Source organism: Procambarus clarkii, chromosome 40 (assembly GCF_040958095.1).
Source record: "Procambarus clarkii isolate CNS0578487 chromosome 40, FALCON_Pclarkii_2.0, whole genome shotgun sequence".
Classification (NCBI taxonomy): Eukaryota; Metazoa; Arthropoda; class Malacostraca; order Decapoda; family Cambaridae; genus Procambarus; species Procambarus clarkii.
In genome coordinates, this window is record NC_091189.1 from 27,613,950 (window position 1) to 27,758,128 (window position 144,179).

At 44.5% G+C, this 144,179-nt stretch overlaps 4 protein-coding genes across 18 annotated transcripts in view; 3 read left to right on the top strand and 1 right to left on the bottom strand.

Annotated features, from left to right (window-relative positions):
- Positions 1–493: 493 nt before the first annotated feature.
- bel (ATP-dependent RNA helicase bel) lies at positions 494–39,365 on the bottom strand. 13 transcript variants are annotated; one of them, XM_045742148.2, is made up of 16 exons: positions 39,206–39,365; positions 33,724–33,862; positions 32,657–32,770; positions 22,118–22,313; positions 21,365–21,584; positions 20,384–20,545; positions 20,010–20,135; positions 19,666–19,781; positions 18,044–18,193; positions 16,966–17,122; positions 12,290–12,452; positions 10,822–10,860; positions 10,238–10,413; positions 8,063–8,180; positions 4,162–4,443; positions 494–3,783 (listed from the first exon to the last, which is right to left on the bottom strand). In XM_045742148.2, exons 1-16 carry the CDS (start codon positions 39,248–39,250, stop codon positions 3,656–3,658), a joined length of 2,331 nt encoding a protein of 776 aa, XP_045598104.1. In that variant the 5' UTR covers positions 39,251–39,365; the 3' UTR covers positions 494–3,655. The 13 variants fall into 13 exon arrangements, with proteins under 13 accessions (XP_045598104.1, XP_045598111.1, XP_045598103.1 ...); XM_045742155.2 differs by having other exon boundaries at positions 494–3,771; positions 22,118–22,316; XM_045742147.2 differs by having other exon boundaries at positions 22,118–22,316.
- Positions 39,366–39,699: 334 nt separating this feature from the next.
- RpL8 (ribosomal protein L8) lies at positions 39,700–52,451 on the top strand. Of its 2 annotated transcripts, XM_045742156.2 has the most exons (5): positions 39,700–39,778; positions 43,450–43,591; positions 50,148–50,289; positions 51,150–51,368; positions 51,718–52,451. In XM_045742156.2, exons 2-5 carry the CDS (start codon positions 43,454–43,456, stop codon positions 51,990–51,992), a joined length of 774 nt encoding a protein of 257 aa, XP_045598112.1. In that variant the 5' UTR covers positions 39,700–39,778; positions 43,450–43,453; the 3' UTR covers positions 51,993–52,451. The 2 variants fall into 2 exon arrangements, with proteins under 2 accessions (XP_045598112.1, XP_069195003.1); XM_069338902.1 differs by lacking the exon at positions 39,700–39,778.
- Positions 52,452–74,433: 21,982 nt separating this feature from the next.
- On the top strand, positions 74,434–76,152 carry LOC123757774 (collagen alpha-1(VIII) chain-like). The gene has a single exon (XM_069338517.1). It carries the CDS (start codon positions 74,434–74,436, stop codon positions 76,150–76,152), a length of 1,719 nt encoding a protein of 572 aa, XP_069194618.1.
- Positions 76,153–103,343: 27,191 nt separating this feature from the next.
- LOC123758014 (alkaline phosphatase) overlaps positions 103,344–144,179 on the top strand; it is a 47,307-nt gene continuing 6,471 nt past the window's right edge. Inside the window, exons 1-12 of one of the 2 annotated variants that reach the window (XM_045742141.2) lie at positions 103,370–103,500; positions 109,719–109,766; positions 115,897–115,968; positions 116,579–116,796; positions 121,898–122,071; positions 122,228–122,313; positions 122,521–122,626; positions 123,428–123,632; positions 123,869–124,000; positions 139,146–139,337; positions 142,711–142,830; positions 143,754–143,898. In XM_045742141.2, coding sequence (XP_045598097.1) covers positions 103,434–103,500; positions 109,719–109,766; positions 115,897–115,968; positions 116,579–116,796; positions 121,898–122,071; positions 122,228–122,313; positions 122,521–122,626; positions 123,428–123,632; positions 123,869–124,000; positions 139,146–139,337; positions 142,711–142,830; positions 143,754–143,898 — 1,565 coding nt within the window. In that variant the 5' untranslated portion in view covers positions 103,370–103,433. Of the gene's footprint in view, positions 103,501–109,718; positions 109,767–115,896; positions 115,969–116,578; positions 116,797–121,897; positions 122,072–122,227; positions 122,314–122,520; positions 122,627–123,427; positions 123,633–123,868; positions 124,001–139,145; positions 139,338–142,710; positions 142,831–143,753; positions 143,899–144,179 lie in introns of both variants that reach the window. The other variant, XM_045742142.2, reaches the window with a different exon arrangement.

Here is a 144,179-nt window from a genome sequence, read left to right on the forward strand (position 1 = left end):
CAGAGGTCAACTTCTGGAACATTACTACTAAATTTTTTTTTGTATGAAGTACACACTCACCCCCATCAGAGCATAAACTGACGAGGGTTTGGCTCATCTTGGACAATTATCCAGTCCTCTTCATAATGGGTTAATGGCTGCATGTCTAATTTTTCAGTCTCTATTTTGACTGTATGGATACAGTACACAGCAGTATTTACATATAAGGACAGTACAGTATTTGCATATACATATGGAACAATTTTCACAGAAGCAAAAGTAAAAGCCATCAAAAGGTAAACTTGTCTTAGATTTGCACATACAATTCAACTTTAAATTGCATTTTAGTGAACAAATCCAACCACAACAGTTAAAATCATAGTAGGTCAATGCAATAATGGTAATTATCAGAAAGTACAGCTATGAATTAACAGTAAAGTGTTAGCTAAATACACATTATTGCCAAGATAACATAATACTTGGTCTCATACTGAAGGAAGATGAAACAATATAATATATTTTGCTGTTTTTATTATATTTTAAGAAAGCTTGAGTACATTCTCTAGTTTCATAAATGTTCTAAATGCCAGAGTGAATATAATAATAGTAGACTTCAATTTGCCATCCCTATCAATGTGAGATCTCTCCTTAAATCTCTAGAAATGAGAGAAATAAAAAATAGCTTGCAATCTTGTATAAAAAGACAATACATTTTATCTACACAATATTTGGCGCAGAGACCCCCCCGTATATTTCCCCAATATTAGGTACACTTTCTTTCCATGGGAAATGTTGAGGACCCCTTCCTGACCTCCCGGAAGAGCTAATCAGAAGCTCTCGCAGGGCCCGGAAGATGACATTGCTCTTCCTTGGTGGAAAGTTGATCCCTGGAGCCTCGCACCACTGCTTACAACCCACCCACAACACAGTGCTTTAATTGTATTACATACACATCACTGATTACCGTCAATGCTGCATCTATTTTGGAGCGCACGTTGTGTTGGTCGAGTGCAGCAGCAGTGGTGGGTGGCACCCCCCCCCCACAACCCCTATGCGGGTTGCTGGTGTATCTCCACATGCTGTAAGTGTCACTTGGATAAAGCATTCCTGATGCTCCAGGCATCAAATAATGTTGGTACACTGTATTATATAATCTGAAAAAATCTATTTTCTTGTTTGGCTAGAATCCCACACAAGCCATTACATAAAATGCATGGTTCTGTACATTAACTATAAATTATTGTACCACTAAAAGTTAAATTTTGCACAATTTTATTGTTTAAACATACTAGCTAACAGTGCAGCATCCCACTGCAGGAGCAGTGCTTATATTAAAACACCAGATTACTTTTGAACACATAATCTCTCCATGACAGATCATTGTGCTATGAACTTTGTACCTGATCAAAGCTCCTGGACATAATATTAAAATCTAGCACCAACAAGTTACAAGCAGCTGATGAGATATCAACATGAGAAATGCCCAAACACTCAGATCTATGGGCAATTAGTTTTGTTCACTGGGAACCAGGAGCCAAATTCTTTCAACTCTCACACACACACTCCTGCCTGTTTACTCTGAGGAACAGCGCGCCATCACCGACTAGAGTTAGTCTGAGGTGAGCATAAGCAGGACTGCTTATGTCAGCATCTACAATAACAAATATGGATCACTAAATAAAGACAACATTTGTACATGAACATACAAACTAACAATCTTTGGCAATACTCAGACTATGACTGAGATTACAGGTATAACTATATAAACATTTTGTGGAGGATCATGATAAAAGTGGAATGTGGGCTGTACCTCTGTCTCACTATCATCAGAACTCGCTGCAACCCTGCTAGCGTATGCCAGGGAAGAGCTGGCAGCCCTCTGCCGGGGGCGTTCTCTGCCACAACCCAAACCTGGCCCCGCACTCAATCCCGCTATGTCACGGGCATCAAACAATATCACAGTAATAATGGCAGTGTTCGCCAAAGTGAGTCCAGGCACTCACGGCCTTCTCATAATTTACAGGTAGTTTGACTTAATATCTAAGAAGGCTGCAATGTGCCACAGCAATTCTACTTGAGATGCATCAATACACTGCTGTTGCTGATCAGCAATGTCTCCCTGCCCAGTTTATGACATTACTAGACAGGAACACATTTGTCGAACACTGGGTAGGCCTATACCCTGAGATTAGTCAAGTTATTTGTATGACTCAGGGATGGATCATTACTGCAACATGCTAGCCACTGCCTTCAGGAGACCAGGCTTGAGTGATGCTGTAGCCATTTGTGTTGCGGCTTCAGCCGCTACTGTGTAGAGGATGCTGTATCCAGCACCCAAGTCCAACCGAACTCAAGTAAAAAAAAAATATATATATATATAAATTAAAAAAAAAAATTATGGTGGGTCTTCAAAATCCAGGAGAGACAAAGACACATCTCCATACTGAGCCTCTTAAGGATTCCATCCTTCAAGTATTTAAAACATAACTCATTTGGAAGTGCTCCAAATGTATTCCGGACAAGTTACAAAGTTTTAAAGTTTCTTCCGAGCAACGAGAAGTAAATCTGAAATAACTGCATCCACAGCTGCTCCAGAGGCTCGTTCATTACTACAATCAAAAGGGACGGCAAAATATCAAATGATCAATTAAACTTCCCAAAAGCCATGCTACAGAATTCTAGAATTATAATACCTTAATGAACGCAACAGTGCACGTTGCTGTTGCCTGGGCGGTCCAGTGATGTTCAAATACTACATAGCTATCCCTCTGCTGTAAATCTGGCCGAGGCTGTGTTCACCTTACCTCGCCCGGCAACACCACCGCTACAATATATATATTAGACACAAAAGTTAACAGCAGCCCAACCTTGACATTTGGGGCATTTTAGGGATAAATTACGGCTCACAATTGACCTCAGTTTCTGCATCATGTTTGTAACTTACAATCAAAAAAGGGTCTACATTTTCAGTGCTACACAGTGGAACATGGTACGTACTCCATGCTAAAGGTTCAGAGACGAGGCGACATTATTACTATTCAACCCCTTCTCTCGATGCTAATTATCACACAAAAAAGCATAAGAAACGTCCAAGTTTCTTCTCTAAATAACGTCAATATTTGGGTTGTGATGCAGACTTCCAGGCAGTAAACATCAAGACAAATGAGCCTTCAGTCTAAGGTCAACATATTCAGAGAAAAGTTCCAAGCTTGTGACACAAGAAAATTTCAAGTTTTAAAAGAGAACCCCGCATCAACGTGACTCTCGTCACATTTTCAGACAGCAGGGTTTGAATAATGATAACACTTAAAAAGTTTGACTGCTGCTGAAACTTTTTTTTTTCAATGCCACTTTGTGGTCACTTGTTACTGGGTACAAGGATGGAGCAATACACAACTCTAGAAACAGTTTTTTTCAAGTAAACAGTTATAATATCCATTTTCAAGCATTGCTCCAGTCAAAGACTTAACACTGACTCGTGTCAGTACAGGGGAAACTGCCAATCAATAAACGCTTGGTGCCACGGCAGAAGTGGCCTTATAAACTAATAAGGGTTTACACGACCCATCTAAACTAAAAGAAAAAAGCAAACACTGCACTTCCACTAATGGTATAATCCCAGATGTAACAAGTGTTGCACAACGTGGCACGGTGCCGGAGTCTCCGCTGCCGGAGTTCAGTTTCCCCACCAGTCCGTTCCTGAAGCACCGGAGGTGTTGTAATTGTTGTAGCCACCGCCACCTCCGCTGAAGCCTCCATACCCTCCGTAGTGATTGAAGTGTGGAGGTGCCGCTGAAATATTCACTAAATATTACTATGTAGAAGGAAAGCCATACGAAAACTTATTATTTTACCACAAACTACCTATCTTTTATACTACATGTTATAAGTATGGTCCAGAAAGCAGTTAAAACACATTCCATCTAAAAAAAATTCCTGTGACTCCTTAAAGACTAAGGAGCCTCTAGCTTAACACGGGACCTTTACTGAAGGCTCTAATATGCTGTATTTAAAAACATTGATGGTAAACAATTTCTCAATACTTTCTAAAAATAATTTAGGTAGCTATGACCAGAAAATACAGTAATCATGGGAATTAATACTTTAATTACTACTATGAAATTATCTGTTATCCTGATAGGCACACTGAAGGCCACTACTAAGATAACATGCAGTACTAACCTCCCCCAAAGCTGTTGAATGTACCACCAGGGCGTGCAGGGCCACCAGCAGTGTGAGGGCCCCCCTTGTTGCGATCCACTTGACGGTAATCGCGAGAGCCAAAACCGCCACCAAATCTCTTCCCGCCACTGCTGCGTCCCCTGCCAGTTCCACCTCCCCAGCGTGACTCCGATGCAATTGCCTCAAGCCATTTGGGTAACTCTTGTTTGGCCTCCTGCAACAGCTCCACCAAGTCACGAACCATGTTACGGTTTTTGTCGTTGAAGAAGCTTGTGGCAAGACCTATGGAAAGAAGAATGAGGAATTATTAAATGAACAAGACCTTTTAAAATTTTATTAAAAACCCCAGAAATCCTTTTGTATGTCAATAGCCAATAATTAATGAAGTATATCTCAGTTACTCAATGAAAAGTAAATAATTATCAAAAGTAAGTAGTAACTGGGATCAAAGTGTTCATAGTTAAGGGGGACTTGTTGGTTAACGACACTTTATTAAGGGTACTTTAAAGGACATAGGAACTATTGTTTGCATGATGAGACAAGGCTAATTGAGGGAAGGTAACAACCAAGTTTAACTTAACTGTCAACGAAAGTAATAAAGATGGAAAAAGTGATGAATACCCAAAGGAAAAGGCAAGGTCTGAAATTGTAGACTTGAGAGCGAATTTAATTTAAGAGCCAAAAGCTCACACTGACAATGTGACTCTCTACGAAGGGGCCTCGTAGCCTGGTGGATAGCGCGCAGGACTCGTAATTCTGTGGCGCGGGTTCGATTCCCGCACAAGGCAGAAACAAATGGGCAAAGTTTCTTTCACCCTGAATGCCCCTGTTACCTAGCAGTAAATAGGTACCTGGGAGTTAGTCAGCTGTCACGGGCTGCTTCCTGGGGGTGGAGGTCTGGTCGAGGACCGGGCCGCGGGGACACTAAAAAGCCCCGAAATCATCTCAAGATAACCTCTCTTGGAACGAACGCTATAACAGACTCCAGAAATGAAAACCTTGGATTTTTCTTTTTGAGGTGAATAGTGAACACACAAAGCATACCTTGCAATGTGCCTCGGGTAATATTAATCCCTGTATACAAGATGCAACACCTTGGTGCAAAGCAAATAAATTTCAAATTCTTTCAATACAGTGGAACCTTGGTTTACAAATTTTTTGGGGAGGTTTCCCCAGGAGGATTTCCCTGTGGCTCCCCGAGCTATCCAGGCTGAAATGGATATATTAGACTTTGGCATCAGTGTGAGTGGAATTCTAGGCCTACCAGAGATCACGAGCCAGAACTGGCCCCCATAAGAGTGGCACGAGGAGCATTGGCATGTAGAAACCCATGTGTGGTTGGGAGCATTCTGTCTGCCTTCGACCGGGTTAGGCTAACGATATAATGTGTTCACTCTTTTCACTCTGGTCACCTCAATTTTTCTCCTAGGTCTTTCATTTGGTATCAATGGGTTTGCAATAGAATTCTCTAGAGGAACATTAGCATATAAAATAAAAAACCTGGTCACGCTCCAACCGCCGACGAGTTGAAGACGGGCCACGCGTTAGCCGCGAGTGAGCGCTCAGATGCCTTCCAGCTACACTCCCAATTCCCGCCCTTTTCAAGCCTTTCTTTCGCAAATTTCTTCCTGGAAGGGCCTTGTTCATGATCACTATCCATCGTGGAGTAAGCGTAGATAGTTTCTAAAGCCACAGTAAGAAATATAGCCACGGAAAATAGCCGAAATGTTCACACGTTTGAGATGCGAGGGGAGGCGACATTGGTCACAACAGTGGAGCGAAAACAATGGGCCGACGGGGTGTGCCGAGCCGTCTGCGGGCCACGAGGCGCAACAAGGAAAATAGGAAGACATCGGCGCGTATTTTAAAACCAGTCCCCAAAAAATCGGATAAAAACCTGATTTTTGGCGATTATTTAAAGTGGATGACGCAATGCTGCGTCATGCCCGGGCGAAAGTGATGAAATGTAGGTAAAAAAAAAAGTCTAGACAGATTCTTAGTAAGACAAGCAAGCAGTGAGCCACAACCAGGTCCTAGTGGCATGCCTGCAAAATGGAGAGAATGTCCCTCAGAAATATCATCAATGCCTGATGTTATAATGGAAGGAGACTCCCCTCCCAAACATTAACATCACTCCTCCCCCCCCCCCTCTTCACCATCTTCCATATGCCAAAGAAAGTCCTCAGTAAAGGTAAGGTACCTGTATAGTAAAAAAAAACATCGAGTAGTATTCTGTATAAAACATATTTAACATAAAACTGTATAAAACGCGAAAGTTAAAGTTTTTTTTGAGATATATACAAGAGTTGTTACATTCTTGTACAGCCATTACTGTCATATTTTTGGGTGTAAGGAACAGATTAATTCCATTTATATTATTTCTTCGGAGAAAACCAGTTTTGGTTTACGGATTTTTCACGTACGAACCATCTCTTAGAACGGATTAAATTCGTAAACCCAGGTGCCACTGTACTGTTAAAATGTCTTCCCCCCTGAACACGGGGAATGGGAAGGAGGGAATTATCACGGAAAATTGTCGAGTCATTATGACTATATAGTACTGGGAAGGGGTCACAATAAGGATTTGGGATCAGGCAGGGAAAATGGAAGAGAAAAACAAAAATATTGTGACAGTTTGGCTGTGGTGAAAACAAAATGTCTTGCGATTCACAAGCATTCCTTGGGAGGAGTTTGCCCCGTGGCAGTAGCAGGCATCCTCACCATGGGGTTGTAGTTGCCAAGAAGATATTTTCAGATATTTACCGTATTTCAATGTCTACAATGATTTGTTTTAGGCCACATGGGCCATGACTAGGATTCCAACCTACGTCCGAGAGCATTCCAGACGCTGCCTTAATCGAAAGCTACGACATGGTAAAAGAATTGCAACCAGAAATTCTACTGAATTTACTTGTCTCTTGTTCTTGAAGTTCCGGGTCTCAGGAATTCTCCCGTTAATTTTATTGATTCCCGATACTATCTTGTATGTAGTGACCATATCACCTCTTTTTTCTTCCATCTTCTAGTTTTGGCATAGTCAATGCCTCTAACCTCTCCTCATAGCTCTTGTCCTTCAGTTCTGGGAGCCACTTAGTAGCATGTCTTTGCACCTTTTCCAGTTTGTTGATGTGCTTCTTAAGATATGGGCACCACACAACCGCAGCATATTCTAGCTTTGGCCTAACAAAAGTCGTGAACAATTTCTTTAGTATATCGCCATCCATGTATTTAAAAGCAATTCTGAAGTTAGAAAGCGTGGCATAGGCATACTATTTAATAATATTGCTGAAAAAATGAATCAATCAGATATTGAAATAATTAGGCAATACAGTACCATCTTTGTGGCAACTCCCGCCTGACAGCTCGGGTGGAGGAGACCGACCTCGGACGCCTCCTCTGTCAGCGACTGAATCTTGCCAGACTTTCTCACCATATTGCAGCCAAAATATGTCACCTTCAATTTAGTTATTTTTCCTGTGATCAGGGACCACATTTTAACAATCTTAGATTTGTTGTTTTTTGCAGGCACAGCAGCGTTGTCAACTATTAGCAGTGCTGCCCAGGGGTTAAGTGATGGGGTTACTTAAAAAAAAAAAAAAAAAAAAAAAAAAAAAAAAAAAAAAAAAAAAAAAAAAAAAAAAAAAAGCTGTGGCACCATTATTTTTTGAGGAATCGGATGCGAGCCCTGTGTACCCAACGGCAGTTTCAAATCTTGCATGGAACTTTAAAATGGCTCCAGGCATGTTGTGCAGTGGAAAGGTTTATAGAGTAGGAAGATACCAGATTGTAGTTTGATCCACTTCAATTAACCGACTAGCTATAACCTAGAGCAATATTTGTATAAAAAAAAAAAAAAAAAAAAAAAAAAAAAAAACCATAAAGGAGAGATACTCTCACTTACCAAGATTGCCCATACGGCCAGTACGACCGATTCGGTGAACATATTCTTCTATGTCTGAAGGTAGGTCAAAATTGATGACGTGTTTAACGTGTGGAATGTCCAAACCACGAGCTGCAACCTGAAAACATAGATTCTCTCATTAACCTTGACATGTGAAACTGGCCGAGCCTTACCTTCACCAACAAATCTAATAAAGTCTTGATACTTTGCCTGGCCCGGCGGGCCACCAGCAGCACACCGTAAAGTAGGCCAGACGTCGCCCGTGAGCACACAACCCAATGTAAAACTCTCACTCACAAGGTTTATACTTACTAACATGAATAAGCAAAAATTAATTCATGGCGGCATTAACGTCATCTCACGAACTGTGTGCCGTTTTAATGACTACGTGAACGTCATCCTCACGCTAAGTATTAAGCTGCGCCCTGAGTTTTGCTTATCGATACATATCCTATACCTAAACGACTGCTTAAGAAAACGTCAATACAACACGATTTAGGTTTAAATTTTTCAAAAGTAAAAATCTTCCCAATCTGTACCTGAGAAAGTACAGTAATTTCACAAGTAGAGTGCAACTTCTGTTTAGCAATATGGGACCAGGCTCCAATTTGTTGCAACCAGAGATGCTTCCAGGAGGCATTTGCAAGATCTTTTCTTTACACAATAATAAAACCCCCTAAATTGTTTCTTGTAATGTTGCGTTCATCATGCTTTTAATGATTTGCATAGATTGGAGCCATATTGTGTTACCATTTATACCCTAATATTTCCCATGCTCTATGGGCTGATTTCAGTGAAATTTAAAATTTCAACCTGTCATATGAACGACACCTACCTAGACAACCAGTCTACAAGAGATTCAGCCACATCTACCATATTTCCCATGCCCTAGCTGCAAAATCTTTTCTTTTTAAAGGAAAAAGGGTCCATATTTTACCGAATGACAACTTTTGCAAACAGAATTTAAAAAATAATCATAGAATTTGTTTTATGCTCAAAGCTTTCCCAAGACCCCCTAACTCTTACCAAAATGGCATCACTTCCTTTATTTTCAAGTGTGTGGGGCTGGTTGTCTTTATTTTCAGCCCCATTACTGGGACTTAATATCTATGCATGATACACTACCACAGCCAACAATATTATACCAAGTCCATTCCATTGCAGTGTGCTATGATACAAACTTAGTGACAGCATTTATGTATGTTCTGCATGTACTCACTGATGATATTAATGTACTTCAAAACTATGTACAGTATTTAGGAAATAATGTCCATGTAACTATACCTAACTAAATAAACCTAGCCAAGCTATCATAAATAAAGTGATAGACTGAAGCAATAAATGATGGGAGCAGCCATAAATATAAGGTGTAAGGCTAAGGTGTACATTATGTATGACAGTCAGGCCGGCAACAAGTCTCTTGCCATTCTCACAATGGCTCCCATCACTCCACCCTCCACTGTTTCATACTTCTCTATATCCACCTATCTCTACTCTTCATCCAGACAATCAGCCCATCCACACTACTTTACCCAAAAGCAACAAATACATGATTTTGTTGTATCCAATAAATAGCGAGGTAAATTTGTTGTGTTGAATGAACATAGTGGAGTACATGTGTCAACACTTCTCTACTTAACAACCAACCCAAACCTTTACCTTAAATAAATTGCCAAGTACTATTTTTTTTCCTTTAACAATAAGAGCTACAAATAACAGCAAATTTACAGCATTAAAAAAAAAAAAAAAAAAAAAAAAAAGTGCAGTTAGGTGCTGCAAACTCTGGTTAGCTTTACTCCATACAGCAAATTTTTATATTTACTTCACTTGCCAAATATACACTATCTCACTTTTACTTGAAAGATTGAAGAAATAAAATATTAATGCAGAAATTGCAACTAAACATTTGATGCAAATAAATGGTCTACAGTTAAGGTTACAGTCTACTAAGGTTAAGAGGCATGCGTTGTGGTGTACACTGGTAATCAGCTAGCTTGGACAGGTCACAGAGATAGGTACTAGAAGAGGAAGGCCAAATATGGAGAGAGCAATTGTAGTGTAAGTGATGCATGTGACATGCCAAGGAACACCACTATGTGAGGGTCTAAATGCATGTGTGCTGAACATTACAATTCAAGAGTACCATTACACTTCCAAATAATTAGATTTACTTACCGCAGTGGCAACAAGGATGGGACACTGGCCCGAGCGGAAAACACGGAGAGCATCCTCTCGCTCACGTTGACTGCGGTCCCCGTGGATACTTGTGACTGGATAACCATGACGGTACAAGAACTCTTCAAGAGCATCTGCCCCTTTCTTTGTCTCCACAAACACTAAGGTCAAGGATTCTGTGAGGAACATGTGATGCTTAGTTCTCTACTACAGCACATACAGTAAAAATTAATGGGCATGCATTATAGCTGAATATTACCTAATATAAAACACACCACAAAGTGTGAGATAAAATTAAAGCACGTCCCTTCTACACCTAAAGTCTGATATGGTTACATGAAAGCCACTGTCCAATTCTACTCCATATAATTGATAAACTACTAATACATGTTCATATAAACTAAGAGAAAATTTTGATATTTCATGGGAATCCAAGACAAGTGGTTTGGAGTAGAATGGTTGGCAATAAGCTACTTTGATAAAAATAAAATAAAATCAAAAGAATAAAAAGGGATCGCTATTTCTTACAACAAATTGCTTTATAATAAAAGCAGAAGAGAAGCATGGGTACTAGAAAATATTACCTTCTTTAGGAGAGGGTACACCCATGGCCAATTTTTCATCTGCAATGAAACCTTCGTTTACAAGAATGTATTCTACGTTTACACACAGTGGTAAGTATGTAAGTTAAAGGGTATACACAGGGATAAACAAGACTTTTTCACTTACAAGATGAACTCAAGAAATTAAAATTTTGATGTGATTTGAGCACTGTTCAGCATTTAAGCTTGCCTAGTGTGCATGACCAGTGGTATAATGGATTACTTGTCAAAACAACTAGACTGGTAATGGCATATCATTGACTTAAGCCATTTTTGTGATGGCCGAAACAACCATCATTAATTATTTCAATTATATAAATTTTTTCAAGATTAAATGAAAGCCTGTTTCTCCCTTGCAAGTTAGACTGTCACTTCGGTACAATCAAACAGCATAGTAACTAGCCACACTTTACAAACCACAATACTAGTAGTGTGTAAGTTAAATGAACTTACAAAGCACAGCAAACATCAGTCTTGAATCAAATACAGTATTTACATTTAAATAGGCACCCACTTCTCTCTCTCAAGCTATTTAACAATCTTGTATAAATGGGATTAAAAAAATAATTAAAACCTGAAAGCTTGTAAAAATATATTAAAGAGCAGTAGTGGTCACAAAGCAACATAATGCTAACACTAACAGACTGGCTGCTCTAAAGACATGACAGTAAGCATGAACAACAGGCATTACCTGACAAGAGCAAGAATGGTCCTAGAAAAAAGCCTTAATCTTATAACAAGGCAAGAATTATTTGGGTCTACCTGGGTCAAGGTCTTAATGATTTGTTGTATTTTTACAGGAAAAATTGAAATGTCAAAAGAAGCAGTACACAGCCCTGACTATAAGCTGATTCATCCCTAACTGTAGTCAACACATTTAAGTAATTATGTTATACTTCCAACAGAAATACTGTATTATTATTTATTTTAAGTTCAGATATTTTACCATTTTGTTCTATGGTGAAAAATCTTTGTCACGACAAAGTGTCACTATTCTCATGTCATATAATATTCTAAACAAACCTCGACACAAAGCACATCACACACACATCACACTGAAGCCACATGAGCACATCACGTATCTGCAAACACATGAACCTCTGACCCGCCCTGCCCCAAATAAAACATACAGAAAGATCACAGTATTATATATTTGTAGGGATACAAGTTTTTGGCAGTTAGAATATATAAATATTTTTATAATACTGTTAAAATAAATACTGGACCAATTTTGGCATTACTAAATGAGCAGGAAAGGAGTTAACCAAATAAAAAGAACATTTTTCTAATCTGCACCAGCCTTTCCCACAATCTAGTGAACACATGTATTTGCATAGGAGAGGGCTTTCTACAAAAAGATATCCACTTTGATTGAGAGGCCAAGCCAAATATCCATCTTGTAAGCAAAAAATACACACACACACACACACACAAGAAGAGAAATACTCACCCTTGGTCGCTTCATTCAGACGGTCTAAGCCAGCAGCATTGAGGATGTCCAAGAGGAAGGAGCGCTTATCGTCTTCAGCGACCCAAACAATCTTCTGTGTGATATTTTCTGATGTTGATCCAACACGTCCCACCGCCAAGAAAATGTAATTGTCCAAGAAATCCTAGAAAGAAATATATTTTTATTAGGTGCACTTGGATAAACCATACTTTGATATTCTTATGTAAATTATCCAAACCCATCTTTCCAGAATGAATAGTACTTGTAGTAACTATTTGGTCGATAGTACTGTTTCAATGTAGTATAGGACCACCAAAAGTAATCACTTCACTGCAGTAACACAAAATGTAATTTGTGTACTGAAGTTGGCCAACTGGAAATTTTGTTAACGGCAACATACTTGTAGAACCTAACCTAACCATATAGTAATCCTAGGCCTAATATACTCAATGTACGTGCTAAACTAGGTTTTAGCTTCATTTTTTCTGGACTATAATATTAAAAGTACAAAACTTAACTTCTTGCTGGTCCATCACTACATATTGGTACTTTTGAACAGTGACACTAAGTATTGCCATTTTAGAGTATGTGAGTATTGTATGGGAAGACTAACTGGGGGTGGAGAGTTGTAGTGATATTTCAGTATTAAGAATTTGGGCGGAGATTACAAGTTCAGGTGGTGACCGGGAAGGTACGATTGGGTTATTTGTATGGGCAGCTAATTTAACCAGAGAAAGCAGGTTAATGTGTTAATTATTATCAGCGTATATTTATGCAATTAAATTGGAAAAACCCAACTGCCTTTAATCACCTTCCATACGGGCTTTCATTGAGTTCCTGTATAAATCTAGTGGTACGCCTCAATGTTCTGGTGTAGAGAATTACATGGTTGAGATAACAGCTCCAAGGGCAAGGGCATTATAGCTGTGTAATTGTTGTGTCTGGAATGAACCTGGGTTCAGCGATCACGACACCCCAAGACATAAGTTTTAATGGGTACCACATCCTATGTTGTGGACCAACTAGCACAATGCTATAATTAGCACAGCTTGAGATGAACAGGTCCCCAGGGACTTCTATCTTATTGATCAGTCATCACAGCATACATGAACTTGGATTACGTTAAAGCAAATTTTTTTTAACCTTCCATAATAAAATCCAAATACAGTACTTTAGTTATATTAACAAAAAAAAAAAAAACCAGCGTTGAATGTAATGAAACGCCATTTTCTGGGTGAGATCTGGAGGCTCCCCGGAGCTTACTAGGCTGATATGTTAATGTCAGAATTTGGCATCAGTCATGTGTATGGAGTTCTGTGGCCTACCGAGGACCACGAGCCAGAACCTGTCCCCCTCAGAGGCAAGGGGAGCAATGGCCTATAGACACCCCCGGGTGGTTGGAAACATTTTATGTCTGCCATGGACCGGGTCAGGCACCCAGAAACGTAAGAGTCCCAAAACAACCCCCTATTCTGGTGAAAATATTGCCACCAAAAGCCCGACTACGGAAACCCAGGGGAACATGCACCAGGGGACACCGGTGGAAGGAGAGCCCAATGAGCCAGAGAAACACTGGAAAGAAGGAAGCAGTGGCAGAGTAGGAGATAAACGGAACACATGAGGAAGCGATGTGGTGGAGGACACATCACACAGCTACCAGCAGAGACACGAGAGCCCAGCAGGCACAGAAACCCACACAGCAGCAAATGACAGGTGAGAAACGGGACCAAAAAGCCAGAGCTCATCTCCCACAAACACAACCAGGGAAGCACAGAGAAACCAGTGTACTGTAACCACGCGATTATCCGGGATTCGAACATCCGGAAAACGCCCTTATATGGCCAAAATCGTGACCGGATAAAGTTCTCAATATCCGGCCAAAATGGCCACAGGAGCCGGATAAAAGCTGGTTTAGCCGGATAATTATTGAATTGTCTGGATATGAAAGCCACGGGGCGGGCCGTACTGTATTAATCCCGTCTGCCTGTGGCTTGAGGCGCATGGTGGAGGAGGGGGTAGGAGGGGAGCGTCAAGAGGGACCACCTGGGTACAGGAATTACAATTAATTTTATAACAATTCATCATAGCCAAAAACAAATGAAATAAGTACTAGTAATTATGTAATAAATATATTAGTTTCCTAAACACAATGTGCACAGGCTGAAATTTCCTTAAAAAATATTGAGAGTTTTTTCCTCCTGGCGGCCTACGTAACGTGCTATAGCTGCCACACCCCAAGTGGACCCGTCCAACACTGGTCAACCCACGTGCTCCCGTCCCTCGTGTTATACCACAGTGCTGTGCCATTAGTGAAATATTTTTTTTAAATAACTTTTATATTTTCATAGCAACTTTGAACACTTTTGGCCAAGACTATGTCTGGTAGAAGCATCAATCGTTCTGGAGGTGTAAAGAGGAAGAAGGTTGTCCTAACAATTAAAGACAAGATACTGTTATACACATCAACCAGTGAGGCGTCACAGGCAAGCCAAATGCCTTCAACCAGTGAGGCTTCAGCAGCTGGCAGTCAAAACTAACTTAGCTTAATGAACTGTACAGTAATTTTAAGTGTTAATTTTAGTGTTGTGTTAGTATACGTTACGTAAATTGTTAAAGAGTTCTTAACTTCAAGATGTGTGGCATCAATCAAGAAGACGAACACCAACAAGGTAAGTTGAGGTTTCTAGTTGAATATTTAATAATTATATGTGGCAAGGCAATTCAAATTATGTTGTTTGTAGTATAAAAACAGTTGGAAATTGTCACTTTTGGACTCGTAGGTGAAAAAGTACCATTATCCGAAACACGTGATTATTTGGCTGGAGGTCCTTCCCATAGTCCGGATGATCGAGTGGAGACTATACGGAAGGGCTAAGCCAGGCACTGTAAGGTGGGCCAAACAAAACTCCACAACCAATCCCCAACACTCAACCACAGTAAGAAAACTGCAGCAAAATGTCACCTCATAACATCCTGACACAGTAATATGTACCCCATAACATACACCCCCACCATCGTACCTCGTAACCTGGCGGAGGAGGGGCCCTGTGCCGGACTCGAGCATGGGCTGTACATGCATAAGAATGGGACTGGATGGGTACAAACAGGAGCTGCCTCATAAGGCCCAAGGGGCTTGCTGCAGTCACCTGTGTTCCGATGTTCGTATATTCGTAGCCAAAAACCATGAACCAGCGCTCAGCTGAAAGAGATGCCAGACCGCAGAAACTCACCTGCAGAATGTAGGCACGAATGTGTCACGACACAACGTAGCCGAGAAGATGTCTGGAGTACCGCCAATGAAAGAAGGCAAAGCCGCACATGCAGGAGAAGAGTAGGGAAGAGGCGAAGAAGGACACCCACACCCATATGCAGGGAAAACCTGGCATTCTCCCCATAGTGGCAAACCAAAACACCCCCAGTAGCAACGGGCACGGACTGGAGAATTGAGAAGAGTGAGAGGCGTAACACCCGAGAGAAAAGGACGAAGAACACCAGCACACGTGCACACTGCCCACATCAAAACAAACCACGGCGCATGCAGGGGTGCCAAATGTGAATCACGAGAAGTCGTGAGCCAATGAAAAAAAAAAACACGAAATTCACTAGAAAACTAGACAAAATAGTGTAGATAATGATTGAATCCCTTTTTCAGAGCACACAGGGCAGCCGTTAACAGGAGATGAAAAGAGCAGGAGCGAAACAGAGCATAACATTTCTGTGGCTATAAGGAGCCCAAACGGTCTATGAGCCCAATCTGGCAACCCTGGGCAGCGCAGGACAGTGCACAGAGAGAAGAAACAATCACGAAAAAACAAGACAGTATAAAAAAACTAAGAAGCACGGAATAGGATCAACGAGTCCAAAAAGGAACGGTGGGAAGCCTCACCGGAAGACGACAAACGTTCCAAAATGCGGGAAGAATCAGAGACCTTCCCGAACCCCCGAGACCCCACAGAAGCAAACAATATCACAAAGGCTCAGAAAGGCAGTCTCACCCGAGACCAAAAGACACGCAGAAATTCCTCCATGATGGAGAAGTCCTGCCCCAGAGAAAAAGGGTAGAAACAAATAAAAGTACCCACCGATAGGACAGAACCAAATGGACCCGAATTACAATTCGACTACAATTCGAACCTGGGGAGGGGCCGATGCTCCAAAACTTTTACGCAGAGGGGGAAGGAAAAACCCAACTCCCCACAACTGCAAGCCCTGCACGGAGGGTAGATAACCCTGGCGGGGTCCAACGAGGCCTGAGGCCCCCCAAGTCAGCCTCTCCCCAACCCCGGGGGCGAGCCCTCTCCCCAACCCCGGGGGCGAGCCCTCTCCCCAACCCCGGGGGCGAGCCCTCTCCCCAACCCCGGGGGCGAGCCCTCTCCCCAAAGCCCCAGTCTCAAAAGAAAAGGCCGGGGCAGCCGGAAAGTTACTAAGGAAGTTACTACTACTCGTATCTATGTTGGTAACAGAGAATGTCATAACAACATGGCTGAAGACAGGATGACCAAACCACACATCATGAACATGGAGAAATGACGACGTTTCGATCCGTCATGGACCCTTATTAAATCCATCATCCTCTCGTACAACTTGACAATGGGTCCAGGACAGACCAAAATGTCATCGTTTTGGTCATGCCTGAAATTATATATATATATATATAATGCCCCCTCAAAATTAACCTGTGCTAGGCGTTGAATCTCCTTTGGGAAAGTGGCGGAGAACATAAGTGTCTGTCGCTGTCCAGTGGGAGGCATGTTGTCCTCTTCAACGATTCTACGAATCTGGGGCTCGAAACCCATGTCCAGCATGCGGTCAGCCTCATCAAGTACCAGGTATCTGAGGTCGAAATCAGTTAATTAATTAATTAAATACCAAATATTTGGGAGGGCTATCATTTAAGTACTAAGTGTTTGGGATGGGTATCACTTAAATACCAAGTGTTTGGGATGGGTATCACTTAAATACCAAGTGTTTGGGATGGGTATCACTTAAATACCAAGTGTTTGGGATGGGTATCACTTAAATACCAAGTGTTTGGGATGGGTATCACTTAAATACCAAGTGTTTGGGATGGGTATCACTTAAATACCAAGTGTTTGGGATGGGTATCACTTAAATACCAAGTGTTTGGGATGGGTATCACTTAAATACCAAGTACAGTAGTTACAATGGACAGCATGGCAATAGAATCAACCATTTGGGATGGAGAGCATGGTAATTTGGTAACAGGTTATCTGGGATAATTATGAGTGTATGGAATTTTGTATAAATATTTAAGAAATCACTACTAGCAATACTCAAGAGCATAGGTTCGAATCCTCATCCCGGCCCCTATGGATTTTCACACCTTAGGATAATGTTAAAACATTAACCATTGTAATTACCCCAACACACAAGAAAATTAAAATAAAGTTATTTAATTATACACTTGTGGATAAATCCATAGAAAGGTAATTTTTCTTTGGCCAGGGTGGCAATTTTGATGATACTGAACATTGAGGATACTCTATATTACCTTTTTTCTGCCACTGATGTTTAGTTTATACATAATTTCATCGTTTTGGACAATGTGATTCAATTTTTTATTAGCGATCAATTGATCAGGAAAATGGCCAGACACAGGTATGCTGATTAATTAAAAGTATTGAGTTGCTACTGGCAGCACGTGAAATACGTCTACCAAGTTAATAATGAATGAAAACCAACTTGCCCAAATTCCATCGAGTGTATTAAGGAAAACACTTTATTTAGTCTCACTTGCAAGAATCCAAGCCAATCTTGCCACGATCAATCATATCAGCAAGACGACCAGGTGTAGCAACAAGCAGATGACAGCCACGGGACAAATCTCTCATCTGTGAGACCACATCTGCACCACCATACACCACACAAGGTCGCACTCTAGCCCTGAAACACAAACATTATCCACTTTCATTTACTAAATTATGGTTACACATGCTTATTTTCTCTGTCATAATTCATGTTTAAGAAAAACAAGAATTATAACCAAGGATCACTGGGAAATTATTAGCATAATAAAATTCTTGCAATTCATCTAAAACTTATACTTGCAAATCAAATTAATCTTACATAATAAAACATTTCTCAACCCAACTCAAATCTTATACTAAACATGAACATTTTCAGGTAAAACCAGGGAAGGGGGAGGGGGATGGGGGGGTAGAAATAGCCCAAGCTACTCTAACCCTTTGAGATGTATTTTTGTCGTCTCAATAAACATACTTGAACTTTTCAGGTAAAACAATTAATCAAACATATTAACAAATTATAATGTATGACCATTGAAAGCTCAAGAGTACATTGAACAAAAGTGATGCTTCACCATCATGCAGGGAGGTGAATTCTGGAGTAACAAGCAGAAAAGTAAACGGCTTTCATAATGCCAGATGTTACCCGTATATAACTTCTATTAGGGTACAATATACATACAATATTTTCAGTATTATTTTACTTCCTCATTTCCAATTTAATGTTGGAAGATATCATATGAGAGAAAAAAAGGCAGCTAATAAACTACAGGTTACAGCAAGGATTCTTTGACGTCTTTACAATGACTGAACTAGCAGTATAGTCACCCTATATCCACACCCTGTGAAGCACAAAACAACTTGAGAATATTCGGTCATTTCCAAACTAGACTATCAGCATTGAGAGGCTCACCCAGATAGGGTAATATCTGCATTTATTAATCAAGTAGAAGACAAACAAATCAAACAACTTTACCCCAAAAGCTAAACGCTTCTTAATATGCACTACAAGAGCGCCACGGGCCAGGCAGAATCCCTCAAGCATTCAAGCACACTTGGAAAACCTTACTAGCATGAAAACTATTATTAAGTGGTTTAATAGCATTAAAACTATTAAGTAGTATACTAGGATTAAAACAATTACTAAGCAGAATACAGGACTAGCATTATAACCATTACTAGGCATTGAGAGGCGGGGACCAAAGAGCCAGAGCTCAACCCCCACAAGCACTAGGTGAGTAAGCAGAATACAGTACTAGCATTATAATCATTACTAGGCAACATACTACCATTATAATCATTACTAGGCAACATACTACCATTATAACCATTACTAGGCAACATACTACCATTATAACCATTACTAGGCAACATACTACCGTTATAACCATTACTAGGCAACATACTACCATTATAACCATTACTGCCCTCATTACTGATATCTTGCACAGTCTTTCCCCAAGCATTCACCCATACAAAAGAGAGTCAGTCTGTTATATAACTTTCTTTCACTATTATTCTCATTCTTTCTCTATGACTCCTCCATTTACATGTACTGAAAAAAATAAAATACATCCAGGGACGTTAAGCAACTGTTAGAAACTAACATACCTATAAGAAAATTTCCTAGATTCGTCGTATATTTGAGTTGCCAACTCGCGAGTAGGTGCCAAAACTAGCGCAAGTGGGTACTGCTTACTTCGGCCCCGGGGATTATTGTTCTTGATCTGAAGAAACAATTTACACAAATTAGTTACTGTTGACTGGATGAACATGGATTAGTGCAATTACAGTGAAGGTCATAATGAGCATTTAGTTAATGACACATTAGGGATAACACTATTACATGCAACAATCACTGGTATATGAACAATATTTTAACTTGAACATCTACAATAAGAATTCAACCAAATATTTAAAACTGCATGTCAAGTATTGACTGTTGCTTAACTCACCTGAACAGGACCCTGCTCGTAAATTTGGTTAAGAATGGGCACCAAGAACGCTGCAGTTTTTCCAGAGCCAGTTTGGGCACAGGCCATTAGATCTCTCTTGGCAAGGATGAAGGGTAGGGCATATTTCTGAGAAAGATAACAATTCCTAACTTAGAACAATGTTGCATCTCAAAATGACAAATGACAAAATGACAATTGTGACACTCATTACCAAAATAAAAAGTTATCATTAAAGTAAACAAGGTAATCAACTTTATATTAATTATAAATATACATAAATAATAGTTTATAATTTGATAATGCATTTGATTAGTGTATTTTCCAGACAAAATATATTTTCCTTAAAATATAATTATCAACACCATGCAACATACCTGAACAGGTGTGGGTCTATCGTAACGAGCTAAGCTTATGTTCATCTTAATGATTTCTGTTAGTTTAATATCTGCAAAGGTGCCGATTGCCACGGGGACATCATCACCGGTGGCCTCCACAGGAATGTCATCATATTTGTCAAAGTTGATACCACTGTTAGACTGAAAAATAAATCTTGTATTAAACCCTCAAAATGTTGGGAAGAATATGTAATCAAATAAGCAGGAAGTGTACATATCAAAAAACAATTTTAAAACATTCCTACCATAATGCTGTACACAATGAAATTCCAAGAATGTGATTAATCTATGAATAAATATTGAGGCTGCAGGATGAAATAGAATCCACGGTATCTGACGAGTTCAGGGATGTGGATTAGATTCCCTTGTACAGCTTCAATAATTATTCAGTGTACACATTATATATATATATATATATATATATATATATATAATGTCGTACCTAGTAGCCAGAACGCACTTCTCAGCTTACTATGCAAGGCCCGATTTGCCTAATAAGCCAAGTTTTCATGAATTAATGTTTTTTTCGACTACCTAACCTACCTAACCTGACCTAACCTAACTTTTTCGGCTACCTTACCTAACCTAACCTATAAAGATAGGTTAGGTTAGGTTAGGTAGGGTTGGTTAGGTTCGGTCATATATCTACGTTAATTTTAACTCCAATAAAAAAAAATTGACCTCATACATAATGAAATGGGTAGCTTTATCATTTCATAAGAAAAAAATCAGAGAAAATATATTAATTCATGAAAACTTGGCTTATTAGGCAAATCGGGCCTTGCATAGTAGGCTGAGAAGTGCGTTCTGGCTACTAGGTACGACATTATATATATTATATATATTATATATATTATATATATATATATATATATATATATATATATATATATATATATATATATATATATATATATATATATATATATATATATATATATATATATACAGTAATCTTACCACTGGTCCAGAGGTAGCATTAGCAAACAGTTCTCCTTCCAAGACCTCATTCCTGGGCAGAGGCTGACACCAATCATCACGATCATTTCCACGATCCTGCCACCGGCTGTTTGAGCTCCCACCTCCCGAGGAGCGATCGCGTTCATCTTCTATCCATCTAGTATTGCGAGGGGGACCATTCTGTCCCCCACCGTCGCGGTAGCGTTCTTCATAGCCCCCACTGGAAAAGCATGGCAATAAAAACAAATTAAAATTACCAAATTCTGAACTAAAATAATGAGTTTAACTAGGTAACCCAACCCACACGTGAAAAAAAGAAAAGCGACGTTTTACTCCATCTTAGACCCTTACCAAGTGAGTGTCTACAACTAAGGGTTCAGGACAGACCAATCATCATCACTTCCCCCTTTTTTTCTTACATATGGGGTAGATTATTAATTTTCAGCCATGTTATTATGATGTTAATTTTTGTCTACTTGCAGGCTGCAAACAGCACGACCTGGCCAGTCAAAGTCACCTTTGAAGTCTGGCATCAGGCCAGCCTGGGAGGGGAAAGTGTAGGAACTATCAAAATAATGAGTTGTAATGGAGTATAGAAACAGGTATTAATTCAGGCATAGCTTTCACTAAATTATGCAACAAAAATTTACCAAGGTTATCTTGTTACCAATTATGTTATGACAAGGGGTCATAAGCATTTGTAAAAATTTTATGTAGAGAAAGTTTAAAACTGCAAATATCTAGTATCCATACCTTCGGTTTTCACGGCCTCCTCTCCATCGGTCATCATTCTCCCTGAAACGCTGACCGTCATTTCCTCGGAATCCACTATTTGCAGTGTTGCCTCCGCCCCCACCACCGCCGCCACCACCACTGCCACCGCCTCCACCACCGCGGTTATCTCGTCGTTGGTAGTTATTTGACGGTATATCCCCGTTCTTCCGTCCACCTGCAGTATGATCCGGCAGCCCAAAATGAAGTTATTTGCAACAATAATCAACAAATGTAGATTCCATAGACTGTGCCATGTAAGTCAACATTATCAAACATGACCACCTTCCATAATCATTCGGTAGCCAAATATATATATCACTCACTTATTATCTAAAAATGGTAACACACATTACAATAGCCATTCTCCACACTAATTATGTTACATTATTACATGAGCAATACAAAGCACACACTTGACACACAGCCACTTCCCTTACTCTCACCCATACAGTCAACACTCGACACATGACAACACAGCCTAAGGCAGTGGTTCTTAATCCTTTGGGAGTCGCAGTTTGACAATCTAATGAAAGCTGTTGACCTCTAGCCTGTTAAGAAACACACAATAATGCCTTCAGTCTATATTGCTATCTTATCTTCAAAAGACTCAGAGGGGCACATGGACCACCAATTAAGAATCTCTGGCTGATAGCATAATGACTCAAAGGTGGTGTCAAAGGATAAAAAGTAGCCTAACTTGCATTTCAAATTTGTATGCATGTGTGTGAAAGTACAGAATGGTATACTGTATATAAACTTGAGAAAAGGCCACACAAGGGCGAGACCATATGTGCACGCAAACACGTTCATGTGGGGGAGAGGGGAAGTTCTGGATCAGGAAAGAGAGAAATGATATTTTAGGAAAAATAATTGTGCTTTAAGTGCTAGTGGTTAGAATAAGTTAAAAGAATATGCCCCAACAGAGATACTTGGTAGAGGAAAATAATAATTATACACAAATTCTAGTCTAAACTAGATACACATCTTTCACATTCAATTAAGGGAAGCATTCCCCATCCATCTTCCACCAATGAGGTAGTCTCCATATATGTTTTGAGAATGTTTTACCTAGAATAAATGCAGAATGTTATCAAAGTATTTTTGTTATCTTAATACATTCCAAATTATATAAAAAAGGGGTGAATATCAGGTCATACATGTTCCCAATGTATAGAATAACAATGTTGTATATACAACATACAGTGCATCCTTACTCTAATGAACCCCGCTATAACGAATTCCCAGACGGTCCGAACAAATTTCATTCGGTAGTAAATGTCCAGTGGAACAAACAAACGTTCGATTAAGCGAGGGTTGTTCGTTCAAGCGGCGGTGAGCAAAGCGTCGGAGATGGCTGTCATCAACTCTGATTCACCGAAGTGTAAACAGTTGTAGTGTTTTATTTGACTTGCCCATTGTTTCTAGATTGAAGGATGATAAAATGGTCAGGTGGTGTCAGTGGTGGTAGTTATCAGGGGAGGCAGGTGGTATCAGTGGTAGTTATCAGGGGAGGCAGGTGGTGTCAGTGGTGGTGGTGGTAGTTATCAGGGGAGGCAGGTGGTGTCAGTGGTGGTGGTGGTAGTTATCAGGGGAGGCAGGTGGTGTCAGTGGTGGTAGTTGTTATCAGGGGAGGCAGGTGGTGTCAGTGGTAGTTATCAGGGGAGGCAGGTGGTGTCAGTGGTGGTGGTGGTAGTTATCAGGGGAGGCAGGTGGTGTCAGTGGTGGTGGTGGTGGTGGTAATTATCAGGGGAGGCAGGTGGTGTCAGTGGTGGTGGTTATCAGGGGAGGCAGGTGGTGTCAGTGGTGGTGGTGGTGGTAGTTATCAGGGGAGGCAGGTGGTGTCAGTGGTGGTGGTAGTTATCAGGGGAGGCAGGTGGTGTCAGTTGTGGTAGTTGTTATCAGAGGAGGCAGGTGGTGTCAGTGGTGGTAGTTGTTATCAGGGGAGGCAGGTGGTGTCAGTGGTGGAAGTTATCAGGGGAGGTAGATGGTGTCAGTGGTAGTTATCAGGGGAGGCAGGTGGTGTCAGTGGTGGTAGTTATCAGGGGAGGCAGGTGGTGTCAGTGATGGTGGTAGTTATCAGGGGAGGCAGGTGGTGTCAGTGGTGGTAGTTATCAGGGGAGGCAGGTGGTGTCAGTGGTGGTAGTTATCAGGGGAGGCAGGTGGTGTCAGTGGTGGTAGTTATCAGGGGAGGCAGGTGGTGTCAGTGATGGTGGTAGTTATCAGGGGAGGCAGGTGGTGTCAGTGGTGGTAGTTATCAGGGGAGGCAGGTGGTGTCAGTTGTGGTAGTTGTTATCAGAGGAGGCAGGTGGTGTCAGTGGTGGTAGTTATCAGGGGAGGCAGGTGGTGTCAGTTGTGGTAGTTGTTATCAGAGGAGGCAGGTGGTGTCAGTTGTGGTAGTTGTTATCAGAGGAGGCAGGTGGTGTCAGTGGTGGTAATTATCAGGGGAGGCAGGTGGTGTCAGTGGTGGTAGTTATCAGGGGAGGCAGGTGGTGTCAGTGGTGGTAGTTATCAGGGGAGGCAGGTGGTGTCAGTGGTGGTAGTTATCAGGGGAGGCAGGTGGTGTCAGTGGTGGTAGTTATCAGGGGAGGCAGATGGTATCAGTGGTGGTAGTTATCAGGGGAGGCAGGTGGTGTCAGTGGTGGTGGTAGTTATCAGGGGAGGCAGGTGGTGTCAGTGGTGGTAGTTATCAGGGGAGGCAGGTGGTGTCAGTGGTGGTGGTAGTTATCAGGGGAGGCAGGTGGTGTCAGTGGTGGTAGTTATCAGGGGAGGCAGGTGGTGTCAGTGGTGGTAGTTATCTGGGGAGGCAGGTGGTGTCAGTGGTGGTAGTTATCAGGGGAGGCAGGTGGTGTCAGTGGTGGTGGTAGTTATCAGGGGAGGCAGGTGGTGTCAGTGGTGGTAGTTATCAGGGGAGGCAGGTGGTGTCAGTGGTGGTAGTTATCAGGGGAGGCAGGTGGTGTCAGTGGTGGTGGTAGTTATCAGGGGAGGCAGGTGGTGTCAGTGGTGGTAGTTATCAGGGGAGGCAGGTGGTGTCAGTTGTGGTAGTTGTTATCAGAGGAGGCAGGTGGTGTCAGTGGTGGCAGTTATCAGGGGAGGCAGGTGGTGTCAGTGGTGGTAGTTATCAGGGGAGGCAGGTGGTGTCAGTTGTGGTAGTTGTTATCAGAGGAGGCAGGTGGTGTCAGTGGTGGTAGTTATCAGGGGAGGCAGGTGGTGTCAGTGGTGGTAGTTATCAGGGGAGGCAGGTGGTGTCAGTGGTGGTAGTTATCAGGGGAGGCAGGTGGTGTCAGTGGTGGTGGTAGTTATCAGGGGAGGCAGGTGGTGTCAGTGGTGGTAGTTATCAGGGGAGGCAGGTGGTGTCAGTTGTGGTAGTTGTTATCAGAGGAGGCAGGTGGTGTCAGTGGTGGTAGTTATCAGGGGAGGCAGGTGGTGTCAGTGGTGGTAGTTATCAGGGGAGGCAGGTGGTGTCAGTGGTGGTGGTAGTTATCAGGGGAGGCAGGTGGTGTCAGTGGTGGTAGTTATCAGGGGAGGCAGGTGGTGTCAGTTGTGGTAGTTGTTATCAGAGGAGGCAGGTGGTGTCAGTGGTGGTAGTTATCAGGGGAGGCAGGTGGTGTCAGTGGTGGTAGTTATCAGGGGAGGCAGGTGGTGTCAGTGGTGGTAGTTATCAGGGGAGGCAGGTGGTGTCAGTGGTGGTAGTTATCAGGGGAGGCAGGTGGTGTCAGTGGTGGTAGTTATCAGGGGAGGCAGGTGGTGTCAGTGGTGGTAGTTATCAGGGGAGGCAGGTGGTATCAGTGGTGGTAGTTATCAGGGGAGGCAGGTGGTATCAGTGGTGGTAGTTATCAGGGGAGGCAGATGGTATCAGTGGTGGTAGTTATCTGGGGAGGCAGGTGGTATCAGTGGTGGTAGTTATCTGGGGAGGCAGGTGGTGATAGTGGTGGTAGTTATCTGGGGAGGAAGGTGGTGATAGTGGTGGTAGTTATCAGGGGAGGTAGGTGGTGTCAGTGGTGGTAGTTATCTGGGGAGGCAGGTGGTATCAGTGGTGGTAGTTATCTGGGGAGGCAGATGGTATCAGTGGTGGTAGTTATCTGGGGAGGCAGGTAGTGATAGTGGTGTCAGCTGTCAGGGGAGGCAGGGATTGTGATAGCGGTGTCAGTTGTCAGGGTAGTCAGATAGTGATCAGTTGTCAGGGGAGGCAGGTAGTAATAGTGGTGTCAGTGGAGGCAGGTAGTGATTGTGGTGACAGTTGTCAGTGGAGGCAGGTAGTAATAGTGGTGTCAGGGGAGGCAGGTAGTAATAGTGGTGTCAGGGAAGGCAGGTAGTAATAGTGGTGTCAGGGAAGGCAGGTAGTGATTGTGGTGACAGTTGTCAGGGGAGGCAGGTAGTAATAGTGGTGTCAGGGAAGGCAGGTAGTAATAGTGGTGTCAGGGAAGGCAGGTGGTGTCAGTGGCGAGTATACACACACATCCAGCATAAGGCTTGTCTGGCCTGAGTGACCAGCTGACTGGCAACACCTGGCTGGCGCTGCATCAATGTTTCACTTACTCGCTGATTTTCATCAAATTAGCCGAGAAAACGTCTCTCGTCAATTTGTTCAAAATTCTGTGATTTCACTTGATTGGGTTGAATAATGCTTATATATATATATATATATATATATATATATATATATATATATATATATATATATATATATATATATATATATATATGTAATATTTGTATACCAATTTGTAAGGAATTAAATGCCAGTGAAAATGAATTCATAATAAATGATTTTTTTACTAATATTTATATCAAGACTGAGACAGTTGGCTTATGGAAATCCTGGCCATTACATCATAATTGCGGCCATTAATAATCGTCACAGTTATGATTTTGATATGGAATTGTTCACCAATGATTGTTCTATCTGTGACATAATTCAAAATGATATATACATTACAAATAGATTGTGATTTGTTTTGTTTGTAGTGGATGTAAGACTTGTTATTTTCACGTGGAGAGGAGGGATTCCCTGGGACCGACCACTGGAACGAATTGGCCTCGCCCCATATACAGTACAGTAGTTCGTTCGAGCGAGGACACACTGTATAAGCATATTTATCCAGGAATGACTTGTTTGCAAAATGATCAAAATTAATTCTGCATATTTTTCCCCAACTGATTTGTAGGGTTCATTGTTTATATTAATAAGTAGAAAATAAGGAGAGAGTAATAAGCCAGTATGATGATGATGACAATAATAAAAGGCTACTTTTACATTTACCATTAATTATAGGACTCAATATTGAATCTTGAGAAAAAAATGTTGAGACAAGTATGCTTAAACATATACACATCTCTTGGACACAACACAACATACCTCAATTATGTAAAATATATAGTACAAAAATAAGCATGAGTCTTAAAGGAGGCATCACTACCGATAATTATGGGTGCAACAAAGTGACACCGAGTGTGGTCACCAGCCAATAGCATTTATTGTGTACAGGCAGCAGCATTTAATCTTTAAACAACACCAATCACTACCTGTGATTACCTCCTGTGCTACTTTTTGTGGTTATTACATTACATTAGTTTTGTGAAATATTTTTGTGTCATATACAACAATGTAGAATTTAATTAACTTAGCTGTTAAGGGGTTAAGAGTAGAGGAATATACGTATCTAAATTTATGATTTGGAAATATTTTTGTAGGCACTGATAACGGGAGTACATTTGTAAGGTACTGTGTACGCTTGGTAATCAGAACCACACTGGCCCACTCCCATTTGACCTAGCTGAATGTCTTGCCAGGAATAATCAAAAAGAAACAAATTCGTAATTTTTTGTACTCCAACCCAGATACTCCTGTTGCCTACCTTCACATTTCCAGTATTTACCTGCCTCAGAAACTAAGCCTAACATTTCTTCACCTCACTACAGCAGCAAAATGGTATTTTTTTTAAATTTTCCTGGCATCAGTAAGCAATAGTTTTTATTATCTGCACCTAGCTGTCAACTAAATATTAGGTGAAGTTAAGGAAGTTACCAGTATCATACATGGACAGGGTTCTGGGAGCTGATTAACCCCCCCCCCAAAGCCCAGCCTAGAAACAGGCATGATTTGTGATAACCTGGCCTGGCATTTCTTGCAGGAAGTAAGCCTACCACAACCATCAGCCTACCCAACAATCCTACCTCACCTGTTAATCTCTCTCTCCTGCACGACACTCGCCTAAGTGTGCTTGTAGGGCACTGAAGAGAAGCTGTAGGTGTAAGTGATAAAGGTTGGGTTGTTTGTTTTATGTTGTATTTTTGTGACAAACCCTTCATAGTCCAGTTTTGATTTCTATGATTATTGAGTAGCAGAAATTTACTATGTACAATGGGGCCTCGACTTACGATGCTAATCCATTCCCAGAGACAGATCGTAAGTCGAAGCGATTTTTCCCGTAAGAAATACATAAAGGGATTTGAATTAATCCGTTCCCCACCCTCCAAAATATTAACATACAAATATATTTTATACTGAACACAATTTTTTTTCTAACAACAATACAGTACCAAAGTTTATCTTACCTTTATGGAGGGCTCTTGATGGTGAATGGAAGATGGTGATGAGGGGGGGAGGAGGAGAGTTGTTACTGTTTGGAAGGGGAGTCCCCTTCCATTATCACATCAGGCAGTGATGTTTTCTCTGGGGTACTCTCTCTCTCCTACGTTTTGCCTGAATACCACCAGGACCTGGTTGTGGTTCAGTGCTTGTTTGTCTCACTACAAATTTGTCAAGAGACATTTGTTTTTCCCTTTGTTTTAACATTTGTCTGTAATGATGCATCACTTTAGCACCCATAATGTCCTTTTACTTAGCCAGTATGGTGGATATTGTTGACTGAGATTTGTTGTACTGCCTAGCCAGTCCAACAACCCGCACACCATCTTCATATTTACGAATGATCTGTTGTTTCTGCTCTATGGTCATCCTTACATGGGATCTCATATGTTGAGCCTTACCACTGACTTTCCTGGGACTCTGGCGTGATATATAATAATTACTTTAATGTTCAAAATGCACAAAATCACCACAAAAGCGAAATTTCTTATTGGCGCTATCGTCACTAAGCGGGCAGCTGTAGTAAACTGAGGCAGGTTGGCCACATGACCGGGAACCACGCGCTCAGTCGACCCGAACGTGTACCAACAAATATCGTAAGTTGACGACACCATTGGATGTCGAGTCGCATTTTTCGATGAAATTTACATCGTAAGTCGAAATTATCTTAAGTAGGGGCAATCGTAAGTCGAGGTGCCACTATTTTTTATATACTGTGAGAACACAAGAAGCACTTATGTAGCCTGTAAGGTCTAACATTTAAAAATATTAGTCATCAAAATCAATTGTTAAAGAGCCTGGCCACAATTTTAATATCAGCACATCCCTACAAAAGGGAACGATTACCAATGGACGTAATATTTGTAGTTACTAATATCTATAACGTATCGCTATTATTCACCCTCGTCTTTGGCCGGATGTCTCTCCAACCATTATGGGAATAATCATTTTTTCTACAGTAATAATTGTCAATATCAATAACAGCCTACTTTTTTATCACACATAAATGCCTAAAGTTTCAGTTCAATACAAAAAGGTTTTTTCAAGATACTGTAAAAATTGGCAGACAAAAATGACTTGATTTGTCAGTTAAACTGTGTTGGTGTATCTTGGGGAAAATTTGAATCACATTTCAAAGAAAGATGAACATATGTATAAACATATATTTAACATTCGATCAACATGTACTTCCCATGCCGACTAACGAATACGAAACAAGGCACTAATGATACATTAACTCCAAACACAAAAGTACTGTATGTAAAATTGTATGAAAAGAATATATACAACAGAGCAAGAGACCAACAGACACGTATGGAGGCACACGTGGCATAATACTGTTATTAGAGGCACAGTTGTGTTAGTTGCAGGCACAATATGAGAAGGACAATTGAACAATGGAACAGAGAAATATTTGAATTTCACGAGATAGGCAAAGGCCAACAACCATTGAAGAAACTGAACTGAAATGTTAGTAAGCGTCCATCAGGCAGGCAAGGCTCATTTACAGATTTTGGAAACCTTTGGGGGATGTCTTCATCTAGCAGTGGCATGGTAAAAGCCTGATTGAGGACATGTTGGGTATGTGAGTGAGGGTGTACTTCCCTACAGGCATCAATAGGTAGAGAGGTCTTACCTGGCCCACTCCAAGCTTTTTGTTCCTGGTGCATTACTGAAATCCCTTGACACAGGTTCTGCATTTTATTTGTGCTTGACGTAATAGATGGAGATGGCTTCTTCGGTGACTTCTTTATCTGTATTCCATTTTTTAATCACCTAAACAAGTACAGTACAGTACTTCCATATGGTTGTCTTCTAATACTGGTCAAATGTAAAGTGAGTATAGTGTTTTAAAACTCTCTTAAGTGTGTGTTTTGTTTGCCAGCTTTCTCTTAGTAATTATCTTACCTTCCCAAAATTACCCTGCATGTGTGTTCAAGTGGAAGAATATTGCGAGCGAGTGGTTTGGACATGTGCAGGACCCTAAGCCTCCAACTGGGAGGCTAAAGGTTAGGTTGTGCATGCCATCTTGTGACTGCACCAGACCAATACTATGCAAAGTTAATTATTTTAGCAATATTCCTAATCTTAAAATATCTTGGATTTAGATTTGTAAAAATTTAGTAGATTTATGAAATCTAAGGAATGTCTAATTAAAAATATACACAGAGGGCAAGGTTATTTGCTGTTTTACTTCTGATGTGGCTGTAGCAACTTAGGAATGCATATTCCCTATTTGTGTCTGCAGGATTGAGCTGTTAGCACTTCAACCCCTTCAGCCACTGGTTGTCAAATGCCCCGACCCTAGAACTATTTTTCCAATTGCATCCATTAAGCCAACTACTGACCATAGCCAGGCTACAACCCACAAAATCTTTAACTCTTGGCTACCTAATTACTGCTAGGTGAAGAAACATCACTTGAAAGGCAGCATTGCCCAAATGCTTGTGTGTGCAAGTGTGCGTGTGTGATTTCCTAAGTGTAATTACTTACATGTAGTTACAGGATGAGAGCTACACTTGTGGTGTCCCATCTTCCCAGTACCGTGTCATATGAGGCTTTCAAACCTACTCACACTTTTGCCTGCAACCGCCTTCTCACTTGTTCTCACCGTCGACCACTTTTTTTTTGTTTGCAGCGTTGTTTCCTTAGTTAGAACCTGTCTCTTGTTCCATAAGTTGCAGCTTTCAAAAATTCTTGTCATTTTTGTAGATTCTTCTTGTTATTTTGTATACAGTGATCATCTCACATAGTTTTCTTCTATCTTTGGTATATTTACTGCCTCTAACCTTTCCTCGAAGCTTGTTTTTCAGTTTTGGAAGCTTTTAGTGGCATGTCTTTGCATCTTTTCCAGCATTTAGAATCTTTGTTGGCTATCAGAACCTAATCTTTTTTAATTTTAATCCTTAAAGTGTATGGAGATCTTCTAAAGCAGGGGTGGGGAACATCTGGTCTGCGGGCGGTATAAAGCCCGCGAAATAATTCAGTGTGGGCCTACCAAGGAAACTGCAGACAGTTCTATCACCATCACGAACTGACTGCATTCCAGACTGACCGACAAAAACCTGGAGAAGTGGTTGAGAGTAGCAACAGCCATACCAACTAACATCACACGCCTCACAAGAGAAGCAGTTCCAGCCATCATGTTCATTAGGGGTGAGTTAATTAAACATTTAACTAAATATAGCAGGCTAATTTTAAAGTTGATCATTTTGTATGGCCTGCAAATGATGTTATAAATATCCAAATGGTATTTGGCAGAAAAAAAGGTTCCTCACCCCATATTGTAAGGGTGGCACTATTTCCTCTTCCTTGAATATATTACAACCATAAGTTTTCATACGATTTTAAAACTTTTGCTGTACTGTAGTTTGTTCCTGTAGTAGATGCTTATTTCTACTTTACAGAACTTGTCTTCACATTTAGTACTGTACAAACTTACATACTTTTTAAATTTCTTTTTCTTCCGTCTCAAGAGTTCCTTTCTTGGCTATAGTATATCATTCATTGTTTCTTAAGGCGTGTATATGTATATGTTTGCTTGCTCATGCCAATTCCAGTACAATAAATCCAAATGCTTCAAAACACATCGGGCCATTCTGTCTAATTGTTGTAATGTTGATGCAAGAGGAAGAATTTATTGTGGTACCACAGGCTGAGACTACACTGTGCACACAGTTAGCTAAATAATGAATCCTGGAGGTTTACTGAGAAAACATGCCCATAATCAACTTATATCACAAAACCTTCACTCCTAAGTTAGGTCACAAGCCGGTGCACACAGTCTGCACCAAGATACAGTGGCAATTTTAACCCCCAAAACCTTCACTCTTAAGGCAGGTTATGTCACAAGCTGATGCACACATTCTACACCAGGATACAGCAGCAATCTCAACCCCCAAAACCTTCACTCTTAAGGTACAACTTACTGCTGCCGAACTGATCTCTGTCCCTATCCTGGTCCCAGCCTCGGCCAGTGTTCTGGAAACCGCGGGGACCATACCAACTTCCGAAACCGTCCCTAGAATTCCTATCTGAAGTATCTGCCAAAAGGATGCAATATACATGGCAATCTGCAATCCTTACTAAGTAACCTATACGTCCTCTCGAAAAAGGTTTGCAATATGCAAAAAATTTCTAAAAAAATGTCAAAAAACAAAAAGGCAAAATTAATTATAATTAAGCTTTACCTTAAGAAAAATTAAGTTTATTGCAAACAATATTCAAAAAGCTAAAATTATAGAATATGAACTGTGCAGAACAATGAAAAATAAATGAAACTTTAAACCTAAAAGTGACATTCAGCCCATAAAGACACCCCAACACAATGATGCTTGTACTAAAATATGTATATCAACATCTGTACATAAATGAACACTATATTATTATATTTCTTACACACATTGTTAAACGCATCAATTAAAGCCTCTCATTAAATTTAGAATCGGCTCTTCAAAGATTGAGTTGTGAGTGCACAAGGTAAATGTATCAAGAGATGCAACTAAGTTTGACGGGTAACTGTGCACACGTAATATTTTAACATGGTAGTTGTAGGAAGATCTTCAGGGTTACCACCCAAATCGTTGGCTCAACTACCAGTTCTCCTCTGGGTCACAACTTGTCAAAGTTTGATTATTATTAAGTTTATACAACAATTTATTACACTTTTGGAAACGATAAGAGCCAGCGAGTCTACTGCACATTAAAAAGCAGTAATTAATAGTCTTTGATGGACTTATGGAAATAATATAAATACAGGTCTGAAAATAATCAAATACACTAAATATACAAAACTTACTAAGGTTATTAAAGTATTAAAATTCATTGTGAATATTAAAATTTTTTTTTTTTTACCAGAACCAAGATAACCTATTTGGATTACCGGGTAAAAAATAATTTACATGGGAATAAAGAACGAGGGAATGAGAATCAGTTGCAATGTATTACAAACGAAAAATAGAATTGGGATACTGACCAATTTGTGAGGTGTCCTCACCTGGTGGTGGCTGTGGGGGAATATCTTCTAGTCGGTTTCGAAGATGAGGGGGAACGTAGCGGCCTCCTCCCCGGCCACCGCGCCCACCTCCACGTTGACCAGTGTGGTCTCGTCCTCCCTCCAAGCCTAGACCAGCAAACTGCAGAGAAAGCAATGGGAAAATCTCCATTAATTTGTAAATAAGAAAAAATCATTTAAAAAACAACTATACATAAAGGCGCAATAGCACGACTTAAAATTACACAACCCACACAAGTACTGTTTTTTTAAATGACATTTTATCGTAGCCAGTTTTAAAATGCAAATACCTCCCAACCTTCCCCCCCCCCCTCTATCTATAAATATCATACTATGCTGTGTAGACAAAGTGGGCCACACTGTATATACATGGATGAGATACAAGATGGGAAGAGGGGGGGGGGGTAAGGTTTGTATTCACCTAGTTGTACTTGGGGAGGTTGAGCTTTGCTCTTTTGGTTCGACTCTCAACTGTCCTTTTTCAAATCCCCCCCCCCCCGCCAGAAAGCAACCCATAACAGCTGTAATTCCCAGGTACCTATTTACTGCTAGGTAACAGGGCCATCATGGTGAAAGACACTGTCCATTTGTTTCTGCCATTGCCAGGGATCAAACCCAGACCCTAGGATTACAATTCCAAAGCATTGTCCACTCAGCCACAGGCCCCTTTTGTATGTGTGAGGTAGGAGTGTAATGTACATGGGTGAGGGGTGGGCATGGGCACGCGTGGGGGGGGGGGAGATAGGGGGCGGGGTACACGTGGGGGGGAGATTGGGGTGGGCACACATGGGGGGGGGGGAGATAAGGGTGGGTATGCGTGGGGGGAGATAAGGGTGGGCACACATGGGGGGAGATAAGGGTGGGCACACATGGGGGGGGAGATAAGGGTGGGCACACATGGGGGGGGAGATAAGGGTGGGCACACATGGGGGGGGAGATAAGGGTGGGCACACATGGGGGGGAGATAAGGGTGGGCACACATGGGGGGGGGAGATAAGGGTGGGCATGCGTGGGGGGAGATAGGGGTGGGCACACATGGGGGGGGGGAGATAGGGGTGGGCATGCATGGGGGGATAGGGGGTATGCATGGGGGGATAGGGGTGGGCATGCATAGGGGGGAGATAGGAGTGGGCATGCATAGGGGGGAGATAGGAGTGGGCATGCGAAGGGGGGGGGAGGTAGATAGGGCTAGGCATGCATGGGGGTAGATAGGGCTAGGGATGCATGGGGGTAGATAGGGGCGGGCATGCGGTGGGGGGGGGGGGGGGAGAGATAGGTGTGGGCATTCAGTGGGGGGGGGAGATAGGGGTAGGCATGCGGCGGGGGGATAGGGGTGGGCATGCGGTGGGGGTGGGTGGGGATAAGGGTGGACATGCGTGGAGTGGGGGGGGGGAGATAGGAGTAGACATGCAGTGGGAGGGGGGGGGGGAGAGAAATAGGGGTAGGAATGCAGTGGGGGAGAGAGAGGGGTGGGCATGCATGGGGTGGTGGGAGATAGGGGGTGGGCACGCATGGGGGGAGATAGGAGGCGAGCACGAATGGGGGGAGGTAGGGAGTGGGGATGCGTGGGGGGGGGGGAGGGGCAGGCACGTGTGTGGAGGGGGGAGAAAAGGGGCAGGCACGTGTGTGGAGGGGGGAGAAAAGGGGCAGGCACGTGTGTGGGGGGAGAAAAGGGGCAGGCACATGTGTGGAGGGGGGAGAAAAGGGGCAGGCACGTGTGTGGGGGGAGAAAAGGGGCAGGCACGTGTGTGGGGGGGGGAGAAAAGGGGCAGGCACGTGTGGGGGGGGGGGGGAGAAAAGGGGGCAGGCACGTGTGCGGGGGGGGGAGAAAAGGGCAGGCACGTGTGTGGGGGGGGGAGAAAAGGGGCAGGCACATGTGTGGGGGGGAAAAGGGGCAGGCACATGTGTGGGGGGGAAAAGGGGCAGGCACGTGTGTGGGGGGAGAAATGGGGCAGGCACGTGTGTGGGGGGGAGAAATGGGGCAGGCACGTGTGTGGGGGGGGGAGAAAAGAGGCAGGCACGTGTGTGGGGGGGGGAGAAAAGGGGCAGGCACGTGTGGGGGGGGGGGGAGAAAAGGGGCAGGCACTTGTGGGGGGGGAAGAAAAGGGCAGGCATGTGTGTGTGTGGGGGGGGGGGGGGGGGGGGGAGCCAAACCTGATCCTTGCTCAGCATATTGAAAATTTTTGTAGTTTAATGCAAAGACTGCTTATTTTTATATACTAATTGCATCTTTCCAATAATTCCTACAGGAAAAGAAGGAATGGATCATAACTCAAAAGATCCCCCCTCAAGGGGTTCATAACCCACCTATTGGGAATACCAATTTAAACCATTAATTTTCTTTCTTGGCAAATTTGTACAGTATTTAAATTGTTATCTATGCCCCAACTTTTGGATATATTGTACCTGTGAACAACTTGTCAATTCCTCCTGAAATTTTTCAGAAACATTGTCCCTTCTAGTCCTTCACTACTCTTACGTGGCAAGGTCGAGCTCCTCAATTTTACCCTTCTGCTCAGAAATGAGCCTTGTTGCATAGACAGTTTTTGGACATTTTATAGTTTAGTTAGGTAGATTTTCAGATGTGGCCTACAGGTCAACGCTGAACACCCAAATATTGGTCTTGCAAAGTTTGTACATAAAACCCAGAAGGTTCTTTTGTTCAAGTTCCCGATATCTATACGGTCAATTTTCTTTATCGTCTTAATGAGTGCTGCTGGCATCAGACTGTGACTGGGCAAAGTGTGTATGTGTATATGCAAGGTGTTTTTATTTGTGGTTATGGTGTGTGAGGGGATAGCAATTGGGATGAAAAATATGTGCCTAGAATAAGGGTGAGGATGTGATAGAATGGACACAGTTTAAGAAAAAAAAGTTTAGGTTTAATGGCACTAGATGGTAAAGGGTGCAGGGTAGTTGGGAATTGGGAGATGTGGTCAGTTGGAATACTGGGAATAAAAATTGGGTTCAGATCCTCAGTAAGGAATGGGTTGAGTTAGTATTTGGGATGATTAGGAGAAAGCTCTTCTTGCTGACAACCACCTACTCGTCTAATATTTTTTACACAGTAGACGCATGGATAAGTAGATGGCAGGATAAGTAGATAGATGGGTTGATAAAGATACATGGATGGGGCAGATATATGGCTAGATGGTGGGATAGATGTACAGATTGGAGACAAACCTGGCAACCCCAACCCATATGTATGATGTGTGTAATGTCTTACACTGGATAAGACCTATGACTGCTCACGGCTCCAAACAATGTCCACTCAAAAATATAGTATAAAATACTTTATGAAGAGGGAGGGCATTATCAGGGGGGAAAGTGTCAAGCCAGTATGACTATATAGCACTTGGAAGGGTTCAGGATAAGGATTTGGGATGAGACAGGGAAGGAATGGTGCCCAACCACTTGGATGGTCGGGATTGAAAGCAGACTTGCTGGAAGCATGACCGGCACTCTACCGTCCAGCCCAAGTGGTTGGGCTACTTTATGGAGAAAAAACCAGTACCTATATTGTAGAGTACTTAACCTTTTCACTGTTGACGGCACTGAAACACTACACGGTTATTTTTCTAAATTATAAAATAGGCTCCTGCTTTCAAGAATACTTTGCAATATGTTTCAATTTAGGTAACCTTATATTTCATTGCCACATCAATACTCCAGCCTATGGATTAGTTACACAAATATATTGGACCAGTGCAATGCCATTGCACTACTGTGCTGTACAGCTGACCAAACCCCACAAGTCAGGACCATAGTTTCATAGCTCTCCAATATACAGTACTGTAATTATTGAAAATAGATATCCATATACTGTACTGTACTTGATGTGCTAACACTTGTACATCTAGCATTACACTTTACAGAATAAATGCATAGAAATAAAATAAACATACTGAATAAATGCATAGAAATGTACTGTGTATCTTTAAAGAAATTTGATCACCACAGATATTTTTCCATTTATTGTATTATTTACACAAGTGTGTTGCACTAAGCCTTTTGCATACAAATATTTAACCTGCTAGGCAGTATACAGTTAGTTTAGTAAATCCTATACTACACAGGTATTCCATACCTATTCCCATCACACCTAATATTGCCGCAACACAAGTGCAGGCATTCAGGAAGCACACGTTCCTATGGAAAAGTGACGGAGAATCAGCTTCTAACGCACGTCGCTCCAAGCAACAAACAGCTTGGAGAAATGGATAGATGTACAGATGGATACATGTACATGGGAACCGGTCAGCCGAGTGGACAGCACGCTGGACTTGTGGTCCTGGGTTCAATCCCAGGCGCCGGCGAGAAACAATGGGCAGAGTTTCCTTCACCCTATGCCCCTGTTACCTAGCAGTAAAATAGGCACCTGGATGTTAGTCAGCTGTCACGGGCTGCTTCCTGGGGGGTGGAGGCCTAGTCGAGGACTGGGCCGCGGGGACACTAAAAAAGCCCCGAAATCATCTCAAGATAACCTCAAGAAGATACATATGGATAGATGTATGGATTCCCAAGACCGACCTGGCTCCAGCCGGGGTTTGTGAAGGACAACTCTGAACCAACTACAGGTAAGCTACAGGTAAACACCAGTGTACTGATTTTACAAGCTATATCTCACTATCAAATAACACTTTCTATACTTTCCCCTTGACAAGCTTCCTCCACTTATGTACATCACAACCAAATAATTATCAAAAAAATAGTATTAGGCCTGAAAATTTATACAGATTTGTCTTCAGTAAAACTATATTAAAGCTATATTATATATATGAATATATTTTTTTTTTACAATTTTATAGCTTTTTTTCCATTAAATAAAAAAAACTTTCTAAGATAAGCTACCGTACATAGGGCTGCTTCAAGCTGGTTTTAATCATTGAAGGGGTTAATCTTAAATATAATTATTACAAGTTGGTGAAGGTGGTCTAAGGTGGCCAGTGTGAGGGAGGCTGGTGGCGCCCCTAGCGGCGTCTGCTCACACTACCCCTCTCTACCCTACACTTACCCATGTAACTACACATCTTCCCTGTCGAGGTTAGCCCCAGGTGCACCTTGCCCCACGGGGCGAGACCCAGCCCCCGGGGTAGCCCCACACACCAGCGGGGCCAGACACAAGAGGTGAACAAAATGTTGGGAGGCATGGTGGTGGAGGGAGCGGTAACGTGGCCCGCCACACTCCTCTCTCAACCCTTCACCCACACCACCTCCACCACACTCCACAACCACCACCACACCTCACACGCGCCCTACAGGGCAGGATAATAACACAACAATAATAAAATGGGAAATATGCCATGGCCGCACCTGAGTGGTGGCCCGAATTGATTGGATTGTCAGCTGCGGCGGCGGCTGCGGCGGCCTGGCCTCCCCCCACCACAGCTGACACGACCCTCTCACACTTCTCCCTCTCCTCACGCTCATCTACACCTCTCAACCACCACTAATATATGCTCACCTGCCGCTCTAGACCTACTCCATTGTGGGTGGGTGCATTACTCATAGTACAAATAAAAATTAACTTTGGTTTTAAAAGTTTTAGGGGAGGATACGGGGCACAGTTCACCGTCTGACGACTCCAGAGGACAAAGCCAATTTTCTGTGGTAGTGACGTCACGGATACACCAGCCCCATCTGCCGCCACCCGCCTCAACTTTCTCCGCTCAGCAATTTGACCAATTTTGGCCCTTTCTGGGGCCTTTTCTCAATCCTATTTCCCACATATTAGGTGTTGGTAATTAGATATGTAGTTATTGTTTGAGCAGAGTATGCAATAGGTACAAGAGAGGTGTCACTTGTGATTACTGCGTACATCTCTACTTCCATTATTAACTGTTGCAACGTATTGCAAATAAAATCTAGAGTTCGTATAATGTCAAATTAATAGTTTAATAGGGGAAACTAATTGTATAAAATAGTGTATGAAGGGTATGGAGGGTGTAAATGCGCTTGTCGTGCGTCATGTGTTGCGGGTGTTGTGGTGTAGAGGGCAGCACCGGCCAGCTGTCTTTCCTTCCCTACACCTCCTCAGGTCCGTCCCTCCTGTCCTCTTGCCGCGTGTTATTTTGTGTGTGAGTGTCTGCTCCTTGGCCCCAGGTGCCCGCCGGGGCCGCCGCACCTCCCCCGGGGCCTCCTGCTGCCTCGTCGGCACCACCAGCACCCATATTTATCCCGATGATCGCTGATATTTTGAGATTATTGGGAGGTGGTGCGTGTGTTTTGGTGGTGCCGGAGGTAAACATTGTGTGGTGATGAGGGGCTGTGGTGTGTGTGGTGGTGAGGGGCTGTGGTGTGTGTGTGTGGTGGTGAGGGGCTGTGGTGTGTGTGTGGTGGTGAGGGGCTGTGGTGTGTGTGTGGTGGTGAGGGGCTGTGGTGTGTGTGTGTGGTGGTGAGGGGCTGTGGTGTGTGTGTGGTGGTGAGGGGCTGTGGTGTGTGTGTGTGGTGGTGAGGGGCTGTGGTGTGTGTGTGTGGTGGTGAGGGGCTGTGGTGTGTGTGTGGTGGTGAGGGGCTGTGGTGTGTGTGTGTGGTGGTGAGGGGCTGTGGTGTGTGTGTGTGGTGGTGAGGGGCTGTGGTGTGTGTGTGTGGTGGTGAGGGGCTGTGGTGTGTGTGTGTGTGGTGGTGAGGGGCTGTGGTGTGTGTGTGGTGGTGAGGGGCTGTGGTGTGTGGTGGTGGTGAGGGGCTGTGGTGTGTGTGTGGTGGTGAGGGGCTGTGGTGTGTGTGTGGTGGTGAGGGGCTGTGGTGTGGTGGTGGTGAGGGGCTGTGGTGTGTGTGTGTGGTGGTGAGGGGCTGTGGTGTGTGTGTGTGGTGATGAGGGGCTGTGGTGTGTGTGTGTGGTGATGAGGGGCTGTGGTGTGTGTGTGTGGTGGTGAGGGGCTGTGGTGTGTGTGTGTGGTGGTGAGGGGCTGTGGTGTGTGTGTGTGGTGGTGAGGGGCTGTGGTGTGTGTGTGGTGGTGAGGGGCTGTGGTGTGTGTGTGTGGTGGTGAGGGGCTGTGGTGTGTGTGTGTGGTGATGAGGGGCTGTGGTGTGTGTGTGTGGTGATGAGGGGCTGTGGTGTGTGTGTGTGGTGGTGAGGGGCTGTGGTGTGTGTGTGTGGTGGTGAGGGGCTGTGGTGTGTGTGTGTGTGGTGGTGAGGGGCTGTGGTGTGTGTGTGGTGGTGGTGAGGGGCTGTGGTGTGTGTGTGTGGTGGTGGTGAGGGGCTGTGGTGTGTGTGTGTGTGGTGGTGGTGAGGGGCTGTGGTGTGTGTGTGTGTGGTGGTGGTGAGGGGCTGTGGTGTGTGTGTGTGTGGTGGTGGTGGTGAGGGGCTGTGGTGTGTGTGGTGGTGGTGGTGAGGGGCTGTGGTGTGTGTGTGTGGTGGTGGTGGTGAGGGGCTGTGGTGTGTGTGTGTGGTGGTGGTGGTGAGGGGCTGTGGTGTGTGTGTGTGGTGGTGGTGGTGAGGGGCTGTGGTGTGTGTGTGTGTGGTGGTGGTGAGGGGCTGTGGTGTGTGTGGTGGTGGTGGTGGTGAGGGGCTGTGGTGTGTGTGGTGGTGGTGAGGGGCTGTGGTGTGTGTGTGTGGTGGTGGTGGTGAGGGGCTGTGGTGTGTGTGGTGGTGGTGGTGAGGGGCTGTGGTGTGTGTGTGTGTGGTGGTGAGGGGCTGTGGTGTGTGTGTGTGTGGTGGTGGTGGTGAGGGGCTGTGGTGTGTGGCGGTGAGGGGCTGTGGTGTGCGTGGCGGTGAGGGGCTGTGGTGTGCGTGGCGGTGAGGGGCTGTGGTGTGCGTGGCGGTGAGGGGCTGTGGTGTGCGTGGCGGTGAGGGGCTGTGGTGTGTGTGTGTGTGTGCGTGGCGGTGAGGGGCTGTGGTGTGCGTGGCGGTGAGGGGCTGTGGTGTGTGTGTGTGTGTGCGTGGCGGTGAGGGGCTGTGGTGTGTGTGTGCGTGGCGGTGAGGGGCTGTGGCCCCCTGGTATTAAATAACTTGTGTTTGCTTTATCAATTCCTCTTGAGAATCTTGTGTAGTGATCATGTCTTCCAGTAATGTCAGGTTTAGTTCCTGTAGTCTCCTCGAGCGCATACCATATCTGACATAAAATTTACTGAATGATTACTTACACAGGTTTCAAAAGGCCATTCTTATGTTAGCCAACCTGTCATATGCTGCTGATGTCTGTCTGCATGTTCACTCTCAGATAAGGCGTCAAGGCGGTGTCATCACTCGCCACAGATTGTCACTCCGCCGCTAAACTGTTGTTTCCATCCAGAGTCTCGTGGGTATTTGTATCCAAGACAAATTCTTGCCGGTACCGATTCTCTTTGGCAGTCGCCTCCCCTTCATCCATAGTAATTGAGATTGCCAGTTGCAGCCTCATTGTACAGGTTCACCAATTTGTTCTAGCCTAGGGGGAGGGGGAGCCGGTCGGCCGAGCGGACAGCATGCTGGACTTGTGGTCCTGGGTTCGATCCCAGGCGCCGGCAAGAAACAATTGGCAGAGTTTCTTTCACCCTATGCTCCTGTTACCTAGTAGTAAAATAGGGACCTGGGTGTTAGTCAGCTATCATGGACTGCTTCCTAGGGGGGGTGGAGGCCTGGTCGAGGACCAGGCCGCGGGGACACTAAAAAGCCCCGAAATCATCTCAAGATAGCCTCCTTTCATCAATTACCTTGGCATGGTAGTGTTACCTGATATTGCTTCTAATTTGTAGAAGTCTTGGGTATGAAGTGTTAAATATGGTCTTCAGCCCATCCTCTGGAAGGTTTGATTTGACACTTCACATGTCAAAGCATGCTTAACCGAGATCCGTTTCATGGCCAGCAAGTAATGCATCGTTTTGATAAGGATTGAGCACAAATGGGCTACCGGTACAGCACTACAACAATGATTGTGCGACACTTGTTGCCAACTACTGTACCTCTTGTTGTTTGAACAAGAATCGGATTATTTAAACAGTTGCTAAATACCATATACAATATTTAAAGTATTTTTCCTGTGTTCAAAATTGACCGGCCATAACCTGTGGGTCAAATCTACAGCTGGTAAATATAAAGGTTCAGTCCAGGTAGCTCCTAATGCATTTTGAAGCTACTGTACAATATCCGGTATGTTATGCAAACCATGTGTAGATCGTAAAGTTGCTTGCCGAGCATTACTGTGAATGTCGTCATTTTATTATAGTTGTGTACTGCTGTTTGATATTCAATTTATTTAATGCTTGGTAATCTGGTTATATGAATATAAAATTCTTCCCAGAGTTGTAATGGATTTACTTTAGTCGGTAGATGGAGAAGAATATTATTTTGAGGTGGCCATTCCTTCTTTTCCTGTAGGAATTATTGGAAAAATGTAATTAGAAGTGAGTGGGTTTTGAGTGCCTTTCATGCAATGAGATCCCTGTATTCGCTGTGGACCTGCTTATAAAATGATTTATATTGTGTGTACTGTAGTTGTAAAGCTGGTAGCCGATTGTGTTCATTGGAAACCCTTTTCTTGCAAAACTTATGACTACAAATCTCTGTCTATAATTTGTGATTAATAATGATTTTATGGACTTCTGGAAGCTTTGCAAAGGTTGTATTAATTGTTTTCGTCCTAGAGCCTAAATAGTCAACCTTTGATGGTTTGGCTTTGAAGGTAAAAAAATGGCTGTTTTAAGGTTCCTGCAGTTTACTGTGGCATAGCTAAAATCTGTTGAATCAAACCATCAATCTTTCTACAGTATTTAATTTTTTTAATCTAGAACAATGGGGCGTGTGATTCGTGCGCAGAGGAAGGGTGCGGGCTCTGTCTTCAAGTCCCACACTCATCACCGTAAGGGAAAACCTGCGCTGCGTCCAGTTGATTATGCAGAGCGTCATGGTTACATCCGTGGGATAATTAAGGTATGTAAGTAGTTGCAGCCATGTTATGTCCATAAATTACTGGATACTAAAATGTATTGTGTATTTAAATATTTTACTTTAAACTAAAGATGTAATTTTAAGTTGGAATAAGATTTAATAATTATGGCTAGTGTATTATCCTCAACATAAATCGGATATCCCCCCCTTTGGGTGTTTGATCAAGGTAGAGGTAGAAAAATTCAAGCCACCCATTATCACTTTATTTTGTAGTAAAGTCGATAAGAAGGTATTGATACAGATTGTCCGTGTATGTGCACTGCTTGCTTTTTTAAGGGGACATTAGAGTGGTGTTGGAAAAGTTGTTCAATGTCAACAAATATTATTTGCCTAGTTGTACACGCACGAACTCATTGCTATGGTACTACTACGGTAACCATAATGGGTTGAGGAGTGTCCGAAGTTGTCACTAAAAAGTCGTCATAATTGAACGACAACTTGTCCCTTACTCCAAGTTGTCTTCTTCCACAAATTCATCCATCTAGCACCGTGTCCTAATTTGCTATGTGGGATTTTTATTCCCTGTTCCTGTGTATTGTAGTACAGTAGTTTGGCATTGATCACCTTGTGTGTGCTCAGGTCTAAATAAGCTTGATATTTGACACATGGATACTATTATTCTGACTTGGTACGTGTTTTTATTATGTGTGTGTGTGTGTGTGTGTATATATATATATATATATAATATATATATATATATATATATATATATATATATATATATATATATATATATATATATATAATCTTTGGACAACACCCACCAGTGGGACTCGAACCCAGAAAGCACAACTACCTTCCAGTAGCTGGCATAACTAGTATGCTTTAACCCACTACGCCATCAGACCTTACAAAAGAAGTAGATAGTTCGAGATATATATCTCAAACATCTCCACCTCCCGAAGGCACCAGATGAGTGAGGGGTCAGTCTGCATTTTTCGTCAAGCCACTGTCAATGTGAGAGAACTCGTGTCCAGCTTATAAGCCTATACTTGCATAAACCACAAGTGAAGATTAAATAATCTTTGGACAACACCCACCAGTGGGACTCGAACCCAGAAAGCACAACTACCTTCCAGTAGCTGGCATAACTAGTATGCTTTAACCCACTACGCCTTCAGACCTTACAAAAGAAGTAGATAGTTCGAGATATATATCTCAAACATCTCCACCTCCCGAAGGCACCAGATGAGTGAGGGGTCAGTCTGCATTTTTCGTCAAGCCACTGTCAAGGTGAGAGAACTCGTGTCCAGCTTATAAGCCTATACTTGCATAAACCACAAGTGAAGATTAAATAATCTTTGGACAACACCCACCAGTGGGACTCGAACCCAGAAAGCACAACTACCTTCCAGTAGCTGGCATAACTAGTATGCTTTAACCCACTACGCCATCAGACCTTACAAAAGAAGTATAGTTCGAGATATATATCTCAAACATCTCCACCTCCCGAAGGCACCAGATGAGTGAGGGGTCAGTCTGCATTTTTCGTCAAGCCACTGTCAATGTGAGAGAACTAGTGTCCAGCTTATAAGCCTATACTTGCATAAACCACAAGTGAAGATTAAATAATCTTTGGACAACACCCACCAGTGGGACTCGAACCCAGAAAGCACAACTACCTTCCAGTAGCTGGCATAACTAGTATGCTTTAACCCACTACGCCATCAGACCTTACAAAAGAAGTAGATAGTTCGAGATATATATCTCAAACATCTCTACCTCCACTGGAAGGTAGTTGTGCTTTCTGGGTTCGAGTACCTTCAGGTGGTCACGGAATTTCCTTCTATAACTTTCGGTGGAAAGTAGGTAGGCGTCCAACATTGCTTGTTTCAGAGTGTGGTAGTCATTCTCAGACGCCAAAGTACTGAGTGTGACTGCAGCTCTACCTGTAAGATGGACTCTGAGAAGTGTGGCCCTTTGGTCGACAGGCCAACTGAGTTGATTAGCCAGGGTTTCAAAGGTGGTGAAAAACACATCAACTTCTGCTTCTACAAAGGATGGCATTAACTTACTTGCATGTGATATATTAAAACTGACGGGAAGATTGGCAGTAGCTTGCTGGCGTTGAGTGAAGTGTGAAGTTTCCAAGGCGATTTCACGTTGACGACACTCTAGAGCCAAAGTCGCTTGTTGCTTGTCATGTTCGCGTTGTAATGCGACCTCACGTTCGTGTTCTTCTCTCCTCAAAGTGGCCTCGCGTTCTTGTTCGTTTCTCCTCAAAGCAGCCTCGCGTTCTTGTTCGTCTCTCCTCAAAGTAGTTTCACGTTCTCTGAGGGTGATTTCTCGTTCTTGTTCTTCCCTACGTATGGCAGCTGCTTCTCTTTGCTGCTCACGTTCAATCTTGGCCAGCTCTAGTTTGAGTTTCAGCGTTGCCAAATCAGTTTTCTCTGCAATATAGTAAGTTTCATGAGTTTCAGAGTCTATCTTACCTTGCTCTAAATAGTAATCCAGCAACAGGTTGTGTAGGTCATTTTTGTTGGCTTGGTAGGGAACTTCTAGTTGATACTCATGTGCAAGAGTTTGTAATTCAGTCCTCTTGGCACGACTTAAAGTCCCTATTTCACCTGCTGGATTTGTACGGAAAGCTTGGAGACGAAACATGGTGAAATTAGCAAATAAAGGTACACGAATATTCAATAGTGAATGTCAGAAACAGGACAACGTGGCAACTGGTACCTATCCTGTGAGATCTTTAACAATTAAAGTTAAGTAAAAGATGTTAAATGATTAAATTAAATCAAGGGCGCAGGAAATCTTGTACCCGGTACTCATGTAAGAGGATAAGGGCAAGAAAATCCTACTAACAAATGAAACCGAGTTTCGAAAACAAATGAAACAGTTAAATGCTTCAAAAGTAAAATTGGTAGTCCAAGGATGTAGGCATACCTTGCCAAGTCTCTATAGGACATAAAGCAAGTTTTTCCTACTGAATTTAATATGATACTTACAGAATTAGCGAACTTTTGTGCTCTGAAAAAGTAAGCTAATTCCCTACCGTTGTATGTATCATCATCTCTGACTGACGTGTAGGGGTGCGAGGTGTCAACTGGTGACGAGAACTGCTGCTGAGGTCCCAATTCAGCAACTAAAGTTCGAGCTAGAGGAACTATGGCCCTCTTTGTCCTCCTACAGTCAGATTGCAGAAGATTGGGTACTCTTGACCCGGGGCAGACCACAGTACCAGGGTACCAATATGATGATCTGTCAGAATGAGAAATATTCAAGGGACATAGATGGTAAACACGAGTAATAACAAGGAGGGAGAGATGACCAATTAAGAGTATGACTGCGGCCTACAGTCACCACGTAATCCAAAGTTGTCTCACCTTCACCATATGTTACTCTCGTAATGCACAATACACCGCACCTTATAAAAAATGAAATTGAATATGAAAAATAGTAAAGCTACGTTAACAAAGTTAAATACGCTTACCATAAATTACCACTTGGCACCAGTACCTGAGTGAAGCTCCTAGGACAGGCCCCCATATAACTTGTGACGGTAACGCGTTGGTGTTCGGCTGTTTAAGGCTAGGGGTATGGCCTCGTCACATAGTTATAAAAAAAAATAGAAAAACTGGAACTTCGTCTGTGGTAAGGTAAGGAGAAGACACACAAAACACAAGTAAACTTTAACAATGAAATTTTAATTACGTTAAATAAATCAAAACATGAAAAAATGGACAAACAAATTCTTATAATAAAATCAATCAATCAAAATAATAAGAATAATTAAATGACACAATGAAAAGTTACGTTAAGATAAAATAACAAGAAGTGCAACACAAAATTAAAGGGAGGTGCTGGAATATTGGCTTTAAGCTACCACCTCTCTCAGTACACGCTAACGTCTAGCCGGGAGGAGTGATAGCTCCGAAAGCACAGAATATTCTGAGGTCTGAGGTCGTGGCGACCCCAGACATCAAGTAGTATGGGGGGGCGAGTGCAGGTGCAGCCAGGCCGGCGACCAATCAGCGGAGCCGGTAGCGATCAACAGGTAGTTTGGCGGTTTGAGTCCGAACAGGTGTCCCTGGCTGCAACGTTTTGCGCTCTGGCAAACCTTGCTGGTGTTGTTGTCGTTGTTGGACATTTCTTCCATAGTAGTTATATATAGTATGTTGCGACGTATTTGTAGAGGGAAGAGCAGGCTCAATCTCTTGAAGGAGATTATCGTCACATTATATAGATTATATATATATATATATATATATATATATATATATATATATATATATATATATATATATATATATATATATATATATATATATATATATATATATATATATATATATATATGTGTGTGTGTGTGTGTCGTACCTAGTAGCCAGAACGCACTTCTCAGCCTACTATGCAAGGCCCGATTTGCCTAATAAGCTAAGTTTTCTTGAATTAATATATTTTCTATTTTTTTTCTTATAAAATGATAAAGCTACCCATTTCATTACGTATGAGGACAATTTTTTTTTATTGGATTTAAAATTAACGTAGATATATGACCGAACCTAACCAACCCTACCTAACCTAACCTAACCTATCTTTATAGGTTAGGTTAGGTAGCCGAAAAAGTTAGGTTAGGTAGTCGAAAAACAATTAATTCATGAAAACTTGGCTTATTAGGCAAATCGGGCCTTGCATAGTAGGCCGAGAAGTGAGTTCTGGCTACTAGGTACGACATATATATATATATATATATATATATATATGTCGTACCTAGTAGCCAGAACTCACTTCTGAGCCTACTATGCAAGGCCCAATTTGCCTAATAAGCCAAGTTTTCATGAAATAATTGTTTTTCGACTACCTAACCTACCTAACCTAACCTAACCTAACTTTTTCGGCTACCATACCGAACCTAACCTATAGAGATAGGTTAGGTTAGGTTAGGTAGGGTTGGTTAGGTTTGGTCATATATCTACATTAATTTTAACTCCAATAAAAAATAATTGACCTCATACATAATGAAATGGGTAGCTTTATCATTTCATACGAAAAAAATTAGAGAAAATATATTATTTCAGGAAAACTTGGCTTATTAGGCAAATCGGGCCTTGCATAGTAGCCCTAGAATTGCATTCTGGCTACTAGGTACGACATATATATATATATATATATATATATATATATATATATATATATAAATATAATATAATATATATAATATAATATAATATAGAGAGAGAGAGAGACACACACACACACACACATATATATATATATATATGAACATAGACCCCACACAACCTATATATTATGTGAGAAATCTTTAAAGAATTCTGATAAAGAAAGAGATCTAGGAGTGGTTCTAGATAGAAAACTATCACCTGAGGACCACATAAAGAATATTGTGCAAGGAGCCTATGCTGTGCTTTCTAACTTCAGAATTGCATTTAAATACATGGATGGCGATATACTAAAGAAATTGTTCATGACTTTTGTTAGGCCAAAGCTAGAATATGCAGCTGTTGTGTGGTGCCCATATCTTAAGAAGCACATCAACAAACTGGAAAAGGTGCAAAGACATGCTACTAAGTGGCTCCCAGAACTGAAGGGCAAGAGCTACGAGGAGAGGTTAGAAGCATTAAATATGCCAAAACTAGAAGACAGAAGAAAAAGAGGTGATATGATCACTACATACAAAATAGTAACAGGAATTGATAAAACCGACAGGGAAGACTTCCCGAGACCTGGAATTTCAAGAACAAGAGGTCATAAGATTTAAACTAGCAAAACACAGATGCCGAAGAAATATAAGAAAATTCACCTTCGCAAATAGTGGTAGACGGTTGGAACAAGTTAAGTGAGAAGGTGGTGGAGGCCAAGACCGTCAGTAGTTTCAAAGCGTTATATGACAAAGAGTGCTGGGAAGACAGGACACCACGAGCGTAGCTCTCATCCTGTAACTACACTTAGGTAATCACACTTAGGCAATTACACACACACACTCTGTGTATATATATCAATCTAATATAAAATAATGTCTCGCTTAATTTGCTGAGCAATCTATATCCAGGGAAGTCTGGCCTCGGGTACGGTTACAAGAGTGTTAAATCATGACTGCCTGCAAGTAGTTGTAGACCAGCATTTCTTAATTGCCAGCAATCAGATTTGTTTTCAGAGCGGTGCTGCATGGTTACTCCTTTAGGCATGATCATTCTGTCCCATCAGTTGAATAGTACAGTTAAGTTAACCTCCAGGAAAAAGATTGCTATTTTTAAGCATCCATGCTGTGTCTTATTGATGCAGAAGGCACTGGGTAGATGTTTGGAAAAATCCTACAACTTTTTGCAAGACTTTCCAAACAACAACTCCACATCTTTGGAACTTGTTCCGAGTAGCTGAATCTATAACAACGGCACCTCATTGTGTAATATACTGTATATAAGCCATTTTGGTCATTGACTGAGTATTCTTTGTTGCTGTTTGTACCAGCATGTAAAGTTTCAAAACTGGCATTAGTGCCTGATTTTTGTGAAATTACATATTTGCTATTTTACACTTTACAAACTCAACTGATAAAATTTATAACTTTCAGAATATTATCCATGACCCTGGTCGTGGTGCCCCTATTGCTGAAGTGCACTTCCGTGATCCATACCGATACAAGACTCGTAAGGAACTTTTCCTTGCTGCTGAAGGCATGTATTCTGGGCAGTTCATCTACTGTGGTAAGAAAGGTAAGAAATAAACTCATTTTAAGCTTCTACAGAAGTGGTGTATATATGTAATAAAACTACCTTTCAATAGGCATACTTCCTATTGTGTAAGATTAAAATGTTTTAAGTGGTGTCTAATCCTCTTAATGTAAACTGGATAGCTCCCCTTTGGTTATTTGGTCAAAAAAAGAGGTAGAAAAAATCAAGCCACCCATTATCTCTTTATTGGTGAAGTAAAGTTGATAAGAAGGTAATGATACAGCATATTGTAAATGTTCATGCACACTGGCACATCTTTGGCCATGTGCTGACAAATTGGAAGCGTCTACTTAATTTATAAAGATATGTATAGATGTAGGCTAAGAACATTGTGCAGATGTTTTATATATAACTAGGAGAAACGGCTAAGCTTACTAGTATTCTATAATTATTGAAAGTGAATAATTTTCATTGATGTAGCAAAATGAGCTGAGTATATTTTTTGCTGTTGGATCATGAGAATGTAAATTGGTTAAAATATCTTGTAAGAGTGCCTTTTATATCCTACAGTATTTTGAGAATTCGACTTATTTTCTTGTTCGGATGTAATTTTACCGTCTGATTGGGATGGTGTAGCCCTAGTTACTCAAATTGAAATATAAATTGAATCGAGTAATTCCTTTAATTCGGTTTTGTGTCGACTGGGCACTGTTGATGCAAGTATATGATCAACTCGCTCTTCACATGCAACACATTGTTTGACACTGGTCAGTTTTGCCATAATTTCCTGGAATCTTTCAATTACTACCCTACGAAGTTGTAATTTGTCCTTTTTTCTATATATGTATGATAATGCTTTTCATCTCCAATACTTTAGTATCTGAATGTTTTGTTATTTTCAGCAAACCTCGATGTTGGCAATGTGATACCAATTGGTTCCCTGCCAGAAGGTACTGTGGTGTGCAACTTGGAAGAAAAGACTGGAGATCGTGGCCGTATTGCCCGTGGCTCTGGTAACTATGCCCAGGTCATTGCTCACAACCCAGAGACCAAGAAGACCCGTGTGAAGCTGCCATCTGGTGCCAAGAAGGTCCTACCCTCTGCGAACCGTGCTATGATTGGTGAGTGATCTCAAAGGCTCGCTTAGGGTTTGATGAAATGTGTTGGTTTCCAACTGTGTGTCACCTTTGATTGAAAATAGCACTACCTACTGTGATAAAATTGGGGTGGCCTATGTATATTTATTTTCCTTACTGAAGGTGTAATCAGCCTTGTATTAGGAGGGGCGAGGCTTTGGTTGCCGGTAGAGTCCAGCATGCAAGGGGAAAACATATTTTTACTAAAAAATTCTTTTGTTATTGGTTTTCTTTATATACTGTGTGTATATCTTGTGTATTTTTAGTAAAATATGCATTCTTGATATAAATAATTGGACTGAGTGCATTTGATAAAATACTGTTTTGGTTGTAGGTATTGTGGCAGGAGGTGGGCGTATTGACAAGCCTATACTGAAGGCTGGTCGTGCCTATCACAAGTACAGGGTAAAGAGAAACAGCTGGCCTAAGGTGCGTGGTGTGGCCATGAACCCCGTTGAACATCCCCATGGTGGTGGTAACCATCAACATATTGGTAAGGCTTCCACTGTGTCGCGAGGCAAGTGTGCCGGTCGCAAGGTTGGTCTCATTGCTGCCAGAAGGACCGGTCTCATCCGTGGTACCAAGAAGGATCCTAGGCATGCAGCTTAGACAACTTATAAATAAATGTGTAAAAAAAAAAACTTGTTTTACTTGTACCGAAGTTGATTAACTATGTTTACTGGATTCTGGTACTGTATACTTACTAAGTTCCCAGGCATCTACAAAACTGCCCAAGCAGCTGGGGGTTGCAATATACTTTTGCATGGTAAAAAGATGCCATAGTATTGCAACTTTTGGACTAACTCTAGTGTACATTGAGGGGCCAAGTGGGAGTTTAATTAATAAATGAAAATTCGTTCGATTTCAAACTTTGAGTTGTACTGTATATGAAAGGGGTTTCTTCTGGGCCAAGTCTGCATTGTAGCATGAATAGGAAGGTAGGAAAAAATATTGAATTGTCATTTTTCCAAAATGGTCGAAAACTGTTATCTAACTAAAGTGTCAACTGAAACATCATGTCTATCACAATAGCCTATATTAACAAAAATTATAATACTTTAAATTTTTTGTTTTTGTTTATCTGACAACACCTTACTTAAGTTTCATTTATTTTTTCAAGTAACATAAAAGACTTGACTCATTTTATTCAGTTTACATGAAACTTACAGCTTATGTAAAGTTTCTCTAAAATCTGGAGCCGTTTTGTTTCCATAAGTTCATTTATTGATTTTAGAATAAATAACCATGATATATTTGCGTAATTTTTGGGGAGAACTTTGACTATTTGTATTAGGAAAACTAAAGAAGTTTTGGAAAATCTCCGGTTAGAGCCTTTATTATATGCTAATGTGTCTGAAAAGTGTCATAGAATGACTATATCTGAAAGGTCTGGTCGTTTCAAGTCACGTTGAAATGTGTAATATTTATTGAAAAAAAATTAAATATTTAGGTTGCAGTACTGAAACTTGGAACAATTGCAGCTCTTTTCATATACAACAAAATATTGGTTGGCATGAACAACTCTTCATTTTCCAAACTGATATGGCCCCTTAAAAACGATAGCACAAGCATTTGTCCTGTGTGTGACCTGGTCCACATAGGTGTCAGCTCCCGGTGTGTAGACTTGTTCGTTCTCTTCGTACAATCTAGAATTTCGGGTTCAATTAGTTTGGCACATTTCCTTTCACCTAATGGCTTGTTAACCTAGCAATGAATAGGTACTCATAAAAACGAGTCTGTAAACAACTGCCGATGAATTACAAGGACAGACTGCATCACTTTCTACTCGCGTGCATCTTTATTTTTTTACAATCCATACTGCAAGTCTTGTTATCCTTACATTTATTTTCTCGTGAATATGTACCAACACTATTTCTGACATAGCTTTTTGGTTTTGTCCAAAGTGTTCCGTTTTCCCATGCTGTGGACACACGGCAGGAGTCATTCAAACAAAGACAAGAAAACTGGTGGGATGGCGGCCATGGGCTGGGAGATGTATCTGAACAGAATGCACAAAGAAACATTAGCGTGATGCTTCAATGAAATCAGTAGGATTCGCGGAGGAGAATTCGAACCTACGCGTTGGGTACTAGAAAGGGTGTGTGTGTATTCAGCCCGTCCTCCAAACAAAGGCCCAGAAGTGATTCCATGTATCTGCCAAACCCCCTGTTTATGAATGAAAAACTTTTTACACGACTATTGGTTTCGTTCGAACACTTCCGGAACAAGTGCTTCACTGACGAATTTTGTCCGAACTACAACGCTATAAATGTTTCACCCATGTACTACAAATACAAATAATCGCCAACAGAACCTAAACACCTAACCTGACCTATGCCTATATATGCACAATGTTATATATTATATTAATTTATATTTGAGAAAATTCCAGTTTTGAATGAAGAGCATGTTAATTAACATTGATGAATGCGTCTGTGGGGGTCGACCGCTGGATGTAATGGACTTAATTCGAGGACGGGTTGGTCCTGCTTTCGTAACTCACTGTATTCTCACTCACTCACTCACTCACTTCCAAACTTTCCTTCACCTATGGATTTCCATCCTCTTTACTCCCCCCCCCCCCCCCCCCCCAAAAAAAAAAAAAAAATTGGTCCTAAGACGTTAGCTTACGAGAACCCCACTCTCTTCCTTTCCAGCCCGTTGCCGTCATGGGCTTGGAGAGCTGCCTTCTCGAACCGTTCGTCCTCTCTTCTTCCCTGTCTCTTCTGAATTCTGGTGAGCCCTCCCTTGTGGACTCTCAAACTCTCACCCTTTCCTGTCTTTATCTTTCTCTGCTCGTCGTCCCTTTACCTAGATCTCTCGTGGCGGGTTCTTGATGACCTCCATAACAGTGACTATTTCCCCATCCTTGTTTCCATTTTCTCTTTTCACCCTCCCCTCTTGGGGAGTTTGCCAAAGCTGACTAGAACCTACTCACCCTCTGTGCTACTCTATCTGACCTTTCCTCTCTTCCTCTTCCTCGCGCCCTCCTTTTTCATGACACTGTCTTCAACGCTGCCCTCCGCTCTATTCCTCGCTCTACCTCCCGGGGCAAGCGGAAGTGCGTTCCCTGGTGGAATGCGAACTGTGTTCGGGCTGTCCGCTGTAAGCGCGCACCCTGGAAGAAACACCGCCGCCGGCAGGCGGCTGATTCCTTTATTTTGTTTCGGAAAGCAAGTGCGGTGGCCCGTAGGACCATCTGTACAGCTAAGCGTGAGAGTTAGAAATCTTATGTTTCCACCATTACGTCCGATACTCTTCTGCCGCAGATCTGGAAGATCGCAAGATTTAAGTTTGTTCCAGATGGCTCGCCGGTTCTTCACCTCCGTGGTACCCTTGTGGCAGATCCAGTGCAGGTCGCGACCGAACTGGGTTCCCACTTTTCTTCTGTTAGCTCTGGTACTCATCTTTCTCAATCCTTCCTTCCTTCGTAAGCCTGTTCTTGAATCTCATCCCTTAGATTTTCACACTCATCCCCGCCTTCCCTATAACGATCCCTTCTCTCTCTCCGAACTTTAGCCTGCCCCTGGCCCTCTGTGGTTCTAGAGCAGCGGGCTCGGATGACATTCATTATGAGATGATTCCCCATCTCCCTCCTTGCACGTCTCAGTATTTACTGGGTCTGTATAACCAGGTCTGGGAGTTGTCGTCAGTCCCTGAGGACTGGCTCGATGCTGTTGTACTTCCTTTTCGGAAACCAGGGTCTCTCGGGACACCCCCTAAGGTCTTTCGCCCTATTGCCCTCACGAGCTGTGTCTGCAAACTCTTTGATCGTATGGTAAATGTCCGTCTGATGTGGTTCTTGGAACACCATCACAACATGCTATTCTCTATTCATGCTATTCTCTATGCTCTTCGTCTCTTGCTTTCTCGCTGTCAATCCTCCTTTGTGGTTGTAGTTGACTCTCACAACACCCTCATGGCTCTGGAGACCTTTAATCCTGTCCATCCTGTGGTTGTCGAGATTCAACATTGACTTTCTTATCTCCAGTAGATTTAAGACAGTTGATTTTTGCTGGGTTCCCAGCCATATTGGTCTCTTTAAATGAGCGTGCGGATGCTGCCGCTAAGGAAGCTATCCACACTTGTCCCATCTCCCATAAAGGTATTCCTTATAGACTTTTACCCAGTTATTCATTCCTCCATCCTTGCCCGTTGGCAGTGTTGTTGGTCTTCTGTTACTGGTAACAAACTGCTTGCTCTTAAGAGTAGTGTGTCCCCGTGGCCTTCCTCCCACCACTGTAACCAGTGGTGGGAAACGGCTCTGGCGAGGTTGCTTATTGGCCATACTTGCTTAACTCACGGGCACTTAACGGAGCGCCACCCTGCTCCTTATTGTCCTAACAGCATTGTCCCCTTTTACAGTTGTGCATATCCTTGTTGAATGTCTTGACTACCAGGACGAGCGTGTGTCTTGTTTTCCGACAGCCTATCACGGTCACTTGTTCCTTGATAGAATTTTTTGTTAATCGGATACGTTTGATATCGGTCGCCTTATGCGTTTCTGTTCTCATATTGGCATCCTTGGTGATGTTTAGCGCCCTTTGATTATCCCGCACATTTGATGGTGCTACATAGCCTTCCCGACTTGGTGCCTTCTTTGATAATTACTTGTATGACGGTCTGAAATGATGAGTGAGGTAATTGCAGGGCATATAGTGGAGGGAGGCCTGCAAGTCCCAGGTCACAGTCTGTGGAGTATAGCCTCGTGAGGGTAAAAGCCCATTGTAGCTCCAAGACTGAAGCTTACATTACTGGCATTGGAATAGTCCAGTGTTCCAACTGAAAGATGTAATGTGCGCTCCGGCCAGGCCGGATGCCGGAAAGATGTTGAATTTCTCTCATCAGTTGAGGCGACATAATACCAGGTGTGTAAGCAGTTTATAGACTTGACAGGAGGCATATTGGCCTGTACGAAAATGGTAGCTTGGCATCATTTCCTGGTTTGGTCTCCTGTTGACAGTTCAGTATCCATGGCGTCGGCATTTTTCGTTTTTATTCTCGTATACTTCCGTGTGATAGACCTTGTTGTAAATGTTCCCTAACTTGTATATCTTTTCGTTAAATAATCCTCACTACCTTCTATAAGAGATCTGTGAATGTTTGTTATATGTGGGATGCTACTAGCTAACTTCTCATCCACACTACTCACTAGATAATGAGTTAACCCTTCGGCTCCCCGTGACGCGCGGCGTGTCACAGTGACTTAGTGCTTTAACTTCAGTTTAATTCACTTTTGTAGGCTATGGTAAGGTTTGAAAATGTCTTCCTCGGGCTGTGACCACCGTATCATTTCTTTTGTATATTGTTTTACTTAAATTAATTATTATTATTATTATTATTATTACTATAATTAATATTATAAGTATTATTGTGAAGTTACCACCATACAAGCCTAGGCCCTGGCTGGCCGGGTTGGGTCGTGTGCTCTACTGACAAACACAGTTACAATCACTGGAGAATGTTTACTATAATGACACGTGTCACTACAGCAGGTGTTGTGGAAGGACAGGTGTGACAGGAGCAGGTGTTGTGGAAGGACAGGAGCAGGTGTTGTGGAAGGACAGGAGCAGGTGTTGTGGAAGGACAGGTGTGACAGGGGCAGGTGTTGTGGAAGGACAGGAGCAGGTGTTGTGGAAGGACAGGTGTGACAGGAGCAGGTGTTGTGGAAGGACAGGTGTGACAGGAGCAGGTGTTGTGGAAGGACAGGAGCAGGTGTTGTGGAAGGACAGGTGTGACAGGGGCAGGTGTTGTGGAAGGACAGGAGCAGGTGTTGTGGAAGGACAGGAGCAGGTGTTGTGGAAGGACAGGTGTGACAGGGGCAGGTGTTGTGGAAGGACAGGAGCAGGTGTTGTGGAAGGACAGGTGTGACAGGGGCAGGTGTTGTGGAAGGACAGGTGTGACAGGAGCAGGTGTTGTGGAAGGACAGGTGTGACAGGAGCAGGTGTTGTGGAAGGACAGGTGTGACAGGAGCAGGTGTTGTGTAAGGACGGGTGTGACAGGAGCAGGTGTTGTGTAAGGACAGGTGTGACAGGAGCAGGTGTTGTACAAAGACAGGTGTGCAGGAGTGGGGGAGTGCCACACTAGAGAGAGGAGGTGCAGATGGCACAACACACACACACACACACACACACACACACACACACACACACACACACACACACACACACACACACACACACACACACACACACACACACACACACACACACACACATATCACTCGCGGAAGTGTAGGTGGTGATAAGCTGTGGAAGCCAGGATACCCAGATACCAGGAGGTGGTTTATGTGTGTTTGGGAGCCAGTTTGGTGTTTGTGGTAAGTCAGTGCCATGGGACCTGCGGCGCCGTGGTAGGTATGCTATTGTGGGTCTGTGACGCGCGTGAATATGGTAAGAGTTTTGTTTCCACGATTGCTATTATCTCCAGATCTAATTCCTTGATTTTTCCCCTTTGTTCCGTTTAGACTTTAGAGCACCACATCCTACGGTACAAGTTTGTGAGCACCTCTTGTGTCTTGGGATGAGGGGAATATGGCGTGCAGGGCACGTGAGATTGGGGTTTATGGGGGAGGGGGAAATTGAAAGGAGTATAGGGTGGTAGAGGATAGTTGGAAAGAATAGAGAAGAGGGAGATGTGGCGGAGAGTCATTTGTAAGTCAGCAGGGGATGGCCTGAGAGAGGCTGGGGCGTGTAGGCCTCTGTATGCAGTTGTCGGAGCTGTATTTAGAATTGATTGAATGGTTGCTCATTAATTTAAAATCGGCCGCATTTGGCACTGAAAGTTGTAAATGTCTACTGAAGCTTTGTTTACTATAATGTGTTGATGGACAACTGATAAAGAGGTTGTTGGTGTGGGTACTGGTGTGGTTGTTGGTGTTGGTACTGGAGTGGTTGTTGGTGTGGGTACTGGTGTGGTTGTTGGTGTGGGTACTGGTGTGGTTGTTGGTGTGGGTACTGGAGTGGTTGTTGGTGTGGGTACTGGTGTGGTTGTTGGTGTGGGTACTGGAGTGGTTGTTGGTGTGGGTACTGGAGTGGTTGTTGGTGTGGGTACTGGTGTGGTTGTTGGTGTGGGTACTGGTGTGGTTGTTGGTGTGGGTACTGGAGTGGTTGTTGGTGTGGGTACTGGAGTGGTTGTTGGTGTGGGTACTGGTGTGGTTGTTGGTGTGGGTACTGGTGTGGTTGTTGGTGTTGGTACTGGTGTGGTTGTTGGTGTGGGTACTGGAGTGGTTGTTGGTGTGGGTACTGGTGTGGTTGTTGGTGTGGGTACTGGTGTGGTTGTTGGTGTGGGTACTGGAGTGGTTGTTGGTGTGGGTACGGGTGTGGTTGTTGGTGTGGGTACTGGTGTGGTTGTTGGTGTGGGTACTGGAGTGGTTGTTGGTGTGGGTACTGGTGTGGTTGTTGGTGTGGGTACTGGAGTGGTTGTTGGTGTGGGTACTGGAGTGGTTGTTGGTGTGGGTACTGGTGTGGTTGTTGGTGTGGGTACTGGTGTGGTTGTTGGTGTGGGTACTGGAGTGGTTGTTGGTGTGGGTACTGGAGTGGTTGTTGGTGTGGGTACTGGTGTGGTTGTTGGTGTGGGTACTGGTGTGGTTGTTGGTGTGGGTACTGGAGTGGTTGTTGGTGTGGGTACTGGTGTGGTTGTTGGTGTGGGTACTGGAGTGGTTGTTGGTGTGGGTACTGGTGTGGTTGTTGGTGTGGGTACTGGTGTGGTTGTTGGTGTGGGTACTAGTGTGGTTGTTGGTGTGGGTACTGGTGTGGTTGTTGGTGTGGGTACTAGTGTGGTTGTTGGTGTGGGTACTGGAGTGGTTGTTGGTGTGGGTACTGGTGTGGTTGTTGGTGTGGGTACTAGTGTGGTTGTTGGTGTGGGTACTGGAGTGGTTGTTGGTGTGGGTACTGGTGTGGTTGTTGGTATGGGTACTGGAGTGGTTGTTGGTGTGGGTACTGGTGTGGTTGTTGGTGTGGGTACTGGTGTGGTTGTTGGTGTGGGTACTGGTGTGGTTGTTGGTGTGGGTACTAGTGTGGTTGTTGGTGTGGGTACTGGAGTGGTTGTTGGTGTGGGTACTGGAGTGGTTGTTGGTGTGGGTACTGGTGTGGTTGTTGGTGTGGGTACTGGTGTGGTTGTTGGTGTGGGTACTGGAGTGGTTGTTGGTACTAGTGTGGTTGTTGGTGTGGGTACTGGTGTGGTTGTTGGTGTGGGTACTAGTGTGGTTGTTGGTGTGGGTACTGGAGTGGTTGTTGGTGTGGGTACTGGAGTGGTTGTTGGTGTGGGTACTGGTGTGGTTGTTGGTGTGGGTACTGGTGTGGTTGTTGGTGTGGGTACTGGAGTGGTTGTTGGTGTTGGTACTGGAGTGGTTGTTGGTGTGGGTACTGGTGTGGTTGTTGGTGTGGGTACTGGTGTGGTTGTTGGTGTGGGTACTGGAGTGGTTGTTGGTGTGGGTACTGGAGTGGTTGTTGGTGTGGGTACTGGTGTGGTTGTTGGTGTGGGTACTGGTGTGGTTGTTGGTGTGGGTACTGGAGTGGTTGTTGGTGTGGGTACTGGAGTGGTTGTTGGTGTGGGTACTGGTGTGGTTGTTGGTGTGGGTACTGGTGTGGTTGTTGGTGTTGGTACTGGTGTGGTTGTTGGTGTGGGTACTGGAGTGGTTGTTGGTGTGGGTACTGGTGTGGTTGTTGGTGTGGGTACTGGTGTGGTTGTTGGTGTGGGTACTGGAGTGGTTGTTGGTGTGGGTACGGGTGTGGTTGTTGGTGTGGGTACTGGTGTGGTTGTTGGTGTGGGTACTGGAGTGGTTGTTGGTGTGGGTACTGGTGTGGTTGTTGGTGTGGGTACTGGAGTGGTTGTTGGTGTGGGTACTGGAGTGGTTGTTGGTGTGGGTACTGGTGTGGTTGTTGGTGTGGGTACTGGTGTGGTTGTTGGTGTGGGTACTGGAGTGGTTGTTGGTGTGGGTACTGGAGTGGTTGTTGGTGTGGGTACTGGTGTGGTTGTTGGTGTGGGTACTGGTGTGGTTGTTGGTGTGGGTACTGGAGTGGTTGTTGGTGTGGGTACTGGTGTGGTTGTTGGTGTGGGTACTGGAGTGGTTGTTGGTGTGGGTACTGGTGTGGTTGTTGGTGTGGGTACTGGTGTGGTTGTTGGTGTGGGTACTAGTGTGGTTGTTGGTGTGGGTACTGGTGTGGTTGTTGGTGTGGGTACTAGTGTGGTTGTTGGTGTGGGTACTGGAGTGGTTGTTGGTGTGGGTACTGGTGTGGTTGTTGGTATGGGTACTGGAGTGGTTGTTGGTGTGGGTACTGGTGTGGTTGTTGGTGTGGGTACTGGTGTGGTTGTTGGTGTGGGTACTGGTGTGGTTGTTGGTGTGGGTACTAGTGTGGTTGTTGGTGTGGGTACTAGTGTGGTTGTTGGTGTGGGTACTGGTGTGGTTGTTGGTGTGGGTACTAGTGTGGTTGTTGGTGTGGGTACTGGAGTGGTTGTTGGTGTGGGTACTGGAGTGGTTGTTGGTGTGGGTACTGGTGTGGTTGTTGGTGTGGGTACTGGTGTGGTTGTTGGTGTGGGTACTGGAGTGGTTGTTGGTACTAGTGTGGTTGTTGGTGTGGGTACTGGTGTGGTTGTTGGTGTTGGTACTGGTGTGGTTGTTGGTGTGGGTACTGGTGTGGTTGTTGGTGTTGGTACTGGAGTGGTTGTTGGTGTGGGTACTGGTGTGGTTGTTGGTGTGGGTACTGGAGTGGTTGTTGGTACTAGTGTGGTTGTTGGTGTGGGTACTGGTGTGGTTGTTGGTGTTGGTACTGGAGTGGTTGTTGGTGTGGGTACTGGTGTGGTTGTTGGTGTGGGTACTGGTGTGGTTGTTGGTGTGGGTACTGGAGTGGTTGTTGGTACTGGTGTGGTTGTTGGTGTGGGTACTGGTGTGGTTGTTGGTGTGGGTACTGGTGTGGTTGTTGGTGTGGGTACTGGTGTGGTTGTTGGTGTGGGTACTGGTGTGGGTACTGGTGTGGTTGTTGGTGTGGGTACTGGTGTGGTTGTTGGTGTGGGTGCTGGTGTGGTTGTTGGTGTGGGTACTGGTGTGGTTGTTGGTGTGGGTACTGGTGTGGTTGTTGGTGTGGGTACTGGTGTGGTTGTTGGTGTTGGTACTAGTGTGGTTGTTGGTGTGGGTACTGGTGTGGTTGTTGGTGTGGGTACTGGAGTGGTTGTTGGTGTGGGTACTGGTGTGGTTGTTGGTGTTGGTACTAGTGTGGTTGTTGGTGTGGGTACTGGTGTGGTTGTTGGTGTTGGTACTAGTGTGGTTGTTGGTGTGGGTACTGGTGTGGTTGTTGGTGTGGGTACTGGAGTGGTTGTTGGTGTGGGTACTGGTGTGGTTGTTGGTGTGGGTACTGGAGTGGTTGTTGGTGTGGGTACTGGTGTGGTTGTTGGTGTGGGTACTGGTGTGGTTGTTGGTGTGGGTACTGGTGTGGTTGTTGGTGTTGGTACTAGTGTGGTTGTTGGTGTGGGTACTGGAGTGGTTGTTGGTGTGGGTACTGGTGTGGTTGTTGGTGTGGGTACTGGTGTGGTTGTTGGTGTGGGTACTGGTGTGGGTACTAGTGTGGTTGTTGGTGTGGGTACTGGTGTGGTTGTTGGTGTGGGTACTGGTGTGGTTGTTGGTGTGGGTACTAGTGTGGTTGTTGGTGTGGGTACTGGTGTGGTTGTTGGTGTGGGTACTGGTGTGGTTGTTGGTGTGGGTACTAGTGTGGTTGTTGGTGTGGGTACTAGTGTGGTTGTTGGTGTGGGTACTGGAGTGGTTGTTGGTGTGGGTACTGGTGTGGTTGTTGGTGTGGGTACTAGTGTGGTTGTTGGTGTGGGTACTGGTGTGGTTGTTGGTGTTGGTACTAGTGTGGTTGTTGGTGTGGGTACTGGTGTGGTTGTTGGTGTGGGTACTAGTGTGGTTGTTGGTGTGGGTACTGGTGTGGTTGTTGGTGTGGGTACTGGTGTGGGTACTAGTGTGGTTGTTGGTGTGGGTACTAGTGTGGTTGTTGGTGTGGGTACTGGTGTGGTTGTTGGTGTGGGTACTAGTGTGGTTGTTGGTGTGGGTACTGGTGTGGTTGTTGGTGTGGGTACTGGAGTGGTTGTTGGTGTGGGTACTGGAGTGGTTGTTGGTGTGGGTACTGGAGTGGTTGTTGGTGTGGGTACTGGAGTGGTTGTTGGTGTGGGTACTGGTGTGGTTGTTGGTGTGGGTACTGGTGTGGTTGTTGGTGTGGGTACTGGTGTGGTTGTTGGTATGGGTACTGGAGTGGTTGTTGGTGTGGGTACTGGTGTGGTTGTTGGTGTGGGTACTGGTGTGGTTGTTGGTGTGGGTACTGGTGTGGTTGTTGGTGTGGGTACTAGTGTGGTTGTTGGTGTGGGTACTGGAGTGGTTGTTGGTGTGGGTACTGGAGTGGTTGTTGGTGTGGGTACTGGTGTGGTTGTTGGTGTGGGTACTGGTGTGGTTGTTGGTGTGGGTACTGGAGTTGTTGTTGGTACTAGTGTGGTTGTTGGTGTGGGTACTGGTGTGGTTGTTGGTGTGGGTACTAGTGTGGTTGTTGGTGTGGGTACTGGAGTGGTTGTTGGTGTGGGTACTGGAGTGGTTGTTGGTGTGGGTACTGGTGTGGTTGTTGGTGTGGGTACTGGTGTGGTTGTTGGTGTGGGTACTGGAGTGGTTGTTGGTACTAGTGTGGTTGTTGGTGTGGGTACTGGTGTGATTGTTGGTGTTGGTACTGGTGTGGTTGTTGGTGTGGGTACTGGTGTGGTTGTTGGTGTTGGTACTGGAGTGGTTGTTGGTGTGGGTACTGGTGTGGTTGTTGGTGTGGGTACTGGTGTGGTTGTTGGTGTGGGTACTGGTGTGGTTGTTGGTGTGGGTACTGGAGTGGTTGTTGGTACTAGTGTGGTTGTTGGTGTGGGTACTGGTGTGGTTGTTGGTGTTGCTACTGGAGTGGTTGTTGGTGTGGGTACTGGTGTGGTTGTTGGTGTGGGTACTGGTGTGGTTGTTGGTGTGGGTACTGGAGTGGTTGTTGGTACTGGTGTGGTTGTTGGTGTGGGTACTGGTGTGGTTGTTGGTGTGGGTACTGGTGTGGTTGTTGGTGTGGGTACTGGTGTGGTTGTTGGTGTGGGTACTGGTGTGGTTGTTGGTGTGGGTACTCGTGTGGTTGTTGGTGTGGGTACTGGTGTGGTTGTTGGTGTGGGTACTGGTGTGGTTGTTGGTGTTGGTACTAGTGTGGTTGTTGGTGTGGGTACTGGTGTAGTTGTTGGTGTTGGTACTGGTGTGGTTGTTGGTGTGGGTACTGGTGTGGTTGTTGGTGTGGGTACTGGAGTGGTTGTTGGTGTGGGTACTGGTGTGGTTGTTGGTGTTGGTACTAGTGTGGTTGTTGGTGTGGGTACTGGTGTGATTGTTGGTGTTGGTACTGGTGTGGTTGTTGGTGTGGGTACTGGTGTGGTTGTTGGTGTGGGTACTGGTGTGGTTGTTGGTGTGGGTACTGGTGTGGTTGTTGGTGTGGGTACTGGAGTGGTTGTTGGTGTGGGTACTGGTGTGGTTGTTGGTGTGGGTACTGGTGTGGTTGTTGGTGTGGGTACTGGTGTGGTTGTTGGTGTTGGTACTAGTGTGGTTGTTGGTGTGGGTACTGGAGTGGTTGTTGGTGTGGGTACTGGTGTGGTTGTTGGTGTGGGTACTGGTGTGGTTGTTGGTGTGGGTACTGGTGTGGGTACTAGTGTGGTTGTTGGTGTGGGTACTGGTGTGGTTGTTGGTGTGGGTACTGGTGTGGTTGTTGGTGTGGGTACTAGTGTGGTTGTTGGTGTGGGTACTGGTGTGGTTGTTGGTGTGGGTACTGGTGTGGTTGTTGGTGTGGGTACTAGTGTGGTTGTTGGTGTGGGTACTAGTGTGGTTGTTGGTGTGGGTACTGGAGTGGTTGTTGGTGTGGGTACTGGTGTGGTTGTTGGTGTGGGTACTAGTGTGGTTGTTGGTGTGGGTACTGGTGTGGTTGTTGGTGTTGGTACTAGTGTGGTTGTTGGTGTGGGTACTGGTGTGGTTGTTGGTGTGGGTACTAGTGTGGTTGTTGGTGTGGGTACTGGTGTGGTTGTTGGTGTGGGTACTGGTGTGGGTACTAGTGTGGTTGTTGGTGTGGGTACTAGTGTGGTTGTTGGTGTGGGTACTGGTGTGGTTGTTGGTGTGGGTACTAGTGTGGTTGTTGGTGTGGGTACTGGTGTGGTTGTTGGTGTGGGTACTGGAGTGGTTGTTGGTGTGGGTACTGGAGTGGTTGTTGGTGTGGGTACTGGAGTGGTTGTTGGTGTGGGTACTGGAGTGGTTGTTGGTGTGGGTACTGGTGTGGTTGTTGGTGTGGGTACTGGTGTGGTTGTTGGTGTGGGTACTGGTGTGGTTGTTGGTGTGGGTACTGGTGTGGTTGTTGGTGTGGGTACTGGTGTGGTTGTTGGTGTGGGTACTCGTGTGGTTGTTGGTGTGGGTACTAGTATGGTTGTTGGTGTGGGTACTGGTGTGGTTGTTGGTGTGGGTACTGGAGTGGTTGTTGGTGTGGGTACTGGAGTGGTTGTTGGTGTGGGTACTGGTGTGGTTGTTGGTGTGGGTACTGGTGTGGTTGTTGGTGTGGGTACTGGTGTGGTTGTTGGTGTGGGTACTAGTGTGGTTGTTGGTGTGGGTACTGGTGTGGTTGTTGGTGTGGGTACTGGTGTGGTTGTTGGTGTGGGTACTGGTGTGGTTGTTGGTGTGGGTACTGGTGTGGTTGTTGGTGTTGGTACTGGTGTGGGTACTGGTGTGGGTACTGGAGTGGTTGTTGGTGTGGGTACTGGTGTGGTTGTTGGTGTGGGTACTGGTGTGGTTGTTGGTGTGGGTACTGGTGTGGTTGTTGGTGTTGGTACTGGTGTGGGTACTGGTGTGGGTACTGGTGTGGGTACTGGAGTGGTTGTTGGTGTGGGTACTGGTGTGGTTGTTGGTGTGGGTACTGGTGTGGTTGTTGGTGTGGGTACTGGTGTGGTTGTTGGTGTGGGTACTGGTGTGGTTGTTGGTGTGGGTACTGGTGTGGGTACTGGAGTGGTTGTTGGTGTGGGTACTGGTGTGGTTGTTGGTGTGGGTACTGGTGTGGTTGTTGGTGTGGGTACTGGTGTGGGTACTGGAGTGGTTGTTGGTGTGGGTACTGGTGTGGTTGTTGGTGTGGGTACTGGAGTGGTTGTTGGTGTGGGTACTGGTGTGGTTGTTGGTGTGGGTACTGGTGTGGTTGTTGGTGTGGGTACTGGTGTGGTTGTTGGTGTGGGTACTGGTGTGGTTGTTGGTGTGGTTACTGGTGTGGTTGTTGGTGTGGGTACTGGTGTGGGTACTGGAGTGGTTGTTGGTGTGGGTACTGGTGTGGTTGTTGGTGTGGGTACTGGTGTGGGTACTGGAGTGGTTGTTGGTGTGGGTACTGGTGTGGTTGTTGGTGTGGGTACTGGTGTGGTTGTTGGTGTGGGTACTGGTGTGGTTGTTGGTGTGGGTACTGGTGTGGTTGTTGGTGTGGGTACTGGTGTGGTTCTTGATGTGGGTACTGGAGTGGTTGTTGGTGTGGGTACTGGTGTGGGTACTGGTGTTGGTACTAGTGTGGTTGTTGGTGTGGGTACTGGAGTGGTTGTTGGTGTGGGTACTGGTGTGGTTGTTGGTGTGGGTACTGGTGTGGTTGTTGGTGTGGGTACTGGAGTGGTTGTTGGTGTGGGTACTGGTGTGGTTGTTGGTGTGGGTACTGGAGTGGTTGTTGGTGTGGGTACTGGTGTGGTTGTTGGTGTGGGTACTGGAGTGGTTGTTGGTGTGGGTACTGGAGTGGTTGTTGGTGTGGGTACTGGTGTGGTTCTTGATGTGGGTACTGGAGTGGTTGTTGGTGTGGGTACTGGTGTGGTTGTTGGTGTGGGTACTGGTGTGGTTGTTGGTGTGGGTACTGGAGTGGTTGTTGGTGTGGGTACTGGAGTGGTTGTTGGTGTGGGTACTGGTGTGGTTGTTGGTGTGGGTACTGGAGTGGTTGTTGGTGTGGGTACTGGAGTGGTTGTTGGTGTGGGTACTGGTGTGGTTGTTGGTGTGGGTACTGGTGTGGGTACTGGAGTGGTTCTTGATGTGGGTACTGGTGTGGTTGTTGGTGTGGGTACTGGAGTGGTTGTTGGTGTGGGTACTGGAGTGGTTGTTGGTGTGGGTACTGGTGTGGTTGTTGGTGTGGGTACTGGAGTGGTTGTTGATGTGGGTACTGGTGTGGTTGTTGGTGTGGGTACTGGTGTGGTTGTTGGTGTGGGTACTGGTGTGGTTGTTGGTGTGGGTACTGGTGTGGTTGTTGGTGTGGGTACTGGTGTGGTTGTTGGTGTGGGTACTGGTGTGGTTGTTGGTGTGGGTACTGGTGTGGTTGGTGGTGTGGGTCCTGGAGTGGTTGTTGGTGTGGGTACTGGTGTGGTTGTTGGTGTGGGTACTGGAGTGGTTGTTGGTGTGGGTACTGGTGTGGTTGTTGGTGTGGGTACTGGTGTGGTTCTTGATGTGGGTACTGGAGTGGTTGTTGGTGTGGGTACTGGTGTGGGTACTGGTGTTGGTACTAGTGTGGTTGTTGGTGTGGGTACTGGTGTGGTTGTTGGTGTGGGTACTGGTGTGGTTGTTGGTGTTGGTACTGGTGTGGTTGTTGGTGTGGGTACTGGTGTGGTTGTTGGTGTGGGTACTGGTGTGGTTGTTGGTGTGGGTACTAGTGTGGTTGTTGGTGTGGGTACTGGTGTGGTTGTTGGTGTGGGTACTGGAGTGGTTGTTGGTGTGGGTACTGGTATGGTTGTTGGTGTGGGTACTGGTATGGTTGTTGGTGTGGGTACTGGAGTGGTTGTTGGTGTGGGTACTGGTGTGGTTGTTGGTGTGGGTACTGGTGTGGTTGTTGGTGTGGGTACTGGTGTGGTTGTTGGTGTGGGTACTGGTGTGGTTGTTGGTGTGGGTACTGGTGTGGTTGTTGGTGTGGGTACTGGAGTGGTTGTTGGTGTGGGTACTGGTGTGGTTGTTGGTGTGGGTACTGGTGTGGTTGTTGGTGTGGGTACTGGTGTGGGTACTGGTGTGGTTGTTGGTGTGGGTACTGGTGTGGTTGTTGGTGTGGGTACTAGTGTAGTTGTTGGTGTGGGTACTGGTGTGGTTGTTGGTGTGGGTACTGGTGTGGTTGTTGGTGTGGGTACTGGTGTGGTTGTTGGTGTGGGTACTGGAGTGGTTGTTGGTGTGGGTACTGGTGTGGTTGTTGGTGTGGGTACTGGTGTGGTTGTTGGTGTGGGTACTGGTGTGGTTGTTGGTGTTGGTACTGGAGTGGTTGTTGGTGTGGGTACTGGTGTGGTTGTTGGTGTGGGTACTGGTGTGGTTGTTGGTGTGGGTACTGGTGTGGGTACTGGTGTGGTTGTTGGTGTGGGTACTGGTGTTGTTGTTGGTGTGGGTACTGGTGTGGTTGTTGGTGTGGGTACTGGTGTGGTTGTTGGTGTGGGTACTGGAGTGGTTGTTGGTGTTGGTACTGGTGTGGTTGTTGGTGTGGGTACTGGTGTGGTTGTTGGTGTGGGTACTGGTGTGGTTGTTGGTGTGGGTACTGGTGTGGTTGTTGGTGTGGGTACTGGTGTGGTTGTTGGTGTGGGTACTGGAGTGGTTGTTGGTGTGGGTACTGGTGTGGTTGTTGGTGTGGGTACTAGTGTGGTTGTTGGTGTGGGTACTGGTGTGGTTGTTGGTGTGGGTACTGGAGTGGTTGTTGGTGTGTGTTGGTGTGGGTACTGGAGTGGTTGTTGGTGTGGGTACTGGTGTGGTTGCTGGTGTGGGTACTGGTGTGGTTGTTGGTGTGGGTACTGGTGTGGTTGTTGGTGTGGGTACTGGTGTGGTTCTTGATGTGGGTACTGGAGTGGTTGTTGGTGTGGGTACTGGTGTGGGTACTGGAGTGGTTGTTGGTGTGGGTACTGGTATGGTTGTTGGTGTGGGTACTGGTATGGTTGTTGGTGTGGGTACTGGAGTGGTTGTTGGTGTGGGTACTGGTGTGGTTGTTGGTGTTAGTACTGGTGTGGTTGTTGGTGTGGGTACTGGAGTGGTTGTTGGTGTGGGTACTGGTGTGGTTGTTGGTGTGGGTACTAGTGTGGTTGTTGGTGTGGGTACTGGTGTGGTTGTTGGTGTGGGTACTGGAGTGGTTGTTGGTGTGGGTACTGGAGTGGTTGTTGGTGTGGGTACTGGTGTGGTTGTTGGTGTGGGTACTGGTGTGGTTGTTGGTGTGGGTACTGGTGTGGTTGTTGGTGTGGGTACTGGTGTGGTTGTTGGTGTGGGTACTGGTGTGGTTCTTGATGTGGGTACTGGAGTGGTTGTTGGTGTGGGTACTGGTGTGGGTACTGGTGTTGGTACTAGTGTGGTTGTTGGTGTGGGTACTGGAGTGGTTGTTGGTGTGGGTACTGGTGTGGGTACTGGTGTTGGTACTAGTGTGGTTGTTGGTGTGGGTACTGGAGTGGTTGTTGGTGTGGGTACTGGTGTGGTTGTTGGTGTGGGTACTGGTGTGGGTACTGGAGTGGTTGTTGGTGTGGGTACTGGTGTGGTTGTTGGTGTGGGTACTGGAGTGGTTGTTGGTGTGGGTACTGGTATGGTTGTTGGTGTGGGTACTGGTATGGTTGTTGGTGTGGGTACTGGAGTGGTTGTTGGTGTGGGTACTGGTGTGGTTGTTGGTGTGGGTACTGGTGTGGTTGTTGGTGTGGGTACTAGTGTGGTTGTTGGTGTGGGTACTGGTGTGGTTGTTGGTGTGGGTACTGGTGTGGTTGTTGGTGTGGGTACTGGTGTGGTTGTTGGTGTGGGTACTGGAGTGGTTGTTGGTGTGGGTACTGGTGTGGTTGTTGGTGTGGGTACTGGTGTGGTTGTTGGTGTGGTTACTGGTGTGGTTGTTGGTGTGGGTACTGGTGTGGTTGTTGGTGTGGGTACTGGTGTGGTTGTTGGTGTGGGTACTGGTGTGGTTGTTGGTGTGGGTACTGGTGTGGTTGTTGGTGTGGGTACTGGTGTGGTTGTTGGTGTGGGTACTGGTGTGGTTGTTGGTGTGGGTACTGGTGTGGTTGTTGGTGTGGGTACTGGTGTGGTTGTTGGTGTGGGTACTGGTGTGGATGTTGGTGTGGGTACTGGTGTGGTTGTTGGTGTGGGTACTGGAGTGGTTGTTGGTGTGGGTACTGGTGTGGTTGTTGGTGTGGGTACTGGAGTGGTTGTTGGTGTGGGTACTGGAGTGGTTGTTGGTGTGAGTACTGGTGTGGTTGTTGGTGTGGGTACTAGTGTCGTTGTTGGTGTGGGTACTGGTGTGGTTGTTGGTGTGGGTACTGGTGTGGTTGTTGGTGTGGGTACTAGTGTCGTTGTTGGTGTGGGTACTGGTGTGGTTGTTGGTGTGGGTACTGGAGTGGTTGTTGGTGTGGGTACTGGAGTGGCACCTGGGTACTGGTGTGGTTGTTGGTGTGGGTACTGGTGTGGTTGTTGGTGTGGGTACTGGTGTGGTTGTTGGTGTGGGTACTGGAGTGGTTGTTGGTGTGGGTACTGGTGTGGTTGTTGGTGTGGGTACTGGAGTGGTTGTTGGTGTGGGTACTGGAGTGGTTGTTGGTGTGAGTACTGGTGTGGTTGTTGGTGTGGGTACTAGTGTCGTTGTTGGTAGGGGTACTGGTGTGGTTGTTGGTGTGGGTACTGGTGTGGTTGTTGGTGTGGGTACTAGTGTCGTTGTTGGTGTGGGTACTGGTGTGGTTGTTGGTGTGGGTACTGGAGTGGTTGTTGGTGTGGGTACTGGAGTGGCACCAGGGCACGCACAAGGATACCCACGAACCCTTTATTGTCCCCTGAGATGGATAAAGAAGGTGAGTGCCGTGACAGGAGACATTACAGCAAGACACAGTCTGGAGGAGCAGCGACGCCGGAGCCAGGAGGTAAACAAACCCCTCCCGACCTTCCAGGTGTAGCGTCAAGCTCGTCCCTCTAATAGAACGTCGCATTTTTGACGTATACTCTCCCTAAGGCCAAAAATTGTTGTAATAATACTAGAAAATACTAGAAAATAGTAGCGGCTGGCGAAATTGACACACTTTCCAGTTTTCTCTTTCGGGTCCTCTGGTCGGTTAGGATAAGGGCACTTCAGTACGACTGTTTCTTGATATTGAGAACCTTATGAGGACGGGCTGTATATACATCGAGAAGTATATCTCATTTTAAAGTTTATGTACACTGATAGTTTACTTCAGTCCAGGACTGTTTAATGTATATATCAACAGTATTTTATAGGACTCGTGTGGCCCACCTCCCAACACACGCCTCGCCATGGTAGATCCAAGTCTCATTTTCTGAATATTATTTTTGCTTTTGAAGACAATTCAGCAAGGAACAGGTGATATTGATGCAAAGATAACTATTAATCTTGTTTAAATTACCAATCAAGCTGTCAATGTAATCAATCAGAGCTTTAATATACCAATGTGCTTTAATATACTTACTAATCTCTCTCATCTCATTTTTTTCTTGCAATGTATCTGTTATCATTTTATTAATTCTGCTAGAATTTACCTACTTAAAATTATCTGTTAGATTAAGGACCTGCCCGAAACGCTGCGCGTACTAGTGACTTTACAAGATTATAAATACTATGCTATGTATTCTCTCTAACCCAATGTACCTTCTCGGCTATCACCTCATTTTGTCCGGTCGTGATGGTCAAGTGGATTAAGGCGTCTTGTACATACCAGTTGCGTTGCTCCTGGGATTATGGGTTCGAGTCACTTCTGGGGTGTGAGTTTTCAGTTGCATATTGTCCTGGGGACCATTCAGGCTTGTTCGCATTTGTGTTCCTCACGTGTGCCCCAAAGAATGAGGTGATTTGGTAAAATGCTATGCCCAAGATTACTATCCGAGTGCCGGCGGTGGGGTGGTTCATATAGCCTCGGCTATCACCTCATTTTGTCCGGTCGTGATGGTCAAGTGGATTAAGGCGTCTTGTACATACCAGTTGCGTTGCTCCTGGGAGTATGGGTTCGAGTCACTTCTGGGGTGTGAGTTTTCAGTTATATATATATATATATATATATATATATATATATATATATATATATATATATATATATATATATATATAATAGGCTATTATATATAATATATATAATAGAAAATATAATATTTTCAGTTGCCTATTGGCTTGAGGACCATTCAAGCTTGTTCACATTATATATATATATATATATATATATATATATATATATATATATATATATATATATATATATATATATATATATATATATATATATATATATATATATATATATATATATATATATACACACACACATATATACATATATATATACACACACACACACTGTGTATATATATATATATATATATACACCAGGAGTGGTTGTCACAGTAGTTACTGGAGTGGTTGTTGGGGCAGTTACTGTTGGTGACAGTGTCGTTACATTACCTTGTAATGTTCCGAGGATCAACGTCCCCGCGGCCCGGTCTCTGACTAGGCCTGTTGGACGAGATGCTGATGAATGTCAGGAGTTAGGCCTGGTAGGCTTATGGGGGTCTCCCTAGGCTAGTGGCTCCCCCCCCCCTCCCCCCCCCCTCCCCCCCTCCCCCCCTCCCCCCCCTCCCCCCCCCCTCCCCCCCCTCCCCCCCCCCCAGGATGTAACCCCCACAACAATGGCCTGATTCCCGGGTACTTATATACTGCTAGGTGAACAGAATCATCTGATGAAAGGAAACACCAAACTTGACGAATAAAATACTAGCCTTTAGAAAGCTAAGCAATGACTCGCCAAGAGCACAAACACAGGTACGTCAGACCAGTCCTGGAATATGCAGCACCAGCGTCATATTCCGGTCTTAAGACTTACCAGAAGAGAAAAGGTCCAGAGACTGTCATCGAGACTGTAGCCAGAGGGAAGAGGGAGAGTTATGTCAGATTAAGTGAACTTTACTACATAGCACAAAGCCCAGAGGTGATATGATCTCAACGTATAAGATACCGAGTGTAATCGATGGGGTTCTGTAGTCTTTGCAGATGAAGGAGATGAGAGCGAGAAGATATAGGTTATTGAATGAGTCGGAGTATGGTGATTACAAGCGTGATCACGCTTGTGGGTTAATGACTATTGGGTGTGGCCAGCAACTGGTTTGGAGACCGCATGGAGAGCCTGCTGATTGGTTAGGGTGACCTCGATAAACCGGACAGTGTTCCTGTCCCCCAATAATTGCAAACTATACCACGGTATTTCAACGTTATGAAGTGATACGATAGCTTGGAGGCGGGGCACCGGAGCTAGACCCTACGCCTCGTAAACACTAGTAAGTATAGTTAGGTAAACCCAGACTAAAGCTCAGTTATATAACAAAACATGCGCTTGTTTACCTAAAATGCTCACTATAACTAACTTCTTATTTCACCTGTAAAATTTGTGAAGTTTGTGCAGGACTCGCTATGCGTGTTAGTGGCCTTGTAAGACTGTCAACACACCGGTGTTCTCTACTCTCACAAACACAATGTTCCTGCAGGACTCGCTATGCGTGTTAGTGGCCTTGTAAGACTGTCAACACACCGGTGTTCTCTACTCGCACAAACACAATGTTCCTGCAGGACTCGCTATGCGTGTTAGTGGCCTTGTAAGACTGTCAACACACCGGTGTTCTCTACTCTCACAAACACAATGTTCCTGCAGGACTCGCTATGCGTGTTAGTGGCCTTGTAAGACTGTCAACACACCGGTGTTCTCTACTCTCACAAACACAATGTTCCTGCAGGACTCGCTATGCGTGTTAGTGGCCTTGTAAGACTGTCAACACACCGGTGTTCTCTACTCGCACAAACACAATGTTCCTGCAGGACTCGCTATGCGTGTTAGTGGCCTTGTAAGACTGTCAACACACCGGTGTTCTCTACTCTCACAAACACAATGTTCCTGCAGGACTCGCTATGCGTGTTAGTGGCCTTGTAAGACTGTCAACACACCGGTGTTCTCTACTCTCACAAACACAATGTTCCTGCAGGACTCGCTATGCGTGTTAGTGGCCTTGTAAGACTGTCAACACACCGGTGTTCTCTACTCTCACAAACACAATGTTCCTGCAGGACTCGCTATGCGTGTTAGTGGCCTTGTAAGACTGTCAACACACCGGTGTTCTCTACTCTCACAAACACAATGTTCCTGCAGGACTCGCTATGCGTGTTAGTGGCCTTGTAAGACTGTCAACACACCGGTGTTCTCTACTCTCACAAACACAATGTTCCTTCTTGTATATATATGAATAAACAAAATAAAAACACATTGACAATTACTACTTTAATTGCAGGCTTAAAGGAACACATTTTCTACGACATATTCCCTCAAACACGGCCAAGGCGACGACGCTGAGGTGAGCAGTACTCTACGGTGACGTCCTCCATGTTGCTGTGGCTGCTACGGTGACGTCAACTGTCTCTCCTACGGTGAAGCCAACAGCATCACGGCGCTGAAGTCAACAACATCCACGGCGCTGAAGTCAACAGCATACAGGACGATGATGTCAACAGCATACAGGACGATGATGTCAACAGCAAACAGGACGATGATGTCAACAACATCCACGACGCTGAAGCCAACAGCAAACAGGACGATGATGTCAACAACATCCACGACGCTGAAGCCAACAGCAAACAGGACGATGATGTCAACAACATCCACGACGCTGAAGCCAACAGCAAACAGGACGATGATGTCAACAACATCCACGACGCTGAAGCCAACAACATCCACGACGCTGAAGCCAACAACATACAGGACCCTGGAATCAACGGTGTCTACGACGGTGAGTGGAAGACCATCTTGTGTAAACAAAAGTTCCTGCCAAGACCCTCCCCGGGCGGTGGAGAACTCCGGGTACAAAGCTGCCACCTTTGTTCTGCTGGTGTTAGTGATGGTAGTGGTCGTGGCCGGTGTGTACCTGCTCAGGAAGCACCGGAGGACTCTAGCGCGCATCACATCTTCCCTGAAGAAGGCTCACAAAGATGTGGAGGCCGCAGCCTCCCGGACCTGCGACGTGAACCCCGTCGCACGGAATGACATATCTCCTGAGATGGTCAGCATCGACTTCACCTTCTGTAGTGGCGTTTCCCGCACTCCTTCTCCTTATAGCCTGAAGTCTAGTTCCTTCGTCGTCTCACCCGTGGCTGCTCTTGGGTTAAGCTCCCGGTCCCCGCCGCCTCTCCCTCTCCATACACACCCCCAGGCACCTCCCACCAACAATCGTGTCTCGGCTCCCCCTCACGTGTTGACATATAAGATAGAGAAAGAGAGCCCGTATGACACTCTGCCAGCCCGCGCGGTCCCGGCCCTCGTGTTTACCAGCGCCCAGACCTCAGGCTCACCCCTTCCTCTAACCACTTCACCAAAGACATCACAAGAGCCACCACGACAGTCTCTCACACTGAGAGACTCTGGCTGGGGGGATAGTGAGGATAACAGCGAGGTGAAACACTGTGGTCACGAAGCACCGGAGTCACCGGACACCTCGCCCGGCCTCAGGAGACTCTCCATAACCAAAGTCCTGGCAGCGGCAGTGCAAGAAATGAAAGAAAAGTCTCTCTTCACCCGAATGAGAGACCTGGTAGGGGCAGACAGCCCCGGCACCAGCAGGTGTCCCTCACGCAAGTGGCGCCACAGACTCAAGCTGTCAGCTTCAAGAAACGCTTCTCTGGATAATGAAGAATTATCATCAAGAATGACCGTCTTCGACAAGGAAAAATTAGACTCAAGAAAGAATTTATTAGACAAGGAAGTCCCAGGCTCAGAGAACATTCCCGGGATAAGAATGTCTCTGGATCAAGAACAACTTTCCGTGAGATGGGACTCCCAGACTCGAGAAGGATGTCTTTCACAACAAGGAAGTCCCAGACCCAAGGAAGGTCTCCCGGGACAAGGAAGTCCCAGACCCAAGGAAGGTCTCCCGGGACAAGGAAGTCCCAGACCCAAGGAAGGTCTCCCGGGACAAGGAAGTCCCAGACCCAAGGAAGACCTCCCGGGACAAGGAAGTCCCAGACCCAAGGAAGACCTCCCGGGACAAGGAAGTCCCAGACCCAAGGAAGGCCTCCTGGGACAAGGAAGTCCCAGACCCAAGGAAGGTCTCCCGGGACAAGGAAGTCCCAGACCCAAGGAAGGCCTCCTGGGACAAGGAAGTCCCAGACCCAAGGAAGACCTCCCGGGACAAGGAAGTCCCAGACCCAAGGAAGACCTCCCGGGACAAGGAAGTCCCAGACCCAAGGAAGACCTCCCGGGACAAGGAAGTCCCAGACCCAAGGAAGGTCTCCCGGGACAAGGAAGTCCCAGACCCAAGGAAGGTCTCCTGGGACAAGAAAGTCCCAGGCCCAAGGAAGGTCTCCCGGGACAAGGAGGTCCCAGACCCAAGGAAGGTCTCCCGGGACAAGGAAGTCCCAGACCCAAGGAAGGCCTCCCGGGACAAGGAAGTCCCAGACCCAAGGAAGGTCTCCCGGGACAAGGAAGTCCCAGACCCAAGGAAGGTGTCCCGGGACAAGGAAGTCCCAGACCCAAGGAAGGTCTCCTGGGACAAGGAAGTCCCAGACCCAAGGAAGGTCTCGCGGGGCAAGGAAGTCCCAGACCTAAGGAAGGTCTCCCGGGACAAGGAAGTCCCAGACCCAAGGAAGACCTCCCGGGACAAGGAAGTCCCAGACCCAAGGAAGACCTCCCGGGACAAGGAAGTCCCAGACCCAAGGAAGACCTCCCGGGACAAGGAAGTCCCAGACCCAAGGAAGACCTCCCGGGACATGTGTATATATAGACAGGCTGTATGCATATATATACATATATATATATATATATATATATATATATATATATATATATATATATATATATATATATATATATATATATATATATATATATATATATATATATATATATATATACATGCTGCCTGTCCCCAACAACGGGAATTGCGCAACCTCACAAGGCTATCTTTTCCATGGCATAAATATGAATCTATTCTTTGTAGACACGGCCACCACGAGCCCAGACACTTCAGTAGCGCTAAGTATAGACACAGTCTTGTGATTCACACCGCGACAAACCCCAATTGTAACAAATTATTGCAAACAAAGTCATTTTTGGCCAGAATGTTGGCGTAATATATGTATATTCTCCTGAAAATTGTTTATATGTTCTCAGATTGTGTGTGTGTGTGTGTGTGTGTGTGTGTGTGTGTGTGTGTGTGTGTGTGTGTGTGTGTGTGTGTGTGTGTGTGTGTGTGTGTGTGTGTGTGTGTGTGTGTGTGTGTGTGTGTGTGTGTGTGTGTATTCACAAATATTGTGTATGTGTGGATATATACTCAGATATTTTGTATGTGCGTATATGTTCCCAAATATTGTGTGTGTGTGTGTATGTTCCCAGATATTCTGTATGTGTGTATATGTTCACAGATAATGTACTCACCTATTTGTGTTTGCGGGGGGTTGAGCTTTGGCTCTTTGGTCCCGCCTCTCAACTGGTGTACAGGTTCCTGAGCCTACTGGGCTCTATCATATCTACATTGTAAACTGTGTATGGAGTCAGCTGTAACGGGGGGTGGGGGAAATAGCTCTATCTTGTCCATTATTCCACCCCCCAGTTAACTAACGAGGCTGGGGGAAACAGCTCTCTCTAGTCCGTTATCCCGTCCTCAGTTAGCTAACTATTCTAGAGCACCCTCCAGAGTTCCTAAGGCAGCCTCTCTCGTTCAACACCTTGTAACCTAGGTATTTGACTACCTAGGTGCTAAGACTGCAAGGCGCCGTAACTGGATCAGCTACCCGAAACTCTAGAAAGAACTCTAGAATACAGAATCATTGCCACAAACGTATAAGAGGAAACGAAAGGAAAGAAATGAAAAGTGAAGTAATTAGTGAGGGTTTGGGGTGAGAGGTAGAGAGGTGGGAGGGGCGAGGAGGGTCATTAGTTGAAAGTGAGAGTTTAGAGAGGGGTGGAGGGAGAGGTGTAGATAGGTAGAAGGAGAAGAGTAGATAGTAGAAGTAGAAGAGTAGATAGTAGAAGACGAAATGCTGCCACCATCCATTCATGATCATTACATACAAGACAAGGAATGGAACTTGTCTGTATCAAAATATTCTCAAAAGATGTTATTACCATGTATCAACTCCAAACATGTACTCGTTAATATCATGAAACCAGTAACCACAGAGGCTTTCTCACCTCAACTCAAATCTCTAGGGAACAAAGTTAAACACCATTTAAATAATACATTCAACAATTATATTTCACATGAAGTATCATAATTTAGCAATTCAATTAAAATGTTCCAGTTTAATATGCAAAGTGAGTCATCATCCAAGAATTCGAGAACCCTACAACTTGACTGCCCCTGATCATCACACAACATATGAAAACACGACCAAGTCACCTAAATGTTCAACTCACCGAGGACTGAGTCTAAGTTGAATAGAGAGGGGGGGGGGGGGGGTCTGCAATTTTCAGGCAGCGTCACCCCCCGTCTGGTGACGGCCTATCTCGACGGCTGGCCTCTGCTCTGCTCCGCTGGCCGGTCTCCTATTGCTTAATGCTCGATAGCTCTCCGAGTTTATATTGGGGAACCTAGTAGCTAACTCCGCCCATAAGTAGATAGCCTCCGGCACTCTACCAAGCCACTCCTTAAACGTCGGCAAGTTTGAAGGCTACCAGGCTCCAACTATAAGCTTAGCGGAAGCAAGGTGAAATTCTCATGATCTGACCTCAGGTCACTTGAGGTCATTAACGCTTTGAGGTGTGAGATCTCAGGCAGACAACTGGCGCCTCTCAGATCCTTGTCTGTGACTCGTGTACTCTATGTATGCATTAACCTAAACCAAACACTTTTACAGTGTTACACAGCCTCCACCACATCACTGCCTAATGCATCCCACCTGTTAACAACTCTGACACTGAAAAAGTTCTTTCTAACGTCACTGTGGCTCATCTGGGTACTCAGTTTCCACCTGTGTCCCCTTGTTCGCGTCCCACCAGTGTTGAATAGTTTATCCTTGTCTACCCGGTCAATTCCCCTGAGGATTTTGTAGGTAGTGATCCTGTCTCCCCTTACTCTTCTGTCTTCCAGTGTCGTAAGGTGCATTTCCCGCAGCCTTTCCTCGTAACTTATGCCTCTTAGTTCTGTGACTAGTCTAGTAGTATACCTTTGAACTTTTTCCAGCTTTGTCTTGTGCTTGAGAAAGGTACGGGCTCCATGCTGGAGCCGCATACTCCAGGATTGGTCTTACATATGTGGTGTACAAGATTCTGAAGGATTTCTTACACAGGTTCCTGAACGCTGTTCTAAGTTAGCCAGCCTCGCATATGCCGCAGACGTTATTCTCTTTATGTGAGCTTCAGGAGACAGGTTTGGTGTGATATCAACTCCTAGATCTTTCTCTCTGTCCGTTTCATTAAGTACTTCATCTCCTATTCTGTATCCTGTGTCTGGCCTCCTATTTCCACTGCCTAGTTTCATTACTTTGCATTTACTCGGGTTGAACTTTAACAGTCATTTGATTGTGCATGTTTGTATATGTTCCCAGATATTGTGTATGTGTGTGTATATGTTCCCATATAGTGTGTATATGTTTCCATATATAGTGTGTATGTGTGAATATAGTCTATCCGAATCGCTATGCGTGTTAGTGGCTTTGCAAGAATTTAAGAACACCAATGTTATGTACTCTCATAAACGCAATAATTCTTGTGTAAAAATAAATAAATAAATAAATAAATATTCCAATATATTGTGTACTTGTATACGTATCCATAATTATTTGATATAAAAATGTATTATCAATTCACGTCACAAAATGTATAAATGCACATTCTTCCTTCTGCATTTATTCTTCAAGAGAGTTTAGTTAGTTTAGTTCATTTATTATGCACCCCATACCCATCTTGTGGGCGGTAGTGGAAAGGGTTACAGAGGCACATAATGGGCTCAGGGGCTGAACCCCACAATTCATTTAGCTAAGCAAGTTACAATCTTGATGAGCTAGTTACAAAATTCAATATAAGTCGTCACATCAACAATGGGATCGACCTCAAGTACAGGTTCTAAATTAAGCAACTGACATATGTGGAGAGCTAGTGTCACAATTGATATGTTTGTCCTGCACACCGCCCCCCATCCAGTGGGCAGCGGTGGATAGGTTACAATCACTCAGTTACTACCTACAGTTAGCAAACTGGGGATATTTGGCTAAAATTTCTGGTAGCAGATCATTTTGAATGAAATATTTACACATCGTTGGAACATTGGTTATGTTACGGTGCCCTCTCCTATTTCTTTCGTTTGCCTGCTGTAAGAGTCATATCAGCTCTCCCTACTGATTCTCTGAGGTTCAGGGAGTCTATTGATATATGTGGCGACCAGACCGGCTGCCAGTTAAGGGAAGGAAGTTACATTATAAGTTGTAAGTAAGGGGAAATTGGCGCCCTGTTATAAAATGAAAGATTATCCCCTAATGCAGATATGACCTTTTGGAAGGGACACTAGCCGATCGCGGATTGGCCGACTTAGGTCGCGGGCGACCAATCAGGGCCCGCCGTGACGTCACCGAGTGCCCCGGGCGGCGCCAACGTCAGAGTTGACCTGACCTCGGAAGCGAGAGGACGCGCCTCGGTCTGCTCTCAAGGATTAAAGGCTCTACAAGCCTTTCTTAGTGGATTAGTGCTGGCTATCGCAGCCCATCTGATGTATTGGAGACCCCGCGCTTCTGGGAAGCAAAAAGGAACCAAGTTTATTGAGCGAAAGAGTGCCAAACTTGGAAAATATTCGGCGACGACGCTGGACGTTGAGGGTCTGAAAAAGTGTGGCGGGCAAGCCTAGCTGTGACCATGTCACATCCACTGAGGGTTTTGGAAGGACGACACCGTGCCTAGGACAAGGAGCAACGCCTTGTGGAAGGGGCGAGTGTGGGAAAATAGTGATTAGCTCAGCGCCTATCGATGAACCAGGATTGGGGTAGCTGAATCTCAGGGATTGGAACGGCGACGACGCGAAGGCTCCACGACACCTGAGGACCTGTGGAACGTTCCTGGATCGTCGAGGATCGACTCAGGAAGCGTGGGAACCTCACACCATCGAGGGACAGGCGTCGTGAGCCAGGAATGTAAGGTAGATCATTTTGCCTCTCATTACCCCTTGTGTGAGTAGGCTAGTTAGGCCACGATATTTACTTATGTATGTGGCAATAGGACATTAATACTTTAGTAGTAGGATAGGCTGCAAGGCAGCTTGTGTCCAGGACTGTCAGAGGGAACAGTGTGTATGGATGGCAGGACAGTGAAGAAGAGGCGCCGACGTGGTGAAGAGGCCCTCCTGTGAGAGAGTGTGGGACTCCTGTCTTTCTGCCCAGTTGAAGGAGTGTTGGAGGTCGTGGAAGAAGAGGCTGACGATCTCCAGACTCATTATCCTTATTTCCATATTCATGTATTATTTGTGATTGTATATGTGTGTTCATGTAATTTGCGTCAGTAAATTCACACATTTTATCATTGTGTTTAAGTGTGCCTCCATTTATAATATTTCTCTATGAGCATACACGAAGGTTATCATAGTACTTCCTAGGGAACACTACGTTCTCTATAGAAGTTCTTATTGCTTGGAGAGTGGTGAAGACAGCACAGACTTACATAAAAGTGTACCCTTAGCCATCCGATCAGTATCAGTGCCTGAATGGTGGCAACTAGTAACGTGGTGGCTAGAGAGAGGTAAAGCCACACAGACCTTCCTGGGAGAGTACCCTGGGCCGACAGTCTAGTAGCAGATCTATGGGAGTAGCAATCTTCTGGCTACAAACAATATATAATACACCCACTGAACTGCATTGCTGGGGTGCAGATATAATAACCCAGCTGGCGACCTTGTTAAGAAGAAGATAGAGAAGACAGGCGTGAAAGGAATTCCTGCAACCTTTTTGTCTGGCAGGCAAGATTCAGGGAGGTTATTGTTATAAGGTAAGCCTGAGTTTTCCTTCACTCCTCCACGGGTCTAGGCCGGAACTGTTAACAGCAGTTTCCCCGTGTTTGACTGAAGGGCTTCCAGGGTGAATCAGTGGCACCCCTTTTGTGGTGGAAGCAAAGACCTGCGGAGGTGGGCATTGTTGGTCCTCTCCTGTGTGACCAAGGAGACTCCGGTGAATCCCGGGAGTCGGAGGGGCTGAGTATTCGGCCTTTTGAGCCCCTAACAGTTGAGTGCTAGCAGAGCCCCGGCCCACCCCCCACGTGACAGTTATAAAATTGTCTCTAAATTCACGTATCTTTTCGCACTCCATCACATAGTGACGGAGGGTGTGCGAATAATTTTGTTGACACAGTTTACATTTGGTCAGGTCTACATCGGTAGATAATGAGAATTCCCAGAGATACTTGTAACCGAGTCTAAGCCGAGCAGTAGTAACATCTAGAAGTCTGCTGATTTTATTGGATGAACCATAGATGTGTGGCTCCTCTTGCATGATAGTATGATGATAGATGGAATTACTGGTGTCAATTTCACTTTGCCTCAGATCTACAAGATCTTGTTGAAGTTCTCGGTGTACTGCTGCTCTCAGATTGCTCATTGACAATCCAAGGTTACACTCAACGGCTCCTTGAACAAACGTGTGTCTCTTTAGTTCATTGAAACGTCACTTAAACGTAACACTAATCTGGTGAACGACCAAACTGTTGTGGCACAGTGTCCAGTTTCCAGCTATCACCATACAGTGGTAGCGCCATTCACATTCAAATATCCATTTCTTGTGTTTTCTAACTGAGTGTGTCACAAGAACATCAGTAAACAGTTTCAACAAATGAACAGTTTGGCCAATCATTTTATAGGATGCAAATAATAGTGATGATTTAGACCAATCATTTTATAGGATGCAAATAATAGTGATGATTTAGACCAATCATTTTGTAGGATGCAAATAATAGTGATGATTTAGACCAATCATTTTGTAGGATGCAAATAATAGTGATGATTTAGACCAATCATTTTGTAGGATGCAAATAATAGTGATGATTTAGACCAATCATTTTATAGGATGCAAATAATAGTGATGATTTAGACCAATCATTTTGTAGGATGCAAATAATAGTGATGATTTAGACCAATCATTTTGTAGGATGCAAATAATAGTGATGATTTAGACCAATCATTTTGTAGGATGCAAATAATAGTGATGATTTAGACCAATCATTTTGTAGGATGCAAATAATAGTGATGATTTAGACCAATCATTTTATAGGATGCAAATAATAGTGATGATTTAGACCAATCATTTTGTAGGATGCAAATAATAGTGATGATTTAGACCAATCATTTTGTAGGATGCAAATAATAGTGATGATTTAGACCAATCATTTTGTAGGATGCAAATAATAGTGATGATTTAGACCAATCATTTTGTAGGATGCAAATAATAGTGATGATTTAGACCAATCATTTTGTTGGATGCAAATAATAGTGATGATTTAGACCAATCATTTTATAGGATGCAAATAATAGTGATGATTTAGACCAATCATTTTATAGGATGCAAATAATAGTGATGATTTAGACCAATAATTTTGTAGGATGCAAATAATAGTGATGATTTAGACCAATCATTTTGTAGGATGCAAATAATAGTGATGATTTAGACCAATCATTTTATAGGATGCAAATAATAGTGATGATTTAGACCAATCATTTTATAGGATGCAAATAATAGTGATGATTTAGACCAATCATTTTGTAGGATGCAAATAATAGTGATGATTTAGACCAATCATTTTATAGGATGCAAATAATAGTGATGATTTAGACCAATCATTTTGTAGGATGCAAATAATAGTGATGATTTAGACCAATCATTTTGTAGGATGCAAATAATAGTGATGATTTAGACCAATCATTTTATAGGATGCAAATAATAGTGATGATTTAGACCAATCATTTTATAGGATGCAAATAATAGTGATGATTTAGACCAATCATTTTGTAGGATGCAAATAATAGTGATGATTTAGACCAATCATTTTATAGGATGCAAATAATAGTGATGATTTAGACCAATCATTTTGTAGGATGCAAATAATAGTGATGATTTAGACCAATCATTTTATAGGATGCAAATAATAGTGATGATTTAGACCAATCATTTTGTAGGATGCAAATAATAGTGATGATTTAGACCAATCATTTTGTAGGATGCAAACAGTAGTCATGAAAGTAACCAATTATTTCATAGGATGCAAATAATAGTCGTGAATTAAACGAATCATTTGACAGGATGGAAGCAGCATAGTCATCCCATAAGTTATCTTCACTTAATGACTGTATCATCATCCAAAAAATATTTGTATTTTTTACTTATAAAATTAATTATATGCAAAAGTAGAATCAATGCGCAAAGTTAAAAATCATACACTTATAAGGTAATTACCAGGAGAATTACGCCATTACCACTATATACCACTTAGAAGGGATCAGGATAAGGATTTAAGATGGGAAGGGGGGGGAGGAATGGTGCCCAACTACTTGGACGGTCGGGGATTAAACGCCGACCTGCATTAAGAAAGACCGTCCCTCTACCGTCCAGCCCAAGCATACACTTATAAAAAGTGTTCAATCTTTCTATAGCTGAGTGAAGGTGCCCAACCATTGGACCATCGGGAATCGAACACCGACCGTGCAAGAAGTGAGGCCGTGGCTCACCAGTGCAAGTGACTGGACTGACAATAGGAGACCAGGAGCTGGAGGACGACTGTCAGGGAAGCATACTGTGACCCCCACATGAAGAGGCTGCTAGCAGGCATCTCTAGACTGGCGGACTCCGGCGGCGCCATTCAAACATGAACAAAACCGTTAGTCATCCTCAGATGACGGGAGCAATATAGATGTTGATTAATCCTTCCACTGCGCGAATAATTTTGGTGCTCCTATCTTCAGCGGAAAATTTCATTGGAAAATAAACAAAATAATTCGTTCTAATGAACTTATTCACTTTAGTAGAAATAGCAAAAATCTACGTACTTGTAAATAATAAAATAATAAATAGGATAACCATATTAGGATTTTTTGGTCACCTTTCCATAATTGTTCTTAAAATTGTTTGCATAGCAAAAATTATAATTTTCAGACTATATATTTGGCATGTCGGTATAGTGACTCACAGGATGAGTGACGCTTCCCAATACTGTCACTATGGCGGTGTGTCCACTCACAGGATGAGTGGCGCTGCCCAATACTGTCACTATGGTGGTGTGACCACTCACAGTATGAGTGGCGCTGCCCAATACTGTCACTATGGCGGTGTGTCCACTCACAGTATGAGTGGCGCTGCCCAATACTGTCACTATGGTGGTGTGACCACTCACAGGATGAGTGACGCTTCCCAATACTGTCACTATGGTGGTGTGTCCACTCACAGGATGAGTGACGCTGCCCAATACTGTCACTATGGCGGTGTGTCCACTCACAGGATGAGTGGCGCTGCCCAATACTGTCACTATGGTGGTGTGTCCACTCACAGGATGAGTGGCGCTGCCCAATACTGTCACTATGGCGGTGTGTTCACTCACAAGATGAGTGGCGCTGCCCAATACTGTCACTATGGCGGTGTGTTCACTCACAAGATGAGTGGCGCTGCCCAATACTGTCACTATGGCGGTGTGTTCACTCACAAGATGAGTGGCGCTGCCCAATACTGTCACTATGGCGGTGTGTTCACTCACAGGATGAGTGACGCTGCCCAATACTGTCACTATGGTGGTGTGTCCACTCACAGGATGAGTGACGCTGCCCAATACTGTCACTATGGCGGTGTGTCCACTCACAGGATGAGTGGCGCTGCCCAATACTGTCACTATGGCGGTGTGTCCACTCACAGGATGAGTGGCGCTGCCCAATACTGTCACTATGGCGGTGTGTCCACTCACAGGATGAGTGGCGCTGCCCAATACTGTCACTATGGCGGTGTGTCCACTCACAGGATGAGTGGCGCTGCCCAATACTGTCACTATGGCGGTGTGTCCACTCACAGGATGAGTGGCGCTGCCCAATACTGTCACTATGGCGGTGTGTCCACTCACAGGATGAGTGACGCTGCCCAATACTGTCACTATGGCGGTGTGTCCACTCACAAGATGAGTGGCGCTGCCCAATACTGTCACTATGGCGGTGTGTCCACTCACAAGATGAGTGGCGCTGCCCAATACTGTCACTATGGTGGTGTGTCCACTCACAGGATGAGTGGCGCTGCCCAATACTGTCACTATGGCGGTGTGTCCACTCACAGGATGAGTGACGCTGCCCAATACTGTCACTATGGCGGTGTGTCCACTCACAGGATGAGTGGCGCTGCCCAATACTGTCACTATGGCGGTGTGTCCACTCACAAGATGAGTGGCGCTGCCCAATACTGTCACTATGGCGGTGTGTCCACTCACAAGATGAGTGGCGCTGCCCAATACTGTCACTATGGTGGTGTGTCCACTCACAGGATGAGTGGCGCTGCCCAATACTGTCACTATGGCGGTGTGTCCACTCACAAGATGAGTGGCGCTGCCCAATACTGTCACTATGGCGGTGTGTCCACTCACAAGATGAGTGGCGCTGCCCAATACTGTCACTATGGTGGTGTGTCCACTCACAGGATGAGTGGCGCTGCCCAATACTGTCACTATGGCGGTGTGTCCACTCACAGGATGAGTGGCGCTGCCCAATACTGTCACTATGGTGGTGTGTCCACTCACAGGATGAGTGGCGCTGCCCAATACTGTCACTATGGCGGTGTGTCCACTCACAGGATGAGTGGCGCTGCCCAATACTGTCACTATGGCGGTGTGTCCACTCACAGGATGAGTGGCGCTGCCCAATACTGTCACTATGGTGGTGTGTCCACTCACAGGATGAGTGGCGCTGCCCAATACTGTCACTATGGCGGTGTGTCCACTCACAAGATGAGTGGCGCTGCTCAATACTGTCACTATGGCGGTGTGTCCACTCACAGGATGAGTGGCGCTGCCCAATACTGTCACTATGGCGGTGTGTCCACTCACAAGATGAGTGGCGCTGCCCAATACTGTCACTATGGCGGTGTGTCCACTCACAGGATGAGTGACGCTGCCCAATACTGTCACTATGGCGGTGTGTCCACTCACAAGATGAGTGGCGCTGCCCAATACTGTCACTATGGCGGTGTGTCCACTCACAGGATGAGTGACGCTGCCCAATACTGTCACTATGGCGGTGTGTCCACTCACAAGATGAGTGACGCTGCCCAATACTGTCACTATGGCGGTGTGTCCACTCACAAGATGAGTGACGCTGCCCAATACTGTCACTATGGCGGTGTGTCCACTCACAAGATGAGTGGCGCTGCCCAATACTGTCACTATGGTGGTGTGTCCACTCACAGGATGAGTGGCGCTGCCCAATACTGTCACTATGGCGGTGTGTCCACTCACAGGATGAGTGGCGCTGCCCAATACTGTCACTATGGCGGTGTGTCCACTCACAGGATGAGTGGCGCTGCCCAATACTGTCACTATGGCGGTGTGTCCACTCACAGGATGAGTGGCGCTGCCCAATACTGTCACTATGGCGGTGTGTCCACTCACAGGATGAGTGGCGCTGCCCAATACTGTCACTATGGCGGTGTGTCCACTCACAGGATGAGTGACGCTGCCCAATACTGTCACTATGGCGGTGTGTCCACTCACAGGATGAGTGGCGCTGCCCAATACTGTCACTATGGTGGTGTGTCCACTCACAGGATGAGTGGCGCTGCCCAATACTGTCACTATGGCGGTGTGTCCACTCACAGGATGAGTGGGGCTGCCCAATACTGTCACTATGGCGGTGTGTCCACTCACAGGATGAGTGACGCTGTCCAATACTGTCACTATGGCGGTGTGTCCACTCACAGGATGAGTGGCGCTGCCCAATACTGTCACTATGGCGGTGTGTCCACTCACAGGATGAGTGGGGCTGCCCAATACTGTCACTATGGCGGTGTGTCCACTCACAAGATGAGTGGCGCTGCCCAATACTGTCACTATTACTGAGAATTATATAAAATATATATAAATGTAATAATTTCCCCTGTATTGTAATGTAAATTTATTCTCCAATTTTTGTAAATCGTTTATAGGTAAATAAGTATAACATTCAGTTTTTTTTTAAAGATCTTGTTCTGTACTACTGAAACACTTGTTCACTAAGAATTGTAATGTATAATTGCCTTATAACACTTATGTATATTTAATTTATATTGTATTTTTTTAAATAAAGATAAAAAAAAACTATGGCGGTGTGTCCACTCACAGGATGAGTGACGCTGCCCAAGAACGGGTAAACAAAAATTTGATAGTAATAATAATAATAATAATTTTAATAACAAAATAACGGGATTTTGCCTTCGGGGCAAAATAAAATTTCGTTTTGTGACAAAACCAAAACATCAGCAGCAGACTACACATGGCGCGGGAGGAGCCATGGGAGGATGGGGCACACGACTATGGTCTCTGAGGGCCACGAGGCCAACCATCAACACAGGGCACCAGGGCACGCACAAGGATACCCACGAACCCTTTATTGTCCCCTGAGATGGATAAAGAAGGTGAGTGCCGTGACAGGAGACATTACAGCAAGACACAGACTGGAGGAGCAGCGACGCCGGAGCCAGGAGGTAAACAAACCCCTCCCGACCTTCCAGGTGTAGCGTCAAGCTCGTCCCTCTAATAGAACGTCGCATTTTTGACGTATACTCTCCCTAAAGCCAAAAATTGTTGTAATAATACTAGAAAATACTAGAAAATAGTAACGGCTGGCGAAATTGACACACTTTCCAGTTTTCTCTTTCGGGTCCTCTGGTCGGTTAGGATAAGGGCACTTCAGTACGACTGTTTCTTGATATTGAGAACCTTATGAGGACGGGCTGTATATACATCGAGAAGTATATCTCATTTTTCAGTTTATATACACTGATAGTTTACTTCAGTCCAGGACTGTTTAATGTATATATCAACAGTATTTTATAGGACTCGTGTGGCCCACCTCCCAACACACGCCTCGCCATGGTAGACCCAAGTCTCCTTTTCTGAATATTATTTTTGCTTTTGAAGACAATTCAGCAAGGAACAGGTGATATTGATGCAAAGATAACTATTAATCTTGTTTAAATTACCAATCAAGCTGTCAATGTAATCAATCAGAGCTTTAATATACCAATGTGCTTTAATATACTTACTAATCTCTCTCATCTCATTTTTTTCTTGCAATGTATTTGTTATCATTTTATTAATTCTGATAGAATTTACCTACTCAAAATTATCTGTTAGATTAAGGACCTGCCCGAAACGCTGCGCGTACTAGTGGCTTTACAAGATTATAAATACTACGCTATGTGTGGGAACCGACCTGTGAGATTTATATTTGTTTAATTTATATGAATTTATATTTACGTTAATTTATATACTTCGATAGCAATTTGTATAATGATAAGTGGACTGTATTTCTGCAATAATCTCATAATCTCACAAATCGATCCTCTACACATTAGGGGGGTTTATATTTATATATATGCAGCCAATCAAACTACAGAATTAACTACATACATTGAAGAGGTTCCTTATCTTATAGTACAGCAGGCTAGTCCACCAGGTATAACTAGGGTGTAGACACCAAATTATCCTCTTTGAGGTAGCTTCCATCACCCAGTAACTGGTGCACAAACATGCTTCCTCGTCTTGACCTGTTAAAAGGGCGCTAGCTGTGAAGCCAGAAACCTAGTATATGACAGGTATATCAGAGAAAACTGTACATGGAACATTGAAGACCTGGCTTAATTACCTTTAGTTTGAGGCTTCCACGTGCTCTAACCGGGACACCCTATATAATGACATTAATGGCCATAAATGAAGATACATGGGTTTCGGAAAGAACACTTAACTTGAATTTGTTGACAGCGTGTGATAATGGTACACCACTGGTTTCCATAACACTTCGTCCAAGTAAAATTAACAGGAGCTGTATTTGCTCCTGTGAGCCTCTGGTCTAGTCTCAACAATGGCTGCATCTAACACTCCATACTATTGACGCCTGGCCGACATTGTCCAGATATGATAGGAGCCGAATTTGCTCCACACGTCTCGGAGGTGACACAACAATCGCTGCCCTCCTTCCTCCACTGACGCCTGGCTTACATTGTCCACATGTCAGAAAGTGATAGAAGGGTCACATTTACTCTACTTTAATATTGATAATTAAGTTAATTTATATAAGATGTTTTATGATGGTAAAGTCCAAAGACTAATGTATTTAAGAACAATTCCCAGCAGAATAGCTGGTGAATTATAATAGTATGTGGTGATGATATCCCGTTTTCTATAGACGGTAATTCCACTACAAGTTACGTTTTCTATGGGTAACTTGTTTATACAACACAGCTCTTATCTGTCTGTATGATATTATTATTAAATGGTGTCGGATTTTCCGACATAATTCCCCAGGGGCTGCTCACGGGTCGAAGTCCTAATTAGAACAGACGAACACCGATACTCCTTCGAATTATTTGATTAATTTGATGTTAGTAGTTAGTAATCACACATTTGTGTGTCTGTTCGTACAGGACGGATGTCCCGTACTAGAGTTGCAGGGGTTAGAAGTCTAATGCAATTTCATTTCCCTGTCAACTCTTGAAAGGCTAATATTCAAGCCTAATTACATATTATTTAACCCAGAAGACTGGATGTGATCAAGTACTACAGTCAAGTATGATTCAGGGACTGCAATGAGATCAGTGACATCAGATATAACTTGAAGTTTCTTCAGGTAACTGGTCACTGATATATAAACACTGAGGCCCATGGAATACATCTTGATTAAATAATAAATGTATCAAATCAGTCATCAGATTTATTAGGGTTTAATTTAGTTAATTGATTCAGAAGATTGAATAGCTCATCATTAAAGTAAAGTATGGTTCTGAGACTGCAGTGGGTTCAGTGACATTGGTCGCAGTGACTTGTAGCTGTTTTAGGCTACTGTTCACTGATTTGCCACTGAGGCCTCATGAACTCATCTCCAGCTTCAAATGATGATACTAACATCAACCTCTGTTGGTATAGTCAGCTGTAATCTCCTTAGTATAATGCTACTGGAGAAATATAATCAGCTGACAAATTTAGATTTCTATTGGTATTGTTTATCTGCAGGCATAGGTCTCCTCAGGCTTGATACTGGGCCTGAGAGTAATTTACCTCCTGCAGAGTTTAACATGGTTATACCCAGATATTTAGTAGGGCTACCGATGAATCGATGACAATAGTCTGTCCCTACAAGGAGACCGAAGTCGGTGAGGTGATCAGACTTAATATTATCTGCCAATTTTATTCCTCTATTTCTCAGGAATTTGGCTGTTGCTCTCAGACCTTGAACTTGTAGGTCTACTGGTATTTTGTCCACCACAATGGCTTGTACTCGACAGACGTACCTGCCTAAGCGTACTGATGGTTGTACCACCTGGTAGACTTGAGGTCCTGCATCTGTTACAAACCCTGAGATGTTGAATGACGTCTGGGCTACAGGCCTTAATTGTAGTTCATCTGCCAGCTTTTTAGTGATATATGTTCTCTGGGATCCTTGGTCAAACAACCCACGGGTATGGACCTTGGCCCTCTTATTCAGGATGGTAATTTGGGCAGTAGGCAAAGTCGTATTACCTTTAGACTTTGCCGATTGGACACTGTTTGTTTGTTGCACCTTGCAGTACTGTACTGTGGTGGGAATGCTATCTTCCACCTTGGGGTTTGGAGACGTTGTTTTGGTGTCTCTGCACAATGCTGCATGGTGTCGACCTTTGTTACACCTATTACAGGTGTGTAATTGGGTATCACAGTCGTTGATGTTATGTTTCCTGAGGCACCTCGTGCAATGTTGCAAATCTTTGAGTCGCTCAACACGGGCGTCACTATCAGGATAATTAGAGCAGTGGTACATTGAATGTTTCTCATTGCAGAACAAACATGTTCCATAGCTTCCAGTACCCTTTGGTGTCACGTTCTTGGGTGACACAGTAACTATAGGCTTGGAGGGTCCCACTGCATATACGCCCACACTGCTACTGTTCCACTTTGGTGTTGAATTATATTGTCTAGATTGATTTGGAGTACCTTTGGTACTCTGTGGTTTACTATTATTGGTTTCTGAGGGTTTACTTGGTGGTTTTAATTTGTCATGTGTTCGTAATTGATGAACTACTGACTTTAAACCTTCAGATATTTCATTCATGGATAAGATGCTTTTATTGTAATGAGCACTCATTTGTCTCAATATGTCCCTAGGTATTTTCTCCTGGACAATTATTTTCAAGACCCACTCAGCCCCGTTTGTATCTGCTGTCAGGCTGAGGGCATTGATCAATGATTCTATCTCCAGCTTGAAGACTTGGAGTGAATCAGCTGAAGCCTCCGGTGGGGGTAAATGCAACAGCTCATGAACTAAATGTGATGTTCTTACTTCTGGATCAGCATAATTATCCTTGAGGAGTTTTACTGCCAGATCATAGCCGTCATTAGTTAATCTCAGATGGGATACTACTGTTTTAGCCTCACCTGATAATTGGCCTTGCAAATAAGAGAATTTACTACTCTTTGGTAAAGATTGTTTTGAGTCTACAAGGTCAACGAATTTGTTCCAAAATTCGTCCCAATCTTCCTCATCTTTTCCTGAGAAAGTGGGTAAATTAATTGGAGGGAGTCGAGCTTCTGCTTGACTCGTATTAGATGCAACTGTTGTTGTTGTTGCTGTTGCCTTGTTCTGGGCAATTAATTTGACATAAGGCTGTAACGTGGCCTGAGTGTGATCTTCATAATTCGCAAGATCAACCATAATGTCGTCTATTTCTGTTTCTGATAAATTAGTGTTGGCAAGTTCAGCCACATATGTTGCTATTTGACATTTGATTTGCTCAAATTTACCTGCAGCTGCTTGATAATAGCTTTCCAGGTCAGCATAATCAACTTGAGATTGTTGTGACAAATCTTCACATTTCTTGATCTGTCTTGTTAAGTGGCCTTTCAGACCTGCAAGGGTTCTTTTCATTCTCCCTGCATTATCCATACTGGCTAGTTGGTGAAGCCTTGTGGGGCTTGTACTTGGGCTGCTCATAATACTGAACAAACTCTAATGATAGCCTAGGGTAAATTCTGCACTCACTAGGCAATAATCCTACCTCTACTAGAGGTTAGCACTTAAAATTAATACACATTATATATATACAATCATACACACTAATGATTTGAGTGATAAACCAGTGTCACTGGAAGTACCTTTAGGTTAGCTCTTCTATATCACCCTAGGATGGAATTGACACTAATTAATCACTCAAAGGTGTAATGATCATAAGTAAATTATTATATACACAACTCAACTCGAGTTGATAAAAATTACACCCAAAATAGGGTCTGGACCATTCATTAATGGTGTTAGGTTATTCAATATAGTACAACTGACTATGGTAATAATGGGACTAGGATGAGCAATAATAGTTCAACTAGTCAATGGTTAATATCCTACCCTGTTGTGGGTTGGCAATTAGTAAATATTATACTGTGATCACTAGTGCAATATATATTAAATAATTCTCTATTTTGGAGAAATAATATACACAATTATTGATAATAGCCTCTTAATTAGCCTCTATGAAACTTCTAATATTATCTAGAAGTATTAAATATTATTAGTGACCTCGCGAAATAAACTCCACAAAATTCGTAGATAATCTCTCGCGAAATGTAACACCACGAAATCCGTGAACAATCTTGCGAGGACACAGCCACTAATTTGGCTGGCTTCTATATTAGCGCTGTCATTTCACGAAATAACACGCCACCAAATATCTGTGGGTGTCCCTGAAACCGCTGATGAGGCAGATCTGAACTGAGCGGGGCTCGTGAACTCGCACGAGTCAACGCCGCCGTCTTGACTGGCTTTGTTTAAATAACACTGCACTAGTATATTTAATGAATCCACTGGTTAACTGGTTCATCCGGTACTAATATGACCAAATGTGGGTTCAAAGGATCGAATATTCCGGTTCCGAAGGTCCAAATAATGTGGGTTCCGACCTGTGAGATTTATATTTGTTTAATTTATATGAATTTATATTTACGTTAATTTATATACTTCGATAGCAATTTGTATAATGATAAGTGGACTGTATTTCTGCAATAATCTCATAATCTCACAAATCGATCCTCTACACATTAGGGGGTTTATATTTATATATATGCAGCCAATCAAACTACAGAATTAACTACATACATTGAAGAGGTTCCTTATCTTATAGTACAGCAGGCTAGTCCACCAGGTATAACTAGGGTGTAGACACCAAATTATCCTCTTTAAGGTAGCTTCCATCACCCAGTAACTGGTGCACAAACATGCTTCCTCGTCTTGACCTGTTAAAAGGGTGCTAGCTGTGAAGCCAGAAACCTAGTATATGACAGGTATATCAGAGAAAACTGTACATGGAACATTGAAGACCTGGCTTAATTACCTTTAGTTTGAGGCTTCCACGTGCTCTAACCGGGACACCCTATATAATGACATTAATGGCCATAAATGAAGATACATGGGTTTCGGAAAGAACACTTAACTTGAATTTGTTGACAGCATGTGATAATGGTACACCACTGGTTTCCATAACACTTCGTCCAAGTAAAATTAACAGGAGCCGTATTTGCTCCTGTGAGCCTCTGGTCTAGTCTCAACAATGGCTGCATCTAACACTCCATACTATTGACGCCTGGCCGACATTGTCCAGATATGATAGGAGCCGAATTTGCTCCACACGTCTCGGAGGTGACACAACAATCGCTGCCCTCCTTCCTCCACTGACGCCTGGCTTACATTGTCCACATGTCAGAAAGTGATAGAAGGGTCACATTTACTCTACTTTAATATTGATAATTAAGTTAATTTATATAAGATGTTTTATGATGGTAAAGTCCAAAGACTAATGTATTTAAGAACAATTCCCAGCAGAATAGCTGGTGAATTATAATAGTATGTGGTGATGATATCCCGTTTTCTATAGACGGTAATTCCACTACAAGTTACGTTTTCTATGGGTAACTTGTTTATACAACACAGCTCTTATCTGTCTGTATGATATTATTATTAAATGGTGTCGGATTTTCCGACACTATGTATTCTCTCTAACCCAATGTACCTTCTTGTATATAAATAAATAAATAAATAAATAAATAAATAAATAAATAAATAAATAAATAAATAAATAAATGGAGCATCGTATGTTATGAAATGAGCGAAGGTAACTAATATTGCTTGTTGTAGACTATATACACTGTAAACTTGTACTGCCTCTTGTGGACTGTATGTACACTGTAAACTTGTACGGTATCTTGTAGACTGTATATACCCTGTAAACTTGTACTGTCTCTTGTAGACTGTATATACCCTGTAAACTTGTACTCTCTTGTAGACTGTATACACCCTGTAAACTTGCACTGTCTCTTGTAGACTGTATACACTGTAAACTTGTACGGTATCTTGTAGACTGTATATACCCTGTAAACTTGTACTGTCTCTTGTAGACTGTATATACCCTGTAAACTTGTACTCTCTTGTAGACTGTATACACCCTGTAAACTTGCACTGTCTCTTGTAGACTGTATACACTGTAAACTTGTACTGTCTCTTGTAGACTGTATATACCCTGTAAACTTGTACTCTCTTGTAGACTGTATACACCCTGTAAACTTGCACTGTCTTGTAGACTGTATACACCATGTAAACTTGTACTGTCTCTTGTAAACTGTATACACCATGTAAACTTGTACTGCCCTTTGTAGACTGTATATACCCTGTAAACCTGTACTGTCTCTTGTAAACTGTATACACCATGTAAACTTGTACTGTCTCTCGTAGACTGTACACACCTTGTAAACTTGTACTGTCTCTTGTAAACTGTATACACCATGTAAACTTGTACTGTCTCTTGTAGACTGTATACAACTTGTAAACTTGTACTGCCTCTTGTAGACTGTATACTCCCTGTAAACTTGTACTGTCTCTTGTAAACTGTATACATTGTAAACTTATACTGTCTCTTGTAAACTATATACACACTGCAAACTTGGACTGCCTCTTGTAAACTGTATGCACACTGTAAATTTGGACTGCCTCTTGTAAACTGTATACACCCTGTAAACTTATACCGCTTCTTGTAAACTGTATACACACTGTAAACTTGGACTGCCTCTTGTAAACTGTATACAAACTGTAAACTTGGACTGACTCTTGTAAACTGTATACACCCTGTAAACTTGTACTGTCTTGTAGACTGTATACACCCTGTAAACTTGGACTGTCTCTTGTAAACTGTATGTACAATGTAAATTTGGACTGCCGCTTGTAAACTGTATACATTGTAAACTTATACTGTCTCTTATAAACTGTATACACACTGCAAACTTGGACTGCCTCTTGTAAACTGTATTCACATTGCAAACTTGGACTGCCTCTTGTAAACTGTATGCACACTGTAAATTTGGACTGCCTCTTGTATACAAACTGTAAACTTGGACTGCCTCTTGTAAACTGTATACACACTGTAAACTTAGACTGCCTCTTGTAAACTGTATACACACTGTAAACTTGTACTGCCTCCTGTAGACAGTACACCAAGTGTACTTACACCACTGCCCTGGTAACTTGAACACAAACTTGGGTCAATGTAGCCTCTAAAGAATACAGCACAAACATCATTTTTTTACCCTCTGTAATTTTGGGGTTCGGTTCCTGAAACCTTTATGTAACTGTAACCTTATGTCAGTTAAGCCGAACTAACCAAAACTGTGATGAATACCCTCACTGGATGGGTATGGGATCCCTTGACCACTCAAGAGGATGGGAATGGGTGTCCACTACCACCCACAGGATGGGTAAGGGTCCACTATACACCCACAGGATGGGTATGGGGACCTGCACAACCCACAGGATGGGTGTGGGGACCTGCACAACCCACAGGATGGGTATGGGGACCTGCACAACCCACAGGATGGGTGTGGGGACCTGCACAACCCACAGGATGGGTATGGGGACCTGCACAACCCACAGGATGGGTGTGGGGACCTGCACAACCCACAGGATGGGTGTGGGGACCTGCACAACCCACAGGATGGGTATGGGGACCTGCACAACCCACAGGATGGGTGTGGGGACCTGCACAACCCACAGGATGGGTGTGGGGACTTGCACAACCCACAGGATGGGTAGCAGCTATTGACACACACTCTGAACCCCCCCTCATATAGTAGGTACATATATGCACGTATATCTAAGTACTGTATAGTGATACGAGAGTGTCCTGAATTAGACTGAGCACTGTTCTCGTGTAGCCGTAGAGGCTTAAGCACTTGTGATAATGTCTTCACTGGAACTAATGGTGAGTTTAACCTGTATTTAAAGCCCTTTCTTAGTGAGCTAAGACCATTTGATGTGTTCTTGGTGGTTCACAATAACTACAGTGTTAACTCCTTTGATGTTGTGGCAAGGTTTGGTACCCGTCTTTGCTTTTCATTAGAATTATCTTTTATAAGTATGATTATGTCTTCAGCAGACCTTGAAAGACATTCTGGACAGCCAGATAAACACCTTAGAGATACAAAAGGAAAAAATATTTATTTTTGTATAAAGTCACCTTCCTATTCCAGATCCTTGTCCTTATATCCTAGCTCCTTGTCCTCATTTCCCAGCTCCTTGTCCTCGTATCCTAGCTCCTTGTCCTGATATTCGAGTTCCTTGTCCTCATATCCTAGCTCCTTGTCCTGATATCCCAGTTCCTTGTCCTCATATCCTAGCTCCTTGTCCTGATATCCCAGTTCCTTGTCCTCATATCCTAGCTCCTTGTCCTGATATCTCAGTTCCTTGTCCTGATATCCTAGCTCCTTGTCCTGATATCCCAGTTCCTTGTCCTCATATCCTAGCTCCTTGTCCTGATATCCCAGTTCCTTGTCCTCATATCCTAGCTTCTTGTCCTGATATCCCAGTTCCTTGTCCTCATATCCTAGCTCCTTGTCCTGATATCCCAGTTCCTTGTCCTCATATCCTAGCTTCTTGTCCTCATATTCCAGCTTCTTGTCCCTCATATCGTAGCACCATATCTTCATATGCCTTTGATGTGTTGTATAGTGGTACTGGCTTAGTACTTCAATATACAGTAAAAACAACAATATAAATTATTAGATTTTAATTCATAATTTTGTCATAGGATTAATTAGAAAATGCTGCGCATTACGATATGGGATACAGAAATATAATTAACTATGTAGAGATACTCTTTCGCATCGCATTATGGCTCTGTTAATTGCCAATATTTAAATAATATATAAAGCATAATTCTTATTTATTTTCATTCTAAAACAAATTTATAATTTCTGGAATCATTATGATTTTATGTGGAGTCAATTTTTGTGTAATTAACACAGGAATCATTATCAACCATGAAGATATTAACATTTATCATCTAGAGCAATTGGCATCATGAAAATGATTAAGTGAACCTTCAATATTGGGTAATTATGTTGAGGAATATTGTGTAAATCGGGCCGGCTGGCCATGTCCCCCTCTGTTCTCATGGAAGCTGACCTTGCTACAGCTGCTGCGTGTCCACCCACACATATACCACTATCAAGCTGCATGGCGTCTCCTACTATACGCAGCAACTCGTATAAATATATAAAAACTAATCATAACTAGAGGTCAAAGACAGACTAGCATATGTTCGGTGTTTTACGAGTTTCTCAATGTTTGTTTACATTGCTTCGACCACGCTGCCTTTAGCGTCGCCCGCCTTTTCCCACAGCCAATCAGCAGGCTTCTCGTTGCTCCTTAGCCAATCAGTAGGCTTCCCGCCCCGAGGTTTGGTATGAGAGCGACGGCAGCCAATGAGTGGCATCCAGTCCACGCTGCGGCCACACGTCTTTCACGATACTTCCACCCAGAAGCCTCGTGGCGCTGGAGGGACCCGCCAGCAGTGTATCTCTTAGTTTTCCCTTCGTATCTTCAAGGTAATGATGGATTGCTTGCAGTATACATCGTTTGTATATTATTATATTATGGGCTCCATAGCCTTCTTGTGTGCGCTTGAAGGAGAGAGAGCTCCTGCTATAGTGGTCTACATCCTCGTCTTTCAATCGAGGGATTCTGGTACAATCCCCAGATGAGACAAAAGTGGTTGGGCACTTTTATTTTCACTTGATGCCTCTGTTATCTAGCAGTAAACAGGAACCTAAGAAGCAACTGTTGTGGGTTGCGTCATGGGGAAGGTCAGTAGAGTTGGACTAGAGACCTCCATTAGCCTAAGTACAGGTTTCCTCTTCCTGAGAACAGGAATTATAATTACTGTAGTTCAGAAATTGGGCAGCTCTTATGTTCTTATAGTTATACAAATTAGTATATAGTTACATTTGAATAAGTTTCAAATGTTACGTTAAGCCTATTTCAACTTATTCTCGAGTGACAAACAAGAAAAGCGAGAAAATATTTATTTTTGCTCATAATGTTCCCTTACTTGCCACTCAAGATGGCTAATTGAGTATTTAGGGCAGCAAGTGGGGGAATTGTCGCGGGTGGTGGAGGCGTGGCGACCACGTGCAGGGGTCGCCTGTGGTGGAGGCGTGGCGACCACGTGCAGGGGTCGCCTGTGGTGGAGGCGTGGCCACCACGTGCAGTTGTTCCCACAACGTGATCCACACTTATGTAAGTCTCCCTCCACCTTGCCCGGCCCCCCACCCACCACGCTCTCAACACTCCACCACCTCCCTCTAAACCCCAGGATCACCCGTGGGACAAAAAATAGTTAGGCTTATGTTTCCTTTCACCTAATGCCTATGTTCACCTAGCAGTAAGTAGATACCTGGGAGTTAGGTAACATTTGTGGGGGTTGCATCCTGGGAGGGTCAGTAGTTTGACCTTAGGGGACCTCGATACAAGCCTAGAGTGTATATATATATATATATATATATATATATATATATATATATATATATATATATATATATATATATATATATATATATATATATATATATATATATATATATATATATATATATATATATATATATTCAAGCTTGCGAACAAGCTTGAGTGGTCCCCAAGCCAATATAAAACTGAAAACTCCACATTCAAGCGTGTCTGCATTTGTGTTGCTCACGTGGCCCCACAAAGTGAGGTGATTCCATGAAATTTCTATGCCCAAGCTTACCACCAAGTGCCGTCGGGACGTTGGGGATATAGCCTCGGTTACCAATGTCTTTTGTACGGTCACGGTTGGTCGAGTGGGTATGGTACTGGGTACGCCATAGTGATCCTGGCTGTCTGAGTTCGAATCCTACTGGGGTATATATATATATATATATATATATATATATATATATATATATATATATATATATATATATATATATATATATATATATGTCGTACCTAATAGCCAGAACGCACTTCTGAGCCTACTATGCAAGGCCCGATTTGCCTAATAAGCCAAGTTTTCATGAATTAATTGTTTTTCGACTACCTAACCTACCTAACCTAACCTAACCTAACTTTTTCTGCTACCTAACCTAACCTAACCTATAAAGATAGGTTAGGTTAGGTTAGGTAGGGTTGGTTAGGTTCGGTCATATATCTACGTTAATTTTAACTCCAATAAAAAAAAATTGACCTCATACATAATGAAATGGATAGCTTTATCATTTCATAAGACAAAAGTTAGAGAAAAAATACTAATTCAGGAAAACTTGGCTTATTAGGCAAATCGGGCCTTGCATAGTAGCCTCAGAAGTGCATTCTGGCTATTAGGTACGACATATATATATATATATATATATATATATATATATATATATATATATATATATATATATATATATATATATATATATATATATATATATATATATATATATATGTCGTACCTAGTAGCCAGAACGCACTTCTCAGCCTACTTTGCAAGGCCCGATTTGCCTAATAAGCCAAGTTTTCATGAATTAATTGTTTTTCGACTACCTAACCTACCTAACCTAACCTAACCTAACTTTTTCGGCTACCTAATCTAACCTAACCTATAAAGATAGGTTGGGTTAGGTTAGGTAGGGTTGGTTAGGTTCGGTCATATATCTACGTTAATTTTAACTCCAGTAAAAAAAAATGACCTCATACATAATGAAATGGGTAGCTTTATCATTTCATAAGAAAAAAATTAGAGGAAATATATTAATTCAGGAAAACTTGGCTTATTAGGCAAATCGGGCCTTGCATAGTAGGCTGAGAAGTGCGTTCTGGCTACTAGGTACGACATATATATATATATATATATATATATATATATATATATATATATATATATATATATATATATATATATATATATATATATATATATATATATATATATACATATATATGTATTCATCCATTGTGGGCCATTATGCTGTATACGATGTTCTATTACTATAATTAAAATTGGCTTAAATGAGTTGCAAGTTGACATGTAAATCCACTGAGTCACCCGCCTGAGGAGTGCCGTCTCGCGCCCACAAGAGTCCACCTCCCAGGGCTGCCGTGTCTACTCTTCCCAAGAGATTTCTCAATCTCTCATAATTTGCTTTACGGAAATCTCCTTACCTTATCGAGTTTTCTCTGGCACAATTTTTCTGTGTTAAGTTAAATCTAATTTCTTTATTATTGCTTATTTGTTATGATTATTGTTCCCTAACATACTCTTCTATTTCTCTCGTTTACTAGTATGTACCTGCTGGTTAGAGCAGCCTAACATACTATGTTCCTGTGTTTGTTCTGTAATTTGTAAGAATGCAGTCGTTTTCTATTCTATGCTATCCATGTATGGTAACTCTTTACTTCCTTTGAAATGTCTATACCCTTATATGACTTAGGACAGCACTCCCAAGGCCCTGTCTCTCTAGCATGAGACTTGTCAAGGTACACCATGTATGAATCCTCTCAGCTATATTTAAAATAACGGTTGACACTAGATATTTATAAATATAAAGCTACCAAAGTTTATCTAAAAAGTGGACTACAAGGTCAAGCCTCGCGCACGTTTACCAATCAAAAAAGAGGTAAGAAAGAAAAAGAGACAATCGTCAGAAGCAGTAAGGAGAAGGCAAACTGAGTGGCCATAGCCTCTCGCCTGCTGGCAATGTCAGTAAACCCAGGATTATTTATTAAATTAAATGGAGTTCTGTGTTCACGTGACTTCTTAGTGCGCGGAGAAAGCCTACTGTTATGCGAGCTCTCAACCATGCTTAATTCAGAAAAGCAATGCCCGTTCTTTGAAATATTGGTTTATTTATACATTTTTTTTCGAAATTCTCTTTCTTATGGACGTGGAATTTTGGGTGTCAATTCCTGAGCCCATTATGTGCGCCATACATTTTTCCACTGTCATTCACTATATGGGGTATGGGGTCTACTACAGCTCACTGGATGGATATGGGGTCCACTCCTTCTCATGCACTAGATGGATATGGGGTCGACTCCTTCTCATGCACTAGATGGATATGGGGTCCACTACCACTCACTTGATGGGTAAGGGGTCCATTGCCGCCCACAGGATGGGTAAGGGATCCACTACCGCCCACAGGATGGGTAAGGAGTCAACTACCGCCCACAGAATGGGTAAGGGATCCACTACCGCCCACAGGATGGGTAAGGGGTCCACCACCGCTCACTAGACGGGTATGGGGGTACATGAGGGGTCCATTACCTCGCACAGCATAGACATGGTATGAGAGTTGACTTAGTTCTGGAATGATTTATGTCGGTCTGCGTTCAACATTTTCCTAAGCAGATATACATATTCTTCTGAAGGGAAAGGTCTCCATGCATGGATGCAGTAGTCCAGATGGGGGGCACACACAAAAAAAATTACAGCTGAGTTAATTACCATCGCTTTTTTTCCAGTCAAACGAATATACAAAAATTCGTTTGATATTTCAAGGGTTTGGCTGGCTATTTTTTTTAACCATATGGTATAAGGCAATTTTGTTGAAAAAAATAAGGATGTTAGAGGTGTTTTGTTTACCTTCTATACAAAGCGACAATCTCATGCCAGTTCTACAGCCACTGACCGTCAACTGAACGACCATGATGCGTAAGGTTAGTATCAGGACAAAGTGCTACGCCAGTATGACCACATATAACTAAAAGATATGAAAATAATCAAGGAACAGAGATTTGAAGGTAAGCTAGGATTTGAAGATTGGTTAAGAGCCAGGATTTCAGGCCAGGCTAAGAGCTAAGATTTGAGGATTAGTTAAAAACTAAGATTTGAGGACAGGCAAGAGCTAGGATTTGAGGACAGACTAAAAGCTAGGATTTGATTTGAGAATTCATAGCTAAAACTATGAATTGTACCCTCAGGAATTGACCGCTAATGCTGGATGAAGCGAGGCTGTCGCTGCGTTACTGGGTGATGAGTAGACGAAGGTACCTTATTTCAGGTGATGGATACCTGAAATAGGATGGTGATGAGTATCTGAATAAACTGACGAGAAGACCTTCCTAAAGGGAATCAAACGCTTGCAGGAACAATTATGGGGAGGGGGGATGGGAATGAAATATATTTCCCATGTAGATGTAGGCATACTGTCTACCTCTGTGCTCAAAATATTTTGAATGCCATTGGCAATAGAGAATCATCAATATGTCTGAGGCCTGAACAACGAGGCATGTCCGCGACGACGATGAAGTGTGACAACGTTACAAGGAAAACGAGTTAGGTACAATAACGAAGTAGATTGGTTGGCACGAGGGCGTGAGAGTGTACCCTGTTGTGAAGGGTCGTCCTTGAGAAGGGGTCAAGTGTGGAGGGGAGACAAGTGATGGGGGGAAGGGGGGGATGAAGGGGATAGTTAGTGGTGACTGATGGCATCCACGGGTCATCCGAGATCCTATATAACATGGTGATATACTCTCTCTCTTTACGCTAGGCGTCTTGCTGTGTCTCCTCCACCACCACCACCACCATCATGACAGTCTCAAGCCTTCAACCACTGCTGCTGCTACTTATTCTGTCACACTGTCTGGCAGCTGGAGGTCAGTCTAATCCTCATATATATATATATATATATATATATATATATATATATATATATATATATATATATATATATATATATATATATATATATATACATATATATATATATATACATATATATATATATATATATATATATATATATATATATATATATATATATATATATATATAGACATATGTCGTACCTAGTAGCCAGAACTCACTTCTCGGCCTAATATGCAAGGCCCGATTTGCCTAATAAGCCAAGTTTTCCTGAAATAATATATTTTCTCTAATTTTTTTTCTTATGAAATGATAAAGCTACCCATTTCATTATGTATGAGGTCAATTTTTTTTTATTGGAGTTCAAATTAACGTAGATATATGACGGAACCTAACCAACCCTACCTAACCTAACCTAACCTATCTTTATAGGTTAGGTTAGGTTAGGTAGCCGAAAATGTTAGGTTAGGTCAGGTTAGGTAGGTTAGGTAGTCGAAAAACAATTAATTCATGAAAACTTGGCTTATTAGGCAAATCGGGCCTTGCATAGTAGGCTGAGAAGTGCGTTCTGGCTACTAGGTACGACATATATATATATATATATATATGTCGTACCTAGTAGCCAGAACTCACTTCTCAGCCTACTATTCAAGGCTCGATTTGCCTAATAAGCCAAGTTTTCCTGAATTAATATATTTACTATAATTTTTTTCTTATGAAATGATAAAGCTACCCTTTTCACTATGTATGAGGTCATTTTTTTTTATTGGAGTTAAAATTAACGTAGATATATGACCGAACCTAACCAACCCTACCTAACCTAACCTAACCTATCTTTATAGGTTAGGTTAGGTTAGGTAGCCAAAAAAAGCTAGGTTAGGTTAGGTAGACGAAAAAACATTAATTCATGAAAACTTGGCTTATTAGGCAAATCGGGCCTTGCATAGTAGGCTGAGAAGTGAGTTCTGGCTACTAGGTACGACATATATATATATATATATATATATATATATATATATATATATATATATATATATATATATATATATATATATATATATATATATATATATATATGTGTGTGTGTGTGTAATTCGGTGTCTTAGATTCCTTAAATTCCAAAATTTTACCATCAATAGTATTTTATTATTGGAATTTGTAAGCTTTAGCGACTGCATATTTGGGAACTAACTTAATAATAATAATAAATTTACTTATCAGTTACTGAAGTGTATTTGTAACTCATTTCACATAGAATATTTGTTTATTTTTAGTTTATTTCCCTGTACCTATTACTGGTCCGTATTTGATAAGTTTATACTTTATTTTGAATAGGCTTTTTGCTTCAATATTTGCTATTATAATATTTGGGATAGTAACATTTTGAAAACAAATATTGAATAAAGCATTAATTTGCCTAAATTCAACTGAGGATCACCATCTCTAGTGGCCATGACGGGGACAGGAAGCCGAAGGCTTGTCAAACCCTTCCTTCATTCCCCATTAAATTAAACCTGAAGATTTTTCCAGTTTGATTTCAAAGAAACAAATTCTAAAAGTTTAATTAGACACTCCATCGTGGTCCCACTGACGACTATTCCATCAGTTAGTATTAACAATAGGTCTACGGTCTCATATTCAGCCCGTCCTCCTAACCTACCACAGGACCCAGAACAGAAAACGGGACAGTGTGTACATTTCGCCAGCCGCTACCATTTTCTAGTACGACCATTTTTGGTCTTAGGGAGAGTGTACGTCAAAATACGACGGTTTATTAGGAGGACGGGTTACTCCTATTAACTCGTAGTTACAAAAATAATCAGGAATTAAAGGGGGACCATTATAAGCCGCCGGCTTCATGTCCCCGTCGAGGTTACTATAGAGATGGAGGCCTCTCGGGTAAGTCCAACGAAGTCATTTTTAAAATACAATAAACCTAGGTCTAATTACGCATTTTACACCACATAATGTTAATTAAGATGTATATTAAAAATATAAATGATCAACGTATAAGACAAGTTCTGTTAAGAAAATAATTATCCCAGGTGTCTTTGGAGAGCAAATTGTGTATGACAGGAAGTTATATCCTTAACTAACCTGGCCTGGCCTAACCTAACATGGCGTAACCAACCCTGGCCTTATTTATCCTGACCTAAACTAACCTGGCCTGGCCTAACCTAACATGGCGTAACCAACCCTGGCCTTATTTATCCTGACCTAAACTAACCTGGCCTGGCCTAACCTAACATGGCGTAACCAAACCTGGCCTTATTTATCCTGACCTAAACTAACCTGGCCTGGCCTAACCTAACATGGCGTAACCAAACCTGGCCTTATTTATCCTGACCTAAACTAACCTGGCCTGGCCTAACCTAACATGGCGTAACCAAACCTGGCCTTATTTATCCTGACCTAAACTAACCTGGCCTGGCCTAACCTAACATGGCGTAACCAAACCTGGCCTTATTTATCCTGACCTAAACTAACCTGGCCTGGCCTAACCTAACATGGCGTAACCAAACCTGGCCTGGCCTAACCTAACATGGCGTAACCAAACCTGGCCTTATTTATCCTGACCTAAACTAACCTGGCCTGGCCTAACCTAACATGGCGTAACCAAACCTGGCCTTATTTATCCTGACCTAAACTAACCTGGCCTGGCCTAACCTAACATGGTGTAACCAAACCTGGCCTTATTTATCCTGACCTAAACTAACCTGGCCTGGCCTAACCTAACATGGTGTAACCAAACCTGGCCTTATTTATCCTGACCTAAACTAACCTGGCCTGGCCTAACCTAACATGGTGTAACCAAACCTGGCCTTATTTATCCTGACCTAAACTAACCTGGCCTGGCCTAACCTAACATGGTGTAACCAAACCTGGCCTTATTTATCCTGACCTAAACTAACCTGGCCTGGCCTAACCTAACATGGCGTAACCAAACCTGGCCTTATTTATCCTGACCTAAACTAACCTGGCCTGGCCTAACCTAACATGGCGTAACCAACCCTGGCCTTATTTATTCTGACCTAAACTAACCTGGCCTGGCCTAACCTAACATGGCGTAACCAACCCTGGCCTTATTTATTCTGACCTAAACTAACCTGGCCTGGCCTAACCTAACATGGCGTAACCAACCCTGGCCTTATTTATTCTGACCTAAACTAACCTGGCCTGGCCTAACCTAACATGGCGTAACCAACCCTGGCCTTATTTATTCTGACCTAAACTAACCTGGCCTGGCCTAACCTAACATGGCGTAACTAAACCTGGCCTTATTTATTCTGACCTAAACTAACCTGGCCTGGCGTAACCTAACATGGCGTAACCAAACCTGGCCTTATTTATCCTGACCTAAACTAACCTGGCCTGGCCTAACCTAACATGGCGTAACCAACCCTGGCCTTATTTATTCTGACCTAAACTAACCTGGCCTGGCCTAACCTAACATGGCGTAACCAACCCTGGCCTTATTTATCCTGACCTAAACTAACTTGGCCTGGCCTAACCTAACATGGCGTAACCAACCCTGGCCTTATTTATTCTGACCTAAACTAACCTGGCCTGGCCTAACCTAACATGGCGTAACCAACCCTGGCCTTATTTATTCTGACCTAAACTAACCTGGCCTGGCCTAACCTAACATGGCGTAACCAACCCTGGCCTTATTTATCCTGACCTAAACTAACCTGGCCTGGCCTAACCTAACATGGCGTAACCAACCCTGGCCTTATTTATTCTGACCTAAACCAACCTGGCCTGGCCTAACCTAACATGGCGTAACCAACCCTGGCCTTATTTATTCTGACCTAAACTAACCTGGCCTGGCCTAACCTAACATGGCGTAACTAAACCTGGCCTTATTTATTCTGACCTAAACTAACCTGGCCTTGCCTAACATGACGTAACCAAACCTGGCCTAATGTAACCTGGCATAAACTATCCTGGCCTTGGCTAACTAACCTGGCCTAGCCTAACATGACGTAACCTGGCTTAACCTAATATAACCTGGCTTAAACTATCCTGACCTTGGCTAACTAACCTGGCCTGGCCTAACCTGACCTTACTAACGCTAGGATGGTTAATATTTGGTTTAATTTATAACTCATCAGAAGATACAATGATATAGACCCATAAGAGCGCAGCGCCCCGGTTAGCGTAGTATTATTAGTTAGGTTATGTACCCCATGCGTACCCATCCTCGGGGTAATGGTGGGAAAAGGTCACAAACTTATAATGGGTACAGGAACTCAACCCCAGAATTAATTAATTCATTGTGTAAGGGGACAAGCAGCCAATATATATATATTCACAGTACATGTTAGGCTTGTGTCCCCCTACCCCCCCCCCCAGGTCGAATTACTGACCCTCCCCAGGGTACAACCCCACAACAGGCTGACTAACTCCTGGGTGCCTATTTACTGCTAGGTGGACAGGGGTATTAGGCGATAGGAAACGCGCCCAACCATTTTCGTTCCGGATTCGAACCCGGAATTCTCGATTGTGGGTCAAGAACGAACCCGAATGTGCTGCCGAGACCCTTCTCGGTAGTACAATTTAATTTAATTTTAATTACATTCAATAATTTCAATTTCATATAATTACATTCAATAATTTTAATTTCATATAATTGCATTCAATAATTTTTAATTACGTCCAATACTTTTTAATTATGTAACGTACGATTATGTTACGTTGTTGGGTAGATTAGATACACAGTGTTTAGTGAGTTTTCATATTTATTTGTTAGTCTTGGATACAGCAGTGTCGTAGACGATGAGACGGAGCCTGGAGCAGCGCAGAGAGCTGAGTGTGGCCAGAGTCGTGGAGCTCTATGTGGGAGAGCGTTGTAGCTGGATGCGGTCTTGGTCTGCTGTCTGCTCTGTGCCGAAGCTGTAGCGTCTTGGAGACTATTAGAACTGTGCACGCCGAGTGCTACATTCTTGACTGTGGAAATTGTACTGTTGATTATTCTGATTGATTGATAAAGATTAAGCCACCCAAGAGGTGGCACGGGCATGAATAGCCCGTAAGTGGTACAATTTTTTGTTCAGTAAATCTTTTCAGTGTTCTGAGGTTGCATTTAATCGTCAAGCTGCTGTCGCGGGGGAGGATACTGCTTCACAGTCTTTATGAGGGTCTCCAGCTGCTGGACACCTTTGTTGACCAGAAGAGTGGCTGTGTTGACGGCTTCAGGGTGGCCACTGCATGATTCAGGGACTCTTAAAGCTCTTCTAAGGTCATTGGTTGCTTCACATTCCAGGAGATAGTGAAGTAATGGCTTTTCTGTGACAGTTTGGCAGAAGATGCACTCTCTCTCTGTCGGGGTTCACCAATCTCCCAGTTGCATCTGTAACCGAGACGTAGTCTATATAACCTAACTGCTATTTCCCTGTGGATTCCTTTTGGGATATTTAACCTTTCTAATTTGGTTGCCTGAAGATACCATGTTGCAGATGGCGAACCTTCAGCTATTCTCTGGTGTAGACAGTCTTTGTTGAGGTGTGAGTGACCAAATGGTTGTTGTTCTTGTTGTTTTAGATTTACCTACTCAGAACGAAGTATCCGTGTAGCACAAGCTATGGTGAGCCCGTAGTGGACTTATCTGGCACAGGAGCGGGGCAAGTAGCACAAGCTATGGTGAGCCCGTAGTGGACTTACCTGGCACAGGAGCGGTGATGCACGTTGCTGTTCGACTGATTGATGAAGATTAAGCCACCCAAAAGGTGGCACGGGCATGAATAGCCCGTAAGTGATGGCCCTTTTTAACCATTACCAGTATCAACTCTTGATACTGGAGATCTGTGGAGGTGCGACTGCACCCTGCGTGACGGGAGATGTCTCCTGTGCTACACTTCAGCTTCCTCCACTAGGATTGGAGGCTGGGAGAACTGTTACCTGTAATTTGGGAAGAGATTATAGCTTCTGCAATTGGTGCTAATTAGTTACACCATTAAGATAATGATAGATTGGAGCGAGTATAAGGTTTACTCGCTACAATTACTTTTAATTACATTCAATAATTACAATACATTCAGCTGAGCTAGTTACATAGTTTAACGTAATATATCAACAGTTTTGTAACCCAATGAGGCAAGAACTGGACCTCAACAAGAAATGTATCCTGCACTAAGCCAGTGGGCGTTGGAGCTCATTTTTACAAAAGTTTCCTATGTAAAATGTCCATTTTCTTTTATTAATAAAACATCTTGGTTTTCTTTGACAGTTCCTAAATGGCGGACTGGTCGAGATGAGAGCAAGACCCGCTCAGTCTGTAAGTAATAATAATAATTTATTTATTTATTTATTTATTTATATATATACAAGAAGTTACATTGGGTTTATGAGAGTACATAGCATGATGTGTTCACATTCTTGTAAGGCCACTAGTATGCACATCGTTTCGGTTGTTGTTGTTATAGATTCAGCTACTCAGAACAAGTTCCAAGTAGCACGGGCTATGGTGATCCCGTAGCTTACCTGACACAGGAGCGGGGCAAGTAGCACGGGCTATGGTGAGCCCGTAGGAGGACTTACCTGGCACAGGAGCGGGGCAAGTAGCACGGGCTATGGTGAGCCCGTAGGACGACTTACCTGGCACAGGAGCGGGGCAAGTAGCACGGGCTATGGTGAGCCCGTAGGAGGACTTACCTGGCACAGGAGCGGTGCAAGTAGCACGGGCTATGGTGAGCCCGTAGGAGGACTTACCTGACACAGGAGCGGGGCAAGTAGCACGGGCTATGGTGAGCCCGTAGGAGGACTTACCTGACACAGGAGCGGGGCAAGTAGCACGGGCTATGGTGAGCCCGTAGGACGACTTACCTGGCACAGGAGCGGGGCAAGTAGCACGGGCTATGGTGAGCCCGTAGGAGGACTTACCTGGCACAGGAGCGGTGCAAGTAGCACGGGCTATGGTGAGCCCGTAGGACGACTTACCTGGCACAGGAGCGGGGCAAGTAGCACGGGCTATGGTGAGCCCGTAGGAGGACTTACCTGGCACAGGAGCGGTGCAAGTAGCACGGGCTATGGTGAGCCCGTAGGACGACTTACCTGGCACAGGAGCGGGGCAAGTAGCACGGGCTATGGTGAGCCCGTAGGAGGACTTACCTGGCACAGGAGCGGTGCAAGTAGCACGGGCTATGGTGAGCCCGTAGGAGGACTTACCTGGCACAGGAGCGGGGCAAGTAGCACGGGCTATGGTGAGCCCGTAGGAGGACTTACCTGGCACAGGAGCGGGGCAAGTAGCACGGGCTATGGTGAGCCCGTAGGAGGACTTACCTGGCACAGGAGCGGGGCAAGTAGCACGGGCTATGGTGAGCCCGTAGGAGGACTTACCTGGCACAGGAGCGGTGCAAGTAGCACGGGCTATGGTGAGCCCGTAGGAGGACTTACCTGGCACAGGAGCGGTGCAAGTAGCACGGGCTATGGTGAGCCCGTAGGAGGACTTACCTGGCACAGGAGCGGGGCAAGTAGCACGGGCTATGGTGAGCCCGTAGGAGGACTTACCTGGCACAGGAGCGGTGCGGAGAGAGGACAGCGTTTCGGCAATAACAATAATATATTGTAATATATATAAAAGGTACATTATAGCAAGGTTTTATATCAACAAATAACTACAACGTAAGTTGACAGTTGATTACACTGGTGAAGATATATGTCATAAGTACTAATATTGGGGAAGTGGGTAGTACAAGACACAGTGTGAGTTTGAAGCACAAGGTAGGAAACTATGAGGGTGAAATTAGGTACTTTTTGGTTTGACTTTTGAACAGGACATGGGATGGACAATTGTTTAATTCATCAGGGAGTGAGTTCCAAAGACTGGGCCCTTTTATGTGCATGGAGTGTTGCACAGATTTAGTCTGACTCTGGGGATATCAAAGATATATTTATTTCTTGTGTGGTGCTCATGAGTTCTATTACATCTATCACGGAAAAGTTTCAGATCAAGATAGCATTTAAGAAACAAGGTTTTGTACATGTAGATAGCACATTTTTTTTTTGAGATATATACAAGAGTTGTTACATACTTGTACAGCTACTAGTACGCATAGCGTTTCGGGCAGGTCACTGGGCAGGGACCTGCCCAGGTTTCGGGCAGCGAAGAATCGCTGTTATAACCAAGTACCCATTTTACTGTTTAGTTAAACAGAGGATTTGCGCCCAGTAAATCCTCCCCGGCCAGGATACGAACCCATGACAAAGCGCTAATAATTCTATAAAACAAATAGCTTGCTTACTATAATATTATAATTACACAATAGTTAATTACTAAAGTTACACTGAAACAAAATGAGGTAGATTAATTAGAGATACACTCAGGTACACTGAATAATACAGTTTATACTAGAGGACACAGGCGGAGCCAGTGTACAATGGAACAAGGGAGTATATAAACAATAGAGTAAAACCAAGAAAAAAAGATACAATAATAAAGATGACAATTTTTTTTTTAAACAAAATTAAAACCTTTTGAAAGGAAAGGCCGAGCTATAGTACACATTGGTAGTTAGATGAGACTATCATTTGTATTCTAATTATTCAGCTGTTATCTCACAGTCATTCAGGAAAGAATTGAGGTGAGCTTCAGTGGTTATTACATAGGTTTTTCCAGTGTTAGTCTTCTTAGCTATAATTTTACCACTTCGCACAAAACAATGTTTAATTACAGGGGAATTTTTGCAGAAACCATGAAGTTTAAGTAAGAGATTTTGTCTGAACCTGGTCAGACATTCATTCACATAAACAGTGGATTTACTATAGAGACTGCAGTTCTGATAAGGTCTGACTTGCGGGAGCAGCAATATAATTTAACACAAATTTTCCTGTTATTTGTACCAGATGATTTGATATCCACTCTATAAGCTGGTTTGATGTCACTTGTTTGGATTGAATACCTTATCTTATCCTGCAATTCCTGAATCACGATAGCAGCACAGTCGTCTCTGTCAGAGTCTTGGGGAAAAATCATGTGAAAAGATAACGACAGAATGAAGTAGTTTATGTTATTCTGTTTCGTCTTGGGTAACAGTGTGTTGCTGTTGTAGGGTGTTAAGATGGTTCTCAAACTTTTGTAACATTTCTTCCTGTTTTCTAGTGGTTTCTGCTGGTTTAGAGTCAGTAACTGTGGTCTTGAGAGAGCTTAATTCTTGTTCGAGGAGGTCGACTCTGGCAGACAGATCTTGATTATTCTTGAGCCTGGCTATAGCTTCACCTCGCAGGTTTATTATTGAGGCAGATTGCTCTTGGATTACTGACAGTTGGTCTTCATGTATTTGGGTTAATAACTTGAGCCATGGGTTATCAGCAAAGTGCTTGAATTCGGAACAAGGGGCGGCAGCTCATTTAAGTTGATCCATAAGGCTACATAATTGTTGTATGGTCCGTGCCGATATTGGTGCACCACCCAGCTGAGATTGTTATTGTTGTCGAGGGGAGAGTCGGTGCCCCCCACCCCCCTCCGGCCCTCGTGGGAGGGACAACTGAACTAGTCATGTTGCTATTTAGTCCTGATAGGTGTGCTATCATTCTTAGTAGCCTTACCGTACTTGGGTTTGCTACTCACGGTAGCAGGATAAATGTAGGCAGGCACACAAGAGGGAAGACTCGTTGATGCCGCAGCAGTTTTTTTATTATTATTATTTTCTACCACAAACGTGGCCACACATTTACAATGCTAACCAGCATATATACATTTTCTTCTGTCCTCCATGGACAGGGTTAGAGATGTGTTAAACATATACTTCTGGGATTTATTGAACACTCAACCACAGAAGGTGATTCGGTGCTTTTAAAATGCTAAGCTAACCTACATACGTAAATACATAGATACACAGATTTATGGATGCTCTACATAAAGTGTTGAATGTGTCTTTTACATAGTGTCATTAATGTGCATTTACAAAGGTGCAAAATAATTCTGATCAGCTTCCATATATACTTTATACACATACATATACATACACACACATATACGTACATATACATATATACACACACACATTCATTCACATACATTTGTCTCTTTTACTCTGACAGGGTGAGATAGCTGATAGAGAAACTAGTGTGCAATTAAGCACTAAAGGTGATTAAGGTGCTTTTACAAGCTCAGGTTATATAGTTCCATCACATACATACATTGTATAATTGATACATTACATGGTTAATCTTGGATACAAGTCCAATATATCATCAAGTGTTCCAGTACTCATATAGTAACTACAGAGTTCAGCATACCTTAGCCCAGGGGGCGAAAGTTAGTCAATATGGGACATTCTACAATATAATGTTCAAGAGAGTGCATGTTTTCTCTTTCACAAAGTTGACACATTGTGTACTCGACATTTGGGTTTTGAGAAAGCTGCCAGATACGTCTATATCCCAGGCGTATTCTGGCCACTATAACATCACATTGCCGGGTTCTTGTTCTATTAGTCCCATATGTGAATGTCTCCTCACGATATCTATCATAATATTTAATGCTACAACTTTCAGGTCTTTGTGAATTTGTCAGGTCGGTGAGATCTTCATTAGATATTTGTGTAAGTATTCTCTTTGTCACTGCTAATGAAACACCCATATCAATTTCTACCACTGGTTTTCTACAGGCTGACTTAGCAAGCATATCAACAGTGTCATGCCTTGAGATGCCAACATGTGATGGTATCCACAGGAATTTAATTTCAAATCTGTTTTCTTTAGCAGCTAAAACATTCATTCGAATATCACTGACTATTTTCTGGGTGTCACTACTATGTGCGTTCAATGCCAGGAGTGCACTCTGCGAGTCACAGTATATAAGTCCACTGCCATTGTCTTAACAATTCAGTGGCAAGGTACATGCCTGCAAGTTGGGTACTTGCCCAATCATTGACGCGCTTCATTGCTGTATGTACGAGAGAAGATTGTTCAAATATATTACATGCACATCCGGTACATCGTCCACCTTCTTCTACAGAGCCGTCGGTATAGCACTGATATACATTGTTACCCATACTCTGAGTACTCTCAGCGATGCTGCACAGTGTTAACTGTTTTAATACTGTAGAGTGTACACTATCTTTCTTGGGCGCATTTACAAAATCAACTGATAGATCTAATTATCCCATGGATAATTAATCTGATTAATCATTAATTGAGTTGGGTACATATTTAATATTTTGATGGAGTTGGCTACCTTGTAGAACGAAAATGCATAATCAGATTTCGTTCTTCTTCTATAGACCTCAGGTGAGTGTAGCATATTAGAAAGTTTAGCTTGAAACTTCATGTGTTGTCTAGATCTACTCAATGCCTTCACGCCGAAAACTGTGCTAATAGACAAAATTCTCTCACTTATGGTAGGTAATTTTAACTCTGCTCTCATATTAACTATTCTCGTGGACTTTGGAGCCCCAAGGATGAGACGCATAGCTTCATTTTGCAAGGTTTCAAGAGATTTCAGCTCTTTGTCAGTATACAGTGTGAGATGTAGAGCATTGTAGTCAATCACAGAGCGTATAAATGGTACATAAAACATTCTAGCAAGTCTCACGTTAAGCCCATGATTGACACCAACAAGGACCCGCAAGGGCTTTAATCTCTCCCAGAGTCTCCTCTTGAGAGAAGAAAGGTACCCAGGGTCGTTAATGGGGACACCAAGGTATCTGTAAGACTCGCAGTGAACGTCGGGTACAGCTTCCCCCAGGGAGCAACACTAGTGAGGTCGAACTGAGATTAAGTGGGTTGGTCTTGATGATTGTTTCAATCATATTTGGGTCACTGAGTACTTAGCTGCCTTCAGGGGATGCTACATCATTTGTGGGTTGCTGAGAGCTCAGGGAACAGCAGATAAGAGTGGAGGGGCGGCGGGGCCGACAGGTGCAGTCGAGCGCTCGAGTTTTGTTATAGTTCTGATAGCTGATTTTTGCTGAGTGATGATAGGCTTGAGGTAGTTTGTAGTGGTTGAGCCCCATACACAGACACCGTATGTAAGATAGGGATAGATTACTGCGTAGTATAATGAGAGGAGAGCAAAGTGGGGAACATAACATCTGATTTTAGAAAGTATAACCACCGTTTTTTGAGACTTTTTTGGCTCCTGTCTATGTATAGGCCAAGGAACGTCCCTCATTTGTATTGGTAACGTTAACATTGTCTATCTGAAGTTGGATCTGATTTAATGATTTACAACCAAATAAAATGTACAAAGTCTTTTTTATGTTTAGTGTAAGTTTGTTGGTTGACATCCACGAGTGGAATATTTTTTAATTCACCGTTGACAATATTATTTAGTGTGTGGGGGAAGGGAGGTTGGGGTCAGAATAGACGAGGCTACCTTCGTCCATTCTGACCCCCCCCCCCACACACTAAATAGTCCACCTGCTGGTGACCTTTAATGACCTTGTTCTCCTCCTGCCCGGCAGATAAAGATCAGGACCACTTAGGGGTCATGGGTCGAGGTCAACACAAGACTAAGCCTTCAGCAGTGGTGGAAGGTAAGTTGACCACAATGAGCATACTGTCTTTGTTGTAGTTGTTAGTGGCTCTAGGAGCCTTGTATTGTTCTTGTTGTGGTTGTTGCTGGCTATAGGAGCCAGATATTGTCCTTGTTGTTGTTGTTGCTGGCTATAGGAGCCAGATATTGTCCTTGTTGTGGTTGTTGCTGGCTATAGGAGCCAGATATTGTCCTTGTTGTGGTTGTTGCTGGCTATAGGAGCCAGATATTGTTCTTGTTGTGGTTGTTGCTGGCTATAGGAGCTAGATATATGGTTTTAATATATATATATATATATATATATATATATATATATATATATATATATATATATATATATATATATATATATATGAAACATTAAAATATTCTTTCAAATCATTCTGCACTCTGAATGTTGTCTATTTGTATTTTATTTTGAAATTTTTGTTCAATAATTTATTTTATGGGCACCTTTCGTGGCCTGCTCAGATGACTGAGAACAGCTGCATTAGGCAGTATACAGTCGGAAAGGTGGGGTCCAAGAGCTAAGTGCTAATAGCACAAATAGGGTAAAACCAAGAGAGAGGATGGAGGTGAGGCAGTAGTCTTGTAGAGTCTTACGTTGACAGACAGCGCCTATTGGAACCTGAAGATGCAGGAGGAGCTGCAGGCGCAGCTGGAAAAGGAGCCCATTGTGCGCCAGGCGAAGAACGTCATCTTGTTCCTCGGCGACGGGACCTCCATCTCCACCCTGACGGCCGCCAGGCTCCTCAAGGGACATCGAACTGGTAACTTCGAGCACGAGGTTATGGCCTACGAGAAGTTCCCTTACTCCACCCTCATCAAGGTGAGTGCCAGAGTGGGCGGGAGTGAAGGGCAGATGAGTGGGCGGGAGTGAAGGGCAGATGAGTGGGCGGGAGTGAAGGGCAGATGAGTGGGAGGGAGTGAAGGGCAGTTTTTTTCTTTCAGGGATATTCCTGCGCGGGCCCTAAGCCTCTGGCTGGTTTTACTTGGGCGGAGTATGAGTATTTGTTTGACTCGTATGGTCGCTTCAGTAAGATTTTGCCCCATGTGTTTAACAACTTCTTCTGCTCTGTTGAATCTAAGTTGAAATCTTAATGGGTTTGTAACTGTGCACTGTGTTAGATAATGTTCCAGTGGTCTGTCAGGCATTTCTCCACAGTGCTGACATTTCCTCTCATCTTCTGGAACCTGTAAGCCTATTTCCCATGCACATGGGTATCCAAGCCTGATGCGATATAAGTGTGGGGAAAACTGCCGGGATTGATATGAGAGGAGAACTACTAGGGACTTGTACTGTCCTAAAATTAAAAATTTACTGTATGCAAAATTAATTCAACTAAAGTCTCTAGCTAGGGTCGTAAATCCTAGCTCCTCTTTTCCTAATGACAGACTGTGGGCTGTAAGGGGCCGGTGGGGTGAATGAATTAGTTAATTTTTTGTTTTTTTTTGAGATATATACAAGAGTTGTTACATTCTTGTACAGCCACTAGTACGCGTAGCGTTTCGGGCAGGTCCCTGGAATACGATCCCCTGCCGCGAAGAATCGTTTTTTCATCCAAGTACACATTTTACTGTTGCGTTAAACAGAGGCTACAGTTAAGGAATTGCGCCCAGTAAATCCTCCCCGGCCAGGATATGAACCCATGACATAGCGCTCACGGAACGCCAGGCGAATGTCTTACCACTACACCACGGAGACTGTAATGGTTCCACAATCCACTTGCAGGCAATTATCTCACATTAGCTTGTATTGTTTATACAAGATTAAGATTTTAATAAATTCAGTTCTATTACTGAACACTGGATCTGTTTAAAGCAGACATTTAAAAGTGTACACAGTCCAGCCTAGCACCATAACTATCAACAGCCAATATTCATTTACTATAAACAACAGTTTAAATTGTAGTAGTATGATATTAAATGACTTTAAATGTGGTCTAAGTACTGTTAACTAAGCAATAAAGATTATATTCAATTAGATAAACTTATATTACAAATTAAAGATAACTAAGCAAGCAATTGTTAACTTAATTCATATGTTCAAGGATATATATATATAGATATATTCAATTTATATGAAGAGGTTCAGTCAACACGATTTTCATCGGTTGGTGCTAATCTTGACAGTAAAATCCCACAGACTCAGACACATATTAACACATATCTCTCAGGCAGCTGTCCAAACTCTCTTCTCCTTTCACCAATCAGCCCGGCAGATGTTGTGTCCATCATACACTCTCTAAAAACCAAGGCAGGGAGGAACACCAGTGAAATTCCGTCCATTGTGTACAAGAGAGCCTCCCATGCCCTTGCCCCACCCATAGCACTACTGTTCAACAAATCTATAGAGTGTCACACCTTCCCTGATATCCTCAAAAAAGCAAGAGTAACGCCAGTCCATAAAGGAGGCAATCCGGCGGACATAAACAATTATAGACCAATATCAAATCAACCCATTCTATCAAAAATATTTGAAAAAATTATTTACAAACAGCTCTATTCCTACCTCGTAAAATTCGACATACTCAGCCCCTGCCAGTTTGGCTTCCGGTCCCAAAAGAGCACCAATGATGCAATCATTAGTCTCCTTGACATTATCTACTCAGCCCTTGACAAAAATGAGTTTCCGATTGGACTCTTCATTGACCTAAGAAAAGCCTTTGATACTGTTAATCACAACTACCTCTTACTTAAACTCCAGCATTATAGAATCCGAGGCCTTGCCCTTGACTACATCCGATCCTATCTTAGTGACAGACACCAATATGTAACCATCAATGATACAACTTCTTCCACTCTACCAATTACCGTTGGAGTGCCACAGGGCAGCATCTTAGGACCTCTTCTATTTCTTATATATATAAACGATCTGCCTAATGTCTCTAATATTCTCAAACCTATACTGTTTGCTGACGATACTACTCTTATCTATTCAAACCTCAACCCACATACACTAAATAATGTTGTGAATAATGAATTAAAAAAAGTCCACTTATGGATGTCAACGAACAAACTAACATTAAACATCGAAAAGACTTACTACATCTTATTTGGAAGCAAATCATCAAATGCAATTCAGCTACAGATAGACAACATCAACATCAGTAATAAAAATGATGGCAAATTTCTTGGCCTATTCCTAGACAAGAGACTCAACTTCAGCACCCACATTCAACACATAACTAAGAAAGTCTCTAAGACAGTTGGTATACTCTCCAAAATCAGATATTATGTTCCTAACTCTGCTCTCCTCTCACTATATTATGCACTAATCTACCCCTATCTTAATTATGGTATCTGTGCATGGGGGTCTACCACTGCAAACCACCTTAAGCCCATCATCACACAGCAAAAATCTGCTATCAGAATAATAACTAACTCTGCTTTCAGACAACACTCAGCTCCATTGTTTAAATCCCTAAACTTGCTAAATATTAACTCCCTCCACACATTCTCCTGTGTCAACTACATTTACAAAACCCTGTTCTCAAATGCAAACCATGCTCTGAAACTCTCCCTGGACAGATGTAATAGGACCCATTATCACCACACCAGAAATAACATTTTTAAAATGAAATAAATAAAAAGAAAAAATAAAGAAATAAATTTTTTGTCAACTACCATTCAAGCTGTCATTGCAATCAATCTCAGCTACCTATGTGCTTTAATATACTGTACCTACAATTTTCTCTCATCTTTTTTTCATTTCATGTAATCTGTTATCATTTTTTTGTCTATAATTTTTGCAAGTATTTACCTCCTTAAAATTGTCTTAGATTAAGGACCTGCCCGAAACGCTGCGCGTGCTAGTGGCTTTACAAGACTGTAATTACCATATTTGTATCCTCACATTCCTTATGTACATTCTTGTATATGCATAAATAAATAAATAAATAAAGATTGAAGCTTTTTTCACACAAGGGTCACTCATGAGGTTTTCTTTATCTCGTGAGTGTCTTTATGCTTGGAAAAGATTCAGCTGCTGCAATATTAATAAACTTACTGAAATATGAGGCGTTGCCTCACTCTATAACCGACAGACAGACTTATTGGATATATTAAAGTTATACAAGCATACAATTAGCCAATTAATACACTAAATAACATTCAATATACTTCTCTGAATGCCGGGTGCCTGTCTGCCAAGTGTGCCAGACCGGATAACTCTCTTGTCGAGTTTAGGCATGATATTTTATATCACAGCTTTGCTCTGTAATGTTCTAGTAGCGTTGCTAATTGATTATGTCTTTAATTGCGGTTGCAATAGGCTAGATAAGTGATGATGGTGGAGGTGGAGACAGCAATACCTTGTGTGCGCCACTCTACTCTTATTTAGATATTTTCTAGGAATTTTTCCTTGTAGATATATTGTCCAGGTACTCCTCCAGTTCTAGAGAGTAATCACTGGTGATAAAGATAATTGGATAAGGTGTCCTAAGCTGAATAATTGTTCGCAAGGCACTGTGACACGTTTTCACTGTTTTGTAAACACAAGCGTTTTGGCTCGGCGGTGGTGGGTGCTTCTCTCCCAGCCATCGTCCCCCCCCCCCCCCCCCCATGCTCCCTGAGCACGGTAGCCTTCAATGAATATTGATTGATTATTTTTACTGTCTAGACATATGAGTGAGATAAGATGTGATTATAATATAATTAGAAATAAGATTTAAAGATTATAAGTAGTACTTGCTAGCACTATTGATTCTTATTAAGGATTTGATATAATCCCTACCGGAAATCGATTCTATTGTTCCAATAGTTTTTTAATTAAGAAATCCTTCTAGAAGCTTCTGGATCCTTGAGAAATCATGCACAAAGGCATGTAGGCAACCAAGGGCGCTATGGTCATACGTGATCATAGGTGGCATTGTCTTGTAGGATCTTGGAATATAATGGAATATAATGAATCTGTAGTGAGTCTGATATGATTTTGAAATGATTTTATTATGATTTAGATACGATATAGAAATAATACATTTCTTAGATAATAATATAGATATAGTGGGTAAAAATTTCCCACAGTAAGTGTACTTCTGTTGTTCTACTGCTCCCTTTCATCAAACTAAGTGGTTCATAGTTGGTTGAATTTTTGTACCAACCCGCAGATCCTGATGTTGCAACTGTTGTGTTGTGGTCACTGTACATCTTCTGCATTGCTCTGTTTCTAATTACTTTCTTAATCTGTGATAAACTCTGTGGTATGTAAATGTCTGCATTTCTTCTCTTAGTTGCAAGTTTTGCAGCTTCGTCTACAATGTCATTTCATATTATACCCACATGACTTGGCACCCAGTTGATAAGTACCCGTCGGCCAAAATGGGGAGATGAGTGGGAGAGAGTGAAGGGAAAGGAGAATGAGAGGGCAGAAGGGACTAAGAGTGGGAGTTAAATGTCCCACATCATCCCCCCATAAGGTGTGTCAATAATCTCCCACCACGGCAGACACACCTCCCACCTGAGTGGCGGAGGCTGTGAGCATCATGGCGGCCATGACACACTGGTGTGTGTGTGGGGGGGGGGGGGAATAAGACAATAATAAAGGTAGTGCAGATATTGGCCCAGACCATGTTGTTGTTATTGTTGTTGTTTTAGCTGCAGCAACTGGGAACCCAGAGTTGCAAGTAGCACAGGCTATGGTGAGCCCATAGTGGACTTACCTTTCACAGAAGCAGGGCTGTAACTGTCCTGGCCCAGACCAGGCAAACTCATTCACATGTCTAATCGGTACAGCGACGGCCTCGCTTCTTATAGGGTCGGCGTTCGATCCCTGATAGTTAAAATGGTTGGGCACCTTCACTCCTTGCTCATATCCCAGCTGTTAGTCTGTCCCATATCCATTGCAAGTGGTATATATAGTGATAGTGGACTAGTGGTGTCTCCTGGCAATGACGTTACTCATGTGCCTGAGGTGCCTGGTTCCCTTACAGACGTACAGCGCGGACAAGGTGGTGACGGACTCGGCCGCCAGCTCCACCGCCTACCTCAGCGGGGTGAAGGGCAACCAGGCCACCATCGGGGTGGACGCCAATGTCCAGCTGGCCGACTGCAACGCCATGAACGTCCCCCAGTTCCATACCCACAGTATCCTCAAGAACTTCCAGGTGAGGGTACATGTTGCAGCTGGTGTCCCTCAGGTCAATGTGTGTGAGAGAGAAAGTTAGCTAACATGCTTGCCCTTGTATCTACATCTCTCATGTATGTGCACAAATGTGTTGGTTAATGGTGAGTAAATAATAATGGGTGGCGTGTTCCCACAGGACGCTGGGCGCTCCACTGGCATAGTCACAGTGACTCGTGTGACCCATGCCTCACCTGCCGGCACATACGCTCACACCGCTGAGAGGTGAGTCAGGCCAGAGGTAGCCAGCGAGGTGAGTCTGGTGCAGTATAGCGGGCAGGAAGGTGAGTCACATGCACATTTGCAGACAAAAAGATGAGTAAACACAGATGTAGTCTCCACAACGGGTCCACAGTCTAGAGAGATGAGTGAGGGTGAATATCGTGACACGTGTGGTCGTTGTAGTGTGATGACATGTTGAGTCGTCCCCAGGCATTGGGAGAGTGACGACGACATCAACGACGCCGAGGGCGACCCAGACCTGTGCGACGACATCGCAGAGCAGCTGATACTGGGCGAGACTGGCTCCAGGATCAAGGTAGGCCTACCAGCTCGTCCTCCTAACGTTCCCCCAACGTCATTAAGAAACTGTCCTACTAAAGTGCCCTTATCCTAACCTACCACACGACCCAAAACAGAAAATGGGACAGTGTGTCACAGTTCGCCAGCCGCTATCATTTTCTAGTACGATAATTTTTGGCCTTAGGGAGAGTATACGCGAGAGTATATACCCTTCGTGACCCTACACGACACTTATACGATCCAATACAACCTCCTATGGCACCTGAGGATCTTCATGAATAATAATAATAATAATAATAATAATAATTTTTATTTAGGCAAAGGTACATACATAAAGAGATTTTACAAAGTTTGTTGGCTTTATAGATAAGAGCTAGTACATACAATGCCTAAAGCCACTATTACGCAAAGCGTTTCGGGCAGAGACACTCTACAACACTTGCACAACTCCCATACGACTATTATGAGTTAAAATCTCTCTCTTTGATCAATAACTAACACTAGGAACATCTGGTTTAATCATTAAAAGAGCGATATGCACACACGCAACAAATCCTGCAACAAAAGTTTGCAATGAAGATTATTTCTACGTTATTTCTAAATATTCGAGTGTACGATAACATGTACACTTCCGGCACCAAACACTGATCTTGAGTGGCTGACGTAGAAAAATAACACGCAAAAATAAAAATAAAACAGGTAAACTGAAAATATATTATAAATAAATACACAATATAAATGTAAAATATAATACAATACACGAATATGTTGGTAAAATTTTGAAATATTTAAATTTGAATATTGGCGGGCGTTGCAGGTTATCCTTGGTGGCGGGCGTCAGAAGTTTACACCTAAAAATGTGGTAGAGGATCCTGAAGGCGGCGACGGAGGCAAGAGAGACGACGGCAAGAATCTTATACAAACTTGGATTGACCAGAAAGTTCTTCTTGGCAATTCATCATACGTGTGGCACCGCAACGACCTCCTTACCCTAGACACTGCCCATACTGACTACCTCATGGGTGAGACTGTCTAATACTCTCTGTCTATGGAGGAGTTTATATACCATCTCAACGTTCCATATATTTAGCGCTATATATATATATATCTTTACGAATATATATGACAGCCAAGCAGACTATATTATGGTAAAAGTTATCGTACCGGTGGATAGCATCGAATGAAATACCTGTTAATTCTATCTCCTTCCCTGGCCATTGCAACATAGCCCCTGGCTAATGACCCAACTACTTAACAGGACTGTTCGACTGGGGCCACGTAGCGTACACTGTGGACCAGGACAGCAGCAACCCGTCCCTAGAGGAGATGACCCGGGCCGCCATCGAGGTCCTGCAGAAGGACGCCAACGGTTACTTCCTCTTTGTCGAAGGTCCAGTATACTGATGCTCCTCCTGTGGTCCCCACCATGCTACACGCTCAGTGTGTGGTCCCCACCATGCTACACACTGTGTGGTCCCCACCATGCTACACACTGTGTGGTTCCCACCATGCTACACACTGTGTGGTTCCCACCATGCTACACGCTCACTGTGTGGTTCCCACCATGCTACACGCTCACTGTGTGGTCCCCACCATGCTACACACTGTGTGGTCCCCACCATGCTACACACTGTGTGGTTCCCACCATGCTACACACTGTGTGGTCCCCACCATGCTACACACTGTGTGGTTCCCACCATGCTACACACTGTGTGGTTCCCACCATGCTACACGCTCACTGTGTGGTCCCCACCATGCTACACACTGTGTGGTCCCCACCATGCTACACACTGTGTGGTCCCCACCATGCTACACACTGTGTGGTTCCCACCATGCTACACACTGTGTGGTCCCCACCATGCTACACACTGTGGTTCCCACCATGCTACACACTGTGTGGTTCCCACCATGCTACACACTGTGTGGTTCCCACCATGCTACACACTGTGTGGTTCCCACCATGCTACACACTGTGTGGTCCCCACCATGCTACACACTGTGTGGTTCCCACCATGCTACACACTGTGTGGTTCCCACCATGCTACACACTGTGTGGTCCCCACCATGCTACACACTGTGTGGTTCCCACCATGCTACACACTGTGTGGTCCCCACCATGCTACACACTGTGGTTCCCACCATGCTACACACTGTGTGGTTCCCACCATGCTACACACTGTGTGGTTCCCACCATGCTACACACTGTGTGGTCCCCACCATGCTACACACTGTGTGGTTCCCACCATGCTACACACTGTGTGGTCCCCACCATGCTACACACTGTGTGGTTACCACCATGCTACACACTGTGGTTCCCACCATGCTACACACTGTGTGGTTCCCACCATGCTACACACTGTGTGGTTCCCACCATGCTACACACTGTGGTTCCCACCATGCTACACACTGTGTGGTTCCCACCATGCTACACACTGTGTGGTTCCCACCATGCTACACGCTCACTGTGTGGTCCCCACCATGCTACACACTGTGTGGTCCCCACCATGCTACACACTGTGTGGTCCCCACCATGCTACACGCTCTCTGTGTGGTCCCCACCATGCTACACACTGTGTGGTCCCCACCATGCTACACACTGTGTGGTTCCCACCATGCTACACACTGTGTGGTTCCCACCATGCTACACACTGTGTGGTCCCCACCATGCTACACGCTCACTGTGTGGTCCCCACCATGCTACACGCTCACTGTGTGGTCCCCACCATGCTACACACTGTGTGGTTCCCACCATGCTACATGCTCACTGTGTGGTTCCCACCATGCTACACACTGTGTGGTTCCCACCATGCTACACACTGTGTGGTCCCCACCATGCTACACGCTCTCTGTGTGGTCCCCACCATGCTACACGCTCTCTGTGTGGTCCCCACCATGCTACACACTGCGTGGTTCCCACCATGCTACACGCTCTCTGTGTGGTCCCCACCATGCTACACACTGTGTGGTCCCCACCATGCTACACACTGTGTGGTCCCCACCATGCTACACACTGTGTGGTTCCCACCATGCTACACACTGTGTGGTTCCCACCATGCTACACGCTCTCTGTGTGGTCCCCACCATGCTACACACTGTGTGGTTCCCGCCATGCTACACACTGTGTGGTCCCCACCATGCTACACACTGTGTGGTTCCCACCATGCTACACGCTCACTGTGTGGTTCCCACCATGCTACACACTGTGTGGTCCCCACCATGCTACACACTGTGTGGTTCCCACCATGCTACACGCTCACTGTGTGGTTCCCACCATGCTACACACTGTGTGGTCCCCACCATGCTACACACACACTGTGTGGTTCCCACCATGCTACACGCTCACTGTGTGGTCCCCACCATGCTACACGCTGTGTGGTCCCCACCATGCTACACACTGTGTGGTCCCCACCATGCTACACACTGTGTGGTCCCCACCATGCTACACGCTCTCTGTGTGGTTCCCACCATGCTACACGCTGTGTGGTCCCCACAATGCTACACACTGTGTGGTCCCCACCATGCTACACGCTCTCTGTGTGGTTCCCACCATGCTACACACTGTGTGGTCCCCACCATGCTACACACTGTGTGGTCCCCACCATGCTACACACTGTGTGGTTCCCACCATGCTACACACTGTGTGGTTCCCACCATGCTACACACTGTGTGGTTCCCACCATGCTACACACTGTGTGGTTCCCACCATGCTACACACTGTGTGGTTCCCACCATGCTACACACTGTGTGGTCCCCACCATGCTACACACTGTGTGGTTCCCACCATGCTACACACTGTGTGGTCCCCACCATGCTACACACTGTGTGGTCCCCACCATGCTACACACTGTGTGGTCCCCACCATGCTACACACTGTGTGGTCCCCACCATGCTACACACTGTGTGGTTCCCACCATGCTACACGCTCACTGTGTGGTTCCCACCATGCTACACACTGTGTGGTCCCCACCATGCTACACACTGTGTGGTTCCCACCATGCTACACACTGTGTGGTCCGCACCATGCTACACACTGTGTGGTCCCCACCATGCTACACGCTCACTGTGTGGTTCCCACCATGCTACACTCTGTGTGGTTCCCACCATGCTACACGCTCTCTGTGTGGTTCCCACCATGCTACACACTGTGTGGTTCCCACCATGCTACACGCTCACTGTGTGGTTCCCACCATGCTACACACTGTGTGGTCCCCACCATGCTACACGCTCACTGTGTGGTTCCCACTATGCTACACACTGTGTGGTCCCCACCATGCTACACGCTCTCTGTGTGGTCCCCACCATGCTACACGCTCTCTGTGTGGTCCCCACCATGCTACACGCTCACTGTGTGGTCCCCACCATGCTACACACTGTGTGGTCCCCACCATGCTACACACTGTGTGGTCCCCACCATGCTACACGCTCACTGTGTGGTTCCCACCATGCTACACGCTGTGTGGTCCCCACCATGCTACACGCTCTCTGTGTGGTTCCCACCATGCTACACACTGTGTGGTTCCCACCATGCTACACGCTCACTGTGTGGTTCCCACCATGCTACACACTGTGTGGTCCCCACCATGCTACACGCTCACTGTGTGGTTCCCACCATGCTACACACTGTGTGGTCCCCACCATGCTACACGCTCTCTGTGTGGTTCCCACCATGCTACACACTGTGTGGTTCCCACCATGCTACACGCTCACTGTGTGGTTCCCACCATGCTACACACTGTGTGGTCCCCACCATGCTACACGCTCACTGTGTGGTTCCCACCATGCTACACACTGTGTGGTCCCCACCATGCTACACGCTCTCTGTGTGGTCCCCACCATGCTACACGCTCTCTGTGTGGTCCCCACCATGCTACACGCTCACTGTGTGGTCCCCACCATGCTACACACTGTGTGGTTCCCACCATGCTACACACTGTGTGGGCCCCACCATGCTACACACTGTGTGGTTCCCACCATGCTACACACTGTGTGGTCCCCACCATGCTACACACTGTGTGGTCCCCACCATGCTACACACTGTGTGGTTCCCACCATGCTACACGCTCTCTGTGTGGTTCCCACCATGCTACACACTGTAATTACCTAAGTGTAATTACCTAAGTGTAGTTACAGGATGAGAGCTACGCTCGTGGTGTCCCGTCTTCCCAGCACTCTTTGTCATATAACGCTTTGAAACTACTGACGGTCTTGGCCTCCACCACCTTCTCACTTAACTTGTTCCAACCGTCTACCACTCTATTTGCGAAGGTGAATTTTCTTATATTTCTTCGGCATCTGTGTTTAGCTAGTTTAAATCTATGACCTCTTGTTCTTGAAGTTCCAGGTCTCAGGAAGTCTTCCCTGTCGATTTTGTCAATTCCTGTTACTATTTTGTATGTAGTGATCATATCACCTCTTTTTCTTCTGTCTTCTAGTTTTGGCATATTTAATGCTTCTAACCTCTCCTCGTAGCTCTTGCCCTTCAGTTCTGGGAGCCACTTAGTAGCATGTCTTTGCACCTTTTCCAGTTTGTTGATGTGCTTCTTAAGATATGGGCACCACACAACAGCTGCATATTCTAGCTTTGGCCTAACAAAAGTCATGAACAATTTCTTTAGTATATCGCCATCCATGTATTTAAATGCAATTCTGAAGTTAGAAAGCATAGCATAGGCTCCTTGCACAATATTCTTTATGTGGTCCTCAGGTGATAGTTTTCTATCTAGAACCACTCCTAGATCTCTTTCTTTATCAGAATTCTTTAAAGATTTCTCACATAATATATAGGTTGTGTGGGGTCTATGTTCTCCTATTCCACATTCCATAACATGACATTTATTAACATTAAATTCCATTTGCCAAGTGGTGCTCCATATACTTATTTTGTCCAGGTCTTTTTGAAGGGCATGACAGTCATCTAAATTTCTTATCCTTCCTATTATCTTAGCATCATCAGCAAACATGTTCATATAATTCTGTATACCAACTGGTAGATCATTTATGTACACAATAAACATCACTGGTGCAAGAACTGAACCCTGTGGTACTCCACTTGTGACATTTCTCCATTCTGATACATTGCCTCTGATTACTGCCCTCATTTTTCTATCAGTCAGAAAATTTTTCATCCATGATAGAAGCTTACCTGTCACCCCTCCAATATTTTCCAGTTTCCAGAACAACCTCTTATGTGGAACTCTGTCGAAAGCCTTTTTTAGGTCCAGATAGATGCAGTCAACCCAACCATCTCTTTCCTGTAATATCTCTGTGGCTCGATCATAGAAACTGAGTAAATTCGATACACAGGATCTTCCAGATCGAAAACCATACTGTCTGTCTGATATTATATCATTTCTCTCTAGGTGTTCTACCCATTTAGTTTTGATTAGTTTTTCCAATACTTTCACTATTACACTTGTCAATGATACAGGTCTATAATTGAGGGGGTCTTCCCTGCTGCCACTTTTGTAGATTGGAACTATGTTAGCCTGTTTCCACCCGTCTGCTACGATTCCTGTACACAGGGATGCCTGAAAGATCCGGTGAAGTGGAATGCTGAGCTCAGATGCACATTCTCTCAGAACCCATGGTGAAACTCCATCTGGGCCAGCTGCTTTGTTCTTACCGAGCTCCTTTAGCATATTTTCCACTTCGTCTCTAGACACCTCTATGTGTTCTATGTTGTTCTCTGGAATTCTTATTGTATCTGGTTCCCTAAAGATTTCATTTTGTACAAACACACTTTGGAACTTTTCGTTTAGTGTTTCACACATTTCCTTTTCATCTTCCGTGAATCTATTTCCCATTTTCAACCTCTGAATATTATCCTTTACCTGCAATTTGTTGTTTATGAATTTATAGAATAGACCTGGTTCTGTTTTACATTTGTCCGCAATCCCTTTTTCAAAATTTCTTTCTGCCTCTCTCCTCACTGCCGTGTAGTTGTTTCTCGCATCTTTGTATCGCTGGTATGTTTGGGGGTTCGGCCTCTTCCTGTATTGATTCCATTTTTGTGTCTTTCGGTCTCTAGCCCTCTCGCAATTTCTATTGAACCAATCCTGTTTCCTAGTTCTGCATCTCTGTTTTGGTATAAATTTTTTTGTGCCTTTATCATATATTTCACAAAACTTGCCATACATCTCATTCACTTCCTTGCCTAGCATCAAGTCTGTCCAATTATACTCACTAAAAAAATTTCTAAGGTCACCATAATGTCCTCTCCTGAAGTCTGGTTTTTCAACTGCTTCAACCTCCTTATTTTCTTCCAGCTTATAACGCATTGCATACTTTATTCCCAAAAAGACATGGTCACTTTTACCCAAGGGAGGAAGGTACTGAATGTCAAATATCTCTTCCTCCTTCCTGGTAAATATCAAATCTAGCATGGAGGGAACGTCCCCTTCCCTCATCCTCGTAGCTTGTTTAACATGTTGATACAAGAATGTTTCCAGGATGAGGTCTACAAATTTACAGGTCCAAAAATCTTCTGTTTTAGCTTCATATGCTTCCCAGTCTATGGATTTCAAGTTGAAGTCACCGACTATCAACAGTCGTGATCTATCGTTATCCGCTCTCGCTATAATCTCTCTCATTATTGTTATAAGACCTTCACGTTTACTATCTAGCTCCTCCTTTGACCATGTGCTGCTTGGCGGTGGACTATATGCATTTATCATCATTAGTTTATCATCCTCATAGCAGATCTCTAGTGCTATTATGTCAACTTCTTGTGGATTGGCAGTCATTATTTCCTTCACCTTTAGGTGTTCTTTTACCAGCACAGCAACGCCACCGCCTTTCCTAATTTTTCTGTCCCGTCTCCAAATTGAGTAGCCCCTTGGGAATATGACCTCATTTAAAATAACATCTTCAAGTTTTGTCTCCGTGAGTGCAACAATGTCTGGTGTCTGCAGCTGTATTACATCACTTAACTCCAGTATCTTCGATCTCACTCCATCTAAGTTGGTGTATGCAATCTTCAGGAACTTGTTCCCCCTCTCCTTATTCTTCACTCCCCCTCTCTCTATTGATTTTGTTGGTTTCCCTTTATGTACCACTTTACTGGTTTGCCTACCCCTATCACTTTGTAGAAAAAAGAATTTATTTCTTCTTCATTCCTGCTCTCATTTAAATGTTTTGCCTCGGCGAGGTTCAGTTTCAGCTTCTCTCTATCTTCTTTTGAAAGATCTCGTCTTAACGACCACCCTTTCCCATCCTCATCCCTTTGCAATTTTCTAGCATTCCATAGTACTTCTTCCATCTGTTTGGCACCGTTTAGGGTGATCCTCAAAGGTCGATCTTTCCCTTTTACGTACCTGCCTATTCTCCTGTAGTCGCACACATTCTCTCTGTTTGTAAGACCTTCCACGAGGCCAACAATTTTATCTACTACTTTAGCTTCTTCTACAGCTCTTTCTGACCTAGATGTTATCGCCTTTTCTTTGCAGCCAAAAATGATCAGGGACTTACTCCGATCAACTGTGTTTTGCACCAACTTAACCAACTTTTTTTTGTTGGTGTTTTGCACCAACTGTGTGGTCCCCACCATGCTACACACTGTGTGGTCCCCACCATGCTACACACTGTGTGGTCCCCACCATGCTACACGCTCTCTGTGTGGTTCCCACCATGCTACACACTGTGTGGTCCCCACCATGCTACACACTGTGTGGTCCCCACCATGCTACACACTGTGTGGTCCCCACCATGCTACACACTGTGTGGTCCCCACCATGCTACACACTGTGTGGTCCCCACCATGCTACACGCTCTCTGTGTGGTTCCCACCATGCTACACACTGTGTGGTCCCCACCATGCTACACACTGTGTGGTCCCCACCATGCTACACACTGTGTGGTCCCCACCATGCTACACACTGTGTGGTTCCCACCATGCTACACGCTCTCTGTGTGGTCCCCACCATGCTACACACTGTGTGGTCCCCACCATGCTACACACTGTGTGGTTCCCACCATGCTACACACTGTGTGGTTCCCACCATGCTACACACTGTGTGGTTCCCACCATGCTACACACTGTGTGGTTCCCACCATGCTACACGCTCTCTGTGTGGTCCCCACCATGCTACACACTGTGTGGTCCCCACCATGCTACACACTGTGTGGTTCCCACCATGCTACACACTGTGTGGTTCCCACCATGCTACACACTGTGTGGTTCCCACCATGCTACACACTGTGTGGTTCCCACCATGCTACACGCTCTCTGTGTGGTCCCCACCATGCTACACACTGTGTGGTCCCCACCATGCTACACACTGTGTGGTCCCCACCATGCTACACACTGTGTGGTCCCCACCATGCTACACGCTCTCTGTGTGGTTCCCACCATGCTACACACTGTGTGGTCCCCACCATGCTACACACTGTGTGGTCCCCACCATGCTACACACTGTGTGGTCCCCACCCGCCAAACACACACCGAAACTACGACGTTGGTACAACGTTCGAACAAGTTTTAACACCTCCTAACCAGTTATAACAACCAATATATCAAGTTGTAACAACGTTCTAATACGTCATAAACACGTTAAGCCAAGATGTAACAACTTTATTGCAAGTTGTAACAAGCGGAAAATAGAGACAGTTTCGGTTTGTGTTTCCAGGGCACCATGCTACACGCTCTCTGTGTGGTTCCCACCATGCTACACACTGTGTGGTCCCCACCATGCTACACACTGTGTGGTCCCCACCATGCTACACACTGTGTGGTTCCCACCATGCTACACACTGTGTGGTCCCCACCATGCTACACACTGTGTGGTTCCCACCATGCTACACACTGTGTGGTCCCCACCATGCTACACACTGTGTGGTTCCCACCATGCTACACACTGTGTGGTTCCCACCATGCTACACACTGTGTGGTTCCCACCATGCTACACGCTCTCTGTGTGGTCCCCACCATGCTACACACTGTGTGGTCCCCACCATGCTACACACTGTGTGGTCCCCACCATGCTACACACTGTGTGGTCCCCACCATGCTACACACTGTGTGGTTCCCACCATGCTACACACTGTGTGGTTCCCACCATGCTACACACTGTGTGGTTCCCACCATGCTACACGCTCTCTGTGTGGTCCCCACCATGCTACACACTGTGTGGTCCCCACCATGCTACACACTGTGTGGTCCCCACCATGCTACACACTGTGTGGTCCCCACCATGCTACACACTGTGTGGTCCCCACCATGCTACACACTGTGTGGTTCCCACCATGCTACACACTGTGTGGTCCCCACCATGCTACACACTGTGTGGTTCCCACCATGCTACACACTGTGTGGTTCCCACCATGCTACACACTGTGTGGTTCCCACCATGCTACACACTGTGTGGTTCCCACCATGCTACACGCTCTCTGTGTGGTCCCCACCATGCTACACACTGTGTGGTCCCCACCATGCTACACACTGTGTGGTCCCCACCATGCTACACACTGTGTGGTCCCCACCATGCTACACGCTCTCTGTGTGGTTCCCACCCATGCTACACACTGTGTGGTCCCCACCATGCTACACACTGTGTGGGTCCCCACCATGCTACACACTGTGTGGTTCCCACCATGCTACACACTGTGTGGTCCCCACCATGCTACACACTGTGTGGTTTCCCACCATGCTACACGCTCTCTGTGTGGTCCCCACCATGCTACACACTGTGTGGTCCCCACCATGCTACACACTGTGTGGTCCCCACCATGCTACACACTGTGTGGTCCCCACCATGCTACACACTGTGTGGTCCCCACCATGCTACACGCTCTCTGTGTGGTTCCCACCATGCTACACACTGTGTGGTCCCCACCATGCTACACACTGTGTGGTCCCCACCATGCTACACACTGTGTGGTTCCCACCATGCTACACACTGTGTGGTCCCCACCATGCTACACACTGTGTGGTTCCCACCATGCTACACGCTCTCTGTGTGGTTCCCACCATGCTACACACTGTGTGGTCCCCACCATGCTACACACTGTGTGGTTCCCACCATGCTACACACTGTGTGGTTCCCACCATGCTACACGCTCTCTGTGTGGTCCCCACCATGCTACACACTGTGTGGTCCCCACCATGCTACACACTGTGTGGTCCCCACCATGCTACACACTGTGTGGTCCCCACCATGCTACACGCTCTCTGTGTGGTTCCCACCATGCTACACACTGTGTGGTCCCCACCATGCTACACACTGTGTGGTCCCCACCATGCTACACACTGTGTGGTCCCCACCCGCCAAACACACACCGAAACTACGACGTTGGTACAACGTTCGAACAAGTTTTAACACCTCCTAACCAGTTATAACAACCAATATATCAAGTTGTAACAACGTTCTAATACGTCATAAACACGTTAAGCCAAGATGTAACAACTTTATTGCAAGTTGTAACAAGCGGAAAATAGAGACAGTTTCGGTTTGTGTTTCCAGGGCACCATGCTACACGCTCTCTGTGTGGGTTCCCCACCATGCTACACACTGTGTGGTCCCCACCATGCTACACACTGTGTGGTCCCCACCATGCTACACACTGTGTGGTTCCCACCATGCTACACCTGTGTGGTCCCCACCATGCTACACACTGTGTGGTTCCCACCATCTACACACTCGTGTGGTCCCCACCATGCTACACACTGGTGTGGGTTCCCACCATGCTACACACTGTGTGGTTTCCCACCATGCTACACACTGTGTGGTTCCCACCATGCTACACGCTCTCTGTGTGGTCCCCCACCATGCTACACACTGTGTGGTCCCCACCATGCTACACACTGTGTGGTCCCCACCATGCTACACACTGTGTGGTCCCACCATGCTACCACTGTGTGGTTCCCACCATGCTACACACTGTGTGGTTCCCACCATGCTACACACTGTGTGGTTCCCACCATGCTACAGCGGGGACTCTCTGTGTGGTCCCCACCATGCTACACACTGTGTGGTCCCCACCATGCTACACACTGTGTGGTCCCCACCATGCTACACACTGTTGGTCCCACCATGCTACACACTGTGTGGTCCCCACCATGCTACACACTGTGTGGTTCCCCACCATGCTACACACTGTGTGGTCCCCACCATGCTACACACTGTGTGGTTCCCACCATGCTACACACTGTGTGGTCCCCACCATGCTACACACTGTGTGGTCCCCACCATGCTACACACTGTGTGGTTCCCACCATGCTACACACTGTGTGGTCCCCACCATGCTACACACTCTGTGTGGTTCCCCACCATGCTACACACTGTGTGGTCCCCACCATGCTACACACTGTGTGGTCCCCACCATGCTACACCTCTCTGTGTGGTCCCCACCATGCTACACACTGTGTGGTCCCCACCATGCTACACACTGTGTGGTCCCCACCATGCTACACACTGTGTGGTCCCCACCATGCTACACACTGTGTGGTCCCACCATGCTACACACTGTGTGGTTCCCACCATGCTACACACTGTGTGGTTCCCACCATGCTACACCTCTGTGTGGTCCCCACCATGCTACACACTGTGTGGTCCCCACCATGCTACACACTGTGTGGTCCCCACCATGCTACACACTGTGTGGTCCCCTCCATGCTACACACTGTGTGGTCCCCACCATGCTACACACTGTGTGGTCCCCACCATGCTACACACTGTGTGGTCCCCACCATGCTACACACTGTGTGGTCCCCACCATGCTACACACTGTGTGGTCCCCACCATGCTACACACTCTCTGTGTGGTCCCCACCATGCTACACACTGTGTGGTCCCCACCATGCTACACACTGTGTGGTCCCCACCATGCTACACACTGTGTGGTCCCCACCATGCTACACACTGTGTGGTCCCCACCATGCTACACACTGTGTGGTCCCCACCATGCTACACACTGTGTGGTCCCCACCATGCTACACACTGTGTGGTCCCCACCATGCTACACACTCTCTGTGTGGTCCCCACCATGCTACACACTCTCTGTGTGGTCCCCACCATGCTACACACTGTGTGGTTCCCACCATGCTACACACTGTGTGGTCCCCACCATGCTACACACTGTGTGGTCCCCACCATGCTACACACTGTGTGGTCCCCACCATGCTACACACTGTGTGGTCCCCACCATGCTACACACTGTGGTTCCCACCATGCTACACACTGTGGGTCCCACCATGCTACACACTGTGGTCCCACCATGCTACACACTGTGTGGTTCCCAATCCATGCTACACACTGTGTGGTCCCCACCATGCTACACACTGTGTGGTCCCCACCATGCTACACACTGTGTGGTTCCCACCATGCTACACACTGTGGTTCCCACCATGCTACACACTGTGTGGTTCCCACCATGCTACACACTGTGTGGTCCCCACCATGCTACACACTGTGTGGTCCCCACCATGCTACACACTGTGTGGTTCCCACCATGCTACACACTGTGTGGTCCCCACCATGCTACACACTGTGTGGTTCCCACCATGCTACACACTGTGTGGTCCCCACCATGCTACACACTGTGTGGTTCCCACCATGCTACACACTGTGTGGTTCCCACCATGCTACACGCTGTGTGGTCCCCACCATGCTACACGCTCAGTGTGTGGTCCCCACCATGCTACACACTGTGTGGTTCCCACCATGCTACACACTGTGTGGTCCCCACCATGCTACACACTGTGTGGTCCCCCACCATGCTACACACTGTGTGGTTCCCACCATGCTACACACTGTGTGGTCCCCACCATGCTACACACAGTGTGGTTCCCACCATGCTACACAGCTGTGTGGTCCCCACCATGCTACACACTGTGTGGTCCCCACCATGCTACACACTGTGTGGTTCCCACCATGCTACACACTGTGTGGTCCCCACCATGCTACACACTGTGTGGTCCCCACCATGCTACACACTGTGTGGTTCCCACCATGCTACACACTGTGTGGTCCCCACCATGCTACACACTGTGTGGTTCCCACCATGCTACACACTGTGTGGTCCCCACCATGCTACACACTGTGTGGTTCCCACCATGCTACACACTGTGTGGTTCCCACCATGCTACACGCTGTGTGGTCCCCACCATGCTACACGCTCAGTGTGTGGTCCCCACCATGCTACACACTGTGTGGTTCCCACCATGCTACACACTGTGTGGTCCCCACCATGCTACACACTGTGTGGTCCCCACCATGCTACACACTGTGTGGTTCCCACCATGCTACACACTGTGTGGTCCCCACCATGCTACACACTGTGTGGTTCCCACCATGCTACACGCTGTGTGGTCCCCACCATGCTACACACTGTGTGGTCCCCACCATGCTACACACTGTGTGGTTCCCACCATGCTACACACTGTGTGGTCCCCACCATGCTACACACTGTGTGGTTCCCACCATGCTACACACTGTGTGGTCCCCACCATGCTACACACTGTGTGGTCCCCACCATGCTACACACTGTGTGGTTCCCACCATGCTACACACTGTGTGGTCCCCACCATGCTACACACTGTGTGGTCCCCACCATGCTACACACTGTGTGGTTCCACCATGCTACACGCTCAGTGTGTGGTTCCCACCATGCTACACACTGTGTGGTTCCCACCATGCTACACACTGTGTGGTCCCCACCATGCTACACACTGTGTGGTCCCCACCATGCTACACACTGTGTGGTTCCCACCATGCTACACACTGTGTGGTTCCCACCATGCTACACACTGTGTGGTTCCCACCATGCTACACACTGTGTGGTCCCCACCATGCTACACACTGTGTGGTCCCCACCATGCTACACACTGTGTGGTCCCCACCATGCTACACGCTGTGTGGTTCCCACCATGCTACACACTGTGTGGTCCCCACCATGCTACACACTGTGTGGTCCCCACCATGCTACACACTGTGTGGTCCCCACCATGCTACACACTGTGTGGTCCCCACCATGCTACACACTGTGTGGTCCCCACCATGCTACACACTGTGTGGTCCCCACCATGCTACACACTGTGTGGTTCCCACCATGCTACACACTGTGTGGTTCCCACCATGCTACACACTGTGTGGTTCCCACCATGCTACACACTGTGTGGTCCCCACCATGCTACACACTGTGTGGTCCCCACCATGCTACACACTGTGTGGTCCCCACCATGCTACACACTGTGTGGTTCCCACCATGCTACACACTGTGTGGTTCCCACCATGCTACACGCTCAGTGTGTGGTTCCCACCATGCTACACACTGTGTGGTTCCCACCATGCTACACACTGTGTGGTCCCCACCATGCTACACACTGTGTGGTCCCCACCATGCTACACACTGTGTGGTTCCCACCATGCTACACACTGTGTGGTTCCCACCATGCTACACACTGTGTGGTTCCCACCATGCTACACACTGTGTGGTCCCCACCATGCTACACACTGTGTGGTCCCCACCATGCTACACACTGTGTGGTCCCCACCATGCTACACGCTGTGTGGTTCCCACCATGCTACACACTGTGTGGTCCCCACCATGCTACACACTGTGTGGTCCCCACCATGCTACACACTGTGTGGTCCCCACCATGCTACACGCTCACTGTGTGGTTCCACTTGAACATGTTCTCTCTCCCGGGTGTATACTTAATGCTTCACAAGTGTAATGGAACAGAAAATTTTGTGTTTTCTTTGTATTGTCATAATAAATACCTAATATAATATAATAATAATAATAAGTGATGAAGAAGGTCAACAAATATAGTATATGATGCCATACCCGGGTACTTGTACGCCCATCATGGCTTAGTCGGTAGTGCATGTGCCTGAGCAGTTCACAGCCAGGATATATGAACCATTTACTCAACCACTAACGAAACCTCTACATCTTGTTTCCATCACGGGGGCTTTGTTTACATTTATTAAACAGATTATGAGCTGGTAATCAGTACGAGGTTGTTTATAAGAATAATAACCCTGGGTTGTAAAGTTCACACGCTCGTAAACTGTTTAATACATGTAAACACATCAGCCATGATTGAGGAAAGATGTACAAGTTTCATAAATGGTTGCGGAGATGCTTCATGAATCCTGACCGAGATATACGGGTTCGATCCCACTCTACGGCCTCAATATTTCCTCAGTGAATATGACATTAACAGTGACATACTCAGAAAATGAGTAGGAGCAATGAGGAGCATTCGAAGCCGCACATTTGGTACTCCCAAGCCCACCAAGTGCCCGGGTTCGAATCCTTCTCACGGCTCCTACTGATTTTCTGTTTGATCCATGGCGTGAGCATGATGTCACTGTGCAACCCGTTCTCGCAAATTCGTAAAGTCAATATTGACTTATTTAATAAGTGCATAGGTGATATACTAAACATAATAGATACCCTTAAAAAGCTTCATAGAAAACACCGACCTTACCTAACCTTGTTAGTATCTTAAGATAAGCAGCTTATTGCTTCGTAATTACAATTATTACTTAACCTGTCACTGTGCAAGAGATGTTAACGGTGCTGGTCCTGCAGGAGGCAACATCGACAGGGCGCACCACCTCAACGAGTACAGGTCCGCCCTGGAGGAGGCCATCGAGTTCGAGAAAGCCATAGAGACGGCCGTGGGCCTGACGGACCCCCAGGACACCCTCATCATTGTCACGGCTGACCATGCCCAACCGTTGGTCATCAATGGTTACCAGGAGAGAGGCTCTGATGTCTTGGGTGAGTCTCTCAACATCAATGGTATTGACCTGTCAGCGGGAGAGCTAGTGTATTGACCAGATCAGCGGGAGAGCTAGTGTATTGACCAGGTCAGCGGGAGAGCTAGTGTATTGACCAGATCAGCGGGAGAGCTAGTGTATTGACCAGGTAAGTGGCAGACCTGGTTTATTGACCAGGTCAGTGGCAGACCTGGTTTATTGACCAGGTCAGTGGCAGACCTGGTTTATTGACCAGGTCAGTGGCAGACCTGGTTTATTGACCAACTCAGTGGTAAAATGTTAATGGCACCTCAACTCACTGGTTCTATTCTGTATTTTAATATCGCTCACTCCAGTATGTTGCCATTCTACTGTGCAAATTTGGTACCTGGCCCTCCACTATCTTCTATGTATATATTATTGACACCTTTATGGTCTCTGTGAGATTTTCTGGTATTCCCATGACAGGGTTTGGGCACCAATACAAATGTCCTCACTCAGAAAGGTGTGCATAACCCAGCACGGTAAGTGCCACCGCTGCTTAATACTCTAAACTAAAATACTTAGACGAGAACAGCCGCCAGGATACTAAAACAATTGGAATCTTTATCCACCAGGTCGTTGAGCTCCTCGAATGCATAGTGCAATATATAGGGTAGGTCATGAAGTCTCACACCAAATTTAATTTGATGTCACACGTTAATTAATTACTGTCACGCGGACAGATAATTAACCCAGAACGAATTACGTTAACTCAATACTGCCGCTCACGACAACTCTCATCAAACAATGTGAATTCCCTTCGTGGCGTTAATTACCCCCTAATTAACTTCTCACTGAATGCTTAATTTCCAATTAAAGTTTACACCAAGACCTTATCGTGCAGACAAGCAAAACACAGTAAAACAAGTTACTCCTCTCAGTGCTAATCACTAACACAGCCCACAGTCAATAACCAACACAACAGTAATTAATAATCACACGGGTATTAATCAATAAGACAGTTATTAATATCCACACAGTAATTACATACACAGGTTATCACTACCGATCACCCGCTACTTCTGGAATTACTGGTGTCTCCTGTCATGAGGTAATACATGCATGGAAGAATGTTACAGAGAATGGTATATATTGAAGTGAACCAGTTAACACACATTACTCCCATCGACCGTGAGTGTGCTCCCGGCTGTATTACTTACACACAGTAATGACTTGTTCACAACAATTCCCTCCAATATACTGTGGTCGTTCCTTACAGGTGAGTCTCCCGCGGGTTCCCTTCCTTCACCTAATCAGGTGCTAATAGGACATCGTAATGGCTGACGGACAACGTTCGTCAGCCAGAACCTAACTTGACGTCAGTCCACCAGCTTCAGCACCAACATCAGTATGAGTAGTCACGTTAGGCCAGTCACTCAGTTCCCTCAGTTACACCACCTCATTCTTACGCATAATAATACTGCAGCAGTCTGAAGATGACTTAACTTGCTCCTCACCTGGTTATGAGGCGACATAATGGTGACACGGTGAGGCGAGATAATGGTGACACGGTGAGGCGAGATAATGGTGACACGGTGAGGTGAGATCATGGTGACACGGTGAGGCGGGAACATCAATGCCCAACCAAGTGGACGTAACGTCCTTAATTACCACAGGAGGATTCCACAACCACTGGAAAACCTTCCCTATTGCCTCGTAGTGAGGTATTGTAGTCATAAAGTGACGGGTGACTGTGGATGGTGACGATCACTGATGATACACGAGGTAGTCTCATTGCTTCTGTGGTGACCACATGCTGATACACTCTTTCTTGTCTCACATCCCACATTAATCTTCCACACTCATGCAGATTGGATTCTGACAGCAATTCATGATAGCGGGAATCAGAACGGATTGATGAGATGGATGGTAACGCTGCGAGTACGGAGAGTGTAGCTAATGGCCATTACCACACACTCCTCCACGGCGGCCTACTAAAACACTCACCTTTCCGGGGAGTACATTTTGACAACTTTGAGACGGTCCTAATTATTTAGATGTTTTATCGTGTCTATGCTTGCCGTATATGTTCTCTATATTACCTCTAATTCACAGATCTCTCCTGCTCTGAAAGGGGAAGTGAGTACCGAGCAATACTCAAGACGGGACAACACCAGTGATTTAAATAGTATTACATTGCTGTGTGATCTCTGGCTTTGAACGTTCTCATAATCCATCCTATCATTTTCCTGGCCGCCGCTATATTTCCTCGGTTATGTTCACTATGTCAGGTCGTCAGACATCATAATTCCCAGATCTTTTACATGTTGACGTCCTCCTGTGAGTTGGTTACAGTGGCCTGTACCCTGTATTTAGTTTTTCTTAATTTCTACTTGGAACATGAAACTTATCACTGTTAAACATCATTTTATTTTCCGTTGCCCAGTCGAAGACTTTATTAATATTGGCTTGTAGCCTTTCAGTGTCTTGTGCCTTCTTTTGATAATTACTTTTGGTTTAAATACTTTTAAAGCTCACCGTAGTTGAGTGGGTAGTGCGTGAGTATAGAGTCCAGGGACGAGAGTTCGATCCCTTCCCACTGCCTCACTATACTCTCACACATATCATAGTGTAGTTGGTAATGGAACACTCACCCACACGAGGTGATTGAGTGTTTTACAGTTCAACTACACTGCTAACCTTAGCGCTTGTCGTCCACAAATGATAGTACTTATACGAACTATTGACGCTACGTACAAAAATAACTGTTGTGCCCAAATATAAAAAACACATTGTGTATTATTAATGTTGTAGAGGACCCAAGAGAGAAGGCAATAAACGAACCTAAACTTTCCTAAGCCTTGTATAGTACATATGTGTACTTAATTAAGCCTAAGAAGGCGTATATATTTGGCCTAGGATGGACTATTTAGGCCTAGGACAATCAATTTTTTATTTTTTTTCTTTATTATGCACCCCATACCCATCCCGGGGGCGGTGGTGTAAAGGGTTACAGAGGCACATGATCGGTTCAGGAACTGAACCCTCTAGTTCGTTTAACTAAGCAAATAACAATATTTTGACGCTAGTTACACAATTATTAAGACAGGATAGGTTAAGGTTATATATTTATTGTTCCAAACTTTACCAGGCTCTTTGTGGTATTCCAATAGTACAACTTGCAAACATTTTTGGGAGTACAACAGTCCATTTTTGTACATTCCACCAATAGTTGGTGTAAGTACTATTGCTTCTGGAGGCTGGGTTGAGCACTATGTACGTAGAACGTGTAGTAATATCGCTCTCAATCAATTTTTGACTTGATTTACTGAGGTCTTGACAAAAATGAGAACCCTACTTGTGGATTTATTTACTTATTTTAATCCTTTGACACTGGTAACTAATGGTTGCAGACCTCGGGGACTACTCTGACGTGGACGGTCTTCCCTACACCACTCTGCTCTACACCAACGGTCCGGGCTACCGTGGAGAGGTGGACGGTAGCCGTCCCGACCCGTCCACCGAGGACTACAGTAAGTCACTAGCTAAACACCAAATATCACTTAACAAGAACCTTTATTGATAACATGACATGTAAATACATCCTAGGCAATATAAATCCTATACAAGGCAGTTGGTGTAAACAGTGAATATATATAACCAAGGACAGCACATTACCTTGTGTGTAGCCAGCCCGGATGGTGTAGGCTCTCTCCTGGTCCTGACCACCTCCCCAAGTTGACACCCACGACACACTCATTAATTTTATGTTCAACAACCTTCAAGTGGAGAATGGCTCCACCCACCTAACTATCTTAGCTTCCTAGGGTCCATATGCCTATAGCCAACCATTTCAAAGTTCAGGCTGTAGGCCCATTAATCCAGCCAATCAGTGCCAGGCGCTGCCCTGCATTTGTTCCCACACAGACATCTCAGGAAAACAAGCCTTGTTGGAAGGTATAATGACCGGCCAGCTTTATTGCCCCAAACTGTCCATGGCTATGGTACGGGAACCAATCAGTGGTGGTTCGCCAATCAGAGGGGAACCACGGAGTGTAGGGGAAGGGGGGGATTAGAGGGAAGGAGCGGGCAGCAGGGAGAGGGGACGCTGCTAGGGCCTAGACTGTCTCACTACCTAAGGACTCTTGACTCCTGGTGTATGGTCGGTGGAGGAGGGAGATGAGGCAAGAGGAGAGGGAGACGAACAAGGAGCAAGAGGAAAGTAAAACAAGGGGAAGATGGGACGGGGAGAGCGGTCGACTACAGTTGACAGTTACAGCAGCCCCTCCCATTCACCCTTATCCCCGGGGGTTAAGATTTGTTTCCTGAGTTTCTGAGTTCTCCTGAGTATCCAACATGCACGGGAAATTTTACAACTGATTCCATAATTCATGCAAATGGTTGTCCGTCCCCGCCCCCTTCTCTGGCCTCAGGTAACCCACGTCTCCCCCCACAGGTGACCCACACTACGTAGGAGCGGCGACAGTGCCCATGGTGGAGTCCAACCACGCCGGGGAGGACGTGGTCCTCTACGCCCGTGGCCCCCACGCCCACCTCTTCACTGGCATCCACGAGAACACCTACATCCCCCACGCCCTCAGGTGGGTACCACGACCCCCCACGCCCTCAGGTGGGTACCACGGCCCCCACGCCCTCAGGTGGGTACCACGGCCCCCCACGCCCTCAGGTGGGTACCACGGCCCCCCACACCCTCAGGTGGGTACCACGGCCCCCCACGCCCTCAGGTGGGTACCACGGCCCCCCACGCCCTCAGGTGGATACCACGGCCCCCCACGCCCTCAGGTGGGTACCACGGCCCCCCACGCCCTCAGGTGGGTACCACGGCCCCCCACGCCCTCAGGTGGGTACCACGGCCCCCCAC

Bases quoted from the DNA above. Each gene is read 5' to 3' on its own strand.
- RpL8 (XM_045742156.2), top strand. From the start codon at position 43,454: ATGGGGCGTGTGATTCGTGCGCAGAGGAAGGGTGCGGGCTCTGTCTTC. The intron at 43,592-50,147 runs GTATGTAAGTAG...TATAACTTTCAG, and splicing joins ACATCCGTGGGATAATTAAG to AATATTATCCATGACCCTGG. The intron at 51,369-51,717 runs GTGAGTGATCTC...TTTTGGTTGTAG, and splicing joins TGCGAACCGTGCTATGATTG to GTATTGTGGCAGGAGGTGGG.
- bel (XM_045742144.2), bottom strand. From the start codon at position 39,250: ATGAGTAATGCACCCACCCACAATGGAGTAGGTCTAGAGCGGCAG. The intron at 21,585-22,117 runs GTATGGATACTA...ATGCTTTTCCAG, and splicing joins GGAGGCCGTGAAAACCGAAG to TGGGGGCTATGAAGAACGCT. The intron at 20,546-21,364 runs GTAAGATTACTG...TTTATTTTTCAG, and splicing joins ATGCTACCTCTGGACCAGTG to TCTAACAGTGGTATCAACTT.
- LOC123757774 (XM_069338517.1), top strand. From the start codon at position 74,434: ATGGTCAGCATCGACTTCACCTTCTGTAGTGGCGTTTCCCGCACTCCT.